The 121,896-nt window shown below is 35.4% G+C and overlaps 4 protein-coding genes across 7 annotated transcripts; 1 reads left to right on the plus strand and 3 right to left on the minus strand.

Annotated features, from left to right (window-relative positions):
* Nucleotides 1-59,102: 59,102 nt before the first annotated feature.
* rwdd3 (RWD domain containing 3) lies at nt 59,103-65,294 on the minus strand. The gene is made up of 4 exons (XM_088928421.1): nt 65,128-65,294; nt 63,589-64,067; nt 59,832-59,947; nt 59,103-59,432 (listed from the first exon to the last, which is right to left on the minus strand). Exons 1-4 carry the CDS (start codon nt 65,210-65,212, stop codon nt 59,321-59,323), a joined length of 792 nt encoding a protein of 263 aa, XP_088784547.1. The 5' UTR covers nt 65,213-65,294; the 3' UTR covers nt 59,103-59,320.
* Nucleotides 65,295-66,429: 1,135 nt separating this feature from the next.
* Nucleotides 66,430-75,259, minus strand: hccsb (holocytochrome c synthase b). 4 transcript variants are annotated; one of them, XM_088927220.1, is made up of 8 exons: nt 75,178-75,242; nt 74,308-74,461; nt 73,266-73,370; nt 70,600-70,766; nt 70,081-70,229; nt 69,869-69,988; nt 69,639-69,725; nt 66,430-69,302 (listed from the first exon to the last, which is right to left on the minus strand). In XM_088927220.1, the coding sequence occupies exons 2-8, from the start codon at nt 74,420-74,422 to the stop codon at nt 69,101-69,103; spliced, it is 945 nt and encodes a 314-aa protein (XP_088783346.1). In that variant the 5' UTR covers nt 74,423-74,461; nt 75,178-75,242; the 3' UTR covers nt 66,430-69,100. The 4 variants fall into 4 exon arrangements, with proteins under 4 accessions (XP_088783346.1, XP_088783344.1, XP_088783348.1 ...); XM_088927218.1 differs by having other exon boundaries at nt 66,430-69,305; XM_088927222.1 differs by lacking the exon at nt 73,266-73,370 and having other exon boundaries at nt 75,178-75,259.
* Nucleotides 75,260-77,126: 1,867 nt separating this feature from the next.
* On the minus strand, nt 77,127-103,330 carry tlcd4a (TLC domain containing 4a). Its single transcript, XM_088927094.1, has 7 exons — nt 102,708-103,330; nt 91,492-91,658; nt 89,197-89,286; nt 88,487-88,545; nt 87,866-87,960; nt 82,841-82,914; nt 77,127-82,151 (listed from the first exon to the last, which is right to left on the minus strand). The coding sequence occupies exons 2-7, from the start codon at nt 91,644-91,646 to the stop codon at nt 81,836-81,838; spliced, it is 789 nt and encodes a 262-aa protein (XP_088783220.1). The 5' UTR covers nt 91,647-91,658; nt 102,708-103,330; the 3' UTR covers nt 77,127-81,835.
* Nucleotides 103,331-104,576: 1,246 nt separating this feature from the next.
* alg14 (ALG14 UDP-N-acetylglucosaminyltransferase subunit) lies at nt 104,577-121,442 on the plus strand. The gene is made up of 4 exons (XM_088927437.1): nt 104,577-104,773; nt 106,504-106,655; nt 107,595-107,717; nt 120,050-121,442. The coding sequence occupies exons 1-4, from the start codon at nt 104,629-104,631 to the stop codon at nt 120,278-120,280; spliced, it is 651 nt and encodes a 216-aa protein (XP_088783563.1). The 5' UTR covers nt 104,577-104,628; the 3' UTR covers nt 120,281-121,442.
* Nucleotides 121,443-121,896: the final 454 nt, after the last annotated feature.

Here is a 121,896-nt window from a genome sequence, read left to right on the forward strand (position 1 = left end):
GCATGACCTGCAGTCAATCCAAGTTCTTGTTATGCCCTGGTCAGGTTATTAGTGAAGTGTGAAATCAATTTACAGCTCTCAATGGAAAGAAAGAACAAGTATTTCCAGTGCAGTATATGGGCTTTCTTCTTAGCTTTTCTTTTGATTTTGTGTTCTTAATTATCATCTAAAATGTGTTACATACTGTATATTTGATTCATACAATATACTGTGTAATAAATATAAGGTGTTAAAAAATACTTCTAGGCAATAATAATACCAGCAGTGACCAACAAGAGTAAGTTCTCAATGGCAAAGAAAAAAAATTAAAAGTTAAAATTTCTTTATCATCATTTAATATATGTGTACAGTCACTTCTGTTAAAATGCATGTTGGATAAGTGCATAAATCACTTAACTGGTTCCGATTTTAGCACACCATTTTCTTTGGTTGCATAATTCAGTTTAAAGGACATCAGTTAAGTGCATAATCATTTAATTGCATGAAGCCTGGTGGTCCCAAAATCCATTTTGAACTGCTTTTTAATCCCGATAATTGCATTGTAGCCTACTACTGATTTAATGTATATGCACATATAGAATGATTCCCCTGGTGGTATTTTGTAGTCTGGTTTCAGTATAACTCAGTTGTGACAAGAAGCAGTCACCAAAACAGACATGATTGGCAATTGTTATGATATTGCAAGCAATTATACGTTTTGAGCTTGTTGACCTCATTTACAGTACAGTATGTCTAAAATCAGCCCTTGTTCCAACATCAAAATCCTGAAAGATGTATATGCATCTTGGTTATAATAAAGCACTTAAAGTCTTCAGGATCTCCTTCTCGATGAACAGCTTGTACAGTGTAGAAGACATTTAAACCTTCTGAGGGCATCAAAATAAGCCTATTGCACTATGTAATCCACTGTGAAATACAGGGGGTTAACATTAATCCACACTGAACCCATACAATCCATGAAAAATATAGCCTATATGAAAGATAAGGTATTATAAGGATAAGTTAAACTGATGTCAGATGTCTAAATATAAATCAACAATGAAGTTTAAATTCTTAATAAAGTTTAATTTGTTCTTATACTATCCTTGTAATAATGATGTACCACCATCTGCTATACAAGTAAAAAATAGACACATTTATAGAGAAGGAAAAAATTAACTCCAGTAAGAAATAAGGTTCCACAGTAACTTAGTGCTTAAAGGCTTCTCCTAATAGCTAAGTGATACAAAAAAAAGAACAGATATGAAATCTCCGCATACTGGTTTCTTTAAATTGGAATACTTGAAAATATTCAAGAAAACGATAATAAAGTTAGTGCCTTCACTGACTTTTACAACCGACACTTATCAGTGAACACAAAGTAATACACCCACAAAGTTCAAACAGTACTGGAATACTGCCTTTGTGCAATGGTTTAATATACTGTACTTAATAATACTTAACCACATAGCTACTACAACATACAGTAAAATAAAACGTATAGTATGGTGGACAGCATTGTTGTTCAGGCTGTATTTGATTATTGTGTAATCACTGCTGTTTCTGAACACCATTATAAGAGCACACTTCCAATGTGCCAAATAAACATCATCATTGCATTCCTCAGTCATGCAATGGACTGACTCTTCTCCAGTCTGGTGTCATGTGCACACTTTAAAATCCCCGTTGAAATACCTATTTGGCCTAGTAACAACGTGATCAACCTGTGCTGTGTTAATGGCTGGGAATGAAAAGTCTGTTCGAGATCAAGTTCTATCCTTTTGTCTAAAAGCAAACTAAATTATAATTTGAAAGTAAAGATCACTGCAGTGGGATTACATCTACATCTACAGTACATATACTTATAATCTGACCACGACAGCTGTTTGCCTTAAATACTTCAGCAGCACACTTACAATAAAGAATTTATTCTCTTTGACTTATATTCGATGAAAAAAAAAATTGTTTACTTGTTTCCTTTGAAATTGGATAGATAGTCTATGCAACAGTAGGCTCAGATAACAGTAATTAGCTCAGGAGAACAAATTCAATTCATTTAGTTTAGAATTAATCTATAGTTTACATAACTAACAATTTTAGATACTTTAGCAGTTTATGTTGTTTTTCCTACAGAATATTGCCTCTCTAGTGGCCAACAATAGATCTTGTTCTATATATTGGGGTACTTTTTTGATGTAACACAGATAGTCAGGCCTCAGCTTCATTTACAGTACACTACAGAGAAAACATGTTGCCTTCACCTGAAAGCAGCCACAACTAACCAGCACATGGTATCCTTGGATATCTTTAAATATTTAAATCAGTTGACCATGCAGATTCCATCCTAAGAGTAATATGCCAAAGTATTTTCCATAGAATTAAAAGAAGTAAAATTGTTTTTACTTTGAGTAACTAACAATTTACTTTATAATTGAAACACGAACATCCAAAAGTTTCAAAAGTGAAATGACAAACTATATACTGTAATATACTGTATTCCAAGCAAAAAGTTCTTAAGCAGCAGTTCACTTAGATTCAAGCCTTAATTCAATTTAGAAAGTATCCTTTCCCCAGAAAAGAGTAAAAACTTATTTAAATGTCAATATAGAAAACCTGAATTCATGTTCCAGCTACATTTTAAAGACAATTTATTGTTTGTAGTTGTTTGAAAATAAATTGACCATAAAGCACTGTTAATTATACACGTGAACACCTACAGTATGTGACAATGCCTGTAACAGTGTCATAGTGACAACCTTTTATCTACCTAAGCAGTCCTGTACAATCTTGGGTCACCACAGTTCAACTGGAAGCTTAAAATTTAGAGTTACTTTGACTCAATTCGGTCTCACAACTTGGTTAAAAGGTTACCATTGAAATGTATAATCTTCATAACGAATGGAGATTTTGATTTGGAATAAAAGTAGAATGGGCTTATTCTAATAAATCAAAGATTTGCAGGAATATTAAAAAAGCTTTTTGCATAAAGACATGCTTATAGAAGCTACAAGATGCATATCAGAAACAGAAGCAACAGAGTTACTATGCAGGTAGTATTATGTTTTATCACTGCAAAAGCACATAGAAAAATTAAAACAACCTTCTGATGCAAAAGATCTCAAATGTAACAATGAAAAGCAAATCATTAATTTTCTCATTTAGCATCACAAGATAACAACAAAGGAAATACTGGCACCTGCTGTTAGAAATGGACCATTTTACTTCTAGAAAATTCACTAATGACAATATAATGGATTAAAGAGAGACTTTTAAATTTGATTCTATTTTATCTCTTAATTATATTCTTAGCATTTCCAAGTAACATGAACATACCATTTAAATGCAGTTGTTTATAATTTCTCCACACACAGCCAAAGCAGATGTTGACAGCAACTGCATTATGAACACTCGATTTTTACTTGCTACAATATTTCATGAGAACAGATTGTAAACTCGAATGAATCAAAGAGAAGTTATTTTTATCGTATACCTCATAATACCAATTTTATAAAGACTATTAATATTTAGAAAATAACACGGTTTCAAATTCAGTGATAACAGTTTGATGCAACCAACTGACCCAATTGAAAAAGATACAATTTAAGGGATTTCTGAAATTTCATAGAGGGTATGTTCTCTACCTACATTGATAACAGCATGGGATCTGTGACCCACAGATTCATCTAGTCTTTCATAAACAGGTTAGAAGTACAAGCTCGGTTTTCCTGCAGTGCACAGAGCAGCTGTCTGTGCTTGTGGTTCTTATTGCTCAATGTGCAAGACAGGTATCATTCCATGTCAGGCATTGCAATCCAGGAAGCTAATCAAAAGCACTGATGTTACTGGAATTGACATATCTGATGTTGGATATCAGAATACGAAAAGAACTTCTACATATTCATAAATACATTTGGACATTATGGTTGACTGTCTTGCATTAATGTATCACCTTATTTGAGCATTTGTATTGCTATGTATTTATAGTATATTGAGAACAGAATAAATCAATAATTTAGCAGCAATGTTCTTTACATGTTATTGTGCTTCTGACGTACTGTAAGTGTATCAAGCATGTTAATCATGAAAAATAACTGGTTAATAAGTACTGCCCATGTCCTACAAACATAATGAGTACCCATTTACAGTACAAACTGTATGGCTGGTTATCAGAATATTCTGATTCTACCAGTTGTATAGACACCATGTGACTGCAACTCCAGTCTACCATTCTACAGTGAGATTTTCACATCCTCAAGGAGTGGTTTCTTATGTCTGGAGGTGAGATGTGTCCGTCATACTGGGGAAGTTAAGAGCTGTCCTTCTTAAGGCTTACGTTTAAAATATGAGAAGTTCAGGAGACAATCCAGCTGATTTTGCTGAACATTTGTACAGAAAAGATTTTACAGCTAGTGAACCACGGTGATAAGTAGGATTGCTTACAGAATAAAGCTTGTGAGTTAATTGTAAGTTTAATGTCACAGGTAAAAAGGTTTTGCAATACAGTTTACATAGAAATAAAGAAATAATAATACAAATGAAGTCTGATAAATAATATTTTTGTAGACCCAGTATAATATGTATTTATAACTTAAACTAATTGTAACTACATTGTTACTACATTGATTAATTGTTTCTTTCAATACACAATACTTTAGAAATATCTGGTTTTAGATACTATGCATTCATATTGTATATCATGTTTTTATAAATATACTGTATTTATTTATTTTTTCCTGTTACGTACACCTTGGTTACATGAAAAGCCCATCGTTTTTTCTTGCAAGGAAGGAATCTTTAAAATTCTCACCCAAATTAATGCAAAAATGTATATTCCTTCGAACAAATGGTGAATTTCTGTTTTTCAGCATAAGCTCTATACCCTCATTAAAAAAGATTGGTACAGTACATCTTCCACTTTTCTCATACAACATATATCACATTATGTAGTGTAATTAACAAAATATGATATTTCTTCACTTAATCACCAGTCTGTAAAAAAATAAAATAAATAGATGCCTATATGTGGATTGAATTCTTCTCGGTTGGCCGTGATCTTGGAAAAGAACAGGGAACACAGTTTTGTATATGACAATATTGCAAAGTCTCATTGCCCATTAAAGGGACTTTCCTATTCCAAAGCTTTTGTTATGTATATGAGTGCCATTATGTAGTGGCAAAAATGGCAGATGAGGGAAACAGGGAAGAGTGTAGACCTCCAAGGCATTGATATTCCACAGGCATCAAAGATATTTCCCTGGAGGGACCCCTTTAGGCCACACTGTTATTATAGTGTCTCTCCATTATCTCTTGCTGTACTTGATATTAAGACAATAATGGAGAGAATGGGATTATGTGCAGATGATAGGAAATGTGAAAGTAATTCAGAAAGATAGAAAATGAATGGAGATGGTGTTTTTTGTAGGATCTGTGCAAGGTTAGCACAGTGAAAGATAAATGATGTGAAATGAAATCTTTGCACTTGAGCAGGACCTCCGAATGAATGTTTCTATATAATCCTACCATCTTAACCCTGTTGGTGCAGAATTCGTTATAGGACTCAAATAGATTGAGAAGAAAGATGACAAACATGCTCTATTTAGAAAAACACAATACATTTTTAGAAGACAACCTGCAAACTGTTCACTTGCCATGGTCTGGAATTAAATTTGTGGCTTATATCCCATGAAAGATATTCTCCTTTTTCTCCTTTTTATTTTTACCAGTCTAGAGTTTTTGCAAGTGTCTGACTGCTAAGAATATATGGGTATTTGTTTACTATACCTGCACTAGACTGAATACTAACATTGTCATATTGATGGTTTTAGAAAAACATTATAAAGATAAAGGCATCTGTTTATAAATGGCAAAGAGTCCTTTAGTTATCCACATAAAAACATCCCTGCTGCTCAAAATTAGCATGGACAATCTGCCAATAAATATTTTACTATATTTCTATAGTACTGAGTAGATATTCCAATGTGAAAGGAGATGTCATTAAATCTCATGAGTTATCTGTTGTTGTTTTTTTGCTTTTTGTTTTCTCATCTAGGCCAATGTCATATTTTTTCACTCCTTTGAGTTTAACTAGAACTGGTCAAATGTGGACTGTTTTTATTTGTAACACAAATTTGAAACATCAGTAAAATTGTAATATCAGGTCATCTTGACCAAAGAACCCTTAATTAAACAGCAAAACTTTTTAGTTTAATACCTAATGACCGCAAAACGTTTCCAGGCTTTTTAGCTAGTCATTATTAAATTAATATTATAATATGTATACAGAATTTAATTGATATTTGGATAAAAATTATGAAACAGTTGATTATTAACACAGAGAATAACTAATTATGTTTGAAGCAAATTGAATAATATCGGATCCAAATCCTAACAAAATTGTGATTCAGTGCTTTGAGTAACTAGTTTTGACATTACAGATTGTACCTGAGTTCATGGATCCATACCATTTCACAGCACATTGATTTTTACATAACTTTTTCATTAAATAGCGCCTACTTGAATGTACAAGGAAGATAAAAGTGTTGCATCAGTGTGTTCATTAGAGTTCAGCTTGGTGTTTGGTAAAGGTCCCCAGGCATTCATGAGGTATGGATCTCTGACATTTCCAACCAGATCATACTATCTTTATCACTGTTCTGTCCTGTTGCTAATAAATTGTAAATATCTACAGTATACAACCAGCCAACATATTTATACTGTACCTAATGAGATCTCTTGTGTCAATGCAGACATGCATTTTAAGGCTAGTCTAAGAAATAGACAAAGAAAGAAACTTTTAAAGAAAACCTGTTTCAAAGTGACATACTTTGCCTTGATATTTAATTAAACAACAGTATAGTCATTTTTAAAGGTCTTCTTTCAAAACATCTTAAAAACATTTTGCTTTCACTTTTATCACCCAATCCCTACACAATAATATAATAACAGTGCTTTAAAATCCTTCAGAAGCCTTTCAATTTTCTCTCCTTCTGACTAATGTGTAATTACATTTTCCTTTCATTAATAAAACATTCCAGTTTTGAAAATACAAATATTAGTTTGTTTCACCCACATAGATTGGAGCCAATGGATACTTATCTTCAGAGTAAATGGCATTTCTTCATTTTCATTGCTCTCCTCAACATGAACATAACCACTGAAAATGACAGATATGATCTTTTATCAGCTTTGTTTCCCATGTGGTTACATGAAGTTGTGGTTTGAGTAACATAATCCCCATCTGTGTTGTTTTAAAATAATAGTAATGTTATTATGTACAGGATCCATCCACAGCATTCTGTCAACTAGAATATACAGTATCACTGATAGTTATTTTGGTCCTAAATTTAAATATATGTGATACACGTGGGTGAAAACATTGTGTTTCTGCACTCACAAACAAGACTTGTTGATCCACAGTAATGAAAGGCATCAGGCAGAGTTGAAATTTTACTTGATTAAAGTGTCCTTTAATCAAGTGATACACCTAATACTGTATATTGAACTTTTATACCTTCTACATTGTCAAAATAAATGATGTGAATGTAACACCATAATCTAATATATCAACTAAGTGAGTATGCCTTCCAAAAGGATGCCTTTATACAAGTCTGTCAAGTATTGTTGCACTGCTGAAAAAAAACTGCAAGATTGTGTCTTATAATTTTAACGCCCACAGAATTTAGTGGCCAGCTTTGGTTTTCCACTTGGATTGGAAAAACTGGAAAGAGCTGTTGCAATTATCTTCTACAAATGTAGATACAGTAGTACTGTACAGTACAACAGTAAATGTCACCTAACATAAAATGCATTATACATATAATGCATACCATATATGTATATCAAATGATGAAACATACATCATGCACCAGAACATACATTAAGTATGAATTGGATGATAAAAAATGTTTCGTCTTTTTTAAAATTTGAAATTGGCAATATTCTAATTATATATATGCCCAATTTACCCAGTGGTTAGCATTGCTGCCTTGCAGTGCCCTTGGTTCAGTTCCAGACCTGGAGTGGATCTGTGTGGCGTTGGTATGTTCTCCCCAAGTTTACATGGGGTTTCTCCAGGTCTTCCTCCCACAGTTCAAAGACATTCTGGTAGGTGAGTTAGCTTCTGGGAAAATTAGCCCAGGTGTGAGAATGTGCGTCTGTGTGTGTGTGTGCCCTGCCATGAGCAGGTGTCCTTTCCAGGGTGTGCCCTGCCTTGCACCTGTTGCTTGCTGAGATACAGTAGGAATTGGCACTCCCTTGACCCTTTACTGGATTAAATAGTTTAGAAAATGGATGGATGCATGGAAGGGAGGACATGTCCAATTTGGAATCGCTAACTCCCTAAGGAGTCAGCAATACTGCCACAATGCCAGTACTTCACGAGCAGAATGAAGACACACACACATACAGTACTTCCTTGACAAGAGTCTTTCATTGTTTTACTCCAAAGCATCTTATAGGTGAATTAGCTGATCAAAGGAGCACTGTGTCCCTCACTGAGATCACTTAAAAGCTTGCAAGCCCCTCAACAAATTCCAAAAGCGCTCCTGAAAGTCAAGAGGACGCTAGCCGACGATGACCTGATGACCTGTTGCACTGGGACATCCAGTAGTCACAGTCAGCTAGTGACAGGACTCTAGGCTAGATCTAATACTCTGAGCAAGTGTTATTACTGATTGAGTTACCTGGGGGCCCTATAAAGTTTATATATTATATTATAGTTTATATCATTGCAAAATATAAATATTTTTTAAAAGGCGTTTCAGTGAGATACTATTTTTCTCTAAACAGATAGTTAACAAAAGATTCAATTTACTTAACGGTAACTTTCACATACATAAATCAGTCTTAAACTTTGTTGAAATGCTTTAAGAAGAAAAATACACAGATAGAAATAGATTTGCAATTATTCTGCAGATGGCTACTTTTAATTATAGTTTCTAAATTAGTATAATATGAAAAAAAATATTATTTTCACATCTGTAAGGCATTCAACAGTAAATATTAATTTCTGTAACCATGGAGATCTTAAAGGTATGCTATTTATGCATATTTGAAATCCATAACAATTTACTTTTAAAATACTGCATTAGATTCTAAAGCTTTTTCACAATGTAATTTGAGTAATAATGTAAGAAAGTTTCATTTTACTAGAACCTAAAAACTTTAGATGTTGTAAAAATCATCTATATACTGTAGAATTAATCAAATAAGCAGTGTTAATTATTCCAATTAACAGAAAATATTGCTTTTGGCACTCATTTTTAAGTAATATATGACATATCACCACTTAAAAATAACGTCACGTGAAGTACACATATTAAAGATGCAAATATGTTTTTGATTAAATAAATTAGGTAGGCCTCAATTATTAAACAATCAAATATAGAGGACATTAAAATTACAATAAAAAATAAATTGCAAATAAGGTTTTCATCTCAAATGCCTCAATCAAATTTTGATAAGTGCACAAGGCTTCATTCGGGCTAAATTGATTGAAGTGTTGTACTTTGATGTGAGCATTACAGTAAAAAAATCTTTTAAGTCTTCAAGGGACCATCAAAACCTTAGGGGCGTTACTTTCTTCCATTTAGAGAATTAGGCACCTGTCACCCAGAAAAAGCACCTAAAAGCGTCCAGAGCATTCAGTAGCAATGCAATTGCTCTGGAAATGGAATACCCTCTCCATCAATTTCACATTTGTTCAACAAGGTCTGTATAAGGATTAAGATGGCTTATTTTACCATTTCTATAGAAACTGGGGGTTCCTAGCTCTATCATGTAGAACATTTTCACACATTTTTGAATGAAAAATCTAATTTTTCATAGTACTGCCCCTCTTTCCTGAAACATTAATGTACAGTATGATGATACAGTAGTGAAGATATCGAAGATAGTAAAGAATAGAAAATATCATAAACCACTTTGTTGTTTACTGTAATTGTAATGTTCTTTACCAATCAACTACAAAATCCTTTAGTCTTTTAGTGAGAAATACAGTACACGAGTCAGTTAAGTAACACACATCAAATCTGGCAGAGGAATACTATACACATTCAAAATAATTGTCATGAAAGAATGTTATTAATTGTTAGGCTAAGGATAAAGTTGTTTTTTTATTGCCAGAATTAATCTTACTATGTCACTCTCCTTAATGTAATCTTGACATTCCTCTCTGAAACATCACTTCACCAGTAGGACCAATGAGGAGGCTGCTGTTGGCCTAGCTCTTATCTATTTCTAACAGACAGTTTGACTCCTCAGAAATTTAACCTGAAATAGAAATTCATCCATGAGTATCTGCTGTCAATTGTGCAGAAAATAAGAGATGACAGCAGAGTCGGTCCTGCATACTGAAATAGATCACTTTCCAATGTCTTTTAATGTCATTATTACCTCTCAAAATACTGTGCAAAATGTATCTTTCTGCTCTGAAATGCCAAAGAATGTTACGTATATGGATTTACTCAATACAGTGTGATGGCTTTGTCAAACTATCGAAGTATTCTCCTTCAAAGTGATTGTTTCTTGAAATCCTGGATCTTTTACTTAGGTTTTGTCTCTCACCCTGGGAGAATATTATGGAATCCATTATCATACAGTCACATAACAAAAAAGTGACCCAGTTAAAGTGAATACATCCAAAATAACTCACTGCTGTCACTGACTCATTCTTATACAAAGAATTTCACAATATAAAGAAGACAGTAGATTTAATGAATCTTTCATTACAGACAGAACAATCACCCAGTGAGAAAACAATGGCAGGAAAAACAGAATTTAACAGGCCTCTTCCCAAAGTGTGTAACCAAACCTTTACTGTATACATGGTTTACAGATGTTAATATATTTAATTTAATTTGAAGATCATTGTATCTTTTTAAGAAAACCAGACATTCAAACATGAATGTCATAGTTTTATAAAGATTCCGTTTTACCCACATTTTATTGTACTGGGTGAAAGCAGTTTAATTGTGTTTAGTGTTGCATTTAAAATTTGTCTAACATTCTTTTATCTCATATCTCGGAAAGAGCTCTTGGAAAGAGCTATACTCTTTCCAAAATGTACCAGTTGACTCATGACCTCTTGTATTAATAATTAATAAATTCTTGCCTTGACCCAATTTAGTTGGATCCAAAGGGTGAAGCCTGTTCAGGATTGCCTTTCCTCCTTGTTTCCAAGTTACCATCAGTAAAAGTTCCAGGCTTCACATTCTTTAAAATTGTCTTTACACCCATATTCTCCTTTTCCTAAGACAAATTATGAAACATATTTAATCTACACACAATTCAATGTATTTTAATGTAATAATATTTCACAATAATACAGATTGCTTTTCTTGTATATTTGGCCCTGACACCACACCACACCACTTTCTGTCTCAAGACAGAAGCAGATCAATGTACTTCATTGTGCTTGTATTGTTGTCATCATACAGAAATGCTAAAGAAGTGGTCACGTTAGCTGTTTTGTTTTAATAATCTTTAAGCACTCAGTACATGTATGCTGAGATTAAATCTCTAGAGTGTTTAATTAATTGACAAGGACAAAAACATAATCAGAATATATTTTCATTGTTTTTGTTTATGAAAATCTTTATATAATTATTATTTTTTTTAAATTACACTTTTAACACTTTCAATTATGACTAAAACCACCCTAATGACTGGTGAGATACATGATGTAGAACCGACTCTACATTTCACCCAGTAAATCATTATTAACGGAATCTAGTTTGCTTTATGTGTAAAAAGATGTCATGCTTTAGCATTTAAAATGTAACGTCAGTTTGTTAAAGTGAACAAATTGCCACACACTTCCAACTTCAAATGGAATATTCAGCACTAGATACAGTATTATACTGTGATTCAAAACTTATTTCAGCTTACATTAGCACTTTGTAAATAAAAAGGCTGCAGTACATTTTGTATCTGTCTTGGACTTTCCATGGAGTTAATTCCTGTTTTGCAAAATTACCGCAGCAACAACACTTTTCAGGAAGATGGTATCTCCCACGCTGAGCTCTTCTGAACTACTCTGTGGAAAACCAATTGGCATTTAGTAGAAACTGCAATTTGCAACAATTTTAAACATTTACCATGTATTTGCAGCTTTTCTATTTCACAGCCTGCTTATTTTAATTGACAAAATTCAGGGGGGAATCTGCCTAGATCACAGTGGGACAAAAAAATAATACATTTACAGTCATTTACATGCAATTCATATTCCTAAAAATACATCCATTAATATAAAGATCAGTCCAACTTTTAATGTTCGTAAAAGCTAAGACTACCATTACTAATAGCATTACTTAATCAAAACACTGTTGATTTCATTTCTTTTTAACATTAAATCTTACTTCACATTTTACTGCATTAAAAATATCAGTCTATGCAATAGACAGAATTATTCTGCCCTCACAGTACAGGGTATGGATATACCCCACTGTGTGACATTAGACCGATGGCCGAAATGCTGAGAGAAGGCTTTTTAAAAAAAAACGAATTAATTGTGAATGATTTATTCCTGGCTCACAGTGGCTGGTGGGTGTAGACCTTTTAGGAATGACTGATCTGTCACAGCGCGGTATTAATACGATCATGGCAAATATCACAGGGCCCTGAATCAACAAGGAGAACTGGGAGAGAAAAATATGTCTGATTTAACCTCCCTGATGCCTTAATTTTCTGGCACATTTCAGAGATGTATACATTGGTCAGAGATGTACTGTAGGTGTACTAATAAACATTTATTGTGTATCAGATTAGGATTACTGCTATACAGTATGAATAATAAATTATTCAAAATTACATTTTGCTTCATAAAATGGTGCCACAAATTCCTAAGAAGCACAAATAATGTATTTAATTAAGCCTTTAAACACATTTTTTGCAATATAATAGGTATTTTCAACACAGCTTTAATACTTTAAACCTTGAATTTCTTCTCTATAAGGGAATACAGAGAGACATATGGCTTACAAACTAATTTCTAATCTTTTTAGAGTGCTATACTGTTATTTATCAATGCTATACAAAACTTTGTGTGATTGTACAGTGAGTGCACAGTCATATCAGCTTCAGATCATAGAGAAGAGAGACACCAGAGCCACTCCTCTCATGATAAGGTAATGAGGTTTCTTCTTCTGGGATGCAATTTTGAACTCTTGCAGTATCAATGTGAGGCTGAAACCAAATGAGCCACACACTCCATGAGCCTTGAGCTGTCCAAAAATTTTAATATTTCCAGAATGAATATACTCTAGGGTAAAATTATTTTGCAATATTTATTATGCTGTGATGCATTGGCTTTGCTGTAGTCCGTGTTGATTAGCCTATCACACAATAATTCCTTAAGATATGAACTTCATTATGTATACTGTACCAATTTATGACACGATGATGAAACAGGTGAAACAAACCTTTTACGTGGTTAAATACAAATCTTGAATTAACCCTCTAAAGTACTCAGTGTTAATTGAGCGCAATCTGACACAGACAGATATCAATACATTGTCTGTCCCAAATTATTATTCAGATGCAAATTCATTATTTCTTTCTACTGCAGTCACATGCTGTGCTTACATGGGGATTTTCTTTATTATCTGATAATTTGAGATGAGGTGTGAGGCTCTTTAAAAAAGGCATCTATATATCAGAGCTCATTAGGAAAAAGACCTGACAAAATTAAGTCAGAAATGTATAACAAGGGTTATGCTGAGAACTTACAGTACCTGTTGTCTCGGAGCCAGCACATCATAAAACCGCTCAAGAAATATAATGTTATAATGTGGCTCCCTTGTCACACAGTTTTTCAATAAAGACACTAAAATGTTATATGGAACTGCTTTTGCCGTGTCAGAGGGAAAAAAAGAAGTCAGTAAAAAAGAAGTTTTTGCCTGTGAGAAAATGGGGATTTGTAAAAGGTCACAGTGGATCAAAGTCATGTTGTGCAAGGCTATCTGCCAGGGTAGGGGAGTACTTACATTTGGCAGACAATGAATGTGCCATCTGCACTGAGATCAATGACTATTAGTAGACGGTCCTATAAATGGGCTATTTCTGTGGAAAGCAAGGTGCCACAAATCACTGTCACATTAGAAGCCACTAGCCTGGTGGCAGTGGACCACAGTTTGATAATTTGTTCAGGTACCATGGAAATTAAGATGTATAGAGTAGGGAATTACAAGAAAACACTGATGTGAGAGATGGCCTAGTTCTAGAAAAGCAACACAGGAAATGAATAAGGAGCTATTTTTACTAATTTTGCTTTAGTTTAATACTCAGTATGCAGTATAATGTTTGTAGGACTGTCCAAAGTTCAGCTTTATCTTTCAATTAAATTGAATATGACTGAAAATAAATTTGTTTATACAGATAGATATCACACCTTTAATTTCCTAATGATTAATGTTTCCAAAATACTATCATAATAGAAATCTGTTTTTTTTTCTAATTAAATTACATTAATTAAATTAAGTTAGTATGTTGGTGAAAATAAAAGCCATTCAGACTTTCCTGCATCTTCAGGTCACATTTCAACAGAAATAAAGCAATGGACATGGTAAATAAAAGGCCCATGTTCTAAAATTAGAGTTCCAGTTTAATATCCACACTAACAACAAGAATACTTAAGGATATCACATTGCATTATATTTAACATAAGCAATCCATAAAGTGCCCATTCAAACTGTGGCATTCTTCGAACAGGGTGCTTGTATTGTCATTCCTCCTGTCTCTTGTACCGATACTCACATTATTACATCGTAACATATGCAAACCTGTGAAGACCTGGCATTAAGCTGGCCTCAGACAAACAGTTGAGCTACCCATCCAGAATGTAAAGCCTGGAATAAGTAAGATCTAATAGTACACAATGATACATCTCAGTGAGAGGTCTTCTAAAGAGACAAGTTCCTACATCACTTGGGTACTGAAAGATTTACCCTTGTACAATGCAGGAATCTCCTTGACATTTGGAATTTTGAATGAAGTTATAAAGCACAAATAGAACACTAAAGCCATCACTACACATACTGTATCTTGAAGATCCTGATCTTTATCCATGGTGCCCAGAACTATGAAAAGTGGGACCCTAAACTGCTCTCTCTTTCTTTGTAATATAGCAGCACATCACAAGATAAACCAGAGTAAGTTACATAAAACTGTATTCTGCTAATTTGGAAAAGATTTACACCACAGCATTTCTTACATACATTTAATTTAATCCAGCAGCTAATGTATTTCTAATTACTTTGCAGTTCATGCTTATGAAATTAGTAGCTGTGAAATGCTAAGAGTGTTCCCACATGTTTTCAACACCTTAACTGTGCACTGAGGTTTGAATGAGTAAATGAAAAATTGCATTCTAACATATCTGTAAAAGTTTTCATGTCGTTATTCTGACAGGATGGCCATCCTGAGGGAGAAATATACTGTAGGTCTGGCCTGAATGAAGAAAAAACCTAAACAGGTGCTGTTCTTTAGCCAAAAAGAGTTTACTCCTTTATAGCAACTTTCAGTGATCTTGACTTCAATGACAATTGTAATTTTCTGTAGAAAGGTAATGAATTAAGCAGTATAATGTGTAGTGTTAATAAATGCTGTCCCTTCAAGCGCATCTGGATTCTAGATTTTTGCTTGTGCTGTATGTTATTTAGTACTGTATTGTACTTACAGTAATAGGGGGTATTATTGGTTTTGTGATTGATGGTTAATAGCAGTAGTTTGAAAACTCTGTTCCATGGTGAGAAGTAGCATGTAGGCCATAAATGTAATGATACAAAAGAGACCATATAGACCATATTTTTTTCTTGCATATCGTGAAAATCAGGAAATGACTGAGCAGTTTATTCAATAAGTAAAACAAATATTCATACCCCCCAACTTGTAAGTGATTTCTCCACAGTCTACTTGAGTGGTTGGTATAATTAGAGGCACATGAATTCAGTGAAAAGCATAATAATCTAGGCACACTTAGTTAAACAAATGTTCATTAGCAATGACAAGACACAAACTACACTACACACAACAAAACATACACACAAGTTACTCTATGGATGCAGTATTTATAATCAAGGCACTCCAGAGGCCTAATGTTCTAATCACCCAGAAAACCTCAGACTGCTACTAAGTACTGAATTCTTAAATAATGCCTATAGAGACCACAATAAGAGATAAGCTGCCTTCTTAATAAATGCAATACAACCTGCAGTTAAATCTCTCTCTCTATACAAAGCCGGATGTCACAAAATAAATGGGAGCCTATCTCCCTAATCTAGCAAGCTTCAGGTTCCATCCCCTCCTGACTCCTATCTTCGTCTTTTCTCCCTTGTCCTACTGTACAAATGTGATCTTATATGGTGTGTTTCTGGACTGTTCATTGACAATCATTTACCCATAACTTAATTATGCCAGCAGCCATATCACTCTGCAACTCACAACTGGCAACCCACTGCCACTGCAAAGCTAAGCAGGTGAGAGCCTGGTTAGTACCTGGATGGGAGACCTCCTGGGAAAAACTAAGATTGCTGCTGGAAGAGGTGTTAGTGGGGCCAACAGGGGGCGCTCACTCTGTGGGCTATGTGGGTCCTAATGCCCCAGTATAGTGACAGGGACACTATACTGTAAAAAGGTGCCGTCCTTTGGATGAGATGTAAAACCGAGGTCCTGACTCTGTGGTCATTAAAAATGTAACCCCGGCGTCCTGGCCAAATTTCCCAGTGGCCCTTACCAATCATGGCCTCCTAATAATCCCCATCTATGAATTGGCTTAATTACTCTGTGCTTCTCCCTCCTAATTGCTGCTGTGTGGTGAGCGTACTGGCACACTATGGCTGCTGTCACATCATCCAGGTGGAGCTGCACATTGGTGGTGGTGGAGGGGAGTCCCCATTACCTGTAAAGCGCTTTGTGTGGAATGTCCAGAAAAGTACTATATAAGTGTAAGCAATTATTATAATTAACTAGGTACACCAAGGTAAAATTGTTTTTGATCAGGGGATCCCCCACTCATCTCAGCAAACACCCCCTCTGTTTAAAGCTGGAAGTGTTTACCCTACCTGGTGTAACTTTATCTAAACTCTTAGAGACACTTCTTAGTCACTGAAAGCTGTAATAATATGAAAATTCATTTGAGACATGTCTTTTGTCCCTCTCTTCTTGGAGTGCTGGTTTTTAAAGCAATCATCTGCAATATGCTCTTTTCATATGACTTTTTCCTTGCAACAATTGTCCAGTTGCATTTAAAAAAAGATCATTTGTTTGAAGGAGGAACAACCGTTCTATAAAAAGGTGGTGTAGTAACACTTACTACTTACTAGCAGGATAACATAAATAAATTTTTGGAAACCCATGTTGTGTTTATTTTGCTTTTCTACTCCTATTAACTTAAAATTGATTGTAGCTCAGGGACAGTAAGCATTATTCTATGGTTTGCTCTGAGTCTTCTCTAAAGTCTCTAAACATCAAGGTAGTCCTCTGGGCAAAAATCCAGATTCTGGTACCACTCCAAATTTGAATCAATAGATTCTCCAGCTTTATAACTTGAGGGTAAGATATGAATATAATTACATCATTAGCCGACAGCACAAACATATACCCATATTTGTCCCCTAGTAATAACCTTTATGTTGAGATTGACACATTATTTTGAGACTTGAAAAATAAAAGTCATGCCTATTATAGACATGATAGTAATCATAATGAGTTAACAGGTAATAATGCTAGTGAATTAAGACTAAACCTCTGAAATCAAATCCATGTCCAATACAGTAAACATTCAAAGTGTAACTTATTAAATATATGGATACAATTCAATCTTTGGCACAATAATGAAAAGTTAATAGGCAAAATGTTTTGTTCCAATGCCTTTCACTTTAGCATATAGGGTGCTATGCCCAGTCCAGCTGTGCTCCTCAGAGAGTGGAGTCAGACTCAAGATGAATAAGATAGCAGGGCGCTTTTTTGCAGAGTTATCGAAGCTTAATACATCTCTCCATCTGATTAAAACATGAAAGGATTGATGATATCAAAATTTACATGTACACTAAACTAACGTATTATGTTAAATAAAGCCTAAAAAACAGAATACAACTTGTACAGAAATTTGGCACAGCAGGTATTTATTATGCAAAGGAACAAGTAAAGGTTTATTCCATGCTTAAAAGAGAAGAAAAGAAACACAACGTTTCGGCTGTGGAGCCTTCTTTGGTTGTCACTTCTTTAGGTGAAGTATTTTTTATTATTATTATTATTTTTATTATTATTATTATTATTATTAGCAGTAGTAGCTAAACAAATTAGATACAGCAACCAAGCAGTTCAGGAACGGTAGCTCTGTGGCTAGAAGGTTGCCGGTTCAAATCCCGCAGCCGGCAGAGGAATCCTACTCCATTGGGCTCCTGAGCAAGGCCCTTAACCCCAACTGCTCCAGGGGTGCTATGCAAGCTGGGGTATGCGAAAAGATAATTCCTAATGCATGAAATTGTAAAGGGTTAATAAAGTGATGTTATATCACAGAAAAAAGGGACTTTTAAGTTAACAGTTATACAGGTGACAATATAGAGCTATACAATATGTAACAATTACTCTCCTGTTCTCAGTTTTAGAGAGATGCACAATGCAAATCACATGAAAAGTGAGGTATTTTGCTCTTCTAAAAATATTGTAATATTCAGAAAAAAGCACATAAGGTTGATCTTAGACGGCAGGTATTCAAATAATATATAAATCATACTAAATTCACCTTTGGTCCCCCTTCTCAATTTTTCAATGTTTGCTAAAGTACTTGGAGGATTACTTCTGACACTGCCAGCTCCTGTTAGAGATCCCAGTACAAAAGGGCAGGTTGACCTAATCACTCGGTTGCTAGAATAGAATTTTTTTCTACCACAGAGGCCATGGCTAATCCTCAACTGACATTCCAGCCAAGTGAATATATTTCTTTATGATTAATGGACTTGACACTCATTTTCCCAAAGCTTTTGCTAAGTTCTGCTGTTCTGCTGCTCAACTAACTGCTAAATACCACAGTGGCCTGACAAAAGCAAGCCCATGTGACAACTGAAGACTTTGCTTGGAGCTACAGTGGCATGCTAGGTTACTGCTGGATACTGGAGTATTAAATCCAAGCAGATGGTAGAGCTCATATAGTATAAAATATTACTTTTGGTCTGTGTAGATTAGGATTTGAAAAGCTACAGCTGTAGGGAAGAGATACAGAGAGAATATTTTAATGGCGTTGTGGTTGGCTTGGTCATGTGAAACCTAATGCTTTAGTGGAAAGCAAGGCTTTCATGACCACTTATTCATATACTGTAGATGCTTTTTTTAAAGAACTAGGGGGCTGTGGTGGCTAATGTCACAAAGTGAACGTTTTAAAAACTGTTTTGCTCAGAGTTTTTCAAAGTATACCTAACAGATGTTTGTAAATCTCCAGATTTAGCAAGTTGCTGTCGTTCCATGCCCTTAGGCAGCTTGCCCTATATCAGTGTTGCAACAGACCTTAATAGTGTATTCAGTGATATATTGTAATATGGAGTAACATGATGATGCTTTTTGGGGGGGAATGTATGTCACTATGACAGTGCAGGAAAGGTAATATATTGTATCTCTTACTTAAAACTAAATCGCATTTAAATGTAGACATTCTTCTGGTACAGTTTGATTCTGGGATGGATGACATGAAAAGTACCATTTTCTTTCCTACAAAAAGATGGACTGAAATATCTTACCGCTTTGGTGGGTAGTAATCTTCCATTGCGTTGATAATGCATCCATCCCGCTGTTATTAACACAATTTGTTTATTAGTTCTTCTTAAATTTTGAAGTATTTAATTTGTTTTCATAATATGCACAGATATCATAAACTTTACATTTTTGATCAATTATTTATACGGTATAGTTAACATCTAATTACATATTACACTTCACTCAGATCCTTTAGAAAATTCACAATAAGACCGAGAGACTATACGTGCCAAAGCAAAGGATCATTTATCATTTTTAAGACCTAGAGTAAACTCATACTATTTCGAAAATAGCGAATGAGGATCCAGGCAGTTTTTACTGGTTCAGTAAAAGTCTTAATGAGTCTTAATCTTTTCAACAGGACTGTCCAAACTTCAGAACAGCAGTGATATAGACATAGACATGTACTGATATACAGTATATTGCCTAAAGTTTAAAATAATAAATGCTAACTGGCAAGAATGATGTAGGAAAATATAAAATTCAATTAATACTAAGGCATTCAATGAAATCTAATCAGTGATTCTGGTATGAGTTAATTAATTAGATGATTGTTAGATGATTGTTTCTTAGACTGATTTTATCAATGGTTAGTAGATTTGCAAAGCCCACTTTAATGGTATTGCAACTAGCTACTGTCAAAGGTCTGTTTGTCTCAACCATACTATTAGACCACATTTATGGACAAGATAAGCACAGTGGGTCTTTTTTAAATTAATAAAATACAGCAACTGCTTATATCAATGCTTTACCTCTGAAAACATGCTATTGTTCAGATATTTGCACATTATTATGAGACAAAAGTTTATTATGTAAACTAATAGCTGTGCTACACTGTACATTTTAAATTATTTTATACCATACATTTTGTTAGTACTGTATATAGGAAAAGCTGGCAGGAAGGCTTTGTCCATTCCAACTATTTAATATCTTAAAATCTTATACAACCAATCTCTGACAATCAATATTTTGCCCAGACATCAGGTAGCTCAGTGTGTACCACTGTATAAATCCAAACAACACAATTCTCTTATCTACTTTATCAGCTACTCAGCCCTGTATTGCAGGTCACAGACATTGTGCCATTGTTTCAGATACCTGTAAAGCCTGATGGCTGTGATGACTGATTACAGAGACAGACACTGTTCAATAGCATGAAAAACATCTGTTGCAGCTCTATTTCTTCTGGCCCTGGCACATAGTTGGTGTTATCAGTGCGTGAGTGTGTGGTTTAGGGAGAATCAGCAGAAGTCCATCTCCGTACAGCTTCTTGTCAGCTACAGCCTTCAGCTGCCTGTGAATGCCACTCTTGATATGAGCCAAGACCCAGGGAGAGCCAAGATTATCCCTTCAGATTGTATTGGGGACAGTGATTGACTATTTGCCTTGCAGGGGTGCTACAGAACAAAACCTACAAATAATACTGTACCACAGCCAATATCATGGAGGGCCAAATAAACTTTATGAGCCAGTCCTATTCTGTGAAAGTTGTGATTATGCTTTATATCCTGCTTACTACATCTTTTGTGCCTCAAAAGTAATAGAGTGTCAGTGTGTATTTCTCAAGCTGTATAAAATAGTATATTGATTTCAAATAAAAAATACCTGGCAGCAAAGTTGAAGACATACCAATAAAAACACAATAATATTACATTTCAAACTGAAGAATGTGTGTAAGCAATAGTGTATAGTAGTAACTTTAAAGACAGTAGGGTTCTTATGGAAGCAGTTTTGGAAAAGGTTTCATTAAGGTTTCAAATACATTTAAAAATAAACAGGTTTAAGTTTTTGTCCGTTTATTATTTCAAATGAAATAATAGAACAGACTAATCTATAATGACTCGTGTCATTTCTTTAAGCTGTTCTTTACAGTATACTCTGGAATGTTTCGAGCAGATTTTTTCAAATGCTGTGAGGCAATCTTATTTAAGCAAAATCACAAATCCGCTTTATATCTTTGTAAAATGTATTGAACACATACTTTGTATTTGGAAAATTGTGATGCTCCCCCTTTTCAACCATAAAGGCTGGCTGGCGGTAGGAGGAAACTGAGAAGATTTTATTTATTCTTAAGAAAGGGGTATGAATTTAAACCATACTAAATAATCTTCTCTAAACTATAATGTTCAATTTATTACATCACTAAACAGCAAGAGGTCAAGCTATCTTGCTGTTTCGTGCAAAATAACAGTTTATCAAGGTTTCATTGTGGGGTTTTAGTTAAGACCAAGAGACCCCGTACAATGGTGCCAAGGGAGTAAATCCTGTGTCTAGTTTTAACAGACCTTTCCTAAGTGGTTTTATCTGTCAGGATCATTATGGCATCACATGAATCTCATACACTTCTTTTAACACAGTAGTACACAGCAGACGCGTGCAAAGTTAGAAGGATCAATTTGCCAACATGACAAGAACATAATCATAAAATTCAGCAATCTGAATTCATCACTTTACTGAGCAGCAATAACAGAATGAGGCCAAGTAGAGACACAGTTGCTCATAATTGGATGAAGCTGTAGTTTAGAGCCAGACAATACCCAGTTACAGTTCAATAGGCAACTTGTCATAATTGCTTGTATGCATCAGACCTGGATGTCAATGCAAATAGTTAGTACAGAGGCAGTAAAATAAATTGGTCTCCAGTGTAAATAAATTGTACTTGCTGTGTGAAAATGGCTCATCTGTGTGGCAGAAGATAATGATTTAGAGAAAGTCTAATGATGAACGGTAGGTGCTGAAGTTTTTGCTGCTTGGTTTGTTTGCTTTTCTTATTATGGTTGTTATTTTGTGTTTAGTTTATTTGAGCAAATCATACACTTGTAAAAGAAATGAAAACATTTTTTTTAAAAAAAGGTGATTTTAAACTACTACTGATTTATGAAAAATGAAAAGTAAACAAAAAGAGAAGAAAAGGTACAACTAATTTTTTGATGTTACATTCACATTTATTAATGTAGCTCCTAAGCTTATTCAGAAGTCATATATAACAGAATGTGCTGCTTTAAATATTACAACTATTATTATAATCCTGTTTAATACAGAAAAACGTTTGTGGGTCAGTGTAGTAAAGTTTAAGCTATTTATCTGTTGTACTCTGTACTTTGTAACAAAGATATTATATTAATGGAACCTACAGTATATACCTCATTCTATTAAGTCATAACCTTTTGCACAACATGAGCTCTAATATGAATTAACAGAGAGTCTATTTTAAAGTCTGTAACACTCTCAAATTCTACTGCACTTTCAAAAGTTAGTAGAACTGAAATGGGTTTTTAACATCTTTTTTCCTTCAAATCACAAAGTTGACCACGATGAGCACTCAAGAACAGTGTATTTTGGAATATTTCAAGATTAAAAGGTTATATATATATCATATACCTTTACTCTGAGATTCGAAACTTCATCTGTCAACAGACAGCATATACAGTATAGTAATACTGAAACGAAGGAAACCGCAGTTCTTCATTGGCATTCTGGCTTTCAGACACTGATGATGACACAAGGTTGTCCTGGGTCTCTCTCTTCTGTAGGTTCAGTCCCTTTTGCAAATATCTGACTGTTTGTGTTGAGATCAAGAAGTGCCTTGTGAGATTTATTATGATGTCACAGCAGTAGATCATGTGCAAACTGTTATGAAGAGTTAGATTCGCAGTGCTGAATTTCGAACATTAAAGTGAATGCAGCAATATGTGAAAATGTCTGAACACTCCATTGCCTGCAGAGATTTGATTTGGTAAAATCACAACTCCATAACTGAAAACCCAAAGCAGACAATTATTGCCTCATTTAGTTGTTGGCAAAAACTGCTACACATGCAATTATCTTAAAATGGTACAAACCATAGAACACACACATATAAACTATCGAATGTAAGGGGTTTTATATGTATGGTGTAGATTATATTCACAAAATAGATGAAAACACTACTAAGCAAGATAGTTATATTTTAGTTCACTGTGCTGTTTCGGCAGAGTAGGTATTTTTTTCAAAAATTTCTACTGCAAGATAACAACAACTCTTAACACACTTCTAAGGATGCTGAGCTGTGCTTTTCATTTTTTAAATTATTTTCATTTCAGATAAATTGGCAAAAAATTAATACATTGCTCAGTACAATATTTGTGTGCCTGCAAATATTGTTGAATGATAGACCTTGAGTTTCCAAGGCAGTCTAAATGTTTTATCCTTTAGCAAAAGAAAACCTTTATTATAAATCTGGAGGTAAAATAATGCATCATGTTATCAGGTTTTTCATCTTTAACCCTAGGCTGCTCTGGGACTGTTCACAAACCTCAGCAGTGCACTTTACTGATAAGAAAGATGAAGCAAACAGTTCATGATGTCCATCAGCTAGTGGTCATGTCTATTTTTTCAACACCCGCCTACAGCTTGAATATCTCGGCAGACAATAATATGATCCATCTGATGAGATTGACTGACATTTTCTACAGCTGAGAAGATCAGGGGGTTTAAAACATGACTTAGGTCAGCACAGGATATAATACTGTTCATTTCACCAACATATATATATATAATATCTCTATATACGATTGCTGATCTGACAGGATACAGCGTCTTATCGGTAACGGCCATTCTATCCAGGTCAAGAGATTGTTATGAAATTGATAAAACACCCAGAGTTATATTGCTCTAAGGATCTCTCTAGAATGTGATCATAATTTGCTCAGGGGTTCAAGAGAAAAAAAACAATTTGAGTAATTAGAATGATTCAAGAATGTATGCTTCCCAGTACACCAGGTTAATTAAATCCTTGTGTAAAGTTTTAAAAATTGCTTTAGTAAACATCAATGATATTTTTATATCATTATATCGATGATGAAGATGATGAAGTTAAATATTGTGTACATATAAAGTACCTTAAAATTCAAACTTAAATAGAAATACGTCCTTAAAAAATTCACTGTTTTTGCAGTTCTAAGAGTCCACTGTTGTACAGAACAAAACACAGCTATTTTCTTGCACTTTCCATTGTTAAATCAAGAAATGAAAAAAAAAAACAAATTAGGATCAAGAACATGAAATAGACGTTGTTGCTAAATCATTTAACAACCTGAAAAAAGCTTTATTCATTTTTTTCTTTTTGTATACTATTTTCATATGTCCAAGCAAGCTTTGAGAAGGTTGAGTTACTTGATTAGAACACAAGTCACATCTGACAATGTCATTATCCTTGTGCTCTAGCCTGATGGTTCCCAGAAAGCCCTTTCAAGGCTCCTGAGTAACTGTGGTAGGTAGCAGTTAATGAACAATGTTACAAATGGGGATATATGAAGGCAGCCGCAGTGAAGAAAGGCTCTCCAGGAAACTGTATGATTGTAATTACCGTACTGAGTTTGTCTCACTGGGTTTGAAATAAAGATGGCAGCCACAGGCAACATATATTTTACAACTCACCACAATGAAGCCTGTGAAGGTTGTACATATTTGAGGCACATAAATTACCAAAGAAGTCATTCAGTAATATATATATATTTTTGTTGTTTTCTTTCATATCTTTGGCACCCTGAAGGTTTATGATACCAAATGTTTCTATTTTTTTTTCAAATACAGAGAATTTATCTAAATAAAGATAAAACCTTGATGTAAACAAAGCAATCTACAGTACCTGATGGAACTTGCATTGTATATTTAAGATGTGCCAATCACATACCTCCCTTTAAACTGTATGATGTAGAATAATGACACAATAATGCATCTTCATTATAAATGTAGTTTGTGGTCCACTGGTTTTAGTATTCTGTTCTTGTTCTGTTGATTGTACTGTTGATAACCAAAGACATTTAGACATTATTCATGGCTAATTTCTGCTGAAAATAGCATTTGTCAAGAAATCTCTTTTTCAGCTCATGGCAAAAAAAAAAGAACAACAATAAAAAAAGATACACAAGAGGCTAATTTAGGCAACTGCAAGAATGGAATGCAAGTAGAGCAGCTTTGGGAATGAACAATCAGTCCCATTTGTCTCCGACATAGGTATGTAAATAAGGTGAAACAGTTTCTCAATCAAAGGTATGAAGTTAAAAGCACCTAAACCTTCCAACTTAACTGGCTAAAATAAGTTAAAAAGGATATCACTTGATGGAAAATTGAGCTGTGCTTTTCTTGTTAATGAAATGAGAACAGTAAATGGGAAAATGCAGAGAATGCATAGGCCACAGCCTATTTTCGCTCAGCAGAACCTTGAACCTACAGTACATTTGTATAGTTATTAGTTCTTTATTGAACATGATTCTATGGATCCGTGTCCCATTATTCTTCTCTGCTTTGTTATTATCCCAAAACCAATGTTTGTGCAAATATATCTATTTGTATTCTGTGTTCAAATAAGCCTGTTATACGCTTAGATATATTGTCTGCTTACATCGGCTTTTTTCAAATAAAAATAATTTTAGCAGTTGCTTAACCCTTCATTGCACACAAAAAGAAAAACACTGGGGATTTCATAGGTATATTGTGTAGGGAAAAAAACCCAAAATAACAGAAGCTTATGTAACGACCAAGGCTATTGAACATTTAATTCTTTGTAAGTCCTTTACAGTAGCTTCTTTGTTTAATGTCTTATCTTTTGTACAGACATTATCAGGAAGAGAATGTCCGCAACTTGAGTTCTGTATATGGGAGGTCGAACCCCTATAAATAAATAAAAAATACACAAAACAAAATGCACAAAAAAGACCTTTAATGTGAACTCCTCCAATTTCAGAGAAAAAAATACAGGTAATACAATATTACACTAAAACAATTTGGACCTCTACATGCAATTACTTGTGCACTGTTGACATTTGTGATTCAATGATATCTGTAATAGACAAGTTACAACAAAATGGAGTTGGCAGATAGCTAATATATATTCCTGATGAAATACTGAAAACAAACTTCTAAAAAGCAGGCTACCTTGATCAAAAGCTAAAGGTTTGACTGTAGCTATCACTGTTAAGGGCTTTTTGACATTCATTTCTACAGCATTAACAACAATTTTATGCTTAAATAGCTCCTGGTAGTTTTTTTTTCTTTCGAGTTTGAAATAACGAAACTGACCACATTTGATTTCTTCTTTAAAAAACAAAATCTCATATCATTTTCTAGCCACATGCTGTCTCTTTATCCCTAGTTGAATTGTTGTTTGTACAGGTATGCATTAAAAAAGGTGACATTTTCCTTTAGATGACAAGTTTCAAATATTTTGCCCTCATTTAACCTTTAACCACAATAAATATTTGCATTTGTGCAAGTCCTCCCAGCTCTTTGAGGAGCGTGATTTCAGTTGTTGAACGTAAAACTCATCTGGGGAAATTGAAAAATAAAGGGGAGGTAAATTCTGAAGTTGTGTTTCATCTTAACCCCTTGGTACTTTTTCTTTTTATTCCTCAGACACCTGATATCACACGCTATTTATGCTTCATATCAGGATTGCTGCCTTTACATCTCTGCACGCACCAGGGGCTCTTCATGACTATATCACTCTGTGCCATTTCTATTCTTTTTCCTTTGTAGAACGTTCTTTCACTTTATTCTGCATCTCAAAAGCCAGAACCACATCTCCCCTCCCCCACCTGTAACCCCCTGAGTACATAACCAGTGTATGCCTCAGAAAAATACACTTGTGTTCTTTGCTTTGACAATATCAATATATCTAAGATTTCCATTGATCTTTCTATGGTCATTCCAGATCATGGCAATTAGGTATAATATTTTCTGACCCCTGTCTGCTAAAATAGCAAAGGTATCAGTCAGAACTCCTGACTTCCTATGGATTAATCAACTCACCTTAAGGTGTTTTATTAAGCTTAAGTGTGTATTTATCACCAAAAACACCCTAGTCTCTAATCTGGGTAATGCAGTGAATGAAATATCAGCTAGTGGCTTTTTTTTCCCCAGAACAGATAGTCTCAATTGGAAAAAGTCTGATTAACTCATTAAGAGCTACTGAATGTATAATTGATGTGCAATTATGTAAATGTTATTACATTTTCACATAATTTTCTAAGAAGACTGAAGTACTTCATATTGAAACTTTAATTATTTACAAGTTAGAAGAGGAAGCTTCAGTGAGTGTGAGAAAGACAGGAAAGAACATTCTTTAATGCAGGTTAAACAAGCATAATTGTTTCCAGTGCTGGCGGAATGTTGTACTGACTTCACTGTGTTGTATTTGGTGCAAAGTAAGAATTTTTTTTTATTATTTATTATACAGGTGAGCACAAAAGAGTTCAAGAATCAGCACAAATCTTTAAGTGCATCAATTTATTTCTTAGGATTTTGGTGACAGATGCATATTACAGAAATCGATTATATATATATATTGTATACACAGTATATATAATATACTGTGATGCTTTAGTATCAGCCTCTACTGATAAATAAACATAAAACCTTCAAACATTTGGTATAGTTCACCATAAAAATTAAAAGGGGCTATAAATATTCATTTATTAATTTAAAATGTCCATAGTCCATTGTTATATTGTTTTATTCCGTTTTATACATATATCCATAACTACATCTATATTTCTTTTTTCAGATACAGATCTGTTTGAAATGCTAACTGCACAGTTGAAACCTCTTTTTTTATCTCTGCCAAGAAACTGGTATTCTTCAGGTCCATTGAATATAGCCTTCTAGCGCAGTGTTTGAACTCAGAAACAGAAAATTGACTAATGCCAGGTTTGTACCCTGGAGGTCTTTTGAAATTTCAGCAGTAAAATATTGGGTCAACAATGCTCTTGAAACATGATGCTTTTTTGCAGTTTCAAAAGAGTCGTGAAATATTTGTTTCATTAGCAGCAAAGGTTCATTGTTAAGTTAATTTTTAATGAAATCATTTTCTGATATCTGTGCGGCATAGCCTTAGTAGTGTACAGTATATACAGACTATCTCTTATTGGTTATTCAGCCACTATAGCATCTGTCAGAAAATAAAATACGTAACATAAAGATTTAGAACTTTTCTTCATAAAGACGTGCCATTCAACATTATTTTAGCATTATTAACTAACTATAATACCTAAATATTATTTTATTATTTTATATTATTTATATTATCTTTTAACTGTATAGATCCTTTTTGTTTACTTCAACTGAAAGAAATGTTATATCCTTTGCTGTAATTTAGTGTTATGAAATGAAATTTTTAAAAAAGATTTTCTATATTGTACTTTTTACTTTGTGTACTAGGTACTATATAGTTCTGCAACTATAGAGAAGTGAAATTACAAGTAAGGGCCCTAATAACAAAAAAAATGTGTCATTTAAAAGCAAAAGATCTCCATATTTCAAAACAATAATTTAAAAAGAAGAAACTAAAAACTTAAGAATGTGTCCACTGTGCACTATAAGTCCACTCCTTCACTGCAGAAAGAACTGCTGAAGTTATTTCAACTGGTTGAAGGCAATTATGAACAATATTTTTCTATGAAATGGGCCCAGGTAACCTAGTTTTCTTTTGACACAGAGGCTACATTTCTGTCTCATAAGCTATGCTTTTGAGAGTCATACATCTTTTTCACATGCTGTAGTATCCCAAAGGGAGACATTTCATTTCATTAAGATAAATTCACACGTTACCTGACATGACCTAGGTTAATATCCACTGACACTTCGTCTGCATCGATCAGGTCCCATTTGGTGACATTATCTTTGTTCACCAAACACAATGCATCTCAGTCCAAGAAAACAGCCTAATACAAAATACATTAATTATGTGATGCAAACCAGCTCAGTGGTTCATAAGCCCTATCATTTATTGTTATCCTTTTTGATGATGTGCAGCATAAAAATAACTTTCACTGTCAAGTTTAATAGACCTCAAGTATTTGCAGGGAATGCAACTTTCTTATTCTTAGCTATTTAGATCATATTTACAGAAGACAAACACTAGGAGTTACAGTAACAAGCAGTTGTGTGCCAGCCTATTCAATCTTTAAGACTTGGATTTATCTAATATGATTATGTATCCTATATGTTACCTTACTAGGCCTTTTAAAAATTGTCTTTCATCTTTCACTTGCTGTCTTCCAATCCTTCATTTGCATTAATATCAATTATGACCCTAAAAGAGTACTGAAGGAGCTTTTAATAAGAGAACTTCAGCACATTCCCTTAATTCCATTTGTAGGTACAATGTGTAGGCTGGAAATTAATGTTAGGCACACACAAAACTGTTTTTTTCCCAAAGAAAATAGGGTGTCTGAGACTTATTAAAAAAAAGTGGCTTGAAGGTCACAGTCTATCCTTCCTCATCCACCCATTCAACATTGACAAGGTATGATAGAATTTGCACTTTTATATTTATTACAAAAGGTTAAAAGAATGCATGCTTCTGCACTATGTTTGACTAAGTTGCAGAAAGATTTTATATTTCACAACTATTCAACAATTCAGTATGAGTAAATCAAGTTCATTTATTTTAAAAGTCTAAGCTTCAAAGGTTGAGGCAGGGAACTTTAGGAATACATAATTTCTGGGCATATCTAATTTTTCTAATTTTTCTAAGGCAAGTGTGAATAGGATAATGAATTTGGTTAAAATCCTTAATCTAATTGCAGTTTCTAAGTTGTTTTATCTCTTATTGCCTATGATTCAATGAGCAGATCAATATAGCTTGGCCAGTTATTAAAAGTGGTGCTCTAGAAATGTATACCAAATTAGGCACACAGGGGAAAGATGTTTGCAACAGTTAAGAGTTTAATGTTCAGTTAAATGTAACGTAACCTCAATGAATATTATGCTACAGAAAATATAAAAAATTAATACAAATTCAAAAGCAACTAAATTTGTACTGTAACTGTAACCTCAGAAAAGAGCAATTACATTAAATTAGCATTCTGTAGACAGTTACTGTAACTTTCTACTTCAACCTGAATATCTCTTGTCTTTCATAGATTGGTTGATAGGGACTACTGCGCTTACTGTATAAAAAATAATTCAAAATGCCTGTTTAACAAGATATTTTCTCAAAAATTTCTTATAAAAAATCTAATGGAACATAATGTCATCACAAAACTTAAAGTACAGACATCAAGATTAATTTGCTTAAAGTTCCTTATGCAAGCTAGCAACAGCCATTGAAAAGATAATAATAATAATAATAATAATAATAATAATAATAATAATAATGTACATAAAGAATAAAAAAAGTAAGTAAAGGGAAACATTCAGAAGCCAGAATGTTCTTCAACAATTGAAATACAGTTTGTCTTAACTGGAAGTATAGTATTTTATTGCATTACTATATAGAAGACTTGTCTTTGGTCAGCTGCTTTGAATTTCACAAAACAAATGAAACTCAAGGGAATATGTTATCACTAATAAAATTAGCTGAATAGGCAACTCTCAACAATATGTTCAGAATGTGATTTCAGGCATGATTTAAGAACACAATTTTTCAGATGAGCTGCTAAGATTATCATTTCCATGCAAATTTAATAATCATTCTTGTTAGGGATCTATTAGGAAATCTTTTGACATAAGATGTTGGGCTCCAACAACTCACCCCAATTGTAAAAAGTAGTTTGTAAATATTAACTTTTGTGCATTGTTTGTATGAAGATTGTATAATATTAACAGCCCCTTAACCTCCTTCAGTATTCCCTGACCAGAGAGGTGTGTGGTATCATTCAACTTTTATGAATTCCTTGTGTTGAAGCTGGTTTCAGGATTTACTTAAATAACTGGTGTAATATTTAACTGCTACCTAACCTCTTCATCCAGTATGTGTTACAGTAAGTAGTAACACCCTTTTCTGTTATGAGATATCAATATTCAGGAGCCAACTGAAAATCCTTATTGGCATTTAATTTTGTGCTGGGTCTACTATCATATTAGTTTAGCTGAGTAAACTGTATATCTAATATATGAAATTAAGCTGCCCTTTTGATTTAAAAAACTTACATTGTTCAAGTTGGTCTATTTAATTACAAATTCTGATCTTCATCAACAAGATTCGCAAACTCGGATTTTGAACTTTTGCCAGAGGGACATTTGCTGTTCAATGTAGCATTTGCCTTCTTACTTCAGTAGGCATGAGAACAGCACTTTCTCAGTCAGCAAAACCTGACATGATAATGTTGAAGCCTGAGGAAACAGCATATTACAGAAATGGGGGTTCTGAGTTCAAGTAAACTAGACTGTATGTATTCAGTGGCACCATCACTTTTTGTTGCTTTTGTTTAGTCATACCATTCTTAAATGTGTACTGGCTTTGAAAAAGGTCAGTGAAATTCAGATTTGGATTCACTGGTCATTTTTTCAAACAGCCAAGCTTGGACTCTGAAATGTATATCTTTTACTGTGAAATATATGCTTAGTTTAAGATGTAGCATTAGCAAGATTCCTCTTTCGAGTACTTAAATAGATATGTTAATATGCAAAATAAATAGATGAAAATTAAGAATATTCAATGTTCTTCCACAACATATATATTATAAACCTTACCATAGTGATGTCAAAACTGTTCCTCATTAAAAAGGAAGTTCTGTATGCAGCAGAGACTTGTAAAGCAAACATGTCTATTAGTGGAAAGAGTGCAGCGTGTCAGTTGGCACTCGGCCAGCTCCTCCAAGCAGCCAGCAAATTGATGCCTGCAAGTGTCTCACAGCCATATGGGTTCTGCTGTAGTGCTGAATTGGATCCAGTACAGGTTAAGATGTGTCAGATTTAACTGGGGATTAATTGATACTGGGAATGGGCCATGCAATCTGTGCAATCATTCTGTTCCCTGAAAACCTTCCTCCATCTCTGAGAGATTACTGGAAGAAAATGTTTCATTCAGCAGGGAAGGCTCGATCAATTCTTCTATGGGAGACTGAATAGGTGTCTGAATATGTTATTAATGCTGTGCTTTAAAATCTTTAAATGTGCTTTAACCTTTAAAATCTGGAATCATTGCTTTAGTATTTGTTTTGTTTTGTTTTTATTCATGCAAGCTTCCTTATATCAGCACCAGAAATAGTAGGGTGTCCGTGACTTCCTTATTCCCATCACAATAAAGTCTATCAGCAGAGTCTGCAGGTTGTGTGCTTTAGGTACAATGGAAAATATCAAGAGCAAGTATTTAAAGAAAATTATCATTTGTAAAGGTCATCTTAATCTTTAAAATGTCTTTTCTTGGGTATGTTTAATTATTTTATCTTTTTTATGTTACCAACCTTTAAAAGGATGCAAAGCAAATTCCAATACTGAATGCCAAGTCTTCTCAAACCACTAATAGTAAATGTTCATGATCTGAGGGCTGCCGACTGGTTTCAGCCAGTTAATGAACTGTCAGGAAATGATACTCTGAAGTGCACGGTTTAAACAATCAAAAATTGTTTACAATTTCACGATGGGGAAGGTAGTAAGGCTGTTTAAAATAATTACCATGTACTGTAGTTAAGTTTTTTTTAGATTTGTGTTTTTATATGAGCATTGCACCTGCATCAGCTGGCACAGTTTCACCACAGGTTTGCTATCATTAAAACTCAGAAATCCGAATACAAATCATTGTTTGCATTTCCGAAACAATTAAAAAAGTTGCTAAAATAAAGTTGTTAAAAAATCTATCTATCCATGACCTTCAATGGTCACAGACAAGAATGTTCATAATGTAATCTAGGGCAAATATGATTACGAACTCAATATTTAAACTATTGCCTTTTTTTACAAAATTCCTCATTAATCTTGTTTAAGTGCTGTATGTAATTGCAGTCAGAAAACAAAAAAAATTGATTCATTTTTTCTTTAATCTTTTTTTTCAGACGTTCCCATCAGTGTGTGCCCACACAGTAAAAGCATCTAATTTCACCAGTGTATACCAGTGTTTTTCTATAGCTACAGTCTGCACAATTCCACTGTATTATGCCGATGGATCATGGAGCTGAATTACCATTTTTGTGCCTAAAGATGATTACTTTTCCTTTTCAAAGTTAGAAAAGTTTCATAAAACTCAAAGGTCTTTTACCCGTTTTGTTTATTCCTATATATTTTTATATGGTAAGAGTTCATACATAATGCAATTACACATATGCAGTTACACTATCGGGGGATAGCCAGAAGTTTAAATTTCTCATAAAAAGTACCCTTTTCTGTAAGTTGAAACAATGGGCATTATTTATGTATTTATTGGTCCTCGAGGTAGTAAACAGTGTATTCATACACTAAACCAATTCTCTGCTAAATCATGAAGTCAACCCGCAGAGGAGAGAGAGAAAAAAGAGAGGATAAAAATCACACACAGGTAGAAAAAGAAGGAACATGGGATAACACTGAAGATGGAAGCAATAGCACTGAGAGATCATTTCCTCCAAAGACCTAAGAAACCAGAATCTACCCCAGTATTTGAGCACTGAGTGGACCAGATTCTCAGACTTAAGAAAGGGACTGTTACAGTATATTTGTTAGAAACACTTATTTCTTAGTTGTGGAATCCTTATGCTAAAATAAATCCTTTGGTTAGACATGAATTATTTTAACAAGGGAAACTTGTCTCTCGTTCATTTACCGTCCATTTTATAATGTGTGATTTAGTCCTAAATTCAAGTTGGTTTAATTTTATAAAACACAGGTTCCCTCTTTTTCCCTGTACAGTCTTTATGTCTCAGTTAAGGGGGAAGTGTGTTTTCTGTGTCTGTAGAAGGCAGGCACTCACAGGACTGAAAATATCTCTATACATACTACATCTACATCTAATACAATATATTACTATTTTATAACAAGTAAATAAGATTATAATATATACAGACTTCAAACAATGTCTGAATTATTGATGGTTAAATGAGTGTCTGCATGTCTGCAATTGATGGTAAAATGAGTGTCTGCATGTGTAGTGTCATGTAAAAGTGTTAGACATTTGTATGTTAAACATTGTAATTAGGAGTTAAAAAGTATGTACTGTATGTTAAAATAATTAACTTTTTAATTATAGCCTTGACTTTTTATTTCTACTGTTTCTATTTGAGCCATAAACCAGGCTTCTACTGCATAAACCTCCAAAAGATATTACAAAATGTTTGAGGGGACACCATACCAGGCAGAAAAATGACTCTTTTTCCAGAGGCAAGAAAAGATTAAACATTAAGTGAGAAAACAGACAGCTTATTTTTTAATTCACATTGAATTTCTCAGAATTTTGAGAATAATCAAAAATGTGATCACAATAACACAATGTAAACAATGTTATAAGCAGCCAATATGAAGTGTTTTAGGAATTAATTCATCACATTTACAAATCTAAATGACTCATTGCCAGGTGTTCTTTGTCATTAACATCCCTTCCACAGGCGGACATATATTAACGTCAAAGGCTACTACTAAAATACAACTACTAAGGTAGGTAGGTCCCTTTTCAGGCCATCAAGGCCCATGGGGAACTACTACTAGTAAGTACTAAAAAATACAGATCAGGATTAATTTTGAAACAAAATACGCAAATTCCAGTAGAAGATTACAATAGAATTGTGCTCCAGCATAAAGAAAGCAAAATCTTTGAGTGAAAAGAACAAAACAATGAAAAATAACAGAGACCTTTGTGTATAATGTTTGCTTGCTGTGGGCAACAAATATATTCATTCTTTCTGAAGGTCTGTGGGCATTTGTCCTGGTGATGGCTCCAGCGAGGAGAAACCGATTTTAGAATTGTTGAGTAAAACACAAGGCAAGACAGTCAAACCATATGACTGCTCTTCCCAGGGTCAGATCACCAGTCCACTGAAGGACCAAGGAGAAAGGGACAATTTAGAATAGACCATCAAACCTACCCAGTAATGCCTTCAAGAGGTAGTTAAAAAATAGAGTACCCAGTAAAAATCCATGTACTGTAAACACAAGCAGAACATGCAGACATCAGACACTGCATAAACAGATCTCCTAGGCTGGAACCGAACCCAGGACACTTGAACTCTGAGGCAACACCATTAAATTTCATGCCGTTACACCACCCAGATTTATATGATACATATTATTGTTAAACATAATCTGCAATAGCCAATCTCAGCTATTAGAAAAGTTTGTCTGAAACATCTGCAGGTTCCCTGTTACTTTTTTTTTACTTTCATCTCACTGGCCTAAAAGCCGAGCCATTACAAACAAAGCAAGACAAACGGAAAGAAATCAAAGTGGGAGGTCAATATAGCTTGCAAACAGTGAATGCTTTTATATATCTAAGAAATATCTAACAGAGTTCAGATAGCTAATAATGAAGGTTTTACCTGCAATTTTCCAAGTAAAGGCTAATAGATTCAATGTCAATGTTTAGTAACCTAGTTTGCAAACAAAAGATCAAAACAAGCAAATGGAATAGTTATTTTTTTCAGAATTTCAGCTTTGAGTATGATGCTAAAAATGCATTACCTTAAAAGATCTTAAGTTTTTATTTTATTACTATGACAGAGACAATCAAACATTAAATTATTAACACAGAGAATTAGGATTACATGTAAAAAGCCATTACTACGTATTAAACCACTTAATAAATTGTTTACATTATATTATTCTTATTATCAGGTGATAAAAAATCACTACCAATAACTGAAATTGCTTTTATAGGGAAATGTTTTATATACATTACATATTTCTTTCTGTGAAAGCCCTTCCTTAAGAAAATTTCACACAACCTTGAAACCAAGTGGAGGCCATGAGCATTTAACGAGCTGCCTTCAGCACTAAATTTTAAATGTCGATTGTTGCTTTTTTCAAAGCAGGAGGTTGTTGGAGGTCTCTGGGTGGACAGAAAAATCAGTAAGTTTGTCTTGTCTTTTCTGTTTTCATCTTTCTATCGTCTTTCCGGGTCAAGGGTCACATCCTTTTGATAGGTGTAGTAAAATTTCCACTGACAAGGGCAGGAATGATGAGCAGCCTTAAATAACCTTGCATGAAGCAGGAAGATGAATTTGCCAGAACAATTAACTCTTGATATTGGCGAGATTCCGGATGCAGTAATAAGACTATGCATCTAGCCGTAATATCTGAGTGTAATCAACTAGGAATCTTCACTATCAGTTTAACTACTCCTCTTTGTGAATGTGTTGCAACAAACATATGGTTTAATGGTGTTTACAACATTGTACAACAACAAAGATCCATCAGAAGCAATCTTTGAGGAGCTGTCAGAGGATGCAAGGGCACGCTGAAATGCTGGGCTGTCAAAATCCATTTTGTGCAATGTGTTGCTTGCTATCTACAAGCCATTGATAAGGACAAGGAGGTGAACAGCAGGTGGCTGCAGTGCTGAATGCATTCTCTTTGTAAATCCCTCACATGCATTTTTAAATTAAAACAGAAGCCTGTGGATTTCTAAAAGAATGAGTAGTGTTTTAAATAAATGCTGGTTCTCATATTAGCTGTTTCAATCAATAAAATAATATATTTCTTATATAACATAATTTGTATACAGTTGATAAAATGCTAAATAGATGATTTTATGTCACAGGAATTCTGAAGAAAAGAAAGCCTGTATTAATATCCAGCCTTTATTATTATTATTATTATTATTATTATTATTATTATTATTATCCATTTGCTAAGTGCTTGCTACCCCAGCATACAACAGGCCAATTAATTTATCATTTTACTTCTTAGTATTCTTTTTTTTAATAATATTTCAGCACCCTAGTCAATTGCTAAATAAAAACCCAGGCATTGTTGATATGTTTTCTCCGGTAAATAAAACAGTCAGTAATGGTTTGGAAATTTGTGAATGGTGCATAGATAAAAGTCAAATATTGACAAAACTGTGTATAGATTTCATAAACTTTTAGAATATACACATGAATAACTACATGCTTTTGAGTACTATATGCACGTTTTTGACAATTCCATTTGTGTCATTTCAGAAATAAACAATTCTGCAGGCTGATGATCAATGTCATTCATTAATGGCTGCAGGAAGTTCCTTAAGCTTTTGTTGTGCAATGAAACTCTTCAGAAACCATTAGGCAAAGTGAACAGAACTTTCAGTATTGGGTCTTGTGTACTGACATCTAAACTAAACTAAACATCTTAATAAACAATAAGTAAACAACTTAATGCTTATGATATATTTTATTCATTGTCCAGGAATTTCACATTTGAAACTCATGCCACAACGAAACCATTTTGTATTTTAACTAACCCTTTATATTCAAAGGTCTTTCTAATAACCTAAAAATCAATAATGAAGAGTTAAACATCCTACAAAATAATAATATCACCTTGTTTCATCGATCAGTCACCAAGGGGAGCCACTCACTCGGGTTTTAGTTTTTAATGTAAAAGCAGGAGACTTGATTGTTATTCTGTTTGTCAGAACAGGCCCCCAAAGCCCGCTTTCCAACTGGGTGTATGTTTCCAGAAATAGCTTATGACGTGTCAAGGAGAAAATGGAAAAAAGTGCTGTAATCCCCAATGAAGAAAGGATTTTACTTCTGACTAATCCCTACCATTGACTCTGTATATTACAAACTGTTCTAAGATCTTTAAGCCAAGTGACCAGTTAGATAAAAAAATAAAATAAAATTCACGGTGCCCAGGGCTGTAAATGAAAAAGAGAACAAAGCTTCACGTCTCTTTGTAATAAAGACTGTGAATTAACTGTTCCACAGGAAGTCTACAGCAAGCATGTACTGTACTTTTCAGGCAATACACAGCAGTTTAATGTTAATCCATGTGGATGTACCTATTTAGTCCAATTCAGTGATGAGGCTGAATGAACACGCCAGCTATCACTTTCTCCACCTGCCATATTAAATACTGACAAATTACATTTGTTAAGAATTCAAACAGCTCATTTTTCCAAACCATCACACTTTATTCAGGCAGTGTATATTTCATTCTAATGATGCTGTTCTGCATTTTGTAGCTTTCCTTTTTTTTTCTTTAATAAGATAATCACAGGTGATTCTAAGATATGTTTGAGAAAGTCAGAGGGACACATTTTAAATCAGAATCTAATTTGAGCAATTGAGTGATGCCACATATCTTGACCAAGAAAGGACTTTATTCTTGAAAAATAGCAAGGTTGAACATTTTTATCTTACAGAAGATGTTTTGTGGTCCATTCTTACCATTTTACCTTTGTTAGTATTGTACCAATTGACAATTCAAACAGATAATAAATAATTCCTGATTAATACAAGGATTATATAAATAATTACTTCCTGGTATAAAAGAATTAATACTTACAGACATCAATTTTTCTCTTTCTGAAAGTACACAGACCTTCAGTTTTTTGCATGTACAGTATGTTTGTAAAAATCTAAAAAAGTCAAAACATGCAAACATTTCCAACTGTGCATGCAATGTGTGGAAACATATTTCATTAAACACAATAATTATGTTCATGAAAATTAAATGCAGTTTAATTACTAATATTAAGTCGAACCTGCAAGAGTAAACCTCAATTGTAATTTGTACTGTATAACCCCCACATTTTAACTGGGAATCAGTAAAAGTTACTTAGTGTAATCAAATTAGATGAAACAAAAGCAATATTAAAATTTTAATGCATTAAATAGAAGTATCTAGCTTAGTTTCTTGTGCATTTTCTTGTTATAGATTGTTTTTATATCTTTTTTTCTTACCGTATTTAAATTTTATTTTGTATTAAGTGTATTTGGATGTGGGAGTACATTTTTTTTAATGTTTTTAAATTAACCATACCTACATTAACCAGACAGGATACCTGAGACTTAATAACAAAGTTAATTGAGTTTATGTCATTTTATTTTTACAATAAGTCTTGCATACTGTAATGTTTGCTTGTTTGTTTGATGCCAGTTTTCTTTGGGCTCTGAATAAAAGCTTTCACTTATATAATCAGGTATTTAACTCCTTTCTGGAGATGATTGACCGACATCATATTCCAAAGTTCTCAGAACAGTCCACATTGTTGCACAAATGATTCTAAACTTTTAGGTCAGCCCCCATATACACACAAGTCTGCAGGCCTTTTTCCGATTGTAGACACAGAGGGCTCACATCAAACTACTACAGGGGCTCTATCACAGAATAATTAGTGTTTTCTTGTGGGTGGCTTGAGGTCCTTTAGATTAGAAATGTTCTCTTAATGTGACCTCACAGGCATTAGACCTTCTCTCCACAGGGATCTGCTCTGATTATAGCCCAAAGAAAAGAGGCTGAACGTACAAGAAGGCTGACAATTCACAGGTGGGGTAAAAATAAATTGTAGTTTTCTTCACCTTTTCACTCAGTACGCCAAAGACTTGTTTTTTGTTTCTGGAATAATAATAGCCTTTGTTTTGTACACAAAGGTTATAGGTTTTTCTGCTTGTGAAAAACATCTGTTTTTCTGCATACTTCATGTGTTTTTCACCAGTGTTTTCTATGTACCTCTTTAACAAATATAGCTCCCCACTTAAAAACCTCCTGTTTAAGTGAGTAAACATATTTACATTCCCTTTTCGTGGTAGATCCTAGCCTAAAAAAATTCTCCATTTTACAATTCTATTTCTGTAAAAAAATGTATAAATATTTAAAAGGACCAGATGCAGAGTTAGATGGTGACTAACACCGCTGTCTTACAGGGCTTTGATTCTAGGTATGATTCTGGACTGGAGCGATAGGCTTTGGGATGTTGTGACCCCTACCAGCAGCAGGTGATGATGGATGGATGATACATCAGAGTGCAATCTCAGCCCAGAAGAGATAAAGGTTGTCCATAAAAGCTGTGTATCTTGCAGGCACATATATGGATGTGTTCCATAAAATTAGTTTAAAAAATAACTCATTACACTTTCCTAAGAGGATAATTCCTTGGCCAGGGACTTATTAAAACTACACACCTACGCCAGGTCTTTCACCAACTGCTAGTCTGTTGCGGGGCCAGTGTTAATAAAGTAGCTGCCATTGCTTCCAGACATGTGCTGGCTGAATACACACAAGCCAGTCTTACTCAGGTTCAACATTCTACAGAATCCCCTTTTTCAATAGACAAGAACAGTTCAGGAACCAAGAGGTGATACAGGACCACTGTTCCTCTGGCAGATTCTATGCATTGAGTGGGGAGGCATGGCAAAACCTAAAAACAATGCATATTTTTTTATTTTATATTTGGCTTTTTCTTAGGTTATACAGTATCTGCACACTCCAGAACATAGAGTTGTAAATAGGCATTTACCACACTATCAGGTACTTCATGTCTTTTTAGTTTCAATTTCTGAAACCTTTCTTTAAAAACAAGCTCAACTATGTGCTGATTACCAATTTCTATATCATTTTCATTTGTAGATTCATTACATACAATTGAAAGGAAATTCTTAACTGATGTTCAGGAGGGATAATGACAGACAAGCCAATCTAACCCAACTGTGTTTGTAACACCTGTGTGTGCACAGGCTCACAGTCCCAGGTCGCTATGGCGATATACCGCGTCCCTCGATTTGGAAGTTTATCAGTGCCACCTGCCTCCAAGTAACTTTATTTACCCCATTATTACCATGTATTTAAGTCCTCACATTTCACTCTCTCAGGTTATTGAGTCTCATTCTCAAGTCTTGGCACTTTCTAGTGCTCGTTTACGATTCTCTGGCTTTGAACTTTCATTGATTTGATCACGGCTGTGTTTCACTCCTGGTTGCTAGGATCACTCTTTTGGTTTTCAGTTTTCTGGGGATTTCCTCCCGGACTGCCTACCGTGTTTTTGAACCTTCCCCGTTTTTTTTGCCTTTCCTTTTGAGACACCCTCGTACTGCGAATTTGTCCAGTTAGGCTTAACGTCTGCCTGTTTCACCACACCCCAGTCCACTAAGGAAAAATGTTCCCTAAAGGTTTCCCTCTGTGTCTGCCTGCCTGTCGTCTGGCTGACTACCAGAACTCGCAATCGGATTCTTCTCTCTGTCTTTCAACTTGAAACACTTTCGGTATATACTGTATATATAACTCTTGCACTCAACTCTTGCATTTTTTCACATTCATCCTGCCTCCACCCCATCACCACTTTTACAGCTACCCCGTGATTAACTCCTCTCCGAGGAGGAGGTTACCTCTTAGCCAAGTGGGTTAAGCAAAAACTTATTATACTTAAATACTTAAACATTCAGAAAGCAGAAAGCATCTGATTCTTGGATGTTGCTATTCCTTGTGAAATGCACAAAGAATGTTTCAGATCTGTAATCTTAACTGACAAATTTGACAAGAGTCTAATGTGCAGCCCTACTAGTATCCATATTTGTTTTAACTTTCTGTTCTTAAAACTCAGAATGAGAAAGCTCTGAAAACTATTTTTAAAGGTGCTCTGTCATATTCTGGAGTATGTAGGCCATGAAATATGTTTTTGGAGTGCAAATAAAAGTTAAACAGTAGCATCTGCTTGTCTTGCTCTGAGCATTTCTAATGGAAATCATTATTAAGTCCCTTTACCAGCTATACTATTTTATTGCTACATTTTTACTTTACTCATATAAAACATTCAGTGTTGTAAATATAAATTAATTAAAACCTGCTAAGTGCCACAGGACCTTCTTTAGCATTTTATTAAAGACAAGGACTGGTCATTATGGTAAGAATGTCCATAACACATTCTAAAAAATTCAAGTGACAGGGATGGAGATGTACAATTAAACAGTCAGGTAGTTCATTATATTGTCCTACCAATTACTCTGATTTCATCTTCAAGTGTGCAAGGATAATTGTACTCTCATCAGTTCAGATTCAGCAAGTTATAACATCAGGATACAGCTTACATTACTCACTTACAATCTCCTGTTGTGCAGTGATTACAGTCAGAATTGTAAGTCTCAGAAGCTGCCATGCACACAGCAACCTGTAATGCTCAAAACACAGCAATACAGAGGGAAACTAAAGCTTCTCTAACAGAGATCATGTCGTTGGGCAATACTTGAAGAAGCTGATGGAACAAAATGGTTAGGGTCCATAGAGTCATATCAAAGGAATCAAGAGTAATACGCATTTTGAAAAGATGTCTAAATACCACCTTGGTAGCAGGAGTTTTATTGCACTGATATAGTGGGTTTACTTTATGGAATCTCAAGTTATCATCTAGGGTTTGTGCATCTAGTATCTAAATGGACATTTATGTGAATCCTTGACTGACACTTAACTTACAAAATCTGACAACAGTCCTAGAAACAAATATGTCGTGTGCACATAGAAATCTGTTCATGAGATCTTCGCATAGCTTTTGCATAGTGCTTTCAATTTCCCTTGTGTGTTTTATTTGAGGTTAAATGGGTTCTTTAATAGAACTAAAGGAGGAAACATCATTTTAAGATGTTTTACATGAGAATTTGTTCTAGTGTTCTTAAAAATGTATACATTCACTATAAAGTCAGCCCCAAACAGGAAAGGATCTTCAAAGCAGATATATTGCTGTTAAGTTCAGGTGGGTAGCTGCGTCAGCATGCGTAGGCTGCAAAGGAACAAGTAATAGGTTTATTCCATGCTGAAAAAAAGAAGAAAGAGAACACAACGTTTCGGCCGTGGAGCCTTCTTCAGGTGTGAAGATTAATAATTAATATTGCTGTTAATTCCAGTGCTATTATGGTGCTATTAATTCCAAAATTAATGGCATGTTATTTAGAATAAAACTGTTACACAATTACAATAGAGATGAAAATAGTGAGTTTTCCATCTTGTAGCAGAAACGATGCATACTACCTCTCACCATTTGGATACTGTTTAATCCAGAGCTTCAGCCTTAGTCTTACAATGGACACTCCACTTTCAGTTTTCATTGTTTAATGAGCTAAAGGCAAGTTCAACAATAAAACACACTGTTTTGTCATAAAAGTTCATGCAATATTGGGTGAGATTTATTAAGCTTTAACCACAATTCAAACTATGCAAGAGTGGGCAATGAATTTTAAACAAGAAATAAATAACTTCTTTATTTGTGTCTCAGGAACAAATGTCTGGCCTGACACAGTAATAATTCTTGGGGCAGCGTTCATCTACTTTCAGGTATATATATCTTTATGGTGATGTAGATTCAAAATCTTGGAACCCCAATCTAATAATAGTGAATTATATTGACTCAGCCCCTGAAAGAGGTGTTTTGACGATGCCTTTCATTACACGGTGCATCAAAGGGAACAACCCAGCAATGAGATAGTAAAATTAAGCCACTTAATTGGGTTGTCATTGATTGTTTCAGCAGTGTACGTCTCTGATACATTGTGGTTCTGCCTCTGACCTCACAGACAATGAACATTTATCATTTGTAATGAACAAATAATAAGAGAAGCCACATTATTATTTTCTGTCAGTTATCTTTAAAGTAACCGTGTGCATTTTTGTAATTCAGGTTTCATTTCTCTCTGACCCACACCATGATTTGTGATCGGCCTAGCTATGCATTGCTGCTTGTCTCCCTATCACTAATATCACACACAGTAATGCCCCTTGAGCACATATGTACGTCAACTAAAATAATTTCCATCAGAAATGAAATACGTTACGACTGTAAGTGTGTCCGCTTGCAAAAATTTACAAAAACACAAAAACATGCAAGGAATATGATCAGGTTTGGTAGGTACAGTAGGTTACATCTGTTGTTTTGGCACAGCAAGATAGTTCAGTGGTACATATTCAATGAGGCCAAATGCTACACAGGGGACTCGAGGCAGTTCTGATGAGATTCCTGAATGGTTAGGAGACAAAATGGTTCCTCATCCCATGGTGCCTTGTTTGTGTCATGTAAGTACCATTGTTCACTGTCCTACATTAGCAGCAAAAATCAAACCTAACGATAAGAAATAAATCTATCCACAAAGCAGCACTTTTTTTTATAATACACATAAAAGCTAAAGAAGTCACTTCTGGAATGAAAATGAGGTCTGTTCTATGCATTTGATTTTTCCTAACTGTAAATAAAGGTGTCTTGAAAAAAAAATGCTGTAAATGTACTGTAAGAAAACAAAATCTGATGACTCAATTATTACAAAGTGATGGGTGAAGATATTTATTCCGTGATTTTTTTATTGCTTTCTTTGCCATGCATTCCAAAACATGACAACATGTTTCTTTAAGGGACATCTTGGAGCAAAAGCCTTAAAAATCAATTTTGTACAACTTACATAAAAAGACAGAGAGATTCCACAATCCTGGTGCTACCTTGTCAAAAATGAGCAGATTGTGTCCCACAAGCCCACTTTTACCTGAGGGCTGCAAATTTGTTAGTGTTACAATTCTATTCAGGTCAGCAGACTGGGAGCCAGCACACACTGCATGGGCAGCTTTCCAGAAACTAGGAAGTATCATTCTTCTGAGGAAGAGAAGAAAACAACAACAGTGCCTTCTCTGCCCTACAGGTGTTTGGGTTGAGGAGAAAGGTTGGTCTGTGCAGCTACTCCACACATCAGTGTACAGTATGATGAAAGAATGCCACTGGCCTCAGGACACATAGACTAGCATTAACCCTCAAAAGCCTGCCACTCGCCAAAGCTCATTCAAAGCAACCATCGCCCAATATTCATGCATGTGGAGGAAAAAAAAGTTATTTTAAGCTCCAGCTGAACAAAGATTTATCTCTAAGAAACACCAGAAAAATCTGCTTTTGTTGGTAATCACTGCTAATTTCACCATCCAATCATGCAGAATTTTCTACATGGCTTTTTTCTTGCTTTTTTACAGACTAACTAATGGGCCTTTTAGTCCTTCCCTATGTTGAATGCATCTGGAATTTATATGATTATAGTTCCCCTTATAAGTGGTATGACCATACAGTATATTTTTGGAGAAAAAAAACAAATATAAATATAATTAGAGAGGAAAAATGCCCCTGTTTCAATGTGCAAAATAAATAAAGATGCATTAGACTCAAGACCTGTTCCCATTTAGTTCATATTTAGTCTCAAAGCCACATGAGGTCATGTTTTACATGTCATGTTCATGTTTCAATTTACACATACATACTTAAGTATTATTTCAGAGAATCAAAATTAAGTTTAGCTTTAAACATCATTCTGCCTTTACAGTTTCATTAATCTGTATTTATGTATCATAAGAACTGGTAATAGTTTAAATAAAAGTCTTCTGTTCTAAATTGTTGCTTCATTTCCTTTTCCTTTTTACAGTACAACAGCACCCTCTAGCGGCTTGCTCGTGGTATAAGTTAAGTCTGATTCAATTGAGTATCTTGTAAATAAGAATTTCACAATTAGCAGGGGTTGTTAATAGATGTGACAAACACATAGATTTATTACTTTATATTTACTTCTAAAAAGTATGTCCAGTAAAAAAAATTCTTTAAATTCACCTCAAGTAGGCCTCAGCATGTATGGGATTCTGTAGTACCATAATTCTAAAGAAAAATTTATTATGAAATAATGATACTTGAAAAAAGCTTGGTGTGTGTCTGGTAGGGGGTGTTTGTATTTAAATATTGATTGAGCTTTTATATGCTATGCATGGTTCTGTTTAACTGCTCTTTTATCCTTTTCAAATCATTAATAAAAAATGAATCATTTGCTGAAAATATGCATATTTATGAAATATTAACAACGAGCAAGAAAATAGTCTGAATGGTGAGCAGATCTCAGTCGTATCAGTTAGGTATGTTAATATTTGACTTCCTTTACAGACATTTGAAATGTGCTCAAAACCAGTTCTTCTGAGGTGCTAAAAAGCTCTGTTTACATTCTGATGCATTACCTATGACAAAAAAACATCACTTTTGTTTTTCTAAAGGTACCAAAATTAGACAAAGTAAGTAAGTTGGCAGGCTGTGATCGTCTTGATGAAGGCTTTGAGGAATTTCCTCTCTCTTTTATGTGAGATTCCCAGCAGGACCCTGGCCAGCTTCAATCAGTACAAATGAATTCTATCTAGGTAGGTAAACTGCTAACATGACAGCCATTCAGTTGGTCCCAATATAATCCATATCAGCTAACAATCAGTCTAAACTGAGAACAAGCAAAAAGCAGTTACAGATGATGCACTTGAGCACCATATCAATAAGCAATTTATGAAGACCAACAAAAACAGAGAGCTTATAGAGGGTGGTTCGTTTGACTCCTACTGTACTAAATCATATTCGCACTACTGACTTAAATAAATCCACTCAAATTCAGTGCCCCTCCCCCATTTCTTTCTGAGATGTTACTTTTATTGTTTAAACCTTGATTTTCTGGAATTGCAAATGCCTGATTTCTTTTGTCATCTAAAACCAGTTTAATTTAAAAAAAGGCTGTGTACTTTCAATATATTATTCCAGAGTGTGTGCATGCATGCTAATAAGCTAATGTATTCTTGCTGTTATGATAATTAAGAATTCAAGCTCAATAATGGAAAATCATGTGCTAATGCTAAGGTAATTGAAGCAGGTGGCTTCGGCTGTCACCGCATAGAACAGCAGGTCATTAGAACTATTAAAATATTACAGCAAATGCAAGGTTAAGTGTCATACCAAATAATGCAGAAACACAAAGATATTTCACCAGGAAAGACAAGATTGCTTTTGTATAAACAGGAGGAAAGATTTGAGGTAATGATAGTTTTTAGGATCATCAGATTCAACCTTCTTTCATTTATCAAGACTTTCTCAACCCTAAAGCACAAGGCGGCATTATAAGTAAGGAAATAATGCACTTTTAAATACCTTTCAAAGAATACAAAAAACGTTACAAGGCATTGTATAATAATGTAATGAGCAGGCTGGGGTTTTATGAAGCTGTTCATTTAACTATTGTATAAAGATATCAGCTGTTAAAAGCCAGACTTTAATGTTATAGCTCATTAATGATGTTCAGTGCATTTAAAATGTATTAGCTGCGTGCATTTTAATGGAACATCAAAATGTATGTGCAATTAAAATATCACCTTTTCGCTTATTTAAATCTATTTATTTGAATTTCCAGTTAGGTGGCAGAAATACATGAGTTTTCAAAAACACAGCACCAATCAAGTTTAATGTAATTTATTATGTTCTAACAATCCCTTCACAAACATACCCTGTTAATTACATGTTGTGCATTCCCTTTCAGATGAGATTTTGTTTCTCATTTTGGTGTGCAACTCTAACACAGAAATGTGCACTGCACACCTGCAGTTTTGAAAGTTAACGGAATCATGGATCGTGCCACTCTTTAAACAAGCGGCTGTGTGAAATTTGCAGGTATTATATTTTGGCACACATGTGCTTCAAATTCAACATATCAACTGTGCAAGACGGGTATACATTTAGAGGTGTCTTCAGTTAAAAAAAATAGTGCCACGCTCGCATGAAAAAAAGTCAGTAAAATTAGAACTGAATGGAAAGCACACCAAGGTCCCTAAGAGGAAATATTTAAAGATTAGAAAAGATTGTACAGTTTTCCAAGAAGGATATTTCCAAAATAATTTGTAAATAACATACATACATTCACCTTCTTACTACTTAATCCAATACAGGGTACAAGGGACTAGGAGCCTATCTGGCAAACAACGGACACGAGGCCACAAGGTAGTTGGATGAGTTGCCAGTCGATCGATCACAGTGCAGACAAACAGACATGAGCATACACCAATGCCAGTTTTTCCAGAAGCAAATTAATCTACCAGTATAGGATAAGATCACTTTATTAGCCATATACAATTTCTTGCATTAGCAATTCGTCTTTTCGCATACCCCAGCTTGCTCTCGATGAGACACACAGACACACAGATGGGGAGAGAAGCTTGGGGTCAGAGCGCAGGGTCAGCCATTGTACAGAGCCCTTGGAGCAGTTGGGGTTAAGGGCCTTGCTCAGGAGCCCAACGGAGTAGGGTTCCTCTGCCAGCTGCGAGATTTGAACCAGCAACCTTCCAGCCACAGGCGCAGATCCTTAGCCACAGAGCCACCGCTCTGCCCCTTTTTTTTTAAGATAATGTCATTGGACTGCGAGAGGAAACCCATGCAAACATGAAGAGAACATATAAACTCCACACGGATAGCACCTCAAGTCCAGAATTGAACACAGGGCCCCAGCACAGCAAGGCACCAATACCTACCACTGGACCACCATGTTTGCCCTGGTTAATAACCGAAACAATCAAATAGAAACATATATTCATCTAACGACCCAAAGACCTCGCTTCTGTCAAGGGGAAAGTTCCAGAAAAGGGGAAGGGTTATGTAAAACATTAAACAAGAATTAAACATTGCATAGTATAAATTCTACAAGCCAAAATAAATCCTGGTTTCAAAATTTGAATAGATTTATATGCATTTTATGTTATTTTGTTTGTTGGGAAGTCAACAGATGCTTATTCAGTACATAATAATAAAAATCAAACAACATAAAAACTGCAATGTCTTATTAAGTAATATATATTACCTAATATAATATAAATATTAGAATATTAGGAGTTACACATAAAGATATACTTCCTATGAATCCTATGCATTTTAAAACACATCGTTACGATTTTATGGTCTACAGCAGCTTAATAAACAGCATGTTTCTGTCAGCAGTAAAGCTGTATGACAAGAGATAAAAATCCAGACCAGGTTGTTTTGTTGGTTTACCTCTTCTCCTGAAAAGTGCTTCCACAGAGCAGTGAAGGGTTCGTTATAAATGGATTCTTTGATGCTTTGTTTAACAGCTTGTTTAGAGGTGACTCACTCCAGGAAGGAGAAATGTAATTACTTCTCTTGCTTTATACAAATACATGCTGCTTAGCTCCTTTATCTGCTGCAACCCACATCTGTGTGACCCTAAACTGAGCAATCAGCATTGAGGTCAGCAACTCAGTGAGGCCACTGTAGGTGTTTACAGCCATGTTGGTTACTTATTCATGAGATGAGTACTAGACAGAAGGAAGGAGTTAGTCAGACCTCAATGTAATCTACTTGAAACACTACAACCAAAATGCCGATCCTTTTCTAGGCTTTGTATACCTTAATACATTGACCAGCCCCCATACAGTATGTCAGGTGGGGAAATATATGCAGCATTTAATGGTAACATAAACCCATAAATGCACTCTTGTAAAACCGTAACCATCAGTTAATAGCCCAATTGCATGTACCAGCATCATTTGCAAACATTATCCAGCCAGCACCATAAAAACGGGAAAGGCCATGCTCAATTTGATATATTGGATTTGCATATAAACCTATAGTCTTTTCCTTTTTTTCCCCAAGAGGTAGAAAAACTGAGCCACCAACCACTGACAAAGACTGAGGCAGTAGTAGTTTGAATTGAGCATGCTTCCGAGACTGCTACCACAGGTGTGGAGGCGGGAATGTGGGCGACTACAGATAGTGCCCCAACTGTCTGCTCCCCACATGCAGGCATACTTGTAAAAACAAATCCCCCTGCAGAGTCTTCTTGTCAACTGAAATCCCTTGTCTACAAAGCTCAAGTTGGCAGAGATTTTTTTTTCTTTCAATTGGACATTTACTCATTCGTTACGTATCTATGGTTTCAAAAGCCAGCAGATATCTGCCAAGGAACATCAATTTATATTCCTTCGATTACCGTCATTTATACACACTGCTATTAGAATCCTGTAGTGATGACAACAGGCATGCTAAGAAATCTTTTTGTTTGCAGTGGAACTTGTGCTGTCAACGCAAATCTAGGCCCAACTTCATCACAGGAAGAATTCTCAGCTTAGCACCTGCTGGTACTCAAGTACTCTGTGTTTATATAAAAAGCACACAAATGTGAATAACAGTCTTTGAGACCTCTTATCTTGTTTTATATCAATGTACTGTACTTGATACCTCATGCAGTGTAATCTAAGTTTCATTACTGGTGGTGACCTCTCATTCCTTACATTCAGTATGATTTATTTTAAGAAGGTCATGTGTGGTGTGATTAAATTAATGAATCCAGCTTGAGCCACTTTTACAGGTAGGCCTTCTGAGTCATCTAGTAATAATAGATTCAGAGATCGTTAATTACCAAAAGCTATTAGAAACAGAATGGCTTTAAAATTACGGTCAGCTGTAGCAATGTTGTCTTCGCAATTAAGACCCTGCACTAAGTGACATTTCAAACCAAAAATCATTCACTTTGTTCCTTTGTCCAACATTAAAAATTAATTTTCATTCGAATGTTACGTGGCAGCAAGCAGAGAATACAGCTTTATGGTCCTAGTTTGAATCAATTGGAAATGCAACTTTTATGAGGCTGTAGAACAAATGATTTTACCAAAGGTTTATACTTGGGACAGTTAATTATCCATACAAATATACATCGAAAGTTAAGTGATGCATATTTGCAGTAAATTAAATCTCTTATTAATACATAAAGCTGTATAATAAATGGTAGATGCTGCAACCTTTATTTTTCATAAATTGTTTTAAATGGTTAAAAAGCTTTTAAATGGTTTCTTATACTTATTTGTATTGTATCTTTATTAAATATTTCAGAGGCCGATTGCACTGTCAGGTTTAAAACGTTACAACATCTTGTTCATGAAAGAGCATTTTTATTAGTCAACAATAATGTTTCAGAATTAACTGAAGATGAGTATATAGTATTTGGTCTATTATCTTGAAGATACTGTATGCTTCATAGAAAGACATTCGATAGGTACAGTATACAGAAGAAAGACAAATACTGTTTTCACATTAACAAAGATTATATTTTTGGTAGGATTTAAATTGGTCTTGATTATGTTCTAATTACACATTGTTAAATGTATTGTTACAATTTTGCCACTAATTAAATTGTAATTAGAAAGACCACCAAATGCAGAATCTTCAATTTTTTAATCATAAAATGTAATTAAGGAGATGCTATACTGTAACTACATGTGTAAATACAGTGCCTTTAAAGGGACATCAATTGTGAAATTTCATAAAAAATAATAAAATACCTTCAAAAGAGATTATATAGATTTAATATAGATTTATAGATTTAATATAGATTATATTATATTATAGGTGGATGCTGCACATTGGTGGTGGTGGAGGGGAGTCCCCATTACCTGTAAAGCGCTTTGAGTGGAGTGTCCAGAAAAGCGCTATATAAATGTAAGCAATTTTTATTATTATTAATGCATGGAATAGTAGCATATAAAGCATATGCTCCAAATTGTAATGGTAGATCAAGAAAAACATAATAGCCTTTACATACTGTATACACAATGTTTATTAAAAAGTTAAATTTTAAATGAGTAAATTTAAAATTGAATGAAAGTGATTTGCTCAAAGGTGCAACAGCAGTACCCAATCCAGAACTTGAATCTAGTGCCCTTTTATTTCAAACTACAGCTCTAATTTCTACTTTTCACAGTTATTAACCTCTATGACTCTTATAATATGTGTATAAAAACCTATTTTATATTTGTGGTCATGTAGGACCAAAAAACAGAATTTTACTGTGGGCAATCAAATTTTCTTCGTATCAAAATCCCTGCCCTGCAGTAGTTGACTTCATAATTCTAAAGTCTAATCAAATAATATTCAATATACAATACTTTTGGAAATAACGCTGACAAGCATATAAAAAGAAACTGTAGTCTACTTCTGCAAAGGAAGAAAATGGCAATGAAAGGCAGAAAATTCACCTGCCAAGCATTTTGTATTATCACACCAGTTTTTAAGAAAGACACAGCAGACACAAGAGATTCAACAGAACACAGAGGACTGTCACTCAGTGTGGTTAATAGATAGTACTTCTTGCCTAAAAGAATGCACTGATTATCATTGCCAGATTAAGTCACAAGTGCCCAGAGTCTTGAAACCACTTCAGCAAATCAGATGTTTACGATGCAAACACATTTCTGAGTAATGTTCCACGGAATTATTAGCTTGTGCCCAGTTACACGACAAGAATCAGATGGCCAAGACAGATTTATTACAGGTCGTGAATTCTATCCCCTTAATTACTGCTACTGTTAATTCTAAAAATGACATTGTTTATAGCAGGTGGTTTCTAGTTCAACAGTCACAATGGCCGTATTTAAATCAGGACAAAGCTTAAGCATTTTAAAAAGATCCTCCTTATTATTATGCATCCAAGGAACATAAACAGGGTCAAAAGTCAAGCACCCAGCTGGCTAACCAACAAAAACTTGTATGGACACGGGGAAAGGTCAGATTGCTGACTAATTTCCTTTACTCCAATACTAAATATACTGTACATGTGGACTGAATACTGCTGGAATGCAAATGTAAAGAACAAAGTTAAAAGTATTTTCACACTTATTCAAAAACATTTATAGAATGACTTTGAATGTATACTCTATGCAGCTAAGCAGGTTTTACAGCTTAAGCTGATATAAATTAAACTGAAACAAGTCAATGAAAAGATGTCGTTCTAACAATTAAATTACAAAATTCATCAATCCAAAGATATATTCAGACGCAAATAAAAAAAGGTTTTGCAGATCTAGGATAACTGTATATACACAAATGTTTTCAATATGAAGTAATTCAAGATAGCAATGGTATGGTGCACAATTTGCCAGTTCACTAAACTGTAATATTTCAGCCTCATCACTTCCAGTTGTGTGAGAAACTGAATTGACAAATTGGACATGGCTTGATTACAACCGACATCTCACCTCAGGCTTGAAACCCACTCTTCCATGGTTTCTGAAGTTTCAGGCTTCTCCGTGAATTATTTCTCATCTCCCCTTCATAGACGTTCTTATCCAAGGTACATACTCTCCACACAGATTTCTAAAATGCATGAGGAGCTTTACAGAAGCTTTCGCGTGAAATTAAACAGGTAACAAATTAGGCCGCACAGTCTAATTTGTCCTCATAAGTGTGCTTTAGCATTTTTAAAGCAAGAATAAAGAAACAAGAGCACAGTAGTTAGCATTGCAGCGCTTGGGGCCCTGGGTTTAATTCCAGACCTGGGGTGCTATCTGTGTGGTGTGTATTGTATGTTCTCCCTTTGTTTGTGTGGTTTTCTTCCAGGTCCTCCAGTTTCAACCCACAGTCCGAACACATAGTGGTAAGTTAATTGGCTTTTGGATTAATTGTCCCTAGATGTGATTGTCCATGCGTCTGCATCCCATCCAGTCATTTAAAAATGACTAGGTTTATAATGCATTTTTGGCCCCAGCAAATAAACCTCTTAAATTCACCTACTGCTAATACTATACATCATTACATCAAAGAGAAAACTGACAATTTATTAACTGCAGATTAATTGATAGTCCTGTAAGAAAACATGTATGGGGCAGGTTAGTTAATGCGGTTGGATTGTACCAGGGCAAAAGAGTGAATAAAACCTGGAATAAAAATGCTGGATTCCTGCCTTCCAGAAAGAAGAGAAGACAATCATTCAGTGTGTCATTCGAAGAATAACTGTTTGAACACCATGGAGGCTCTGTGCACACCTGCTGAGGTGCTGACAGATAATGAATATCCAGATTATACTCATCCACAGGGTTCTAGCTCAGTTAACATAGAATACCTGTAATAGACACCTCACATGATTGACCCCAGTGAGACTGGCGTTGCTCTGACGTGGTGGGCATAAAAATACATTCCACTAACATTCCAACCATGAGAAAATACAAATCTAAATGACCACATTATAATCCGCAATTGTCTTCTTAAATGTATAATGAGATTGCATGTACTGTATAGTCTATTATCTTCACTCCACAAGCTGATTTGTGATGCTTATTACTGCTAAAAGCTAAGGCAAGTTGTCCTTAAAATGGGCAATCTTAAGAGCACCTGCATGATGGAAGGCTAATTTTAATCATTCTGATATCCCTGCTTGGTTTCTTTGCTTTACTGTTGAACTGCAAATCTGCTTGGGTTAAATAACCACATTAGAGAATTTATTTTCAATTTATTTGTAAATTGTAGGCCTACATGTTCTGTTGGTTTTATGTTATAAAGAGGGACTATTTCAAACAACAAAGAGATAAGGAGCCAGCCCAAATAACAATAACCTAAAATCCCATGGAACACAGCATAAACTTCCTACAGTACATCTATTCAAGAGCATTAAAGCTCTGTACTTAGAACATATTTCGGTTTTAAACAATTAAATGTCACTCAGCATCTGACATTTAAGCTAGGTTCACATTGAGAGCGAGTGTCATGGAAAAGGGCAGAAAAGGTGGATTTATTACTCAGAAATGGGGACAGTTTTGACAGGGTATGGCACTGGGGTGATTTTCATTAAGCCTGGGTAATATTTCACAACCACAAAAACTTGCTTTCTGAAGTGCTGTCTATACAGAAGCTTGCCAACAGCCACAATTTACAGACTAAGAACTTTACAGGGTTTCTTTGTATTTTTATATCCTGGGATACAGACAGTGATAATAAGAATGGCACATTGTAGAGGTCTTGTTTCCATCATTAGAGTGCAATAGATATACTTCATACAATATTTTAGGTTTCCAGCTCTGACCATATTATTTTAGCTACTTAAAGGAATATTTTTCACCTTTGAAATAGCGTTATAATAATATTTTAACTTGTTTTCAGAGTCTCACTTTTAAAACATATTTATGCACACACAACATACTTTATATATACTAAACATTCTTACTTTTTCTCAAGTTTAATTGCAAAAGAGAGTTATTAGCAAAGAAATTGAAGCAGCTACACAGACATTATACTAAAGAGGCATGACACAGGTAAAAAAAGTATTCCGATTAACATTTGTCATCAACAGGGCTGATTAACTGAAAGGCATGGGCTAGTAGTGTGTGTGGCCTCTGTTAGAAGAAGCACAAGTTGTACATCTGGGATGTATGCTATGCACCAGGTTGCAGATGTTGTGTTGTAGGAATCTGCCTCAGTTATTTTACAGAGCCTGAACAAGCATGTTTCTCTTCATTAGAAGCTACAGGCTTGGGCAATTAGCAATTCTCCAATTGCTGCCAGTAGGTATGAAAGCTAATGGACAGAAAACAGAGAGCACAGATAATATTATGATTTGGGTGATGTAATTAGTGGAGGACCACAGGAATCTGTATTAGGAACACTCCACTTTCAATTTATATACTGGAGTAAATATATTGCTAGTTTTCTAGCTACCTGTATGCCCTAATCTAAATAATTTATATTTGCAATTTATATAGCAAGTGAACTATAAACTTGTTGAATTCACAGTTGGGGATTAAGATGGAAGATGCAACATAAATTCTAAGAAGCCAATTTCAGAACTAGGCAAACACCTGGCACGTAATATTTAACATAGAGAAGCGCAAAGTGTTGCAAGTTAATTAAGATGTCTTTTCTAAATCCATGTTGTCTATCCCTTAGAAACCCATCACCAGGGTAATCTAGTCTTGTTCGAATTATTTTTATAACCTGACATATAACAGAAGTACAATTTATTGGTTTTAATTACTTAATTTGGATTTTTCACCCTTTTTATGAAAGGGTCCTACATTCAATTACATCTCGCAATTTTCCAGTCAACAGATACTACCCCTGTCTTGAGTCACTACTGGAATTGTTTTATTGAGGACCTATTAATTACACTTTTTTCCTTATGTAAAATTGGAAGAGTACTGTCAGGTCCTTAAGGTTTTGTAATCTTAAGTGCTTCTGATACCTGCAACACAAAAGGTTCCTATGCTGTATATGCTAATGTGATATATTTATTTGCATACAGGTACACTTCAAGGTAGCAAAAAACAGAGACAAGTAGACACTGAGTAGTCTTCCTTTGAAACGTCAAGAAGAGAATGTAATCTCTCTTAAAACACAATAGCATTCCCTATACTGTTCTCCCATCTAGCTTCAATACACCAATTAATATCACGGATTGTGTTCTTTAGCCCTGATATGCATACAATTCATATCTATGATATAATGTCTCCCCACCTTTTGTTACAGACCTACTTAATTGCATATTTAAGAGATTTCCTGATGTACATGCATTGAAAAGCTACTGCAGTCATGAATATACATAAGCCATGTGTGTAATAAAATCGGCAAACTGCAACTACCAACCTGGTAGTCACGACTGAATGTGCAATCTGCCTCAGTTTGAAAAGAGAGAAGCCATGATCGTGCCTGCTGCTCTCACTGATCAGTCCATACCACTCACTCTGGTTTAAGATACAAATTCTATTTTCTGAGTCTTCAAAGACAAAGCTTTACATTAACTAGAGTCTTAAAAAGTTACAGCAAGAAAATTACAAAAGCGAGCTCTGTGGAAAAAAAAAGGCTGAGATAAAAGGGGTTATGCTCTTTCTTTGCTCTTATAAAAGCTCAAAATAGCTAATCTGTCATGTCTCAAATTAGGCCAATTTTCTACAGAAATTTCTTTTTTAAAAAAAAGATTTTTGCAGCAGGTGTGCATTTAAATTAATCAAAATAATAAATGAATATGGGATTTGCTAATAAAGTATCCAATTTATTTGAAAAAATGCATAAAATCTGGGCATGTTTTATGCAAAGCCTCTATTCTTTGAATAGATTAGAAACTCCTTTTTATAGCTAAGCCATCAGGCTTCCCACTGAGAAAAGATTACAGTTTTTTTTTATAATAGCACATTATTGAGGCTAATGCAGTACGTATCTCTGAGATGCTGTCACCATTATATGTGCTTTCCTTCTAACATTTACATGTACCTAATGTACTTAATGTACCATTAATCATTTCTATGTTTCAGCATTTTAGCAATGCATTCCCAAGAACAGCATTTAGATTAAGATAGAACAGAGAAAACCTGACCAGGGTGCAATTGAACAGAGGCTGGCAACACACAAAACAGTGAAAGTTTTAAAAGTACACAGGCTGTGTGTTAGGGAGGGAATCCCAACAGAGAAACTAGAAGTAATTATGCATTACATATTAAAGGCTTTATGTTGTTTTTGGTAACAAAAAAAGAAAAAAAATACAGCATATCACGAACATTTATGTATTACTAATAGCATTACTTATTACTTATTTTTACACCTAATTCCTGGGGCTACTCTCATTTTTTCTTCCACTGATGTGAATAAAGGTGTTTTACTGGTCTTGTTTCATCTGCATTTAACAGGATAAGTCAAATGATCAATTCTCAGCTACAGTGATGAAATGGAGAGTACCTATTTATTCAGTAGGGTATTTATCAGAGTAATATACATGATATATTTTGTTCATACATCCAATATCCCACCCGGGATTTTAACGCACAGCACTTTGGACTTTAGATTCCCTTATCACTACTCCATGGTACTGTCCAATCTCCATTGTCATACACCTAGACTATAACCTAAAACCTATAACTGATTATAAACTATATAATTTAATAATCATTATACACTACTGCTTTCTTAGAGTGTCTAGAATAAAATTACATTCTTTGAGCAAAGAACTGGGAGCTTCATGTTAATTAACTGCATTCCAACGTTTTTTAAAATTAACATTATATTTCAAGTTAGGCACATCCCTAAGACAACCTGCTGGATGATGAAACGTGCCGCAGACCCACAATTTAACTAGTTTTATAATGAGATCGCTGAAAATACAGTGTAAAACATTGACTAACAACCAAATGAGCTCATTTTCTACACTCCTGTAAGGAAAAACAAATGGTATTAACATTTGCAGAGTTCGAAAAAGACTGATCGCAGGCCAGAAGGAATGGACAGAACAAGAAATTAGATGATGATCAAAACAAATGATCAAATAATCTTAGCACTAATAAGAAGAGTAAAATGACAGGTCAACACTAGCCCAGTACCGTACAGCACACAAAGCCAGACCTTTCATATGAAAATACAACTACTGAAGACAATACTAAGAGCCTTTTGTTTAAGCAAAATGAGACAGTCTACATTTCTCTCAGCTTGTCGTCGAGTTATTCCACATGATACTAGGCCTCCTGGTATTTTTCTATTTTTTTCTCAGATAACTTGCTTCCTCACAACTTTCAAATTAGTCATTGGAAAAGATTTGAGAACATAAGCAGTCAAAAGGTTCCTAGTGACATGGGATAAAAACATTTGAAGACATCACTTTTGGATTATCAAACATATCGTTAAAGATGAATGGAAAACCATAGTAAAAGTGAGGTTATAAATCTAAAAGTAACCGCAAGGCAATATATTTAATGAAAGTATAACTCCTGAGAATTACCGATTCTATCATGCTTTTGTTTTGCTATAGATGTTAATGCACCCAGACTGAGCTCTTCCTTACCTGCCTTAATGATCTTATATCACTTATGCAGCAAAAGGAAATTATTTTCAGCATGGAATTAACATTTGCTTGTTTTTCTGCAGCCGGCACACTGACAGCTTCCCAAAACCTATAGGTTCTCTTTGTTAAAAATTAAATACATCTAAGTTAATGAAAATTCCCACCAGTGTTTTTGCCTCCATTTTTACAGTTTAAAGTCCCTAGTGTGGAAAAGGTGGTAAAAGAAAAGAAAAGGGAATTTATATACACAGTCACAGCAAATACAACTGTTAAAGACACTACAGTGAAAGAGTCACTAAACCATTTAGAAGAACTATAATGACTGTAACCCAGAGATCAGGCTTTCATTGTGTTACTGCTGTACCTCCAAAAAAAGCAAAATAAAAAGAGTCAGTTCTGGAATTTTTATTTTAATAAAAAATGAAAATGATGTCTTTGCTCTTTCACGATTTTTTAAATTTATGTTATTGTTTGATAAGAAAGGAGTTGAGATAATGTACATCATTATTGCAAGTGGAAAGATTGAAGTCTGTAAAAAAACATCTTTCAATATCCCAGTGGAACATTTACACTTGACCAGGGTCAGCCAGATGATAAAGACACAATTACTAAACCAGCGTGTGCACAAACTCCTGGTATAGCTCTAATAGTTCAGCTAATTCAAATTCCTTTTTCAGTTCCTCCAGAGATGAATAATCTTTAACTTCAAATGCTGGAAGCCTGAAACAGTAAGAAGGAAAGAGAGAGAGATTACTTAAAAGTTTCAAAGCCTTTACTGTTTGTAATCAGGGGCTAATTAATGATGGTAGTGTGGCAATGTAGAGGTTGTGCATGAAAATATATGTTTGTATTATTTTAGATGTATTCTATAATTGTTGTATTAGATAGATTCTTGTATAAAACAACATCAATTAATGTGAAGTAATTCTAAGATTCTGATTTATTCCAATAATTATTTTTTTAAATAAGAACCGATATGCATGTATATAACAAAAGTTTTAGAATGTTAACTATATTAGAAAGGTTTGAACTAGAACTGTAATTCGATCATCATACTGTACATCAAACACTTTTAGACATCACTACACTCTCCTTCAAACTACAAAGCAAATTCTTAACTGTTTGTGTGCTGCAGGCAGCTGTGCTTCCCAAAGGACACGCATCATTTTTTCTTTGCATTTCTTTCCAGATGAATCAACATCCACCTTTATTGTCTTCTGAAGAAGAAGGTATTCCTTGAAATAAAGAAATTAAAAAGCTGTCATGACCACAAGCTCACTTAAACCAACAATACTGTATATCAAGAGACCTAGAAGACACAAAATGATCTTCTAAAACTATTATCACTGCGTTAGAAATTAAAGGCAGTTATCAACAGAGTAATTCCTTCCATTACAAAGTACAGTGTTTGAAAGAAAAATAATGCAGGCCTGCTTTTTACATATTCCACATTCAGAGAGTCTGTTTCTTATCCCCCATCTTCTGTCACTAAAGCTAATAATGATTTTCAACAGGACAAGGACTTTTAAGTTTTAAAAGGGGCAAACATAAGAAATGTGCATCTTTTCTATCAATTCACACAAAAACAAAATAAAAAAGCTTTAATTTTAAAGATATTTCCATATGACTTAACATTTGAAAATACTTTTGTTCATTTTCATGGCAATTTATAGCTAATTTCTTTGGACATGTCTGCATATTATTTTAACAGAGGTTTCAAGGTTCCTCACTTTCACTTACCATGGATCTCAATCTCAAGTGATATGCATTATAGAAATCCGAATATTTGCTTATAAAATTATTAAGCCCATTCAGACAAGTGGATGGTGAAATGTAGTCTACACACAAATAGGACCCTGCAAAATACTTTCACTTGGGGGCAATAACAATAAATACAAGAGGGCTCTAGATCCACAGCAGTTCTACCAATTTACTAACCTTTGGAGAACACCTATGACGTTAGCGCCCTGCGGTGTCAAGTGTCATTGTGCACAGGCCCAATCATTTGCGAACACAATTCCATTGCTCCATGGTGCAGTTTTAATGTTACAGTTGTTTGATTAGGTCAACTGACTTTAAAGGGCCTCCTATGTGACATTCAATTTCCCTTTGTGTGCAATATAAGCGGCTCTTCTTTTAATTTCCTAGTAGCCCTTTTAAATACCTTCTGGTGTTTGAAATATGAAAAAGCACAAAAAACTGACAAGATTATAAATGAGAGACGGGCATCTGGTCCATCACAAGAGTCCTTCCACTCAAGTATAAATGCTATCATCTGCAAGCTATAAAATGACTTGATTCCTTTTTTTTATTTCCATTACTTTCTGGGCATGTTGTGAAAGGGCAGGACATTAATGATCAGATCCTGAAATTTACGAGTTGCACAGTGAAACAATCATATAAGAAACTTTGTAAGCAACAGAAAACCGTGTGAAGACTAAGTGAAGAACACTGTGGTTTATGTCAGTATACCTTTTTATCATATTCCTTTGATAGGGTACATCAGTTCCCACCACTGAACATATCTCTGGGACATCACAAAACAGGATTTAGAAAGTAGAAAGCTACTCTTGAAATTCAAGAAATGTACTTGTCAGTTAATAGTTGCACCATAGATAAGTCTACAGGAGCCTTTATGAAACATAAAATAAAGCATCTCAATTATTAGTTTTTGTTTTGCCAGTAGCTCATGTTTATCTACTGTTAATTAGTTTTATCTTTATCTACACTGACCATTTCAAATCAAATCACAACACAAGTTATTAGGAAGGAATCAGAGGTTAAGAGAAGATGAACTGGACAGGATAGATATTGCATTGGTGAACAATGGATGGCAAAAAGTTTCACCTTGAAGCACAGAACAGCTTTATCCCAAGAGTTAGTAAATCAAATGATGAAAAGCAGGATGCCAAATGATTTAACAAATCAATTAAGAAATATAAAAATCATTTTGTAATGGACACCAAAATATGTTTGTTTCAGTATTACAACATCAAAAGACCAGTACAGGATGAAATCAAATGTATTATGTATTATTATACAAAAACATGGGAAATTTCCAGACAATAAAAGGGAGATGACTGTGCACTAAATCAGTATTTCACTTGTGTGCTCACCAAGGAAGAAATCAACAACATGCCTCAGGCAACAGGAGGACAAAGTCCTATACTGAATAGTATTAGCATAGAAGAGGCAGAAGTGTTTCAGTGACTAGAAACTCTCAAGATTAACAAATCTCTATGCCTGATTGACACTCATGTCAGATAGAGTACCCATGAACTCGAGAACTGCTAATGTAGTGCCCATTCATAAAAATGGTGGCAGAACTGAATCAAGTAAATATAGATCAGTAATGTTTTACTTCTATTACATGTAAGATTATGGTAACCATAACTAGACCTAAATGTGAGTGCGAACTACTGTATATGGAAGTAAAACCCTAGGAGATGGATCAATATGGGGGATCCATCATGGGTTTAGAAAAGGTAGATCGGTCTTACCAAACTTGTAAATGTTCTTTGAACCAGCAACAACAGTAATGGACACAGGGCATACAATATGGGATATACAGAAAATCAAAAAGCTTGTGATAGAATTCCTCAGAGAAGAGATTAATTTATAGACAGTAAGATTGCAGAGAAATGCTTAGCAGTAAACACAATTCAAATGTAAGAAACACTCTCAGAAAAAAAGAAAGGATATAGATAATAGTACACTAGGTTTAGGTCCTATCTGCACTGCAATATCCAACACCCACATTCAATGTTATAGGCTGATAGAAGATACATGAAGTCCTTTTTTTCCTTCTGCGCAACTTTTTCCTGACTTTCTTAAACCATCACTTTTTTCCCCCCTACAGAGGAGGTATATTTCTATCCTTATAAGTTAGGATTCAAGGAAGGGCAAGCCTTTGTCTCGTAAAGAAAGAAATAAAAGCTATTTTTCTTGATCTTTTGATATGTTCACTTTGTATTATTGTAGGCGACAAGTAGCCTAACTGTCAAAAAGCAGAAGCAAATACAGCTCAATCCTCTCCTGTGCCCCAGGGAGGCACAGAGATAAGCTTTACTAGTCAATAACTCTGTGCTTCCAACCTTATCTGAGCCTCTGTGGAGATAAGTTATTAACTGATGTACTTATATTTGGGATTAAATTCTTCAATACTACCATGCCACATATGCAATAATACCATTGATAAATATTTGGAAAAAATTCACATGTATTTTCACACCACAAATTTAGTACAATATTTAGTTATTGTGGATGCAGAAAAAGATAAGAACGGTTGGATTATCTCATGATTCTGCAGAGCTCGAAAAAAATACCTGTTTCTTGTGTTATTGTCTTCATTTTGTCTTTTTCTTTTAGGTAACAAAGATTCATAGTGATTTACAAACAAATGAAAGACACAATTCTGCTGAACGTTTAAAATACTTCAAAAACAGCCTTATAAGCAAAACATGCACTGGTCACAGTTATGTATCCGCTTACAAGTGCAATAAATTATGTTGAAGAAGAAATCAGTAATATATGAAGTTTCCAGGGGTAGATAATTGTTTCCATATAGGGTCAGGGATCTATTAATTACTGCAGAGACAAACAGTGCTCAGAATTCGTTATTTCTTGAACTTCCAATTGCCAAAACAGCTGTGTTCTAGCTATAAAGGTTAATTAAATTATGATCCTTCTTTGCTGCTTTCTTCCTCTTCTACAGTCGTCATGTAATTTGGACCAGACAAGGCTTTAGAACCTTGCTGTTCTAAACAACAGTAGCAGATGCAATTGGTGTAACAAAACATTTATTAAAGGTACAGCATTATATCAACTAGAACTAGCTATAATTTAAATTATAAAGAATACTCCAATGCACAAGTACCTTAATGTTCTCCTTTGTTCCCTGCAGAAGAATTAGTATCAGTTTCCCCAAGAAGAGCCTACCAGTGAGTTCCAGTTCTGAGGTCCATTTCTCAATCATTTTTGTATATTTGGTTTTTGCCCTCATGTGATCGATCAGCAACAAAGCAGTCCATGTCTCTTGTTCACATCTCTCTCCACAGCTCCTGCCAGGAATTGAATAATCTGGGGATTGTTCAACTGTAGTAATAGCTGTAAAATTCTGCTGCAACCACACCAACAGTTCGTGAACCATGGGCTCCGATATAAGCATTGATGCCCTTTTAAGTAAACTATGCTTTATATTGATGCACTGTTTTCTAGTGAGCTGCTCAGAGCTGATGGAGATATCGGGCAGACAGAATGGATATTCTGGGGGCAACTGAAATACCAGTTTCAGCAACAGTTTTTCTGAACATCTTTCGAGAGCAATCTGGATTCTAAATATGAATCCTTTTGTGTCTGTTAAAAAAAAAGATGAACAGATCATTAGATCATCATTGTGTGGAATGATGAAATGTAAATTATAGGGTAATTTATACTATTGAATTTGCTTGTTATTTTAAAATAAAAATATAAACATGTCAAATAAAAACTCTTTTATATTTCTGTGGGTCCATTTTCTTTTTCTATAATACATAGGGCAGGTTTAAATTCTTGCAATCACCTCAAGAAAGAGCTTCTTCAGCTGTTCAAACAGTTTGCTTCACATTAGCAATGGGCTCACTGCCATTCTCGTTTGTGTAAGTAAATAAGCACTGAAGAATTAAAGAGTATAGTTACACAGGTATTTTTGCAGAAGTGATAGTAAAACCTTAATCACCCTATTAATCTCTAAGAAATAAGCTGCAATACCATTATGATATGGGTGGTAAACAGTACAATGCACTTAAATATTTATTACATTTAAAAATTATCTGCAATTTGGAAACTATCACTCTTAGACTAATGTTTGCATCTTTAATGACATTGCAAAACTAGATTAATACTACCCTCTTGAACAGTACATTCTGCAAGACATTTTTAATACATACTGTATAGAAACACAATAACTGCACTTAAAAGCAAAGATTGTTTGGGGTAAGAGGGCCATCTGCTGTTAGTCCAAGAAAATATATTTTGCAAAACTGGACTAAACGCCATTTTATAATGCCGAGTACAAAACAAACCTTAATGTTAATGTACTGCCACGGAATTTATTGTATTGAACTTGACAAGTATTTTTTTAAATCAACCTATAAAGGAAATATTTTAATCCCTATTTAAAATATTTGAACATATTTTGTTTTTTTACCCATATATTGTTGTTAACGATATTTTAGAATATAATCTTGGTTATATGTATAGCTACAAACAGCGAAATAATTTCTAAATAATGAAATTCACAATATCGCAAATACTGTATGTCAGTGATTAGGTTAACTCCGCCCAATGCTGCAGGCTCAGAGTAAATATTACAGTATCACTTTAAAAAGTCGTTGTGCTCTGTGTAACAATTAGCAAATTGCAAAAAAAAACTTACCCGACTGTTGTAGCAACTCAAATTCATCCTTTTCACAGTAGATAGCGGTTAAAACAGAAATTTCTTCCAATGCCGTTCCAGGCATGCTTTGCGTTGATTAGAACATGTTCTATATACTGTCAAAAATGTTCAAAAGTTATGTGACTGTATATGGTTATCAGCATCAGCAAAAGTCCTTGACGTAACGGTGTCCGATGAGCAATATGCTTCCTTTTCAATGGTTCCGGGCTGGTCGATTTTTGGCTGCAGAGCCATCATGCACTCCTATAAAATACAATTTGAAAATACCTACCGTATTAAATATCTGACAGCATCAATTTTACAATTCCTCTTTATAATATCCTGCTATATGTAAACGTATAACCATAAGTATTTTGTTTGGCAATAAAAGTTTATTGAGGCATATTTAGAAATTACTCAAAATAATTGAGTTATTCTCCTTAAAGTAACTGTCATCACAATAAGAAAAAAAATAAGTTAACTTAGTTCATAATATATTCATATATATTGGATATATTCACTCATTACATTAAAACCTGTTAAAGTCTTTGGTAAAGTCTCAATATAAAAGTATTTAAGATAAAATACCCTGATAATGAGAAAATGTATTGAGTAAAATTCTTCTAAGCCCTAATGACTTACCAAACCTTCTTAAACATTAGCAAAAACTTATGGACACTATGAGAAGTAACCAAACAATATTCGAGAAAGTCAAAATAAAAAAAATGAAAGCTGAATGAATTCTTACTGGTAGGGATAGTTACCATTTTCATTAAAATCATTCTTAAACTTAAATGGAAAGTTTAACAGGCTTTTAGAAACTGCTCACACCTGAAGAAGGCCCCACGGCTGAAACGTTGTTTTATTTCTTCTCTTTTCAGCATGGAATAAACCTATTACTTGTTCCTTTGCAGGCTTTTAGAAAACTGACTAAAACAACAGAAAATGTTTTGGGCTAAATCCTGTGTATAGCACAGAAATTCCACCAAATGCAACACCGAAAAGGACAGATACATATCAAATATGTAAACCTAAAATCACTTAAGCTAAAGTGTTACATGACCTAAAAATAATTCATTGAGTTGTAGAACTAGAGTGGAAAGAAAAAGAGCTTAATATCCAAGAAACACCCAACTACAGCCATATAAATGAAGGTGGACAGTTTCCTGGCCTGAACTCAATGTTCTTTCTGGTTATAAAAAGATACAATGAAGGCTAACTTACTCATTGGCTTTACCGAAGAGAATTATGATAGGAATAATGAATAGATTAAGAATAATGCTTTCCCTTAGCAAAGGATGAGAAGAGACTTAAGACCTTTATTGTTTTTGAAACAATGCACAAATAAAGTCAGTCAGTCAGTCACAAATCTGAACAGTTTGGGATGTAAAATTCTACTTAGTAGAAAGACTTGTTAGATTAATACTTGGGCTCGTCTTGAAATTTTCTTAAAACACTGGTCACCCTTCAAAAATCATTCAGATGTTGTGATGTTATTGTTCTACAGCTATGGCCAAAATACTTTCCATCAACAGACAAATACATATACTTTTATATAATCCAAGATGTTGTGCGTGTCAATAGCTAAAACAAGACATTTTTACAGATGGGATTGCAGCACTCAATTATACCCTGATCTCCAAAATGATGACGAAAGGTGAGTTGGCCAGCCCTTTTAACTTGACAGACACTGCATTTGCTTGCAAAATTGAAGTAAAATAAACAGATGCATATACAGTCATGCTTGAAAGTTTGCAAACCCATCGCAAAACTTGAGATTTTGTTTTTTTAACCACAAAATGCATAATCAGAATTTGTCACTTAATTGAAATAGAGTATAATTAACCAATTTGAGTGTTTTGAAAGGAAATGTCACGCAGCAAAATAATGCACACAGTATACAGAAATTGTGCAGGTGCAAAAAATAAGTGAACCCTTAGTTGTATGATTTACGTCAAGGTAAAGCAGGATCAGGTGGGTCAATGACAGTGTTAACCAATTAACTGAGATAACCCATGAAATTGAAGATCTGAAATGATGTGTTAGGGATGAGCAAACATAAATAAATGCAGGTAAATGCCATATATGGAAGGGTTGCCAGGAAGAAGCCTCTTCTGTGAAAAAAGAACAAAGCTGCCCGTCTGAAGTTTGCCAGGGACCACCTGGACAAGCCTGAAGAGTTCTGGAAGTATGTTCTCTGGACAAATGAGTCCAAAATTGAACTATCTGGGCACAACAGGAGGGCCATGTTCGGCAAAGAGCCAGCACAGCCTACCATCAACAAAACTTTATCCCTACTGTCAAGCATGGTGGTGGGAGTGTCCTTGTATGGGGCTGTTTTTCTTACTCTGGCCCTGGCAACTCGACATCACTGAGGGAATCATGAATTCTGAGAAATATCAAGAAACTTGAGAAGAATGTTAAACCATCTGTTCGAAAACTCAAGCTGGGAATAAAGTGGATGTTTCAACAAGACAACAATCCTAAACATTCAAGTACATCCACTAAAGAATGGCTTAGGAATAAGTTCCATGTTGTGGAATGGCCAAGCCAAAGCCCTGACCTGAATCCTATTGAAATGCTGTGGCAGGAGCTAAAGAGGGCTGTTCATGCAAGACGTCCTTCAAACCTCACAGAGATGGCGGAGTTTTGTAAAGAGGAGTGGGGAAAAAATCATTCCAGCAAGACGTCAGAGACTGATAATTGGTTATAAGAGGCGACTGTGTGGAGTTATTGCTGCTAAACGAGGTGCCACAAGTGACTGAACGAAATTTACTTTTGCATACAAGAATATTTGGCGATTTGTTAAATATCACAGTCTGATAATCTATGAGTTCAAATCCCCTTTAATGTGTGGGAAGTCTTTATTTGGGATATTCAGGAGTTCAGGTTCATATAATATTTAAAATAATGACCACATTGAAGGGTTCACAAACTTTCAAGCATGACTATATAATAAAACATCAATTTTAAGGATTTAAATGTGTAGTATTCTAAAATAAGAAATTTTTCCTTGCTCTGCTCTACATTTCAATAGCATTCATATATTGGTGCATGACTACAGTAGTAATTATTCACATCAAGGCTCCAAAAGTACCCCTTGTCACATTGCTGCAATGTATAAGTAACAAGTAAACATACAAGTCCCTCCTCCTTCAGGTTACTGGAGTTTTAAAACAAGCAATGCTTATTATCAAAACTGATTGCATTTAAAACTGTCCAATACAACGATGACAAATATCCATTGAGTAAAGTTTCTAGTTTTTCTTATCAAACACAAAATCAGATTTCAAATATACCTTTGCAGATGAGATTTTGAAAAGTTATTTTTCCAACAATTTTAAACATTTAAAACTCAATGTGAAATTGTTATAGTGATCCTTCTATAGATAAATGTTACTAAATACTACAAAGAACAGGCACAGAAGATGAAATGTATGTGACTCACTTGTTGCATTTGACAAATGCATCCCTAAAATTAACAATTGAGTATATTTCCATTTTACCCATCTACTGTATATAAACTGGCAGAACAGAATAGGAGCACATAAATCATTGTGGTTGAAAACCTAGTTATCCAAGAGCTCTGATGTAAAGTTTACAGCATTAAATACTACACTCTTCCCCCAAGCATGTCTTTCATTACTTCATAAAATGTGCAATGATGAACAACTGAATCAAAGATTAGAAAAGAAATAGAACTACTGTATCAAAGACCCTAAAGAAGATCTGAAACTAAAAAAATAAAACCCGTTTATCACAGCCACTGAGTCAGTGGTGAAAAGTACAGATATACATGGATGCAAGTTATATTATTCCCAGATATGTCACAAAAGTAGCTAAAATTGTGTTTTTCAAATCTTAAAATGGACATCCTTATCATAAATTAGGACTAAATAACATACGAAAAATGTTGCTCTTCCTATCATTTTGGGAAAGAGGGAAGAATCAGCTGCGCGATGGCTTTTAAGATTTATGAAGTCCAACGCCACCAAGCCACTTTCATTCGATCCCAAACGGCACCAAGTGAGTCATAGGCTGGACGAACATCCAGAATTGTGAATTGATAGTTTTCCTTGTTAACCGCTCCACCGTCATAGTAATCAATGACGTATCGGACTTCCTTTCCACAGCGATCTACAATCCAGTCATGTCTGTCGAAAGGTAATTCGTATCTGCTGGAACAAAAACAATGAGAAGAATAAAAATTAGATCCCCCCAAAAAAGTCAAACACAAAACACTGCAATTCGGGACAAGTTAAGCCATTCCATAATAACAGAATGTTTCTAAAATGCCAACAAATTTTATAGATCATCCCACTGAAGCCACATGTGCTGCCTTCTGCCGTTATGCAAAGGAGAGGTCTTTTACTACCGAGCACTTACATATGGCACCCTTACCAGCACCCATGGATGCACTAAAACATCCAAACCTTTTGGCTGTGAACAAAATAGGCAAAACAGGTCTCACACAACCCTTGCGGTCACTGTAACCGTAACTTATAGCTTACCCCATCCAGGAGCGAATCCTAGCTCTTGGAGAGTATTCCTTGGCTTTACCCCCAAAGCGAACCAGGGAGGGTCCACAAGGGCATTCCCTAAAAATTGTGAGAAGAGCATTAAGGGAAGCAACAGGGATTCAAACAGCTTTTAAGTATTTTAACTCACACTACACTGTGTAGGCTCCTCCAAAAATATATTGCACTTATTACAAACTTGAAATAGTATTGTATAAACTCACTTTGCATGGAGAGCTTCCCATTTTAAGATTTCATGCCAAGCCTGCTCATTGTTTTGGTTGTGAATTTTGATAATATTGGTCATATCGCCTGGAGAAAGGTCATCATCTTTCCAGCGCCACCTAGAAGAAAGTGAGAATTTTCAGTTCTGATGCATAAGCACTAAAAGCACTACTTAAACTACTTAAAGAGAAGTTAAATTATATTTGCCTACCCCTTTCTAAGCATTGCATTCCAAAACATCTGTTCAGAGGGATAGACCCAGTTCTTTTCTGACCCAGCTCGAGGAATATTAGACTCCTCTCTTGCCACAGACAGAGAGAAGGGCTGATCTGGGGCAGGGGTCTGGTTTGGAGGAGGCATCTAGAAGTGGAAAAAACAGCTTTATTCTTACACAGCAAAGTACAAACTTTAAGAAGCTCTAATACTCCCAGTTTCAGTATTTTCAACTAGTTTTCAAAGAGGTTTTGTATATTTTCAAAGAAATTCACATTTATTTCATTCAAATACTAACTTTGAGGTTAGACTCTTTCCAATCAATTGTAAAACGTGTTATTTTCATCCTTCTGATGATATGAGCAGGCACCATATTGCATCCAAAGCACCCAAAATAAAAAAATAACAAATTGAAAGAATACTTAATTCAAATGGGGGGGGGAGAGAAATTCCCCTTCGAAATCACAAGCCTTTTAATTTAGAAATGAGTTGGGGGCACTTTTGATTTAGCCCTTACCATATTTGCTGGGTCAATGTCACTAGATCTATTCTTTTCTCCAGCTGCTGCTCTCATTGGACACTCCACATATTCATAAGCTCTTTCCTGATGAGCTGGACCAGGAGGGCTCTCTTCTGGGACTAAGGCAGCAGTCTGGTGCATGGGACATCCAGGTGGCGGGGAAGCTGGGGAACAAGCATTAACAATTATTTGAAGACTTTTGAAGATTTCAGTTTTAAAATGGTGATTTTTTAATTTGGCAAATGAGCTTTGATTTAGATTAACTGCTTAAACCAAACCTCCATTGCTTTTCTATCCCCTAGAAGGTTTTCTAAGTAGCAGGTTTTACATTTAACAATACAAATAGAACAGCGGGAAAGGTAATTAACAAATGAGATGTCATTACTGATAACATGATTCACACAAAACTGGAAAAAATGCTTTGTTTCAATTCATTAGTTTTACAAAGCTATGACAAACACTTTCAGCTTCCAGTAGTCATTAAATGTATAGTTCTTATAAACATGTCCACATCAACATGTTTAAACAAATAAAAAAAAAGACAACTTTACTGATGATTTGTCCATTTTGTTAACACCATTTGTGAGTGGTTACTTTGTGACACAATCTTCTATCACTGAAATGTTTTTTACCAAGTGCTGAAGTAATTGCAAATTCAGTTTTTCTGAGCCTTTACCTTGTGTTTCTATATGCAGCTCCTGATTATAAGGTTCACTTATAGTGTTTGATAGATTTACAGCAACCCTTCCTAATCCTAATTCAGGTGTTGCTACCTCTACGGCAAACGCAGAGGTAGCGTGTGACGTCATAAACACAGTCACAGCCAGGCTACAAACAAAGCACCCTAGCGCTTTTATAGCTATTTCAGGGGACTTTAACCACGTATCTATTTCCACCACTTTGCCTACTTTCCACCAGTTTGTTAAGTGCCCGACCAGAGAAAACAAAACACTGGAGTTATTATATGCCAATGCTAAGGATGCATATAGTTCCACAGCCCTTCCCCCCCTTGGCAGATCAGATCACAACCTTGTCTTGCTTACACCACTATACACGTCTATTGTCCAGCGCCAACCTGCGACCATGAGGACTGTGAGGAGATGGTCTCAGGAGGCTATGGAGGATCTACGTGGTGCTTTGGAGGCCACCGACTGGGATGTGCTGTGCGAACCACATGGGGACGACATAGACAGCATGGTGGACTGTGTCACTGACTACATTAACTTCTGCATAGACAACACCATCCCCACTAAAGACGTACACTGCTTTTCCAATAACAAACCCTGGATCACCAGCGACCTGAAGGCTCTTCTGAATGACAAGAAGAGAGCTTTTAGGAGGGGGGATAAGGAAGAGGTCAAGCGTGTACAGAGGTAGCTAAAGCAGAAGTTAAGAGAGAGCAAGGACGCCTACAGGAGGAAGGTAGAGGACAAGCTGCAAAGGAATAGGGTGAGGGATGTATGGAGCTGCATGAGAGAGATCACTGGCTTCAAACAGGCTGGGGGTGCAACAGAGTGGAACCTGGAGATGGCCAACGAGTTGAACCAGTTCTTTAACAGGTTTGATTCTGGGTCCTCTGTGGCTCAACACCCATCCCCTCCCACACGCTCCCTAACCCTTCTCAGCTGCGACTGCCCAACACCTCCTCCATCCCCCCACAACCATGGCCGCCTACAGCTACAACCCCCGACAGCTACTCACCCACCCATCCCCCACAGCTGCCACTCTCCAACACCTCCGCCATTAACACCTGCAGCACTGAAAGCGCTATGAGCACCATCCCCCAGGCCAGGCTGACCATCAGGGCTGACCAGGTGAAGGAGGAGTTGAAGAGGCTGCACCAGGGTAAGGCCACAGGACCAGATCTGTCCCAGAGTTCTGAGGGCCTGTGCTGATCAGCTGAGCGGAGTGCTCCAGCGACTGTTCAACCTGAGCCTGCGCTTGGAGAGAGTCCCGGTGCTCTGGAAGACATCATGCCTGGTCCCGGTACCAAAGAAAGGGCGCCCCTCTGTCCTCAACGACTACAGACCAGTTGCACTGACTTCTCACGTCATGAAGACACTGGAGAGGCTGGTCTTATCCCACCTGAGACCCCTGGTCAGCTCATCACTGGACACCCTACAGTTCGCCTACCAGCCCAGTGTTGGTGTGGAGGATGCGATCATCTACATGCTGCAAAGGGCCTACTCACACCTGGACAGGGCTGGCAACACTGTAAGGATCATGTTTTTCGACTTCTCCAGTGCCTTCAATACCATCCAGCCCTTACTTCTAAGGAGGAAGCTGGAGGGGATGCAAGTCGATGCCTCCATGACCTCGTGGACCACTGACTACCTGACAGGCAGACCACAGTCTGTGAGACTTCAGAACTGTGTGTCTGAACAGGTAGTGAGTAACACAGGGGCACCTCAAGGGACAGTTCTTTCTCCATTCCTCTTCACCCTCTATACTTCGGACTTTAAGTACAACTCAAAGTCATGCCACCTGCAGAAGTTCTCAGATGACTCTGCAATTGTGGGATGTATCAAGGGTGGGCAGGAGGAGGAGTACAGAGGACTGGTCAGCAGCTTTGTGGAGTGGTGTGGGGTGAACCACTTGGAACTGAATGTAACAAAGACAAAGAAACTGGTGGTAGATTTCAGGAGGAAAAAGGTCAAACCTACTCCTGTCTACATCCATGGGAGTGGCGTGGAGATGGTGGACTCGTACAAGTACCTGGGAGTGCACATCGACGATAGACTGGAATGGTCTAAGAACATCGAGGTCATCTATAAGAAGGGACAGAGCCGACTCTACTTCTTGAGGAGCCTCAGGTCCTTCAATGTGTGTAGTAAGATGCTACACATGTTCTATCAGTCGGTGGTAGCGAGCGCCATTTTCTACGCATTGGTATGCTGGGGCCCTGGGATTAGAGCAGTGGATTCTAAAAGGCTGAACAAGCTCATCAGGAGAGCAAGCTCTGTCATTGGGTCTGACCTGGACCCCTTGGAGGTGGTGGCTGAGAGGAGAATGGTGTCCAAACTAGAGGCCATCATGGACAACATCTCCCATCCCTCTATGACAGGCTTGTAGAAATTAAGAGCACGTTCAGCAACAGACTGATTCACCCACAATGCGACAGGGATCGCTACAGGAGGTCATTCTTGCCTTCTGCCATAAGACTGTACAACGCATCCACCTTGCGTCTGGGCAGAGGCAACATTGACAGTGACCTGTTTCTGGACTGAACGCATCTACACATCTACTGCTACATCTGTTCTCTTTCTTTTCTTTTCCCGTTTACAACCGTTTTTTGTGCAATATATGCCAGGGACCCATGCAATAAATTTATATCTATATCTATATTTACATCTATATTTATATTCATATGTGCGATACGATTTTTCTGCGTACTGTTCTGTTCTAGTTTGTTCTTTGTGTGTCCGGACTGTGAGTAACTCTTTTAGTGCACCCCTCACTGTACTGATTGTATTGTATGTATTGTACTATTATTATTATTGTATCATTCGTTACACTGTGGCTGTGTTGTCTGTGTAAAGCTGCTGTTGCACTGCAATTTCCCTCATGGGATCAATAAAGTATCTATCTATCTAATTCATGTTGTGCAAAAAAATTAAAACAAACATTTGCCTTTGCACTCCATTTTATATTTATAATATAAATGTATCAGTCATGATCCACCTTTAAATAAAAAAAAACTCTTACATGGTTTACTTTTTTGGTGCATTGGACACTCTTGTGGAGATGCAGCAGTGTGCTGAGGTACTACTGTCCCTGCTGCCTGGACTGTAGACGTAGCACTGGATGCATTTGCGCCCATCCTTGCAGATAAGATACTCACCAGCCTCAAATGACCCACCTGTGAACAAAAAGAGATTATTTTCAAATACGTACGACTTAGCACTATGACTTACATCTATATCTTTTTGCTGCAGTATTTTCCAGATAATGTTACCTGTACCGCAGACGTCCACAATACCACTTCTCAAATACTTACAGAGCGGTACACAATTTCAGTACAGTTTGACTTTTTTTGTGCCGAGTCCTGCCCTTAACCTTGATAAAAATGAAGCAGTCTTCAAGATCAAATTCGGCCATAGCACATCGGTTGTTTGCTTTTCTACCTGACTATACTATCAATTAAATGAGTTATATGACACTCTTCCCCTATGTCGACGATACGCGCTCAATAGCCTTGGATACTTATTCTTCCCGAACTGTATTCCACCTTGAAAAACTGAGCACTACAGGTACAACGTACAGCTTTTGGTACTGACCATACCTAGTAACTTTGCTCATAGCTTCTGTTATACGACAAGAAACAGAGGTTTTGTAATGTAATACGTAAAATGGATGAAAAAATACAGAGCTAAAGCAAATGCATTACACGGTTCAGTGTTGAATAACCAGAGGATACAACCCCCTACAACACACGTGTCCGCTTTCTTTAAAAAAAATCTCGCCTCTATATGAGGTTTGGATGTACATTTATACGTCTGCATAACCAAACATATACCTTCATATAACATATTTTAAGTCAAATACCCAGAGCAAATATTTTATAAAAATACTCACCTCTTTAACATTGCTCTCTCCAATGTCACACACAAACCACCAACAATCCTTTGCTCTTAAGCATCGGTCGCGTAGATATGACGTAACTAAGCAGCGCCCACCCCGAACAGAAGCGTATACAGGCCTTCAAGAAAAAAAAAGAAAAAAGAAAAAAAGGCCTTCAAGAAAACGTCATTTCCTCTTCTAAACCGCGTATCTGTACTTCTGTTGGGCATTTCCTTTAAATTATTATGTTTTCTTTACAACAATAACAACCTGGGGTAGTCATGTGTATTTCATGAGCCATACATTAATGACGACGGAACAGCTAAGAGTGCTCTTAGAGTATATTACGTGATTTGTATTTAACATACAATTTTAAGAAAATGTTTGTGAACCCTGCATGGATGGCTCCGAAAATGTGATGTGATCTTCATCTACAGTAAGTCATAATAATACAGTCATATTTAACAAACAACACACACAACATTTTACATTGCCATATCTTTATTGAACAAATGGTTTAAACAATCAAGGTCATTGATAGAAAAAGTATGTGAACCCTTCTATTTAGTAACTAGTGGAACTTCCTTTACTGGCAATAACCTCAACCAAACGCTCTCTGTAGCTGCTGATCAGACCTACGCAGCAGTTAGGAAGTATTTTGGCCCATTCCGCTATACAAAACTGTTTCAGTTCTTGTATATATTTTTTAATTTCTTGCTTGAATGGCCTCCTTCAGATCACGGCCACAGCATTTTAATGGGATTTTCTCCAAACATAACACTGTGTACATTTACCAAAAAGTTCAACTTTTGTCTCATCTGTACACATAACATTGTTCCAGTAGTGCTGTGGAACATCCAGGTGGTCTTTAGCACACATGAGAGGAGCAGCAATGCTTTTTTTTGGAGAGCAGTGGTTTCCTCCATGCTAACCTCCCATGAACACCACTCTTGTTAAGTGTTTTTCTTATGGTAGACTTATGAACACAGACATTATCAAGTGCAAGAGATGCCTGCACCTGTTTGAGGACTGTACGGAATGCCCTTGCACTGATCTCCCTAGGACACTCACTCCTAGGGAGAGTAGCAGCAGTGCTGAATTTCTTCCATTTGTAAACTATCTGTCTGACTGTGGACTGATGGAGGCCCATGTCTTCAGAAATCCTTTTTTAACCCTTTCCAGTCTTATGAGCTTCAACAACTCTTCTGAGAGCCTCAGAAATCTCTTTTGATATTACACTTCAACAGAATTCTGTTGTGAAAAGCAGGTAACCAAACTTGTGTGAATTTTTATATGGCAGGGCAGGTCAAACCCACACCTGACTTGATTTGAATACCTGACTCCAATTACCCTCTTTTCAAGATGTCATTATCCTAGAGGTTCACATACTTTTTCCATCAATTAACTTGATTGTATAAACCATTTGTACAATAAAGATATGACCATGTAAAATGTTGTGTGTGTTGTTTGTTAAATAAGTCTTTATTATTTATGACTTACTGTAGATGAAAATCAGATCACATTTTAGGAGCCATTCATGTAGAAATCCAGATAATCCCAGAGGGTTCACAAAGTTTTTCTCAGAACTGTAGCTACTTGGAATTGTGCTATACAACTTTGCCCTGTTGGTGGCACTATAACGCAAAAGCAAAACTTATTTTATTAATATTTCTGAAACTTTTTTTCAAATGGCTGTACTTGTTATAAATGTGCAACCAACAGCAACATGGATTTGGTTATCAAGTAAACGATATGGTCAACTATGGTAGATTTGTGATAGTGATAGCTCTAAACCAAGGAATATACTATACTGTATGTCTTTACTTAAGTTAGTATGCTTTTCTCTGATATTTGGCAACTGCTAAGTAGCATTTGGGCAGATAAGATAAGCTATACTTTGTTTATTCTTGATGTACATCAATATAAACAAGATCATCCACAAGGAAATTAACACAAAGAAGCACTGTATTTTAATTCATATTTATTTCGAATGAATGTATTGCTTTATGCAGGCAAGATAAAGACTTACATTTTGAAGTGTACAGATAAGAGGAAAAAATTTAGTATGATGAGTGAACAAAAATATTTATCCTTTTCATGCATGGCTTATTGGGAAAAATGAATAAAGCTAACATTTCAAGTAGCTTTGGATGCACAATAATAAACATGATTAATTATTGTATATATTAGACTGGAAAACACAGCAACTTCTTACAATGTCATCATTCAATAAGGTCATTTGAGAAACACATATCTTTAATAGTAATGAATGATGCCACGTTCCCAAGAAAAATATGATTTCAGGAAAGGGGTACTCCAGTCCAATCTACAGTGAATAAATGGATAAGTGTATTAACAACACAGCTAAAAACCATGCACACTTGATTATTCTTTTGTTTTCCTTCTCTATGAGATCATCTCCATGTTTCATGACAGCATCACAGAATCCAAGTTTGGAATTTTTGTGCACAAGGTGCATTTTCCTTGAACTCAACTTAAAAAGCAAACATTGGTTTTCTTCCTATATGTGCAATAATGTGCTGGATGATATTGTAACCATTTGAATATGGTTACACCTTTTCAGTTATTTCTTCCGCAGAATCACTTATTTACCCATTCACTGTAGTGAAACCAATTTTCACATAATGCCTTTTACAAGACACTGCAGGTTGGTAATTTTGGTGAAACCAAATTTAGTGATGTGAAGCATTCAAATATATCGTTCACATTGATAAGGCCAGTATTGTTTTACGATGTGCAATTTGTGCAGAAAATGTTTAATTTTGACTTCAAAACACAATTTCAATCTAGGGCAATCAATCGATCCAGACACTGTGGGGAAAAAAAATTCTTTCAAATTTACAAAAACACAGGCTTTTAAAATTTCATAACTTAGAAAAATTGTGGCAAGGAGACTGAATCTTGATTTTCAACGTACTTTCATACATAAATGAATGTTTCTCAAAACGGTAACCTTCATCACTACAACTCAATAAAAACACCTTTGCTTATAGTTGTACAACTACAGCTTTCAACTGTGAAGGTAAAATATCTATTTTCAGTTTTAAGACAAAATAACGTGTAATTCATTTAAATCTCTTGAATTAAAACCTGAAAAGTAAGACTAAAAATGATCACAAAGGAAATTAATAGATAAAAAATGACAACAGGTAAGCATGACGTACATATCCAAAGTTTTTGACACCATGAATACATTCATTGGGAACAACAAAAAATATATATGGCTATTTCAAAATATTTCTGTACCATACTGATCTCCTCAGGTTTTACAGTTGAACACCAGCCCCAAATCAAGCATTGTACCATCCTCTTTAAAAAAATAATTTGGCATTCTCACCTAATGTTTCTACACCCCTTGGAACAAGTTTTCATTCCACCAAAAGACCATAATTAATTGAAAAAGTATTGGCTTATTTACATGTTTGTGTTCCAAATTTTATGTAATTAAAATGTAAAGAACTAGCTATCTTGTCCCACCCAAATAATTAATTATGCTATATTTTGTGCAAAGCAATAAAGCTGGAAATAAAAGCCTGAGGCTTTCTTTCAATGTATCTTCCAAAATTATACTACAGAGCAATAATCTGTAGTATCATTACTGAGGATGATTCTCTGTATTTGAATGGCTTTATGGTCAATGGTCCTTGCAGTTAAAGCAGCATGTACATCTCTGCTCAGAATGGAGATGTAATATAATGTAAAATATATGGCTTAAGCAAGACTATGACAAAGGGGTAAACAAAGGTGTGTGCATTTTTAGAACTCTGGCTATTGCACACAAAGTCATACTGCACTTTGTTCTTTCGTTTCTCTACCAAAATAGTAATCAAAATGAGGCATGTGCTGTTCTTTGACAACAAATGTTAACATAGTAAACATACAAACAAAACATGTTTTTAATCAATCACACTCTGTCCTAAAAGGTCCACAGTGTCATCCCCTGATCCCCAGGTATCAATAAAACACCGTAACAACCACCAACCCATTGAAATTTCACCCATCTTTTCCCTTTTCTCCTTAAACATGAACCATGAACTTTAAAATCCTTAAAACTTTAAGAAAAAGTCATCCTAAAAGACTGTCTTTGGAAAAAAAAAATCTTACGTGTTATGATAGTAGATATTGTAGATGTGGATCTGACTGACTGGCACAAACATGAAAATTTACGGGTATACTGAATAGATGGAAGAACGTTCAAATTAGAACTGTCATTCTAAGGAGCAATCGTGCATAAACAGCAAAGGAAGCCACCAATAAAAACCATTCCCTAAAAGACAAATCAATGCACTATTGTCATTAATTGAAGGTACACTCTACAACACTAGATTGGTATAGCAGCAGTGCTGGAATGCTTTTTACCCCACAATAAAACGTGTTGCTTTCCATTTGTGAGGCAGAAACGAGATTTACGAAATCCTCTTTCGGTATTTTTGTTTGGAATAAACATAATAAGGTAAAAACAGAGGACAGTAATGTGTGAGAAAAATATTGATTCCAGAAAAAAAAACAAAGGCAAGTGACAAATTATTTTTACAGAATTGTTTAATGCTGTTTGCAGCTCATGGGCTCAAATATCCCATTTCCTTTGTGTTGCATCTTTTGTGCCCATTGGAAACATAATGAGTACAAAGTGTTCTGAAATTGTGTGAGAAAAATCTTTTGATGAAGATTTTAATAGACACCGCAACCAACTGCTGGCTTTAAGAGTAAGCTTAACATGTACCAGCCTAAATGTTTAAAACCATGTGGAACCCACCATCCTGCATCAAAGATTTACAAACACAATAAAAAAATGACTGCCATATTTTGACTTTGTGAACAATAAATGTAATTTTAACAGCAAAACAGTAAAGGCAAAACAGGACTTGTATTAAAAATTGTGAGCTCTTGCCTTGTGGTTAAATCTACTGTATGTACATCACAAAACACCACTTCAAAGTCATACCTTGCATATGACTAAATATTTCTTGTATATAAGCACAGACATACCAATTCAGCATACTTTGCAAGTCAAGATTTATAAGATTTATTATATATGAGGTATCTGATACAAAGGACCCTGCATACAGTACTTTGTCCAAAGTCCTGTGCGTGCATTTGTTTTGACTGGCAGGGAACATCAGCAAATTTTTTAAAATCATTTTAAAATTGTTACTTTCATTTTTGTCTTCTCAATCTTCAATTTTTTTAGAAAACACATCATGGGGATGATGGTATTTAACAATGCTTTAAATAAGTGTTTTGAAATCGCAGTAAAATTTGATCCATTTAATATGCAAACGAAAAGTAAATTGCAGCATGCCTCTGTCTGTACAAGTATGGAAACTGTTAATATTATGAACGAAGCATAGTTAAAACACCGCTTTCGGCATTCACCTTATCAGCGCTGATGGTCTATGTACACAACTTTTTGGGGTTTACCCATTTATTAAAATCAAATCAATGAATATTCCATTAGTAGCTGTTTCATCCCCACTAAGTGCTCTTATTTTTCAAACATTCCAACAGCCAGCTAATGTCTTTCTGAATGCATATATTTAAATATCTAGGATGCAAATGCAAGCAAATGTTATACAGTCTTCTCGGCATTTATCGGATTATGGTCTGTAACTTCTAAAGCAGCTGTGTGCCAGGCATAAGTGCACTTGTATCCTCTTTTATGGTACAATAAACAAAAGAAACAACAATAAATACCATATATAACTTAAAATTCAGATCTGGAAAAATAATGAATCGGTGTTTCTGGACCACAAATTCTGATAAACATTATTTTCTCTAAAACATACCTGGCATAGTGCATCTGCAAGTCAGAGCATTTAATTTTTTTCCCTTATACAATTCATGCTCTTGGTCACAGTGTCTCTAGAGCAATGTATTACCAAAGACATGTCCTTTGTGTATCGTATCTTATTGCACTACACAAATTGATTGTGTTGTCTGGCATTGTCTTTTAGTGATGCACGGAAAACAATGTTGCTTCTTGAAGTGCACTGGATAGGCTGTATTCTACACATTGAGCATAACTTGTTTGTATAAACGGCTGTAGAAACATTTAAGTTTCATAGATTCCATCACATCTTCACTGTCCAGTGTTCATCCTATTTAAAGTTCAGTGCAGAATAAAACAACCCTCAAAAGACATGGGATACTACTTTTTATGTATTTGGCTGAAGCTCAGGTTTGCCCGTGACACACCTTTCAGAATGAGCTCTTGATGAAAAGTATCACTGTCCTCCCCTTTTTTAAATAAACGGTCTGAATATAACATTTTTTGCATCTTGTGTACAATGTTGTCATTTATCCCTAGTCAAAACTTGAGGCCTCCCTCAGTTTGATGAAATATAATAAATCTTTTCCATCCTAAAATTAAACTGTGACAGATAACGTATTGCTACCAGTAAATCTCTGCTATTTCCCTTGTATCCAAAAATTTTTAAGGATGCATGGAGCATCAAGGAAAGTTTTTTTTCTCGCCATAGTGAATTATGTAACTTCTAGGAAACAACTAAGTTGACCTGATATTCACAATCAGTAATCCGAAAGTTGAGTTTGCAGAAAAGGACAAGCCCCTGTTGTCCAGCACAGAGAAGTGTTGTTCTTCCATAAGTCTAAAGATGTGCTTGCTGTTCACAATCACATTGCTTCTTTTAGGTTAGTCAATTTTTCCATTTTCCTGTATTTCCACCTTGAGCTTCCTACTGGAACGTAGAACCTTATAACATCCACGAGCAATCTTGTGCATCCACATCACATTCATAACATCGAGACAGATGCTGGAGCAAATCCAAGCACTTCGTCCTCCAAATGACAGCCTGTAGAAGGCTTCTGTTCCATAGATGGAGTACATTCTTCCATAGTAGACTGGCATGACAGCAATCCTCACCAGAAAAAATATTACTGCCATCATGATTCCATTGGCTATGTTGGGTCTGGAAGATTTGGGATAACCTAATATTTCAAAGAACCAGCTGAAAAACACAGTAACAATAATAATAAAAATCATGCCTATACACCAAGAACACTAAGATATCTATTTTTGTTCTATTTTCAAACATAAAGCCAGAACAAAAATTTAATCAAGACACACATTTATAATGGGTGTAGTGAACCAATCTGGATGGTCAAAGGTTTTCACAAGGGATGCAAGTGTATGGCCCTGTTACTGAAAATGCCTTCAGTCAGTTGTGATGGAGTAGTCCAGTAGTTAGTACAAGCTGCACTGCCATATATATAGTACCAGTATATATTTCTTATCACACACATAGAATTTGAAAGCCTTAAAAACTACGGATTGTCCTCCTACATAACTAAACAATAACCGCACAAAGAACACTAATGACTCAAGTCATCCTACATATTTTTCTCCGAATATATAAATGCACATACATTTTTTGTAGAATTAATAAAAGATGTCTGATGAACTATAATAGTTTTAAAGAAAAGAACACTCCCTGTGACCATTTTAAAAGTTTTAATAAGAAAACGTCAATACTTGGGAGCGTGGGCTGTTTAAAGGACGGAATCTAAAACATGTTTAGCTTTTTGCAAACCCTCGCTGGTTTTCTGAAAGTTTCCCCGATTGTATGAAAGACTCACAGGTACGCGTCTTGGATGGTATTCTACCTGAAACTCAAGAAAATTCCCTCCCGGTACGTACCGCTGATTTACACAGGGAGTGGAAAACTCTGCAAGCAGACGGAAGTTAGCAAAATAAGGCAACAATCCTTGGCCCTAAAAGAAGGTAAAAAAGAGATAATGAACTAGAAATTGCACAAACAGCTTTACAATCTGTATCGACCCACCATTCTCAGGTAGGCTTAAAATATATTACGTCCAGAAGATGACTGTGCAATACCGCATTCACTGATGACTATGGTATAAAATGCTGGCAAAAAAACCAAAAAAGACGGTTTAAAGGTTCAGAGTTTTAGAACACATGCAATGCAAGCAACTATTATAGCAGAAGAAGCCGATGCTGCTTTGGTACCAACTTTCAATTATTATTCCTTGTAGGATGTATTTTTTTAAACAGATGTCAATTTCAACATTAATATCCATTACAGCAAGAGAAGAACAGCTATAATATCTAATATAATAGCCGGTATCCTACTCTCCTTAGTTTCTCAAGAGGATTAAAAAGGTGAATTATGGACTGAATCAGGCCATTCAGCACTGCTGGACTGGACAACTGCTGCCTGAGTAAGTGACTTCAGTTGCACAACCATTGGAAATGTTTGCATTAGCTATTGATTGTGCTTACAAAGCACAAGGCTATAACAGTTAATTATCAAAAAACACACAGTTTGCTTATATTCTATGAGTCACCTGCTTTCTATTAGACAATAAGCCCCAAAAATGGACAATATTATGCACGATGTTAATGTAACATTTATGTACCACTGCATTTGGAAAATTAATGGGTTTTAATTTGGATTCTCATTAAATGAAAAAGATGACCACAGAGCTGTGAATCTGAAAGAATAAAAAAACCTTGGGTTTTGTGCACTGAAATGACACAAGGGAAATGTATCCATCATATTTTTGGTTTGCCTGGACTAAATCAAATCTTTAGCCTGCCTGCCAGGTTAAAAAAATTCAAAAGTGGATAAAAAGTTTTTGTCTGCAAGAGGCCACTTCCTTTTACCAAACAAAATATTTGTACTCAGCAGCTAGTGGATGTGTCAATAAATCCACGTGACTCAGTCCATCAGGGCTGAGGTATAATGTTAGATTATGTATAGCGTCTCAAGGCCTCAAATAATATTTTTATTACATGCTTTATTTTATTTCTCTTATGGAGACACAGTAACAGGCAGAACTTGTATTCAACTACTTTGGAATCGAATACTACTTGTTACTTAATTTAGGTACTTGCTGAGGCATTGAGCATGCCTGGTATAGAACACACCCTAACACTAAAATCATACTTCTTTGAGATGAAAAAAATTCAAAAGACTCACTGCTTGGATTACCTGCATTCTTAAGAGAAAGAAAGCAAATGAGTGTCTCAATTAATGTGCTTAGCTGAAATTGTGATTGTACAACGGTGAAATTAAACATTCAGCTCTAGGGAAAGGGATCAGTCTTTAGCTATGCCACATGAGTATCTCTGTCACTGCTCTTACTGTAGTTGATCATTTATTTTATGACCTGAACACCACTGACTGAGATTTAGATTCCAATTTATGAAAACATCCACTCACCTGCTATCTGCAAATTACAAGTCAGGTGCTTTGATGGCAATTTTGTTTGCTTCCCAGCCCATGTAAATCTGGTATCATGTCCAATCAAGTCAGCACTTTGTAATTTGTAGATTTGCAGAATTCTGACTTAATCCAGGCCACAGCTTTATGACCATTCCAAGTTCTCTACAAATCTGAAAGCCTTTTAGAAAGAAAGCTTGCAAGATACCTTTCTTAAGACGAAAATAAAGCTAATGTACAAACATAACTATGCATATTTGGTGGAAGGTGAGTGAAATACAACATTGTAGTTGACCATTTCATATGTTACTGTAACTCACAAAGCAGACGTTGCCAAAACATATACAATTTAATGCATGTTCAAGTTAATTCAGCATTAAATAACAGCACACACTTACCTAGAAGCCCCTGCAATGGAAATGTTACAGCATACTTACTGAACTTTGGAAGCAAAAAAAATTATTTTTAAGGCAGAAACAAATCTTCTAGCATTGCATGCTAGTACCTCTACATACTGGTAAGTCCATACTGTTACTGGGCAATGTACCTGATCAGCGTACAGCAACAGCACTAACTGCAGACAAGACAGGAATGGGTTTCATCTAGGTCGATTATTGCGTGCTTATTTAAATGTCAACCGTTTTTTTTTGGGGTAGTTTTTGCATGTACAATTTGTTGTTAAGAGACGTGGGACTGAGTTAATTGATCAGACATGTTAGGTGAGGACAGAAAAAGCTAATCAATAGAGAGAAAGTGCGACTACAAGTGGCAGCAAAAAAGCAGCAACACCAACACTAAAGAGGTTTGACATGCACCCTAAATTACACGGTATATCAAATGAACAACATTTGTCAGGACAATTCATTGCTTTCCTCTGGTTACCAAAGAAAGAACTTAAGAATATCCTTACGATTTCAAGGACCCTGACAATTATTGTAATAACAGCCAAGGTTTTGCTTCAGGACAGTTATGAATCACGAACAATTAACACACTTCCTGGGAAGGGGGGGGGGGGGATATAGTCTTCTGACTATTAATGCTTAAATAATTTTGTGAATGTTTTTTTTAATTAAAAAAAGATATGTTCATAACATTAATTGAAGAAAAAAAAACATTTTTGGACATTGGTTTCTGTTGTAGGAAAAGTAAGATGGTCTCAGGATAGAGGGCGCTAAAATTTCTTTTGGTGGCAATCTGTCCTGAATTAAAATATCAATGTTATGAAAATTACAAGATAAATAAATACACCTTACACTTTCAGCATTTGCATGCATTTTACAAAATGCCAAGTTAAGTAGTCAAATGTTAAAATGTTATAAACCAAACTTTTTTAATGCAATCTTACAATATTATCAGGGTAATTAAATGCTACTTTAGTCAAGATAAGACAGATTTGAAACTATTACTTTAGTGGATAGCTAAGATATGGCTTTTTGAAAATAATCAGAAACATAAGCATAGTTTAATTTAAAAAAAATATTTATTATACATAATTTTAAAAAGTTTAAGGGATTGCTGCAGGTGGCGATTACCAAACCTTTCATCTGTGAATTTACCACATGCACTGAATCCACTCTAATAATTATTGAAAAGGCTTTATTTTTAAGGAAAAGCAATGTGGCTTCCTATTCAATGCTGAACATTTTACAACACCTAGAGCACAACCTAAGTAGTTTGCAACTGACGTTAACAGATTGCCCTCTGTTCTATAGTTTCTGTCACCCCATGTTAATGCCTCAATTTGACAGCACTGAAAGAGTCCAGTGACAGTATGGTCTAACTCCTAGGGTCTCAGCTTTCATGATTTCTGCTTAGCATGTCAGAATTTAAATGAATGTCAACATGTTTACGCAAAGTGAAATGAAAGATTAGAAGAAATATTGCAGATTTTACTGTGGATTAAAATGTTAAAGCAGTAAACAGTTGGGTTTTTTTTTTGCATTTTGCAGCATTTATCACACCAGCTGCTTTTACAAAAAGACAATTTTTAAAGCAAGTTGTTAAAAAACATACAACTTGTGCCAAAGAGCTGAACATCTTTTAACAGTTGCCTAATTTACTTTCAATTGTTTCGATTTTGGGGTAAATGGGCTCTCTAATCGGTATTTAAAGATCTTTGTGATCTTTAAAAAAATTAGACACATTACAATGCATTAGACGTCCTTTGATGCCATTTGTTTTTTTGTAAGATTTGTTAACATGATACAAGGCAACAAAAAAATGGACAATGCACTAGATGGAGAATTAAAACCACAGCAGCTCTGATAAACAGCAGGTGATTTTATTCCTATAAATAAGTGTAACATCAATTATTATCAAGGGAAAACTAGGTAGTATAACATCAAGTGACCAAACCCTTATAAAAAGGGAGTAAAATTCAGCTCTGGCACAAAGTATAAGCATGCAAACAAGCATTCCACAAAACCCTGGGAACCCCAGTATAAAGGCATGCACAGGCTTTTGTTGTAGGTTCAGTGAAATAGGAGCAAGAAGGGCTTTCATCCCACTGAGTAACCTTTCATATCGTAGTTATTAAGCATTCCATGCAAAAAATACCATCATTGTTACAGAACTTGGCGACCTCGAGGGTTACAGACTGTAAGAACCAAGAGTGAACAGCAGCTTGATTCACACTAAGTTAACTGTAGTAGCTTCTACAGAAGGATGCACAAGTTTAAAGAGGATTATAGTGCTTTCTATCCAGTCTAAAACAAGGGTTCAAATAATTGAAATCAAGACTTTAAATTTTATTTTTTTGTCAAAAGAGTATCTAGACATGAGAACAGATTTCAATATGTTCTTCTGAATCCAACTCAGTAAAAGAGTACATATTCATCTCCAATTAAGAAATAATAAAACTATAATTAAAATATACAAATTTAAATTGATGTACATTTTTTATTTGAACAATTACAATAGAATATTTCTGAAGTATTCTACAACATACTACATAAACAAGCTAAATGTTCCTCAGCCAGATATTTTAAATACTAATATCCTTTTGAAATTGCTTAAATTAATTATTGGAACCCCTTATAACTTTTGTAACTTCTTTAAAATCATCCTAGGTATTGGACAAAATCCTGGCATACATGGACTTCCCCTTTGCCATCACTACTTTTGCATGAGCATCATTCAGATCGTTAAAATATTAAATCAATATAGTGACACATGCCGTCAATAGGAGCAGAGAGTAAACCAAGAAATGAAGATACAACTGGCAGTTCCAGTTACCAGATCACATCTATATACTGTACATGCACTCCTTTACACACTTACACTAACAATGCAGTATGCATATAGAGCAAGAAAACATTTATGTTATTTTTCCTTTTACAGAAGATACCATTTCAGTCAATTCAGGCACATGGGTTCCTGTCTACTGGCTTGACACTTTCTAGGCTATATAGCTGTTCACTCTTGGTTGTCTTTTTCCCATCTTGCCTGCTCGTTCTGCTATTGGACAATAGGGAACTCACCAGTACATAGTAGTAAGCATACAACGCTGCCATGTGATGAACTACAAAAAACTTGTCCCCTATAGCCTTCCAATAGTAAAATATGAGCAGCAAATCTGGAAAAGAAACAAGAAAAGTGTGAGAAGACATTTCTATTATTTAGGCAACCTCCTGCTCCTCATCTGTATGATTTGGTAGGAATATAAAACAAACCAATCAAATATTTATAATGTGGTTGTGTACTCCCTTGTGTTCAGTACTATTAAATCTGTACAATATCATGGAAAAAATACACATAAAGTTTTAAAATTCCTATTTGTTTAAAATATTTCATTTGAAACAATGGGAAACATGTAATACCGAAAGAGGAGAAGCAGGCCTTGGTAAATAAGCCATTAAGAAATTCTTTGTGATAGATTTTTTTTTTAACTTTAATCTTTTCCATCCTCAAACTGCTGGAACAAAAACCAATATACAAGTTTTACATCCTGTCAGTGATATTTCTGTTTACATAATCCGGCATCTGCTTAGGCTGAAACACTGTAATGAGCTGATTCCAGCTTTGCCCTTGAATAGGCCCGGTGAGACAGACACAGTGGCTAGCAGGTGGGAATGCATATTAATGTAGATGTGAACACTAACCTGATATGAGGTAGCCAGTGGTTATGCCAACGTTTAGTTTCACCAGTGTAGGATCTCCCCTGTTGTTAAAAAAGGATAAAAGTAAGGACTATTCTGCTAGACAAAACACATCAAATCACACTTCAAATCTACTTCTATGTCTGAAACAGAATATTCTGAATTGCCATTAGCAGAATTTCACCTCACTTTCCATTATACTAATAAATAAATTACAATATATTTAATACATCTTTCATGAATTAACTGCGCTCTAAACACAAAAGCCACTACATTACTTTTTGTATCACAAGAAAATGTGTATTTCCATTACAGGCTCTGAGAGACCTATATTTTTTATAAAGGATGCGCGAAAAAGAAGGATGGGATTCTATCTCCCCTGTTCAATAGCTGAAATCTAGGCTAAGCCATTTTGTAACAGTGGCAAAAGTTCAGCTTGCATAGAAGAAAGGCTGAGTACCGATAAGACTGGGTGGATTGAGATGACTGGGACATCCTTAGGTTTCTGCATGACACATACCCACACACCCAAGCCTCTTTATTACTCCTTAAACTAGTATAAGGGACATGGTTGTTAGAAACTATCTTGCATAACCTGACTTTTCCATTTCTGTGCATGCAAATAAAGACAATTGTTGGGTTGGACAACGGATGGAATCCATTTAACAAGGAATATTTGCAGTTAACAAAGAATAAAAAAGAATATTTCATACCAGACAGGATCTTCATTGACAGCATCATCAAAGAATAGTATATAGACACAGAAGATCCCAACCATGAGTGCGTGTAGCGTCGATACTGTCCTAATATAAGGAGAAAAGGGGAAAAAAGAAAGAGTACGTGCAATATAATATCAATGGGCTAATACCTGGTATTGCAACTCAAAGGTGAACAAAAAAAAAATCTGTCAGGTTCAAAGAGGTTAACAGGATTTTAAATGGTCAGTAAGTCAGTTGCTAGTAAGCAGGAATTAATTCACAGAAATTCAATGTATTACTAATAATAGAATCAAAGTGGCTCAAAACATTTCTTCTTCTGTCTAAATCTTATCTACAATCAATACTGCTGTCTTAATGACTCAACACTTATCTCTGCATGACTCCCTAGACATGACTGATAAGCTGCAGGAAGAGTTTAAATACTCATGAGTATGCTTGTTAAACACCCCACAGGAGACAACTAAATACAGCCTTGTCACCACCATCACCTGTCAATCTGAATTCTTTGTGCTCCATTTATCATTTATCAACCTAATCTCTGTGTGTGGGAAGCAGTCATCAAAACACACTCTATCGTGCACTTCAGTAGAATATCAGGAGGAAAAAATGCCAGCACTGCAGACCAAAGCTTTAATTTAGCCCAAAGACAAGTGGGTAAGTGATGAGAGTATTTGAGAACACTGTGGTGCATTGGTATTTAAAGTACACAGAACCTGGGAATCAGGTATTACTTCAGAATGGAATCACTGCTCAAAAGCTGTACTGGTTATTTCAGTATAAAATTATTACCTTCAGTACAGAATTGTTATGCAAATGTATGCAGTTCACAATTATATATTTCATAGTCCCAAATCCTGGCAGCAATCACATTTAAACTGAAGCTATAAGGACGCAGAAACTATTTTTTGCAAAACTGAGAAATATGAAGGAAAGCCTATAAAGCACAATGAAATATGACAAAGAGATACTCGTTCATGCACTCTCCATTCACAAATGCAGTATCAGTGCATGCAATGACAATTCCATTTTATTAATAGACAACCCCAACACAGGTTCAGTTTTTCAAAATCTCTCAAGGTCTGTCTAGGTTTTGTCCATTAAATTGATTTTTATTTTAGCTGTTAATCATCCATACTGTAGCTATAACCAAAAGGGTTGTGGGGATATTTTGCATTAACTAACCTCTAGTTTTCTTTTGTCATCATTGGCTTAAATGTTTGAGCCTCTTACAAAACTGGCAACAACACAAATAATTTTGCTTTCCATTATGACAAAAACAGTCCATCTTCACTACTTAAAGCTTATGTAAACTTATAACACAAATATATGATTGTCACTGCATAATATTCAGTACAATTTTATACTTTTACAGATTTCTTTCTCTGTTCCGTCAGAAGTGTTTGCTACTTGTAAAAATAAAAAGCAAATCAAGGACATGGATTTAGTTATTTTTTAAAATATTGCAATGAAGGTACAAACTCAACACTATTGTGCTCATAACGCTACTGTCTAAAGTACTGCAGCAATTGCTAATCCACTAGTTACAGTAACTAATGCTAGAATTCTACATCTGGGAGTCTTCTAAAACTGTATGGTGGGGGTCTTTGCTACCTGTTTTTTTTTACATTTTTAGTGGCACTGGTTGAAAAGGAATATAGAATTAAAGAAAAAAAAATACATACAATACTACTCTAGTTCAGGTTCGATGGTAACACTACTAAACTGGTGCTAATACTTACCATGCTGACAGCATTTAAAACACTGCTTAAATTTACAGCATGCGGTTTGCTTTCTGTAGACATGGGTAAAGCTAAAAAAATGGTAAAAGCATTTATCACGACTGCAGATGACCCGACATAAGTCAAATTAGCATACTATGCAATTTTTGTTCCGGGCAGCCTACCAAACAAACCTTACAATGTTACGACAGCTATAATATAAAGATATCAGACCTTTGGGGATGATTTACATAAATACAGACATACATAATTAATACTGAATTAGTTCTTAACAATCAATATACTGTAAATAGACACAATAGGCATTGCACCAGCCCAAATTAAAAATTCACATTTGATAAATTGATATACTGGCAAGGATTCAGAATATATGTGTACATACAGTATATTAACGCCACAGGAAAAAAAACTCAACTGTGAATGCTATAATTAATTTTGATTATCGGTGCTATTAATTGTTAATTTGTAGAAACTTTCAGTGGATTGATATAGTGTCAAAACAGAAATTCACTATCATGCGTAAAGGAGGAGAAATGTATTCACATCATACCTGGAGTTCCATTCAATCTTCTGCTTTTCATTCAGCTTTTGAAATCCAGAGCTGATGCGAATGGACACCCAGGAGCTGACATAGTGAAACAACAGCTGAAAGGTGATGAAACTGGCCACTGAAATGGCAAGAATCAGCTGATTGAAGGGATCCATAACAGCCCCTCCCTACAAGAAGAGAAAAAAGAAGAGAACAGTTTGTTGCTTCAAACATTTGTTTCTTGTTTGCAACAGATTCTTCAGAAATATTAAAAGTATACCATTGTGTCATTACTAATTTACAGGGTATTACCCTGGGTACGCTACATATTAAAATATTCATCCATTTGCTAAATGCTTCTTGAATTCAGGGTAGGGCTGGGCGATATGGCCAAAAACATTATCATGATAAAAATGTTCATATCAGTCGATATCGATAATTATCACGATAAATGTCAAATCATTATTTCTTTCAAGTTTAAAGGCAGATTTTTTCTCCTGAGTGAAGGTTGAAGAAACCAGACAGTTAATTGGGTAAATTAAACAACTCTTTATTTTAAGAACACAACAAACACTTGCCAAACAGCAGAAACATTAAACAAATCTGAGGTAGGGAGTATTCAAGTCTTTTTTATGTCAAAATATGCATGAGTAAAATTTACAAAATAAATCTTAATAGAAAAATTAAATACTGCAGTGTGATAAAACACACATAGAAGATGGCTCAGACAGACTGCAAAGTTTAAAGTGCTTTAAAGGATCATATCAGAAGTAGTGGCGAAGAATGGCACCGTTTGCAGCTGCCGCTCTACCATCTCCCTACACTCTGCATACAGCCGAGGAAGTGCAGTCAGTGCAAAATGTTTCCGACCAGGTAGCTCGTATCTGGGGTCAAGGACTCTGATAAGCTTCTTGAATCCCTCATTTTCGACAGTGCTAATGGGAAGCATGTCTTTTGCAATGCAATATGCAACTGCATTTGTGATGTCTTCATGTCTTTTCGTTTTTTTGTCGTAAGGCATGGTGCTCGAAAATGATGGTACTATGGTTTGCTGCTGTGTAGTCGCACTGAATACTGGCCTGGTGCATATAGATGGTCCCCTTCCACTAACAACAGTAGTTTGTGACTGTAATTTTTTACTTTCTGCGTGTTCCAACGGGTGACGTTGTTTTAAATGGTGAAATAGGTTCGTGGTGTTGCCTGTCTTTGCTGGCACGGATCTGCGGCACAGTTTGCAGTGCACACTGCTCTGTTTTATGTCTGATCATAAAAAGCCAAAATATCTCCAAATTACTGAAGTCGAATGACCTTTTCTGTCGACGATGTCATCGTCCTTCGAGCTAGTCGTTGGCAGCACTACATTTGCTTAGTGTCGCTCATTCCTCCGCTCTAACTACAATCCTGTCAGCCACCACCGTGTGGGTAAACAGCCCCACGTTAGCTGCCCAGTCTGCAACACGCATGCGCATACCATGCGCAAAGCATAAACATATATATCGAACATTTATCGAACTTTTGTTAAAATTATATCGAGGAAAATTATATCGCGATAATTATCGTTATCAAATTATCGCGCAGCCCTAATTCAGGGTCGTGAGGGAACTGGAGGCTATCCTGGCAAGCAATAGGTATATTAATAGGTTATTAATATACAGTATTGTAATATAATACATAACAATCCTTTTCAATTCCTGTTTTGGGGTAGGAAATGCCTGATACAAACAGCTAGGCTGACAGACCAATGAAGGAATAGTTGACACAGTTTAAATTCTGATACACTTGCATCAAACATTTGGCTGATTTAATCTCACACCAATATCTGATCCTAGAAAGGAATAATTACATCGCTAGTGACAAACATCCAATAGCCTCACAACCGTGAAGTTGTTAGAGTCAAAGGTGTTAACACCATGGTAATGGGACTTGGATACTTCTGTTGTCACAGTAAAACTGTTTAGTCTTATTCAAAAGGCCTGTTTTACTATTGCACTCACACTGTTTTAATGTTAAAGTATATAGGTAATAATGTTTCTGTGCCTGAAAGATATTCCATTATATACATTAAATGAACACCCCATAATATCTTCTACGTCTAAATTTTTCAGACCTAATTCACTCTTCATATACTCTGTTATTGACCACAATGGGCCTTACAGCAGGCCTTGCTGACATCACAGAATATCCATCCATCCATTTCCTTCATCCAATTCAGGGTCACTGGGAAGCCAGAGCAAAGCAACTGGCACAAGGTAGGACACCTGAACACAACAGGACACACATACAAACACAGACAAGCAAACACTCACACCAGGGCCAATTTTCCCAGAACCCAATTAACCTACCAGTCTTTGGACTGTGGAAGGAAACCGTAGTACCCACAACCAACCCACAGGAATATGGAAAAACATACAAACTCTGAACACTGAACATTGAACACTAGCCCTAGCTCTGCGAGGCAGCTATACGCTGACCACTACAGCACCACACCGTCCAAAACAGAATATCGCAGTGAAAAAAACATCATTGGCTAAGAATGTGATTTAGTAAGGGTGCTTTTCTTGAATTCAAACTGTGCTTCACATCTGTGAGGGTGAATACTTTTAACAAGCGAGACTCCAATTCTGTAATTACAACTATGTCACTTCCTATCAATGTGGTGTCGTGCAAAAAAAAAAAAGGTTGGCTACTGTATATCCCTTTAAATCCAAGCAGCACAGAAAGCTAATAATCACTCAGCTATCATGTTACTGAGTACTTCCAACCTAGTCATTAAAAACAAGAAAGGTCATGGTGGAAAAAAGAATACAGATAGCCACAAGACATCCTCCCAACAATCTTTAGGCTGGTTCCAGGGTAAAAATAAGTCCTAGATTACTTTTAGACAAAGCTTTACTGTATGCAAGGTAGTTGTGCAACATTTTTGCCCAGTGCATAGTTTTATCATCATTATACATTTGGTCCATGATATCATGAAGCAGGAGCCTATCCCAGCATGCAACAGGACGCAAGGAAGGATACAACCTGGACGGGTGCCGCACACAGACACAAACACACACACTCACACTAAGGCCAGTTTTCACAGATGCCAACTGAAACCTACCAGTATGTAGGTTTTTTTGGTGGGGGGGGGGAAGTGGAGCAACTGAAGGAAACTCACATGAGCATTGACAGAAGATACAAACACAACTCAGATAGCAACCCAGAAATCGAACCCAGTGCCCCCTTGATGAATGTATTTAAAATTCCCACTTCATAATTCATTTCTATAATCATTTGAGACCATGCATAAACCATCTATTTAGGCATGTCTGCAATAAACATTTTTTTTCATATCATAAATGTACGCAGGATTGAGAAAAAAATTAAGTTATCACTCCACAAAGGTCTGACTGGAACTCACCGAGTACTGTTGGTCCGTGACTGTGGAAGTCTCCTTTACTTTTTGAACCGCAGCAGTGAGAACAGTGTGATTTCTATGACAACTTACAGTACTTTCTAATCTTAAAATGTATCAGGAAGCCTTCAAAAAGGCTTCTGGGCAACCAGCCAGTCTGAACAAAACTAAATTGACCAATTGGACATGATAAACACTGTAAAGAGGTTTTCTTTTGAAATTTGAGCTGAATTCAAGAACTGTAATCTTGCATAGATACAGTTAAAGTCCATGTATCAGCCTTGACTACTCATTGACCCCGAGTTATAATATAATGTCAATATACTCCAGGAGGGTAAAACTGAATTGACTTGCGACTCACGTTTTTCTTCCCCAAGATCAAATATTTTTACAGCTGCTAAATTCACTTCACTATCCTAATACGTCTGGACTGCATTATACATATATTGTAAACCGAAAGTGACTAAGAAGTCATTGTTACTCATCACATTTAAATCAGTTATGAAATTAACAAATAAATGAACAACACTGCGCTATGCAGGTAAAAGCTCTATTTAATGTATGACCTAAATTCCTCATGCTCACCTCCTTAGAGGACAAAAATTAAATAACAAATAGCTTATAAGATGTGTAAGAGCTAATCTTTTACCATATACTGTAGGCATAGTTTAAGTATACAACAAAAAATATAACAGACAAACAGGTCCAAGAGCCCTTATTATAGATAAGATTTCATGAAAATAGCTGAACTTATATATAGTTTTTCAAATACAATTATCATTACGAATACCTGTATATACGGTACATTTAAAATGCTTACCGTACTGTATCTGAATTAAGCATTTACCTTTGTCTGGAAAGTGAATGATTTGTACTTGTTTGAGTGTGTCCAGATACTCGCTGAGTGTTGTGTGACCTGGTGACAGAGTTTTAAGTCACATTCCTGGTAAGAGCTGCAGCATTTGAGTCTATCCTAGAAGCAGTAGGGCATAAATTATATTCTGGAAAAGATGTCAGTCCATCACACGGCCTAACACATGAGCCCACACGCATGCAGGGATAATTTACAGACGCCAATTAAGCCAGCGTGTCAATGGAAGGTGGAAGAAAATAGAACCTGGGTAAAGCACACGCAAACATGGGGCAAACGTTCCTACAGTCCAAAGACTAGCAGGTTAATTGTCTTCTTTCTGCATCTGTGTGTGTCTGCCCTGTGATGTACTGACATCCAGTCCAGGGTGTACCCTGCCTTGTGTCCGTTGCTTGCCAGGATAGGCACCAGCTCCCCTGCAACCATGTACTGGATAAAGGTTAGAAAATAGATGGATGGAAAAATATTCGTGAGAAAACGTGACATTATACACAAGAATGAACAAATTAATTTTTTAATTTTTTATATAACTAGAATTATTTATTTTGAGTTAACAGTTAGGCCCATTAAGGAGTGAGGGATACTGAGTGAAAAAATTTTTTGAAATCTAAAAATACAACATACCTCCTAACAATACAATAAAAAATATAGGATTTCTGCATGAGGAGGAATGAGTCACCACATGTAAACTAAGTCTTCCTCTGTGAATTACAGTAAGTTATCCAGAAAGGAAAAACAAAAGGATACATCTCTGGCTCAGGGCCAAACAAGATTAAGATGCACAAAACATTTTTGCCAAATTGCAGTTTTTAGTTACTAAAACGATAGCACATTGGATGAATGATCAGCTCATTTAATACCCTTGGCATTTATATGAACACCTTAACATGCTCATGTTAAGGGTACGTGATGCACATGTATCCTTAAAATACATACAAAACCGGATTCAGAAGTGTTTTAAATACTTATTTTATTTTAAATATAGGTTTGCTAGTTCCAGACCCCCACAACCTTCATTTTACACTTTACAGTTCCCCATAGTTTTCACTTCTATCCTCTGGCCCATATTTCACTTTTGATATTGAAAATGTCCAAGGCGGTTGACTTTATCCGGACTTATTCCAGCGCAGCACAAATCTTCATTGTGGTGACCAAATAATATAGTATTTACCACAAGGTCTTACTATTAGGTACAAATCTAACATAAAATTATTTCATTTAAAATTCTTCACTTTTAAGTATCTAGACTCAAAACCATTTTTTTCAGAGAAGCTTTTATTTAGTATCTGCTTCTGCTTCATTCTAATGACCAAGTATCTTTTGCTGCACCTTCTGCTAAGCAAAAAAGAGGAGTGTGACAATATTCTACTGTTGTTAAAGTCAATGCACAGGACAATATTATTGCACATACAGTACAATGCAATATACAGTATTAAGATAGTAGGCAACATTGTTCACAAATTAACTATTGTGTTTAAACTGAATAATTTTCTCATATAAAAGAGATACTTTTCTCATATAAACTCAATAATTTTCTCATACAAACGAGATAGTTTTCTCGTATAAACAAGATACTGTCTCATATAAACATTTTTTTTTTCTCTGTGGTACTAATAAGCTTCCATAATATAGTGCCAGCAGCCATATCAACCTGTAACTCACAACTGGCAACCCACTGAAGCTAAGCTGGTGTGAGCCTGGTCAGAACCTGGATGGGAGACCTCCTGGGAAAAACTAAGGTTGCCACTGGAAGAGGTGTTCGTGGAGCCACCAGGGGACACTCACCCTGTGGTCTATGTGGGTCCTAATGCCCCAGTATAGTGACGGGAACATCCTTCCAAGTGAGACGTAAAACTGAGGTCCTGACTCTCTGTGGTCATTAAAAATCCCAGGGCGTTTCTCAAAAAGAGTAAGGGTGTTACCCTGGCGTCCTGGCCAAATTTCCCATTGGCCCTTATCAATCATGGCCTCCTAATAATCCCCATCTATGAATTGGCTTCATTACTCTGTTTACCTCCCCACCGACAGCTGAAGTGTGGTGAGCGTTCTGGCGCACTATGGCTGCCGTCGCATCATCCAGGCTGCACATTGGTGGTGGAGGGGAGTCCCCATTACCTGTAAAGCACTTTGAGTGGAGTGTCCAGAAAAGCAATATATAAGTGTAAGCAATTATAATTAATTATAATATTGCTCTTGACTTCGAGATGGTTTTGCCAACAAATACTACTTACTCGTTAACTCTGCATGCAGGTCATGTTGGAACATTTCCGCTGTGAAATGTCTGCTGCACAAAAATCTCATTATATTAGTTCTTACGCAGACTAGAGAGCAAGAAGGGCCGCCTCACGTCTCAATTCATGGAAACAATCGCTCTTGCCTGCGGTGAGACTAGCGGTTTGCGACAAAATGGCAACTCATAGTTCACGATTTTGTGCCCAATTCAAAATTTGTCCATTTTTTCCTATACCATCAACTAATTTATTTTGTTACAGAGAGTTAATAACCAGTCTCAGAAACTGAGAGCTCTATTTCCCTTTAAGGGCACAATTGCAACCAAAACCACGTTTGAGAACCACTGTTCTAAACCTTTGTTTTGAGCTGAAATCAACAATGTCAAAATCTGAAGCTAAACCTGATTTAACACTATGAATTTTAGGTAAAGGGCCATTCATATCAGACCTCAAACACTGCAGCTTGGACAAATATTTGAAAAACTACAACCAAACACAAACAAATTATGTTGCCTTGGTGAATCCAGTTCTCAAACATATGGTCTAATGTATAAACTACCAGCTTGCAGCTTGAGAGGCAGAGAAGTGACCCATGTGCCAATTTTAGCACAGCCTGGCCACAACCAGTCAGTCCTTTAATTCATCCATCATGCTGCAGCTACACATGCTCTTATACAGGTTGTTAGCTGCATGCGTACCATCTGAACAGGCTTAGCGGGCCAATGACCTATTTTATGTCTAATTAGAATATCAGGCCTAAGAGACGGAAAAATCTAAACAAGATCATTTAAAATACTGCAGTACAGTAACTGACTTTAAAAATCTTGCAGCACATTGAGAGGAGACAGCAGGAATGAATGTCCCTGTAATACAGTGCTAAGCATTGTAACTGTGCTTCTCCTCTGTTGGGTGGCACAGTGATGCAGTGGTTAGCGCTCCTGTCGTGCAGGGCCCCTGGGTTCAATTTCAGACCTGGGATGTAACCGGTGTGAAGTTTGTATGTTCTCCCTGCGTTCTCTCGGGTTTTCTCTGGTGGCTCTGGTGCCCTCCCCTGTGTATCTGTGTTTGTGTCATTGCCTGTGTGTGCCCTGAAACACACAAGGATCCCATCCATTGCTTGTGCCCATTGCTTACCAGGGTAGGCTCCAGCTCCCCCTGACCCTGACTTGGATGACGTGGTTAGAAAATGGTTGGATGTTCCTCCGATTAAGGAAATTGACATTTTCACTTGACTTTTCCCTCTACTACTTTAAATATTTTTACTTTCTAAAAAAAGCCTAATTCATTCAACGGATACTAAAGACATTTTTTAGGTTCACAGCTTTAAATGGGCTTTTAAAAAGTCTACATGACACCTGAGTAATATGCTAGCATGGAGCTGTTGCGGCATTTTTTTGGCAGCTGTCGCTGTACACAGAGTGCATGCATCAGTGTCCACTGGTTCTGCAGTACCGCAATATGCTTCTCTGCACTTTTAGAGATTTTTACCTTTACCATGCAGGAAGTCTTACCTACATTCTCATAAGGACATATATTTAGGGTCAAGCATTTCATGCCCAGGGCTGTTGTCAATTTAGCAAAGGCAAACCACTTATCCAGCACAATTTACTATACCCTCCCAAGCACAAATATACTTAGTAACTTAACCTAGCACACGGACCACAATACAGTGTGCACTACATATACAGTTTACAGTATAGAACACATCAAGAAACAGAAACTCTTCATGTCATTTCCATCACAATTGAGAGTTTTAGTATTACTTCAGCATTACCACCCCGTAGAATGCTGTTATAAGAACTGCGAAAGCATTCAGCAAAAGTCACGATGATTAAAGCATGGCACTACTCAGTACAAATATATTTCACATATTAACATGTTTACTGACAAACATGATATGATACTGTTCTCACACAGCAAGTTCATATATTATGAATGTCCACTCCTTTTAGTCTTTAGTTAACTGAAGAACTCAACAGCACTTCACCTTGAAATGCACTCCTGTCTTTAACACAACCACCCTGGCTGTTCACTGATCAATGCTGTAGCCTTGCACTGCCAGGCATACTGATAACCTCAATGTGTACAGGAATATTTGCATGTGGGTAGGTCTCTCTGTATTGCCTTTTCGAGGTTAGCCAAACTGACCTCTCGTCATGTATACTTTCCCAATTTGCTTCACCACATTGCTATATTTAATATAATGTAAACTCACACACAGTGTCAATTTTCCATGCCTTCAAGAGTATGAGCACAGTTCTCATTCTGTTTTTGTCACAGAGCATGCTAAAACACTGTAGCTTACTCTTACTGTATACTGTGTTTAGAACAATCTTGTTAAGTTTTACAGAAGACAAGATCTCCAGATCTAACTCTGCCCACCTATACAAACCTACTCAATTTTGTTTAGGTTTCATTTGTTTTTAGTTGAAGATCCTCTCAACTAAAGACCCACAACTAAAAAAGCATAAAATAATGAAGTGATCGAGATTCCTGTTTTAGTACTCCCGATCATGCTTAGGTAAAAAGCACTCTTGTTGCATTTAAAAGTCTATTTATGCTGTCATTCCCTCTGAGACAATTCAGGCTCTCTCGCCACAAAATAAGTGTATCTTGTGTTTATCAAATATTTGGTTTGCTAATGAAAATAATCCCAGTGCAGGGCAAAATGAAATTCTACATTTATATAAGTTTCCTCAGAACTAGCAATACCAGTAACAGAGATCAGTCAATTCTCTTCACCTGTCAAGTACACCACAAAAAATACACTGCAGTTGCCAATTATTGTAGCAGGGCTGTGAAAGAAAAGCATAAAGTCTCATTTGCTCGACATATCAAAGGAAGGAGTAAATATAAATCCACAGTTCCTAAGAATTCTAAACCACATCGCTTTTAGTTTGTGTGAGTCTGACAGTTTTTTTTTCCAAACTGGGTACAAAAGGAAGCTGCCAAATCCTTATACACAGGAAGCTGCACTGCAAAACCTGAAAAACCATCTACCTGGATGTACAGGAAATTCAGGGGGGAAAAAAAACAGCAGCAAATTACCGAACAAGCAACATTTGTATTCCGAGATAAAAACCACAAAAAATAGAATGTGCTCACACCTCAAAAACGTATGTGAAGGTCTGTAAAGAACATCAAGAAAAGCTTTCGAAAAACAATAACTAAACCAATATTGGGGCAATAAAGAAATCCAAAAGCACTCTTTAAGAGTAATTATTGTACCTCAGGTCTCAACCTTGAGGATTGTTCAGTAAACTAAAAAAGAAACAAGAACTATGTTTAAGAAGTACAGCCACAAAAAGAATTTCCAAGAATACTTTATATTTCCATTTTGCAGAGTATTTCACTTGTTCCACATCATATAGTTCAACAAATATTCCATTTTTGGTCACTCGTCATTCCTGCTTCTGAAACAAGATTAACTACTTATTTGCAGGTACACAAAACAGCACTTTTGACAACAGCTGTGTAAAATCTATAGGTTAATGTCTAGGCAATCTAGGTTAGCAACCAACTGGCTTTTTTCTTTTCATTCAACTTCAGAAAGTATTTGCTGTAGCAAATTTCTTCTTTGAAATACCTAGTAGAAATGGAATATACTGTACAGTATATATTGGGAACCATTACGTTATGAAACATATGTACGGTATTCAAGATCAAAACAAACTAGCAGGGCAGTACAGTTAATTTAAACAAAGGCTCAACACTGTTGCTTGCTGAGGGAGCGATCAACCATGGGAGGAAGTTTTATCCAAATATTTATCCATTTTTATCAATGGATCTTCAAAAAAAATTTTGAAACAGGCATAGGTCACAAATAAAATAAGCTGAACAGTGTACCTGCCTTATTTTACTTCAGTCCAAATCACAGAATTTCTAGTCATCAATTTTTCTGACTGCCAAAGAACCAGGATAGAAATGCAGAGGGTTGCAAGGTTAGACTTGGGAGCACTTGCAGATGTATGTTAGAAAGCTTCTGTGTCACATTTCACTTGGGACAAAACTGCCTCACTGTCACAAGCAGTAAAAGCAGTAAATTATTATGGAAGCAAAGGCTCCTATCATATTATATCTTAAAAGTTAGTTGGACAACTTATTTGTGGACATGTGTATAATCAGTCACAATATTTGTTTACACTGCCATTAAAAATTCAGCCATGGAATAACCAGAAGATACAGTAGCAATGCTGCAGTCCTCCAGACTGAAATGATCAGACAATGCATAGCTTAAAATTGTTCAACCTACGCTTCTTTGATATGCTGTTCCATATCTTGTGACAAATGCTAAATTAAGCCAAATATTAACAATTTAATCCAGAAATACCCGACTCGTGTTTCAAACCTTCAGACAAAAAAGCAGCGAAGTATATGATACAATAATGCAAGCCTACTGTATATACATTTACATCCGAGGTCTTCTTACACAGATCACTAAACTCGTTAACTGGGCATATTCCGAAGTTATGAAGTAAAACAATTAAGGAAGAAAATGCTTAAGTTTGCTACAATGAACAACAGCCCTGGATATTGCTTTTTATATTTGACACTGATTAACAGAAAAAAAATAATGTCTGACTCAGTGTTAACAGAATATTGTACACCAAACTACTCGTGCAATGCCGTGTATAGCTAGGCCAACCAACGCCGCATGATGTATACACTTAGATCATTTAAAAAAACAAGGTCTTTTAAAACAAAAACAAAGCAGAAAAAAACTGACCAAGGTCAAACTTACCTTTCTCCTTTCATTTGGAAAAAAATACAGTCTTTTCACTCAGCATTTTTCTCTTATCGACTGTCGAGCTCCACAACCTCAAAAAGCATGGGCAAAAATCTATCCCAGCCATATCAACAAAAACGGTTCGTCATCATAATCTCATTTTATTGTTATTATCTCTTCTACTACGATTATTCTCTTGATTATATTTTGCTTAATTAAGAGCGTTTGCAATCTCTATTTCTGTACATACTGTCTAAAACGTGGATTTTTTTTAAGAGATGCGCTTCTTGGCTGATGCTGGTTTGTGGCTGCAGGGAAAGGCGCTTCTTCTGCCTATACTATATCAAATTACAGTTAATTCTTAAAGGTATATGAACGTTTTTATATACCTAATTCGTCGAAATAACCTTTCAATTGTTTGACGAGGCAGCTCTCACCGCTCGAAATCTTTTCTTGTATTTCTTATATATCGAACTAGCATTTCTAATAAAATAAGGTTGGTGCACCTACGGTACGTAATGTAGCTTTATACGGCAAATTCAGTTTTCCTTTCTTTAAAAGCGAAACTAACTTTGTAGTAACGATAATCTTCTTTCATTTCTGAACGAACAAGATGGAAAAAACGGCATACTGTAACTACTGATAAGAACGAGCAATTTGGCAGTTAATCCTGCGTTTTGCACAGCTTCTAGATTTGTGCAGGACATCTAGAAGAATGTTAAGATGTCGGTAGCATATGATAAAATTTTATGGACAGATAGGACTTTTACACATCTTGTACACCAGGTGTAGTGTGCTCTTACCAAAGGAACCAATTTATAAATATATGTAAGATTGAGATAGTATTCATGTGATGTGTTTTACACCTTATGTTACGTTATTTAATATTGTATATTAGCAGCAAAATAAGACCTCGTCTAGTGGAATAAAATACAGTTTCATAATAAACTATTATTCTTTTTTTCCCTAATTATTGCAGACGTCAAGTCTGCCCAGACTGCTTTTCGTATCACTAAGCATGACTCTAGTGGAAGTTTTTCGTGGCCACAGTATTGAGTATAATAATACTTTAAAATCAAATTAAGCTCTCTGTATAATTAAAACATACATCTGTATCTTATTCCTGTTGTGCAGCCATAAAAAAGCTTCCTATAAGTTTTCTATGAATGCTTGTTTTCAGCTGCCTTCATCCAGTTTGATCCAGCAAGCATGCTGATTTTTAATCTTGCAGGATGTTTCTGATGAGTTGTTGCTTGCTGTATTCATTCCTGTATTTTTTTTGCTTTATGTTCTAAAAATGCAGAAAAGGAATTTGACGTAGACAATTGCTTTTTAACATGGAAATCTATAAGACAATGAAGCAAACAATGGAAACCTCTGACAGCAAGACAGGCATTAAAACCCATTTACTTCGGAAATGATGCACAAGCTAATGCAGAATAGCATGTGTTGTACTGTATATCACAAACTGAAGTTTAGCTGACTTTATACTACATCAATTACGAATGACAGAAATAATAACGGTAAAGTAAAAGATAGAGTTGAAAAATTATTAGACTATTTTCACCTCTGAGCAACTGTAGGCTGTGTATCTGTTTGGCATTTTGAAATGCAATGTTTTCTGAAACAGAAATCTAAATGTAAATTATACAATTTTACATATATTTGATTTAGGAATATTAAGAAGGATTTAATTAACCCCACTTAGGTAGAACTCCACTTAATGTTGTTATTGTCATTATTACAGCAACCAATTTAGATAATAAATCTATCTTGAAAACCTAGCAAATTAACACTGTACATAATAGTAAGAGTGATTAAGCAGAGGCTATCTGTAATGCAAAATTTGTAGTGTTATCCTGTACTAAACAGGCTGTGAAGTTTGGCCTGAAAGGGATGCCGTAGCAGTAATATACACGTAATGGGTTGAGCAGTTATGGAGATAATTTGGGGAATTGTATTTGGAGTTTGTTTTATAACCATATTTTTAATTTTAAGATTGCTGATTGTAGTTTGGAGCGGATTAAAATGCAAACCAGGAAAGAAAGGTTCTGTCTCCGTGCTCATTGTGGCAGGATCAGGTATGATTGTTACAATACTTCCGCATTGACAAGTAGTACTACTGGCAACATACTGGCAAAGTCTGCAGTGGTGATATTGCTGTTCCAGTTAATTGCAATGAATGAGAATAATAAAAGAAGAAGTAGCAGATAAATATGTCAATTTGTGTTTATTTTTTCCGTGTTTACGAACAGACCTGTTTGGAAAATTGTGTGTAAATCTGTCACTGTGACCTTTTAATCTCTTTATAGTTCTCTTCGTAACAGTAACTCTAAAAAGGTTTTATCGCAGCGTAATGTTTTCTTCTGTATTTCGTTGTGTTCTTTGTGTTTTAAACTAATAACATCTCTCGTCAAACCAATACCTTTTAAGGGAGTGTACTCGTAAATTACATCGTGTCCTGTGAAGTATAGGTTTACTCTGAAATAGTTCGAAATAACGTTTAACAATTTTGGTAAAACAGACTATTTCGAAGGAATGAGACAGCAGATTAAGAGAAATAGACTGGAACAGGATAATTTACATATGGATTCAGTGGAAAATGGATGGCTTTCTACTTTAGACAAAACAGAACTCACGAGTAAGTAAGGAAAACAGTGGTCCAACTGGTTAAAGTAATTAGAAATATAAAAAAGAAAAAAATGCTCTTTATAATGCTTTCAAAAAAGATAAAGATGATGAGTGAAGTGAACTGGAAACACAGGTAAAAATGATACGGCAGGAAAAAAGGCAAAATCAGAAAGTTTGAAAGGAATATTGCAATGATGTCTAGAATAAGCAAAATTATCAGTAAAGGATGACATCAAGTGTTTCAGAGATGAATATTGATGTCTTCTATATAATGACAGTGAAATGGCTGATGTATGACGTTAATATTTCACTTGGGTGTTTACCAAGGAAGAAAAAACATCAGACATGCTTAATGCTGAGAAAAGGTTAATAATAGCTCAGAACAAGGTGAAGTGTTACAAGTACAAGAAGCACTAAAGTTAAACAAATCTGGAAACGAGATGTTATTTATATGCCATTAACAAAATCCTTCCAGCTGTCTTTTTAAGACAGGGAGAGGAAATACCCACTGACTGTAAAATCATTATTGTAGTGCCCATCCATAAAAAGGGTAACACAGCAAAGCTAGGTAACTATACACCAATTGAATGAGTATATATTGGATAACAGCTGTTAAAGGAGGCACATTAAAAAGTTCTGCCATTCTTAACCTTGCTGAAAGCATATATTGAGTATATGTTCTTTCAATTTTATTTGATGAAGTACAGTACTGGGGAAATAACACCTAAAGAATTTTTGTTTTACTTCTCCAAAACAATGAAAATTTGTCAAAAGTTGTACATGAAAAACACCCTTGCATTTCCTTTATAGAACTAAAACGTAGGTAGTGGGACAGGACAATAAGACACGTTTTGTGAATAAGGTGGCACTATGATAGCATATATTGTCCCAAGAAAGTGTCAAATGTATTGTTTGATTGAAATGTCATTAGCTTCTGTTCATTATTAATCAATAATCAATTCATTATCAGTGAATTTCAAGCTACAGTATTTCATAGGAGTCATGTATGATACATTAGTACAGAGTCAGAACACTCCAGAAAATGTATAAGCTTAACTCCTGATATATAAGTGCTAAATATTGAAGATTTAAGTCACAGCAAGATGTTAATAAGTGAAAAAGAGCATATTAATAGCATTCAGTTGGGTTTTAAAGACTAAATGGATTGCAACTGTTACAGGAGGACACACGACAGAAATGCTCAGGTTGTTGGAGAGTCTGTCCCAGGCTTATGTTCCAAGGCATTACATCATTGCTGATACGGACAAAATGAGTGAAGATAAAATCCGTTTCCTTGAAGCTTCCAGAAGAGAAAAGGATGGAGAACAAAAGGTATAGTAGGCAAAAAGAACTACAGCCTATCACTACCTTTTCTGTTCTGCTGTACTGTTGTATAGTACCAAAAAAGATCATAATTTCACACATCAGACATTTTATTGGAAACAGGGGAGAATTCAGCACAGACAGGAAAAAAAGACGTTGCAGCAAGCCATGACAAGTCTTGAAGTCTTAACACCACTAATTTGTTTTGAACTTTAAGCTGGGGGTTTTCACAACTTTCTGTGCTGTGCCACTGCACATGTTCGAACAGGACAGTAGCCTGTGTATCTTCATTTTTGCCTGAGGAATATTTCTAACAATACACATGTAAGCATAGTCTATCAGTTGTATCTAGCAGGTGTTAATATTTGTGTGGGTTCCCTTTGGGTGCACTGGTTTCCTCCTACAGTCCAAAGACACACCTGTAAGTTAATTCTGGGAAAATTGGGTATAAGTGTGTGCGTTTCTGCTCTGCTATAGTGGCATCCCGTCCAGGGTGTACCCTACCTTGTGCCAGTTGTTTGCCAGGATTGGCTCCGGCTCCTCTGCAACCCTGAATTGGATGAAGTGGTTAGAAAATGGTTGGATGGATCCATGTTAACATTGTTTCCTCCAGCAGATGGAGCACATTCATTCTTTTTCGTGCAGCAGAAAGGACGTTTGTCAAACATCCTACTGGTCTTGGTGCAATACTTGACTTACAATAACAATAATTTTGTCAAACATTGCTCTGAACATTCCAAGAGCTTCTTCATGCATAATACGATGTGACAATTTATGTCATATATCCATAAACCTGTGTTTAGTATTGTTGCTATTTTTACACATGCCTTTACACTGTATACACTTACAAGGGTCGCTTATCAAACTATTTGACATTGTGTTACATTGCACTGCATGTACAGTTAAAGAAAATGGAAAGATGTTCTGTTTCTGTTTTCTTTATTCTAGTTTACCATCCATCGGATACCTAGAAGTCGTGAAGTGCAACAGTCCTGGAGCTCTTCTGTGCTCACTACTTTGCATTCCTTGGTCTACTCCATGCCTCTAGTGTTTAAATTGAGGCCAGATTTGGTATGGAAAAACTAACCCTTTTTCTTTCAGTCTTTAATAATGAATTTGTTCAATTTGCTCAGAAACCCAGATCAGTTTTGGAAACCAATATCAAGATGTAAACCTCAGTCAGTCTTTTATTTGCACACCCTTCCAATTATATTTCCTCTACCTTACACAATCTTAGACTACTGTCACAGCCTTCCTAGGTATCAGAACCATTCATTTTCTCCCTCCCAGCCAAGTTTACGGTGTCTGACAGGAGAGTTAGTGCCGACTGGAGGAGTGACTTCTATCACTCAAGTCTCTGCCACTTGTTTGGCACGTTGTAGGAGTCACTGCTGCCGATAAGCATCCACCCTACCCTGGAAGTGCTTAGTGAATTATGCACCTCTGCTTGGGGAATTCTATTCATTCTTATCCTGTGACATGACCCAGGCTTCCTCTAGCGATGTCTGGGCCTTAGAGGTCACCATGCACTTAGAATGAATGCCTTTATGGGTTAAGTCACTTGGGAACCACATAAATATTTTTCTCTTTCAAAATCATGAGGTTAAAAGTTGAAATTATTAACCATCTGCTTGATTTTGTAATGCTTGCCTTAGATTTTAACCTATTATACCCAGACCAAGTCCATACATGAGACAGGAAGTCACACAGCCACTCTTCACACACAGAGCAACAAAGTGAGTGCCCTGCTTTGCTTCAAATTGTTCTAGAATTGTTGAAAGTGTTATATAATAAGAAACTTTTTGAAACTTTGTTCACAGTTTTATTGGTGTCAATATCTTTAAAGGTCAAATAGCATTTTGACAAGCATTTATTACAGCTGTACTTTACAGCCATGAAGTTAAAAAATATCTAACTGGTGTGGTCAATTTAAGCTGTGGCTTAAATTGAGGAATTCTTCAAAGTGTCTCTGAAGCCTTCCATTCATCAGATTTGAATATGTTCCTCAATCCAAAATTTATGAGCCTAAGACAATCAAATCTATTCATAAACAGAATCTTTTTAAATCTTGTTAATGTGTCTTCTTCAGTCCTGTAGTTCAAGTAGATAGCTGTGTCAGCATGCGTAGGCTGCAAAGGAACAAGTTAAAGATTTATTCCATGCTGAAAGGAGAAGAAAGGAAACAAAAAGTTTTGGTTATGGAGCCTTCTTCAATACTGTATCTTCTATAGACTATTTTCAATGAGTCGAAAAACGCTGTTAACACGGTATTTAAATGAGCATACATTTCAGGCTAAGGTTAGGGTTAGAACCATTCGATTTTGATGCCGTTTCTCCTTCTGGTTGTACTTGTATGACAAAATTGAGAGCATTTTACCCAGTGGAATGGATTTTCTTAATTTTAATATGATTTAATTTTGGAATACTAAGCAGCCAAGTCTATCCAGAAAAAAGTGAAGATGGGAGAAAAGTATCACTCTTTAGGTCACTTGGGTCCCAAAATACAGCTATGAGGTTAAAAAATGTCTAACTACTGTGGCATTGCTAACCTTAATCCTAGCTGGGGCTTAAATCGAGCAATTCTGGAATGTGTCTTGGTAATCTTCCATTCACCAGATTTGAAAATGTCCCTTAATCCAAAAATTGATCTTGAAACGATCAAATCTATTCATAAGCACTCTTGTGTACTCTTCAATCCTGTATCTTCTATAGACAAATTTTCAATGATGTTAACACTGTATTTATGTATGTTACATTTTATGTGTATGTATTTAAACTGTTAAGTATGCATTCAGTTTCTGACGTATACTATTTCCAGATTAACCTTTTTTCATTTTAAATGTTTCAGTGTCTTCATCTATTATCTCACAAGAATCATATTTTTTTAACATATTCAATAGTAATATGTATATTTTAGATTTTAGGTATGTCGATTAAAACTTTGAGATTAAAAATCAATATTCTGATTGTAGTAATCAAATTAGCATGGAAGATTGCTCATTACACTTTAAATAAAAATACTGTCTCTCAATTTATTTCATATGACCAGGAATAACTTTGTTTAACTGTAAGTAAAACAAAATCAATTAAATTTCCATGTAGTAAACAGTGCAGTTATTATAGAATGGGATAATGTCTTAAACTAAAGTCAAACGTACTGGAAAATACTTTTTAAGGCAAGGACACTAGCCAGTGTTATTGTAATTGGTCCTTCATGGCTAAACAGGGACATAGTCAAACAGAAAGTTAAAAGTGCCTGCTACTCATCTTGCTACTGTATGTTGCATGATTAATTTTTAAAAGCTACAAAATCAAGTGATATGCAGTTAATTCTGCAGGACTCTTATTCAATTGTTACCCTCTCTAGTGTAGACTGTAGATTTTCTACCTGTGTAAATACAAAAACAAAATCCAACAAGAGGCATGTGGAATTTGTATCATAGAATTAATTATGCACACACATGTAAATCGCTGCCTAAAAAAAGTTTTGGCAAATGACCATCTCTTCATACAAGGAGTATGCAACTTTAATGATACCAAAGAATTTTAGAACTCCATAAAATACCTTAAAAATCACACAGGAGACTCGTTGTCTTCAAATTAAACATTGTGCAGTGTTTTGCTCACAGGCCCTATGAGAAAAAAGCTTTTATTAGACATTTTTGCTAGTTTCCACTGGCCTTTTTTAATTGTTTATACAGTACAAGTAATAGGTTTAAATACCTTGGAATGTAGAGAATGCTGAGTTTTGTAGAGTATTTTTGGATCAAAAGTATGAATGGTTTTGTTGTTCTTATCTTTATTAGATATATATAATCTCAAGAACTGGACCCAACTAAATTGCTAGGTTATGCTCCTAAAGTGTAACTAATTCTATGACTGAGGTCCAACTTATAAAATACTGCATCAGTACCGTGTCGATACTGGATCCTGTCCAGTTTCCTCCAAAAAATAGCTTGTGTAAAGAATCTATTTTAAAAATCACAAGATGTGAAATTTCCTCAGTTTTATGTCATGAATCAAAGAAAATATATTTTTTGGAGTATAATGCCTGATTTTTCCTTGCATTGCCACGCATATTAAAAGGATTGATTCAGATTTCACAGTCTTAAAAAAAAAGATGAATTTTTTTTTAAGAAGTATTGATTGAGCTAATCCCAGTACTGCATCACATTTTATCAGGATGCAAGATGTAAAGTCTTTTAAAAGTATTCCTACAGGAATTAGCAGAGGAGCAGGATTTCTCTCTCAGGATTAATAGTATGTGCAGCAGAGAAAGGCCTTATTCACAGGATATTGTAGGGCTTGATGGGATCGCTGGGAAGCTGTGCGGCACTGGTTTGAAGCTTGAGGGGAAATAGAATCGGATTTCTCTGTCCCTTAGAAGAACCAACCAGGAGGTGGAGCATCACTGAAAATGGTGCTTTACAACTATTCATAGAATCTAGAGCTGAGCAGCAATGTTAAACAAGGCAGGTAATGCATAGATATAAAATACTGTACCTGTATGTAGTTTAAATCTATCTGCCTTTGTCTTTTTAATCCACATAAGCTCCTCTTTTGCTTATTTAAATTGCAGTATAAATTAGGCCTACAACATATTGCAAGTAATTAAGTTAATGTGGCTCCCTCTTTCTGGAGTGTTTTCAGAGTTTTCAACCCATTAAGCTCACCAAACTCTTTGTGTAATAATCTGAGAGAGATGTTTTGCCAAGTCTTTGCTGCATCCAGTTCATGCCTATTCTTGAAGGTTGTGGCTTCAATTTTTGCTTCAGCATGAAAATCTGCCCAATCGGATTCAAACTCTTAGGTTGCAATTGCCTATTTCAATATAATATTTCAAGTTATCATCATCCTGCATGGTGAAGCACAGTCCAATATGTATGGAAGCATTTTCTTCTAACACGAGCAGAAAACATATTTCTGATCTTATGAATTAGACTTAATAAGTTACATCATCACTAAAGAGCAATGAGCTAGTTCCAGAGATGACCTTGCATGCCAAGGCCATGACATTATCTCAACCAGGTTTCATAGAGAAGGTGGTGTTCTCCAGTTCCTTTCTTACTCCACATTTGAACCTTTCTATTACTTTGGTAAGGGTTTATCATAGTTTCATCTGTGCATAAAACTTTGTACTTCTGAGTACATTCTAATCTGGATTTTCTGTTCTTGCTGCTGATGAGACATTTCCATTTCATGGTGCAGTCTTTGCAATTCTGCTCTGTCAGGCTTCTGCAAATTGTGGATTTTAGTACATTCACACCTACACTCTTAAGGTTTTTGACAGTTGTTTCAAAGTTTTCCTTGACAGCTCTGATACTGTTTTTTTTTATCAGGAACAGATGGGTTTTTTTTATTGGCTGCCCCAATCCCGGCTGATAGGTTAGTGTAAGAATCTTTAGAATTTTTTAAAGATTAAGAGCTTATCAAAACTAGAAAAACTTCAAATTTCAATAATTAAATTGCACCGTTTCTACACATTAGAACAGTGCACAGTAGTTATACTAATTCGAAAAGCTAAATTAAGCTTAATGCCTGAAGGGCTGATTTCCCCACTCTAATCTTTTATATGTCCCTACTATTTTTCAGAATAGTAAAGATTTATAGAATACAGTAGGTATGCAAGATTATAGTGAGTTTTCACCAAAATTATGCATTTTGAAATGTAGGCATACAGCTGTTTGAAATCTGTGATGCATTCCGAAGTTAAATGAGTGGGAATAAATTGCAGAGCAGGGAGAAGGGAGCTTGCATTCGGAGACATGTGTTTGCCATAAATGGGCATTTCAGTTAGATCACACACTATATTTGTCCTCTTTGAAGGGTACAGGCCATGTCAGCAAAATGGAGTCAGCCATAACTAGTTCCTTTTATGCACTTTATTACTATGCTACTTTAGCAATGGGTTAAAAAGTGTTTTTTGGGAAAATGTGGGAGTATCCTGCCTTGCTCCCATTGCTTGTGGAAATGGCTGTGGCTCCCTTGTGACCATATATTGGACAAAGTGGTTAGAAAATGGATGGCTTATGTTTCACTTTGTAGGTCACATCGGAAGTTAATAACAATCCCTTGTGTATATACTGTATGTAAGACTTTTTTTTCTGATGGAACTCTAAGCACTTTACATACAGGAGGAGACCATTTTGTCTACCACTGAAAAGCTACTCCCAGCTGGGTGATGCATGGCAGCCGTTATGCTCTACAGCCAAAATGTTTCTTTTCTTCTCTTTTCAGCATGGAATAAACCTTTACTTGTTCCTTTGCAGCCTAAGCATGCTGACACAGCCACCTACTTGAACTACCATCACATATGCACAATAGATCAGGTGGAGAAGTGAGAAATTGATTCAACAGTTGAATCAATGTGGAGGGACTGTAGATTGGGCAGATTGTACACACCAAAGGTTGAAATTTCCCCGACATGTTTGTGAGACACCAGGGCTAATACCTGAACTCTTATGCTATGATTGAATCTGACCAAGCAGCCAGGATATAAGTTTAATGTCTAATCTGAAGGACAGCTCCTAATACAGCAGTGTCCCAAGTCACTACAGTGGCATTGGTTTGTAAATCCCGGACCAGAGGGCTGAGTGCCTCCTACTGTTTCAATATTTACAGCCGCAACCTGGTTTTTCTTGGAGTTTTCCCAGCCTGGAACCAAACATAGCCTTGCTTAACGTTTTAGATCCCACAAGATCAGTCTACATGGTGGCAATGCTGCTAGGTTAGTAGGCCAGAATACCACTTGTTGAACTTTGTCATATTGTTTGTATTTAAAATCCTCAGCATATTAAAAATATAAGACCTGTGTTTTCGACAGGAAAGTATACGATGTTGCTGCTGAAGTATTAGAAAGCAGTTTCAAACTTATTTTTCTGTGAGTATTTCATAGGTTAACAGATTAGCAGTGGAGGGGAAAACAGGTAATGAAGCCAATTCATAGATGGGGATTATTAGGAGAACATGATTGGTAAAGGCCAATGGGAAATTTGGCCAGGACGCCGGGGTAACACCCCTACTCTTTTTGAGAAATGCCACGGGATTTTTAATAACCACATAGAGTCAGGACCTCGGTTTTATGTCTCATCTGAAGGACATGTTCTGCGTGAAATTGAATTGATTTAGCAGGATTCTTACCACCAGCAATAGTATCTACTGCTTTCTATAACTATGTAGTGAAATCAGTTGTAAGACGTTAATATTAAAAATATTAAATGTTATTTTACTGTAACTAAATAACTGTATATTCTTATTTAGTCACTATTTTGTCAGGTTATATAAGAAAAGGCCCGACATACTGTATGCACATGCAATACTACTTTTGTGCAATCAGTAGCTAGGTATTTTAATAAAATGTCTGCTTCTGTCCCTTTGGCAGATGGTTTCTTATTGAATTCCAAGACTGGGGGTGCAGACACTGAGTTAAGTTAGAAAATTTGGCTTTGTTCTGTTATTTGGAAAGCCAGAAATGGTTGAATTTTCCATGTCTGGAAAAAATTGTGGATACAGTCATATGATGCAGAGAAACAAATTACAATGGCTATAGAATGACATTCTGTAATGGATTTACCAGCTCTTGGCTTTGTCTTATGGTTTCTAGCTACTAGCAAATTCTATTCCATTTCTCTCTTTTCCAGTAAATCCTTTTATTTTACTTTAAATTTTTGGTAGCAGACTTTATGTTTTGTCTTTAATTTATCAGCATGTGACTACAGGAAAACATACAGGAATTCATTCATTAGTTTTTGTAAATGTGGCATTGCCTGACCTGTAACAGCTGGTCATTTTTATATTCAGGGTTTTCTTTGTGCAGAAACCTTAAAATGTAAATGCCTTCATTTTGTCAGACTCCTATTTAAAGCTACAATATACTGTATACCCTATTTATGAAATACATAGTATTTCACACCTTATATGGTGTGTTTCTAGTGAATTCAATGATTTGTATTAGAATAGCTACAATACATACAAAAATACCTCTAAAATGTTCAATTTGCTTCACACTGGAGAACGAACCTCTAAGTTGCAATAATACAAATCATCGACCCAAATGGTTCTCCAAATAACATTTGTAAAATGGTAATTAGACATCTGTATAAACAACATAGCCATGAGACGTCTTTAAAATAACAGAACTTCACATTACTCTAGTTGTTAATAAAAAAGACATTACATTCGCAGACATCTACGTAAGACAGCTGCACAAATCAAATGTATATCACAAAGGCATCCTAATATTTGATTTTGTCTGATGAAGAGAAGACATTATTTCACATTATTTATCAATGTATAAATACTCATATACAAATATAACCAGAATTTATGGCATGTTGTTTTTACTAATGTTTCCAGTGAAACAGCAATGAAATGCTAATTCTATGTTTAATGTATTAATGCTAATATTCACATTTCATTGATAAAATAGGATACATTCAGAACTTGCCTCTATTATAGCAAGTATTGCAGACAGAATATTAAAGAATACATTCTAATCATGATCTTTATTAAATTTTTTGAACCCGCGGGTTCATTTTAAAAGCAAGAATTTCTTAATGGAATTAAATTCCATTTTATTTGTTTTGTGCAGTTGCATTAAATCTATGTGTATGGTGACCAGTTTTCTTCATCCTAAAGTTATACAGATTCATTTTTTTCTGTTTTGTTCTCTTGTATACTTGCTTTCTAATGGCTAATTGTAAGTGATAATTGGTTACGTGGATCATCTGCTGATATGGGTGACCCATCTCAGAATTCACAGCACTGAAGTGCTATCAGTTGTCCCTTGTAAAAGCCTCATTATTAAATGAATTGTCTTTCTTGTGTAAAATGAACTGCTGAAAATGTAAAATGAATTTAGCTAATCTACACACCATATAACATTTTTAATAATCTATTTTGTTATTAATTTTCTGGTATCCTGATGAAATGCAGGCCAAACTGTGCTCTGGATCATGTGGAGAAATAACTTTTTGTGAGCTCCAACATCTGCATTTAGTAAAATGGATTAGTCATGTACTAGTAATGAGAATATGCTGTTAAGAACAAGTGGAAAACAACACCTAAACATACAGCAGATGAAAACAGGATTTGGACATTTTTTACACTAGATTAAGTTTTATTGAAGCTTTTTAATTGTCTAAATTTTGACTTATGACAACTATCATTTCTCTTGTTCATCAACCTTAATCGAAGGGGGCTAAACTGTGCTTAATCCTTTATGTAAGATGTTTAAAGAAAACAAATATGGTGAATATCATAAGACTGCAAAAGGTTTTTCAACTCTCTTTTCATAATTATTTCACTCTAGCACTGAATTATGTTGTGTCCCTCAACACAAATGGCATAATGCAAGATTTCATATAATCAGACTACGTTTGTTAATCCAAAACGAATCTCTGCCAAGCACAAGCCTGCTAACATTTCTTTGAGCTGGAAGTCTAAATAGGTTTGGGTTTTGGAAATTTCACAGTGAATTTGTTCCATATGAAGGTACTGAAAGTGACAGCCTTGAGTTCTGCTCGTTACATTTGTATTATGCACGCCAAGATAAGGCAATAAAAAATAAAAGAGTTTAACCATTTTACAAAATCACACATCATATGGATGTGGACAAAATTAAAAACTTCACCGTTGCATAGTTTACGAGTTTCGAATTTAAAAAAATAATATTGAGGAGGAATTCCTTTCAAATCTGACTACATTAGGATTGAGTAAAGCGATCATTGGAACTGTGGTTAATACTCCCGGCCCACTGAAGCAGAAGTGAAGGGGGACAGTGGAGGGAAGGTTCAGTCTTTTGTCTTCGTCACAAGGTGATCTCCTGTCCAGGATTAATGAGTGTGTGAAGCAGACAAACAGCATGAGGAGGAGAAAACTGGCAGGGCAGCTATGCACGGAATGTTCCTGCCTGGTTTTTATGTACAGCCTCCAGAAAAGGAAGGTTCAGGATTTTAAAAGGTTTTCTCACAGGCGGGATATTATAATCCCAATAAAATAGACACTTAAGGCTCAATTTTAGAAGCTCAACAAATTTCCAGCTCATTCTAAGAGAAAAATGCCCATAGAAATGATTAAATATTCAAAAATAATAATGACTGTCACATGTGTACTGTATGCGCTTTACTGTATGGTTGTATGAATGGATCTTTCAGCCTTTTGAAACTGTTTTTATTACAAAATTAGTAATGCTGAAACTGTAGCACAGAGGAAAACGTTCTGTATTTCTCCAGGAACCTAATCAGTAAGATATTTGTAGTGTAATGGAAAAGTTTGTTAAATAAAACACAGGAAATTATAGTATCATTTTAGTGGATACACTAATACATCATTTAAGTGGGGATGGATGTTTTTCAAATACAGACAGATTTCTTCGCGGCAAGATTTTTTTTTTACAAACTTCATTATTCATTGAGCTGTGCTTTTCTTTGTTTTAGAGCCACTTACTTTCTATTGAGTAATAAATGTAACATTTGATTTCAGTTCTGTTTGACTGGATTAAAATTCCATAAAAAACGTGAAAGGCAAGATAGGCAACCACAGTGATGAATTTATATTCAGTGTTCACATTCTGTTCTTTCCAATTTGCACTGTCTTGTTGTTAGATAATGACAGGTTTTAACATTTTGTATAGTGCTGCTGAGAAATGTTATAGCTCTGCTTTCAAACTTCACAGCTTGGAGACAAAATCTAATATAGTGATGAGTAATTGAAAAAAAGGGAGTTCAGCTGTTTGTTTAGAATGATATATTGACCACAGTGAACCTTTACAGATGAGTGTGAAATAGTTTATGAGTGATGCCCAGCTCCTGTTCCTCTGGTATAATATTTTTTTTCAGCCTATGCAACTAGCCAGTCTCTAATGGTGACGTAGGTCATACCTCATAGGAACAATATTTTATGTACCAAACAATTATGCTTGTGTTAGAAACACTGTGGAGTGGGTGGGTAAACTCTGTTTCTTAAATTCCTGGTTTAAAACCAGTGCAGTGATTTACTGTACAACTAACTACTGGTGTACTAAGTAGTTGTGAGGATACTAAGCTTGTAAAGATATTTTATTAGTGAGACGCTAAGGATCACTCTTGAAAAACAAGAGCTCAGACTCTTTCCAGATTAGGCTTTACCAGAAAGATTTCTGTGTTATGTGATACCGAATAGATTTGCATGGACATAATTCTGTTGCTACTAGATGAGATTTACAGGGAAAGGAAAAGCACATATTTGATTACAGTGGTTTAACTCCACTGTCTATGGTCTAAGGTTTGTTATTAATGAAACAATGAATTTACTGAGCAGCTGCCTGTGTTATAAATAATGTGTTCTTAATAGTGTTTTGTTTTTATTACTTAACTAAAGTAATAATACTTTAGTTTTTTTTGTTTGTATATCAAAAGCATTAAAGATTTATCTATATTTTGCATTTCACCTCAATGTATTGGTTCAGATATGTTCCTTTCAATTTACTTGTCTTGAACAAGATCTTTTATTTCAAGGAAACAAAAAGATTAAATGAATGGGCATTGTTGTTTTGCAAAGGTTGTATTTTGCGAAAGGTGTTGATCAATAACAAACTGTGTAACAAAAGTAGTTTTCCATTGCCATCTACCATCTAGATAGTTTTTTATGAGCTAAACAGTACTGTATGATGTATTTCAGCTAAAACACAATATGTAAATGAAAGTATGTAATTTGGATGGCAGATCTTTATGGTTAATACAGTGTCTCTCTGTTACAGATAAACTGTCTGAAGATGAAAAGCCAGACAAAGAGCTGCTAACTCAATTAAAACAGTTTTGTTATTGCTTATTGGATGTTTTATGTGGTGTTCTATAATATGATTAGCTCAAATGGAAGGAGGATTTTGATTACTGACAGGGAATTTCTAAATACGAGCTAAAGTATCAAGCAGATAAAGCAAACAATGAAAGACCAAAAAGTACTTTATTCTTGGATGAAACCAAGATTTTATTTCCCAACACAGAGTTTGAGTTTATTTCATGGCATGAATTTTTTTCATGGCAGGGAAAAATTTAATTAATATATAAGATGTGTAAAAACAGAAGTGCAGTTTGTACCCTGAGAGAATGAGCAGATTACTTTTTTTAATCAATGTACAACAAAGATTCTTCAGAATTTTTTTTCCTGCATGTGTTTAGGAAAGAATGTATGAGCCATTTGTTGTCTAAAAGCGTCTTCATTTCTGAGATGCAGTCAGTAAGTTTTAGGTTTCTCTGAAAGGTAGACACGACACGATGTTCCATTTGTGTTTCAATGGACAAGTTCTCTGAAATCTTTCCACCAACTTTCCCCAGAGGCCACCAATAAATGCTTACTTTTAAAAAATGTCCTGTCGTGACTTTTTTTCTAAAACAGGTTTTTCATGCCAAAATAAATTTTAGACGTTTAGATATTAATCTTTGGTAGTACATAAATGTAGAGCAACTTTAAAAGTGAAGAAATCTGATGCATTCAGAGTTGAAATGGTAAAAACCAAATTTGCTTTTTCCTGTTCTTAAATAAACTGTAATAGAGGTTCCATTCTTTTCAAGAGCCTTCTAAAATTCTTTTAAAAGTGGCACATTTTTAGAAAAGAACTTTTCAGTAGCGTGGCATTTTGTAATGTATAGCAAGTAGACTGGATAGTCTTACAGTTTGATGTACTTCTCATTTCTCACTGAAACGTTGCCTTCACACGTGGTGCAGTGATTAATAGAACAGACATTCTGGACCATTGCCATGGTCTGCCTGTTTTCCTGTGTATTATGGCTAAGTCAACCTGGACACTATATGACGTGCTTCTATTTGAGATCTGATACAGAAAAAAAACAGCTGTAGCAAATTCTGTTCACCTTTCTTTTAGATTTTATTATTAGTATGTAAAAGGTTGATTACCTTGGCAATTTTCACAGACATTTAAAGGTTTAATTCAGAAAATGAGAAATTTAGACAACCTTATGTAGAATGTCTGATTAGTCTTGTTGAAAGATTCTATTTTCTGCTTTTTTTCTAGTCTTCTTCAAAGATACAAAGATATTTAATAAGCCACAAGTCCAACGTAATAAATAGGAAGAAATTAGTACCTCACCCAACTCTAGTTGTTCATCACTTGCTGTCCCAAAATGTTTACTATATTTGTGGATTTTTTTTTAAATATACATTATTATAATTGTATTTTAATGGAAGCTCCCAAAACCCATTCTTTGGTTTATCCATCTTTTTTTCCTCTGAGATCCTTCTCAAATAACACAGAGTTGGTACAGGTGTTCTGTGTTCTGCCTGCGAGTGTTACTGGGAAGGGATTAAGTGTCTTTTAAGTCACATCCTTAGATCAGAAAGATATAGATGTGTGTCTCTTTATTGGCAGTTTCACATGACTGTACTGATTTTGTGTTTTATTTCAGGTGTTGTGCAATGGACCAGGAACATGTGTCCCACTTTGTGTGTCAGCCCTCCTTCTAGGAGTCTTGGGAGTGAAGAAAGTGCTTATTGTCTATGTGGAGAGCATCTGTCGGGTGGAAACACTGTCGCTCTCTGGGAAGATATTATATCATTTGTCAGACTACTTTCTTGTTCAGTGGTTGTCACTGCAAGAAAAATATCCTAAGTCTGTTTATATTGGCAGAACTGTTTAAAGAACATAAAAACCTTTAAAAAGACAAACAAGCACAGCTGGTACTGATAACAGACATGATCTGGGTTCATAATGCTATTCATGTACTCATTTTGGCTGAAGAATATCTGTGTTTTTCCCAGGAATTTCTGCATATTAAAACCAGTTCATGCGATAGTTTAATGGATGTGAACACTATGTTAGACATTTTTTATACAGTATTCTGTATTTTGGAGTGTTAATGACTGTAAAAAGTTCTTTCATTGTTATCAGGGTATAGTTTTTTTTCATCTCGAAAGTATTCTAATGGGTCTCATGTACTGATTCAAGGAAAGACTGGTGTTAACCATAAGTGCTAACAGTTGTACGAAAGAAGGCGAAAAAAGTCTCACCAGCAAAGACACCTATTTAAGATTTTAATTGGATTTACCAGTTATTTTTCTGTTTTAATGGCTTACCAACACATTCATGGCTCAAGAACACACCAATACAAAAGTCTTAAGTCTTGGTTAAAACTCAGGCCTCCAGATTGAAAAACCATGGGTGCAAATCCTGAGCTGGAAGCTCAGGAACATGAAAAGTTTGCTTTACTTAGATTGCTGTAGGAAAGAGTGTTCAGATCGTCACTGTTTATAATTTTTTGCTCTCAATTGTCTTACCTGGTAGCATGAATAAAATAATGATAATTTTTGTTCAAAGACATCTTGGTCCTCAGCAGCTTTGTAGGATGAGAGGGATGACTTTCCATTCAGTTAAAATGAATTCTCACTATAGTATCAGCTGTTTTGTGGAACATATAATAAACAAATGGTAACAGAAAAGCATAAATCTGAGAGGCATGGCTCAAATTTTGAACGATACACAATTTGAGTACACCAGTCTTTTCTAGATTATTTTAGACAGTCTGGTAGGTTAGGAGTGTGTACTGTGTTTTACATGTGACGTGCAAAGGCAGGATTCAAGTAGACTGACTTAAAGCTATCTTTTCACAGCAGTCATGGACTTTGATTTGTTTATAATTTGTTCAGGATGTACATTTAACTTGTGATGCATTTCCATCATTGATATGTTTCCTGTCCCTGGACCGCAGAGTCCCTTGTTATAACTGCTTAGTGAAGAGGAAACGCATGAAATGAGCAGGACTGTTTTGATAAATAGAGCTTTCAATAAAACACAATAAACTGGAATGGGGGGTTATTTTTAGTGTTTTCCTTTCAGTTCCAGTATGAACACATTATTTCTGCACTGGTTTAATATTATGTAACCTGAGAGAGGTCCTGAATGACACATATCTTCTGCACTGTATTTGTTGTGTTTTTTATATGAACTGAATAGAAACCCATCAGTGATGCATTTTAAAAAGTCTTATGTTTCCATAATAACATCTTACCAGTTTTCTGTGTAGCATGCATAAATAGGATGACTCAAAAAAAAAAGGTTTGACTTGGTAATCTGAAATTAATGCAGGTAATGGCTTATTTCTACTATCTTGCCATTTGTTTTGTGAAGTCCATAAATGGTATTTTATAGTGATTTAAACAATATAGTTATAAATCAGTAAACAGTGATATGTTTATTTCCTTCTTCAGGTCTTAAGACATTGTTTTCTACTTTTTATCATTTAAGAGTTTACAAAAT

This window comes from Atractosteus spatula, chromosome 11 (assembly GCF_055471065.1).
Source record: "Atractosteus spatula isolate fAtrSpa1 chromosome 11, fAtrSpa1.hap1, whole genome shotgun sequence".
Classification (NCBI taxonomy): Eukaryota; Metazoa; Chordata; class Actinopteri; order Semionotiformes; family Lepisosteidae; genus Atractosteus; species Atractosteus spatula.

Bases quoted from the DNA above. Each gene is read 5' to 3' on its own strand.
- rwdd3 (XM_088928421.1), bottom strand. From the start codon at position 65,212: ATGCCTGGAACGGCATTGGAAGAAATTTCTGTTTTAACCGCTATCTAC. The intron at 64,068-65,127 runs GTAAGTTTTTTT...TTTTTTTAACAG, and splicing joins TGAGTTGCTACAACAGTCGG to ACACAAAAGGATTCATATTT. The intron at 59,433-59,831 runs GTTAAGAATTTG...TTACTGTTTCAG, and splicing joins CTGCCTGCAGCACACAAACA to GCTTCCAGCATTTGAAGTTA.
- hccsb (XM_088927218.1), bottom strand. From the start codon at position 74,422: ATGGGCGCAAATGCATCCAGTGCTACGTCTACAGTCCAGGCAGCAGGG. The intron at 70,767-73,265 runs GTAGGTTTGACC...CTTGTTCCCCAG, and splicing joins TCCCATGGATGTAGACAGGA to CTTCCCCGCCACCTGGATGT. The intron at 70,230-70,599 runs GTAAGGGCTAAA...TTCCACTTCTAG, and splicing joins ACATTGACCCAGCAAATATG to ATGCCTCCTCCAAACCAGAC.
- tlcd4a (XM_088927094.1), bottom strand. From the start codon at position 91,646: ATGGATCCCTTCAATCAGCTGATTCTTGCCATTTCAGTGGCCAGTTTC. The intron at 89,287-91,491 runs GTATGATGTGAA...TCCTTATATTAG, and splicing joins AAGATTGAATGGAACTCCAG to GACAGTATCGACGCTACACG. The intron at 87,961-88,486 runs GTTAGTGTTCAC...TTTCTTTTCCAG, and splicing joins CACTGGCTACCTCATATCAG to ATTTGCTGCTCATATTTTAC.
- alg14 (XM_088927437.1), top strand. From the start codon at position 104,629: ATGGAGATAATTTGGGGAATTGTATTTGGAGTTTGTTTTATAACCATA. The intron at 104,774-106,503 runs GTATGATTGTTA...CAACTGTTACAG, and splicing joins GCTCATTGTGGCAGGATCAG to GAGGACACACGACAGAAATG. The intron at 106,656-107,594 runs GTATAGTAGGCA...TCTTTATTCTAG, and splicing joins AAAAGGATGGAGAACAAAAG to TTTACCATCCATCGGATACC.